This window comes from Salvelinus fontinalis, chromosome 36, assembly GCF_029448725.1.
Source record: "Salvelinus fontinalis isolate EN_2023a chromosome 36, ASM2944872v1, whole genome shotgun sequence".
In the NCBI taxonomy this organism is placed as follows: Eukaryota; Metazoa; Chordata; class Actinopteri; order Salmoniformes; family Salmonidae; genus Salvelinus; species Salvelinus fontinalis.
In genome coordinates this window covers 6,798,439-6,942,617 of record NC_074700.1, presented here as the reverse complement: position 1 = coordinate 6,942,617, position 144,179 = coordinate 6,798,439, and the positions used below count along the sequence as shown (strand labels likewise).

General features: G+C 42.6%; 4 protein-coding genes and 1 long non-coding RNA gene across 7 annotated transcripts; 3 read left to right on the top strand and 2 right to left on the bottom strand.

Moving 5' to 3' along the window:
* Positions 1 to 3,264: 3,264 nt before the first annotated feature.
* On the bottom strand, positions 3,265 to 15,593 carry LOC129835109 (zinc finger protein 502-like). Its single transcript, XM_055900498.1, has 2 exons — positions 14,858 to 15,593; positions 3,265 to 4,834 (listed from the first exon to the last, which is right to left on the bottom strand). The coding sequence occupies exons 1-2, from the start codon at positions 15,171 to 15,173 to the stop codon at positions 3,972 to 3,974; spliced, it is 1,179 nt and encodes a 392-aa protein (XP_055756473.1). The 5' UTR covers positions 15,174 to 15,593; the 3' UTR covers positions 3,265 to 3,971.
* On the top strand, positions 14,875 to 34,956 carry LOC129835111 (uncharacterized). The gene is made up of 3 exons (XR_008756380.1): positions 14,875 to 14,961; positions 34,534 to 34,689; positions 34,838 to 34,956. It is a non-coding gene; the product is annotated as an uncharacterized LOC129835111 (long non-coding RNA).
* Positions 23,267 to 36,010, bottom strand: LOC129835108 (zinc finger protein with KRAB and SCAN domains 7-like). Its single transcript, XM_055900497.1, has 2 exons — positions 35,477 to 36,010; positions 23,267 to 25,353 (listed from the first exon to the last, which is right to left on the bottom strand). The coding sequence occupies exons 1-2, from the start codon at positions 35,772 to 35,774 to the stop codon at positions 24,401 to 24,403; spliced, it is 1,251 nt and encodes a 416-aa protein (XP_055756472.1). The 5' UTR covers positions 35,775 to 36,010; the 3' UTR covers positions 23,267 to 24,400.
* A 19,593-nt stretch (positions 36,011 to 55,603) lies between these two features.
* Positions 55,604 to 89,074, top strand: LOC129835107 (coiled-coil domain-containing protein 149-like). Its single transcript, XM_055900496.1, is given in 14 exon segments — positions 55,604 to 56,025; positions 69,465 to 69,626; positions 69,888 to 69,926; positions 71,749 to 71,856; positions 71,953 to 72,069; positions 72,254 to 72,426; positions 72,819 to 72,891; positions 73,161 to 73,245; positions 74,208 to 74,352; positions 74,641 to 74,717; positions 75,073 to 75,105; positions 79,332 to 79,445; positions 80,777 to 81,169; positions 81,172 to 89,074. Coding segments are annotated over 14 exon segments (1,713 nt in total). The 5' UTR covers positions 55,604 to 55,974; the 3' UTR covers positions 81,315 to 89,074.
* A 4,928-nt stretch (positions 89,075 to 94,002) lies between these two features.
* On the top strand, positions 94,003 to 127,092 carry LOC129835105 (ATP-dependent RNA helicase DHX15-like). 3 transcript variants are annotated; one of them, XM_055900494.1, is made up of 14 exons: positions 94,003 to 94,214; positions 96,258 to 96,555; positions 97,302 to 97,495; positions 97,792 to 97,951; positions 100,048 to 100,266; positions 106,920 to 107,087; positions 114,208 to 114,294; positions 114,780 to 114,929; positions 115,588 to 115,696; positions 119,101 to 119,292; positions 120,934 to 121,056; positions 122,566 to 122,756; positions 125,424 to 125,593; positions 125,998 to 127,092. In XM_055900494.1, the coding sequence occupies exons 1-14, from the start codon at positions 94,207 to 94,209 to the stop codon at positions 126,113 to 126,115; spliced, it is 2,187 nt and encodes a 728-aa protein (XP_055756469.1). In that variant the 5' UTR covers positions 94,003 to 94,206; the 3' UTR covers positions 126,116 to 127,092. The 3 variants fall into 3 exon arrangements, with proteins under 3 accessions (XP_055756469.1, XP_055756470.1, XP_055756468.1); XM_055900493.1 differs by lacking the exon at positions 94,003 to 94,214 and adding an exon at positions 94,230 to 94,780; XM_055900495.1 differs by lacking the exons at positions 94,003 to 94,214; positions 125,424 to 125,593; positions 125,998 to 127,092 and adding an exon at positions 94,228 to 94,780 and having other exon boundaries at positions 120,934 to 122,619.
* The last annotated feature ends 17,087 nt before the right edge of the window (positions 127,093 to 144,179 follow it).

The following is a 144,179-nucleotide window of genomic DNA, read 5'->3' as shown; positions in this document are numbered from 1 at the left end:
AGAGTTTGTTCTGTTAGGTGACCTAAACTGGGATATGCTTAACACCCCGGCAGTCCTACAATCTAAGCTTGATGCCCTCAATCTCACACAAATCATCAAGGAACCCACCAGGTACAACCCTAAATCCGTAAACAAGGGCACCCTAATAGACATTATCCTGACCAACTTGCCCTCCAAATACACCTCTGCTGTCTTCAATCAAGATCTCAGCGATCACTGCCTCATTGCCTGTATCCGCCACGGGTCCACGGTCAAACGACCACCCCTCATCACTGTCAAACGCTCCCTAAAACACTTCTGCAAGCAGGCCTTTCTAATCGACCTGGCCCAGGTACCCTGGAAGGATATTGACCTCATCCCGTCAGTTGAGGATGCCTGGTCATTCTTTAAAAGTTACTTCCTCACCATATTAGACAAGCATGCTCCGTTCAAAAAATGCAGAACCAAGAACAGATATAGCCCTTGGTTCACTCCAGACCTGACTGCCCTCGACCAGCACAAAAACATCCTGTGGCGAACTGCAATAGCATCGAAGAGCCCCCGCGATATGCAACTGTTCAGGGAAGTCAGGAACCAATACACGCAGTCAGTCAGGAAAGCAAAGGCCAGCTTTTTCAAGCAGAAATTTGCATCCTGTAGCTCTAACTCCAAAAAGTTCTGGGATACTGTAAAGTCCATGGAAAACAAGAGCACCTCCTCCCAGCTGCCCACTGCACTGAGGCTAGATAACACGGTCACCACTGATAAGTCCGTGATAATCGAAAACTTCAACAAACATTTCTCAATGGCTGGCCATGCCTTCCACCTGGCGACTCCAACCTTGGCCAACAGCCCAGCCCCCCCCCGCTGCTACTCGCCCAAGCCTCCCCAGCTTCTCCTTTACCCATATCCAGATAGCAGATGTTCTGAAAGAGCTGGAAAACCTGGACCCATACAAATCAGCTGGGCTTGACAATCTGGACCCCCTATTTCTGAAACTGTCCGCCGCCATTGTCGCACCCCCTATTACCAGCCTGTTCAACCTCTCCTTCGTATCATCTGAGATCCCCAAGGATTGGAAAGCTGTCACTGTCATCCCCCTCTTCAAAGGGGGAGACACCCTGGACCCAAACTGTTACAGACCTATATCCATCCTGCCCTGCCAAGCTAAGGTCTTCGAAAGCCAAGTCAACAAACAGATCACTGACCATCTCGAATCCCACCATACCTTCTCCGCTGTGCAATCCGGTTTCCGAGCCGGTCACGGGTGCACCTCAGCCACGCTCAAGGTACTAAACGATATCATAACCGCCATCGATAAAAGACATTACTGTGCAGCCGTCTTCATCGACCTGGCCAAGGCTTTCGACTCTGTCAATCACCATATTCTTATCGGCAGACTCAATAGCCTCGGTTTTTCTAATGACTGCCTTGCCTGGTTCACCAACTACTTTGCAGACAGAGTTCAGTGTGTCAAATCGGAGGGCATGTTGTCCGGTCCTCTGGCAGTCTCTATGGGGGTACCACAGGGTTCAATTCTCGGGCCGACTCTTTTCTCTGTATACATCAATGATGTTGCTCTTGCTGCGGGCGATTCCCTGATCCACCTCTACGCAGACGACACCATTCTGTATACTTCCGGCCCTTCCCTGGACACTGTGCTATCTAACCTCCAAACGAGCTTCAATGCCATACAACACTCCTTCCGTGGCCTCCAACTGCTCTTAAACGCTAGTAAAACCAAATGCATGCTTTTCAACCGTTCGCTGCCTGCACCCGCACGCCCGACTAGCATCACCACCCTGGACGGTTCCGACCTAGAATATGTGGACATCTATAAGTACCTAGGTGTCTGGCTAGACTGCAAACTCTCCTTCCAGACTCATATCAAACATCTCCAATCCAAAATCAAATCTAGAGTCGGCTTTCTATTCCGGAGCAAAGCCTCCTTCACTCACGCCGCCAAACTTACCCTAGTAAAACTGACTATCCTACCGATCCTCGACTTCCTTAGCTTCCAATACTCTACTCAGCAAACTGGATGCAGTTTATCACAGTGCCATCCGTTTTGTTACTAAAGCACCTTATACGACCCACCACTGCGACCTGTATGTCCTAGTCGGCTGGCCCTCGCTACATGTTCGTCGTCAGACCCACTGGCTCCAGGTCATCTACAAGGCTATGCTAGGTAAAGTGCCGCCTTATCTCAGTTCACTGGTCACGATGGCTACACCCACCCGTAGCACGCGCTCCAGCAGGTGTATCTCACTGATCATCCCTAAAGCCAAAACCTCATTTGGACGCCTTTCCTTCCAGTTCTCTGCTGCCTGCGACTGGAACGAATTGCAAAAATCTCTGAAGTTGGAGACTTTTATCTCCCTCAACAACTTTAAAAATCTGCTATCCGAGCAGCTAACCGATCGCTGCAGCTGTACATAGTCCATCTGTAAACTACCCACCCAATTTACCTACCTCAGCCCCATACTGCTTTTATTTATTTACTTTTCTGCTCTTTTGCACACCAGTATCTCTTCTTGCACATGATCATCTGATGATTTACCACTCCAGTGTTAATCTGCTAAATTGTAATTATTCGATTTATTGCCTACCTCATGCCTTTTGCACACATTGTATATAGATTCTCTTTTTTCTACCATGTTATTGACTTGTTTATTGTTTACTCCATGTGTAACTCTGTTGTTGTCTGTTCACACTGCTATGCTTTATCTTGGCCAGGTCGCAGTTGCAAATGAGAACTTGTTCTCAACTAGCCTACCTGGTTAAATAAAGGTGAAATAAAAAAAATAAAAAAAACAAAGATCAGCATGTGTTGGTTGATTATTCAGACTTAATGAGTAAGAATTTAAAAACATACACTACACATCCACCATTTAAAGGCAATTTCTTATTCAGTCAAATAAACAGATTAAAAATAAGCCTGTAAATCTATAACGCTTCTACATGTAACAATATATATATATGTCGTAATCTAGTTTATAATGAACGTCCACTTATGGCGCAGGCCTTCCACATTTTATTGACACAAAAATGTGTTGCATTAATCAAATGATTTTTACAATCAGCATCTGTGTACTCTGACATGGTGGAATGTTACTGATGGGAACATTCATGAGGTAGTGAATGTTTTTCATGTCAACAACTTATCAATGTTATCAGAATGTAACATATTTTTATATTCCTTTAGCTTGATGACCGGTAGACAAATTAACTCAATGAAACAACTAAATTCAAGAGGTTACAAGGTTAGAATCAAGAAATGCACACTCAATTCAACGATTTAATCATTTACATTTCATACACAGTTCATACACAGTATCCAAATCATACACAGTTGCTGTCAAATATATATATAGTGCAACCAAGTACTAGCTCCCGGCTGCCAAGAACTTTGTTCATGCCATGTCTTTATTTTCTGAATTAAAATTGTAAATGTATGTTTACACAAATCAAATTGGGTCCGCAATGTTGACAATCCCAAAAGATGTGGAGACCAAAAGATTTTCAATTTCAACTTACTTTAGAAGAAATAGGGAATTATTCAAGAAAAGCGCAAGGGTGCCAACACATTTGGCCACAACAGTAATAGTGCTTCCAATCAAATACACTCAAATTAATTTAGCAATATCCAAATCATATTTCAAATTCAAGAGGTTAGAATCAAGAAATGCAAAATTCCATTAATCTGTATAATCATTTAATAGACTGCATCAAGGTGCCTCACACTACAGAAATAGGAGAAAGGCTGAGCCGTTCTGGCTCAGAGAAGCCTAGGCTCGTGCAAGGCTACTCACTTATATAATAATTCATATTTTGCAATATCCAAATAACATAATGAACAGCATTTGGAGGGTTTATACTTGTATCCAATCAATCAAAACAAAATACACATTAAAATATTTAATCAGATCTCAAGATGGAAAAAACAACCCAAGTAATGACTATTTCATGCGGCATATTTCTTTTTACCACAGTCAAAAACATAAGTCAGAACACAACCTCTCTATTCTCTCATGTGATTTCAGGTCCTCTGACTGGGAAAATGTCTTTCCACATTGAGAACAGTGGTATGTCTTCTCCTCCTGTGTATTTGTATGTATTATTTCATGCTCTTTCAAGGCCACTAACTGGGTAAATCTCTTTCCACACAAGGAGCAGTGGTAGGTGCTATCCCCCCCTGTATGTGTCCTCTTATGCCTACTCAGGCCCCATAACTTGGTAAAACTCTTTCCGCACAGGGAGCATTGGTATGGCTTTTCTCCTGTGTGGGTCCTCTCATGCAATTTCAAGGTCCCTAACCACCTAAAACTCTTTTCGCAGTGGGAACAGTGGTAAGGTTTCTCTCCTGTGTGTACTCTCTCATGCTGTTTCAGGCTCACTGAACCCCTAAAACTCTTTTCACAGTGGGAACAGTGGTAAGGCTTTTCTCCTGTATGTATTCTCTCATGTGTTTTCAGGCTCACTAACCACCTAAAACTTTTTCCACACTGGGAGCATTGGTAGGGCTTCTCTTCTCTATGCATCCTCTCGTGCCTATTCAGGTCCCCTAACTGGGTAAAACTCTTTCCACAGTGGGAACATTGGAAAGGTTTTTCTCCTGTGTGTGCCCTCTCGTGCGTTTTCAGACTACCTAACCAGGTAAAAGTCATTCCACATTGGGAGCAGTGGTATGGCTTCTCTCCGGAGTGTATTCTCTTATGTATTTTCAGGTTCCATAACAGAGTAAAACTCTTTCCACACTGGGAGCAGTGGTGTCTTCCTGCTGATTTGGGCGTCTCTGGGTCTGGTTCCCCCGTAGGACTCTTTTCGCTGTCAGAGTGACAGTCTGGCCTCTCTCCTGCCAAAGAGAATAATTAAAAAAGGGACTTCATAGTCATTTTTAGTCAACAATCTACATAAAATTACTCAATGTCGAAGTGGAAGAAAAATGTATTTTTTTTTTTTTTTTAAGGAAAATAAATCACTAATATAATTAGATAAGTATTCAAGACATGTTAGAATCCCCGTTGGCAGTGATTACAGCTGTGAATCTTTGAGTAAGTATCTAAGAGCTTTGCACACATGGCTTGTACAAAATTTGCCCTTTATTCTTCAAAAAATTCTTCAAGCTCTGTGAAGTTGGTTGATGATCATTGCTAGAAAGACATTTTCAAGCCGATTTAAGTCAATACTGTCATTAGGCCAATCAGGAAGACTGAATATCGTCATGGTAAGCAAGTCATGGTTAGAGCGTTGGGCCAGTAACCAAAAGTTTGCTCGATCGAATCCCCGAACTGACAAGGTAAAAATCTGTCGTTCTGCCCCTGAGCAAGGCAGTTAACCCACTGTTCCCCGGGTGCCGAAGACATGGATGTCGATTAAGGCAGCCCCTCGCACCTCTCTGATTCAGAGGGGTTGGGTTAAATGTGGGAGACACATTTCAATTGAAGGCATTCAGTTGTACAACTGACTTGTGTTTTAGGTAATTGTCCTGCTTAAAAGGAAAATGTGTTACTCAGTGTCTGTTGGAAAGCAGACTGAACCAAGTCTTCCTCTAAGATTTTGCCTATTCCATTTCTTTTTATCCTAAAAAACTCCCTTAGCCATGCCAATGACAAGCATACCCATAACATGATGCAGTCACCACCATGCTTGTAAATATGAAGAGGGGTACTCAGTGATGTATTGGATTTGCCTCAAACATAACGCTTTGTAGTCTGGGCAAAAAGATCATTTCTTCCCCACATTTTTTTGCAGTCTAACTTAAGTGACGTATTGCAAACTGGATGCATGTTTTGGAATATTTTTATTGTGTACAGGCTTCCTTATTTTCATTCTGTCATTTATGTTAGTATTGTGGAGTAACTTCAATGCTGTTGATCCATCCTTGAGCGGTTTCCTTCCTCTCAGGCAACCGTGTAAGGAAGGGCGCCTGTATCTTTGTAGTGGCTGGTTGTATTCATACGCCATCCAAAGAGTAATTAATAACTGCACCATGCTCAAAGGGATATTTTACCCATCAACCCAGTGGCAGAGCCCCACCTGTTTTGAGCCCTACCTATTAAGCAAAGAAAAAAATATGTATACTGTACCAGTCAAAAGTAGACACAACAACTCATTCAAGTTTCTTTTTACATTTACGCTTTTCTACAGTCGTGGACAAAAGTTGAGAATGACACAAATATACATTTTCACAAAGTCTGCTGCCTCTATGATGGCAATTTGCATATACTCCAGAATGTTATGAAGAGTGATCAGATGAATTGCAATTAATTGCAAAGGCCCTCTTTGCATTGCAAATGAACTGATTCCCAAAAATACATTTCCACTGCATTTCAGCCCTGCCACAAAAGGGCCAGCTGACATCATGTCAGTGATTCTCTCGTTAACTTCTCTAGGGTATGTGGGACGGTAGCACCTCGTCAACAGCCAGTGAAACTGCAGGGCGCCAAATTCAAAACAACAGAAATCCCATAATTTAAATTCCTCAAAACATACAAGTATTTTACACCATTTTAAAGATACACTTTTGGAAATCCAGCCAAAATGTCCAATTTCAAAAAGGTTTTACGACGAAAGCACACCAAACGATTATGTTAGGTATGAGCCAAGTCACAGAAAAAGACAGCCATTTTTCCAGCCAAAGAGAGGAGTAACAAAAAGCAGAAATAGAGATAAAATTAATCACTAACATTTGATGATCTTCATCAGATGACACTCATAGGACTTCATGTATGTTTTGTTCGGTCAAGTTCATATTTATATCCAAAAATCGGAGTTTAGGCGGGACGCTACTGTCTCACTTGGCAAAAAGCCTGAGAAAATGCAGAGCGCCAAATTCAAATTAATTACTATAAAAATCAAGCTTTCATTAAATCACACATGAAAGATACCAAATTAAAGCTACACTGGTTGTGAATCCAGCCAACATGTCAGAATTCAAATAGGCTTTTCGGCGAAAGCAAATGATGCTATTATCTGAGGATAGCACCATTGTAAACAAAGAGAGATAAGCATATTTCAACCCTGCAGGCGCGACACAAAACGCAGAAATAAAAATATAATTCATGCCTTACCTTTGACGAGCTTCTGTTGTTGGCACTCCAATATGTCCCAGAAACATCACAAATGGTCCTTTTGTTCGATTAATTCCGTCGATATATATCCAAAATGTCCATTTATTTGGCGCGTTTGATCCAGAAAAACACCAGTTCCAACTTGCTCAAACGTGACTACAAAATATCTCAAAGGTTACCTGTAAACTTTGCCAAGAAATGTCAAACTACTTTTGTAATACAACTTTAGGTATTTTTTTATGTTAATAATCGATCAAATTGAAGACAGGATGATCTGTGTTCAATACAGGATTAAAACTATCTATAGCTAGCTTTCTGGTCTCGCGCCTCTAACAAACAGGACACCTCGAGAGACTCTCGTTCAAGATGGCCGTACTTCTTCATTACACAAAGGAATAACCTCAACCAATTTCTCAAGACTGTTGACATCCAGTGGACGCGGTAGGAACTGCAAGCAGGTCCCTTAGAAATGGTTTCCCAATGAAAATTCATTGAAAAGAGAGTGGCCCCAAAAAAACAAATCTGAATGGTTTGTCCTCGGGGTTTCGCCTGCTAAATAAGTTCTGTTATACTCACAGACATGATTCAAACAGTTTTAGAAACTTCTGAGTGTTTTCTATCCAAATCTACTAATAATATGCATATCTTATCTTCTGGGGATGAGTAGCTGGCAGTTTAATTTTGGCATGCTTTTCATCCAAAATTCAGAATGCTGCCCCCTACCCTAGAGAAGTTAACACAGGTGTGAGTGTTAACGAGGACAAGGCTGGAGATCACTCTGTCATGCTGATTGAGTTCGAATAACAGACTGGAAGCTTCAAAAGGAGGGTGGTGCTTGGAATCATTGTTCTTCCTCTGTCAACACATGCTGTCATTGCTTTGCCCAAAAAGGGCTTCACAGGCAAGGATATTGCTGCCAGTAAGATTGCACCTAAATCAACCATTTATCGGATCGTCAAGAAGTTCAAGGAGAGCGGTTCAATTTATGTGAAGAAGGCTTCAGGGCGCCCAAGAAAGTCCAGCAAGCGCCAGGACCGTCTCCTAAAGTTGATTCAGCTGCGGGATTGGGGCACCATCAGCACAGAGCTTGCTCAGGAATGGCAGCAGGCAGGTGTGAGTGCATCTGCACGCACAGTGAGGCGAAGACTTTTGGAGGATGGCCTGGTGTCAAGAAGGACAGCAAAGAAGCCACTTGTCTCCACGAAAAACATCAGGGACAGACTGATATTCTGCAAAAGGTACAGGGATTGGACTGCTGAGGACTGGGGTAAAGTCATTTTCTCTGATGAATCCCCTTTGATTGTTTGGGGCATCCGGAAAAAAAGCTTGTCCAGAGAAGACAAGGTGAGCGCTACCATCAGTCCTGTGTCATACCAACAGTAAAGCATCCTGAGACCATTCATGTGTGGGGTTGTTTCTCAGCCAAGGGAGTAGGCTCACTCACAATTTTGCCTAAGAACCCAGCCATGAATAAAGAATGGTACCAACAAATCCTCCGAGAGCAACTTCTCTCAACCATCCAGGAACAGTTTGGTGACGAACAATGCCTTTTCCAGCATGATGGAGCCCCTTGTCATAAGGCAAAAGTGATCACTAAGTGGCTCGGGGCCTAATCTCCCAACATCAGTGCCCGACCTTACTAATGCTCTTGTGGCTGAATGGAAGCAAGTCCCCGCAGCAATGTTCCAACATCTAGTGGAAAGCATTCCCAGAAGACTGGAGGCTGTTATAACAAAGGAGGAACCAAATACGTATTAATGTCCATGATTTTGGAATGGGATGTTTGACGAGCAGGTCTCCACATACTTTTGGTCATGTAGTGTATTTTTTATGTTTATCATAGAAAGAATGTAGCCAGCTACATTTCCTAATGTTTTGCTTAAAGTTAATCTTGAATTTTACCAGAGGAAAGTAGGTTGGCTGGCTACACTCAGTCAGAACGCTGTCTGCTGATAGCAACTTATGTGAGCGAAGCTGAAAAGAGGAGTGGAGCATGCCCAATGTCTGGAGCGAGTTTCCCAAAGGCAGGAATGTAAGCCTTCTCGCCCAGTAGCGACTCAGGGCATGCCCGGCCCAGCATTTGTAGTCTACTTGTGTGCTGCTATAGCCCCTTGCTTTAGCTACTGTGATCTAGTATGCTACATTTTTTCATAAAGAAACTGATAAAACACACAGGAGAAAAATCTAGGTGACTTACAAAGATGAGGAGAAGTACTGTAAGAGCAAGAGAGGGAGTGTGGTGATCTAGTGTCCACAATTAAATAATTATTGTGGAATCTGAAGACAGGTATCCCGAAAGCATGATGGTGTACTTATTACATGCACATGCTAACAGAAAGGAATGAGGTGGGTAGCTAGCAAGTGTGTCCTTGTAGCAAAGTATTTATAAACGAAAAATCTGATCTCTTAAAAGTTTTGGTAATTTTTGTTCTATTATCTATACCAGTGGTTCCCAACCAGGGGTACTAGGCCCCTAGGTGTACTTGGCCTATCCACACAGGGTACTTGAGAAGATTCATGAGACCATAGGCCTACTGGTAAAATGCACATGAGAAGGTACTTCAGGGGTACTCCGGACAGAGCAAAATTCAGTTGGTGGTACAGTAACCGAAAAATGTTGGGAATCACTAATCGATACAATAGGCTATCATTGTTTTTGGCATATATTACCTATTTCAATGAGCTTTCTGTTTTGACTATTCCTTTTGGCCTACCAACAGGTAAGTAAAAATGAACAAAAAACAACTAAGCATCCCTGCCCAGCCTGGAAAAAGTGGCCCGAAGGGTGTTAAGCATCCCCAGTTTTCCACTGCTGGCCTGCTCGCCAGGCACCAATACATGAGCCTGAAGCCACAGACTCTAGTCAAAAAAAAAAAAAAAAAAAAAAAGGCACTGTAGACGGTGCCTAATAAGGCATTTTTCGTTGAAATTGTATTTAATTAAGTAAGTCACAGCCTATAGACTATAGACTATTACATTTAATTTTTTATTTTTTTTCACCTATATTTAACCAGGTAGGCAAGTTGAGAACAAGTTCTCATTTACAATTGCGACCTGGCCAAGATAAAGCAAAGCAGTTCGACACATACAACAGAGTTACACATGGAGTAAAACAAACATACAGTCAATTATACAGTAGAAAAATAAGTCTATATACAATGACAGCAAATGAGGTGAGATAAGGGAGGTAAAGAAAAAAAAAAGGCCATGGTGGCGAAGTAAATACAATATAGCAGGTAAAACATTGGAATGGTAGATTTGCAGTGGAAGAATGTGCAAAGTAGAAATTGAAATAATGGGGTGCAAAGGAGCAAAATAAATAAATACAGTAGGGGAAGAGGTAGTTATTTGGGCTAAATGATAGATGGGCTATGTACAGGTGCAGTAATCTGTGAGCTGCTCTGACAGCTGGTGCTTAAAGCTAGTGAGGGAGAAAAGTGTTTCCAGCTTCAGAGATTTTTGTAGTTCGTTCCAGTCATTGGCAGCAGAGAACTGGAAGTAGAGGCGGCCAAAGGAAGAATTGGTTTTGGGGGTGACCAGAGAGATATACCTGCTGGAGCGCGTGCTACAGGTGGGTGCTGCTATGGTGACCAGTGAGCTGAGATAAGGAGGGGCTTTACTTAGCAGAGACTTGTAAATGACCTGGAGCCAGTGGGTTTGGCGACGAGTATGAAGCGAGGGCCAGCCAACGAGAGCGTACAGGTCGCAGTGATGGGTAGTATATGGGGCTTTGGTGACAAAACGGATGGCACTGTGATAGACTGCATCCAATTTATTGAGTAGAGTGTTGGAGGCTATTTTGTAAATGACATCGCCGAAGTCGAGGACTGGTAGGATGGTCAGTTTTACGAGGAATGTTTGGCAGCATGAGTGAAGGATGCTTTGTTGCAAAATAGGAAGCCAATTCTAGATTTAACTTTGGATTGGAGATGTTTGATGTGAGTCTGGAAGGAGAGTTTAAGGATGACGGAGAGTTAGGGATGGCGATTTCAGAGTTTTTGGTGGTCTTCCTAAGCCAGGATTCAGACACGGCTAGGACATCCGGGTTGGCAGAGTGTGCTAAAGCAGTGAATTAAACAAACTTAGGGAGGAGGCTTCTAATGTTAACATGCATGAAACTAAGGCTATTACGGTTACAGAAGTCATCAAAAGAGAGCGCCTGGGGAATAGGAGTGGAGCTAGGCACTTCAGGGCCTGGATTCACCTCTACATCACCAGGGGAACAGAGGAGGAGTAGGATAAGGGTACGGCTAAAAGCTATGAGAATTGGTCGTCTAGAACATCCAGAACAGAGAGTAAAAGGAGAGTAAAAAAAATTCTAGATCACCTGTACTCCACACACAGAGACGCGTACAAAGCTCTACCTCGCCCTCCATTTGGTAAATCCGACCACAATTCTATCCTCCTGATTCCTGCTTACAAGCTGAAATTAAAGCAGGAAGCACCAGTGACTCGGTCTATAAAAAGTGGTCAGATGAAGCAGATGTTAAGCTACAGGACTGTTTTGCTATCACAAACTGGAACATGTTCCTGGGATCCTTCCGATGGCATTGAGGAGTACACCACATCAGTCACTGGCTTTACCAATAAGTGCATCGAGGACGTCATCCCCACAGTGACTGTACGTACATAACCCCAAACAGAAGCCATGGATTACAGGCAACATTCACACTGAGCTAAAGGGTAGAGCTGCCGCTTTCAAGGTGTGGGATTCTAACCCGGAAGCTTAAAAGAAATCCCGCTATGCCCTCCGACGAACCATCAAACAGGCAAAGCGTCAATACAGGGCTAAGACTGAATCGTACTACACCGGCTCTGACGCTTGTCTTATGTGGCAGGGCTTGCAAACTATTACAGACTACAAAGGGAAGCAGAGCCGCGAGCTGCCCAGTGACACAAGCCTACCAAACAAGCTAAATCACTTCTATGCTCGCTTTGAGGCAAGCAACACTGAGGCATGCATGAGAGCATCAGCTGTTCCGGACGACTATGATCACGCTCTCCGTAGCCGATGTGAGTCAGACCTATAAACAGGTCAACATACACAAGGCTGCGGGGCCAGATGGATTACCAGAACGTGTGCTCCGGCATGTGCCTTCACTGACATTTTCAACATGTCTCTGAGTCTGTAATACCAACATGTTTCAAGCAGACCACCCTATGCCCAAGAACACGAAGGCAACCTGCCTAAATGACTTACAGACCCGTAGCACAAACGTCCGTAGCCATGAAGTGCTTTGAAAGGCTGATCATGGCTCACATCAACACAATTATCCCAGAAACCCTAGACCCACTCCAATTTGCATACCACCCCAACAGATCCACAGATGATGCAATCTCTATTGCACTCCACACTGCCCTTTCCCACTTGGACAAAAGGAACACCTATGTGAGAATGCTATTCATTGACTACAGATCAGCGTTCAACACCATAGTGCCCTCAAAGCGCATCACTAAGCTAAGGCTCCTGGGACTAAACACCTCCCTCTGCAACTGGATCCTGGACTTCCTGATGGTGAGGGCGGGTAGCAACACATCTGCCACGCTGATCCTCAACACTGGAGTCCCTCATGTGTGCATGCTTAGTCTCCTCCCGTACTCCATGTTCACCCACGACTGCATGGCCAGACACGACTCCAACACCATCATTAAGTTTGCAGACGACACAACAGTGGTAGGCCTGATCACCGACAACGACGAGACAGCCTATAGGGAGGAGGTCAGAGACCTGGTTGGGTGGTGCCAGAATAACAACCTATCCCTCAACGTAACCAAGACTAAGGAGCTGATTGTGGACAACAGGAAAAGGAGGACTGAGCACTCACCCATTCTCATCAACGGGGCTGTAGTGGAGCAGGTTGAGAGCTTCAAGTTCCTTGGTGTCCACATCACCAACAAACTAGAATGACCCGAACACACCAAGACAGTCGTGAAGAGGGCACGACAAAGCCTATTCCCCCTCAGGAAACTAAAAAGATTTGGCATTGGTCCTCAGATCGTCAAAAGGTTCTACAGCTGCAACACCGAGAGCATCCTGACTGGTTACATCACTGCCTGGTACGGCAACTGCTCAGCCTCCGACCGCAAGGTACTACAGAAGATAGTGCGTACGGCCCAGTACACCACTGGGGCTAAGCTGCCTGCCATCCAGGACCTCTATACCAGACAGTGTCAGAGGCATGCCCTAACAATTGTCAAAGACCCATGCATTGTGTGCCCCCCAACCCCTCTTTTACGCTGCTGCTACTACTCTCTGTTTATCATATATGCATAGTCTCTAACTATACATTCATGTACATACTACCTCAATTACCCCGACCAACCAGTGCCCCCGCTCATTGGCTAACCGGGCTATCTGCACTGTGTCCCGCCACCCGCCAACCCCTCTTTTACGCTACTGCTACTCTCTGTTTATCATATATGCATAGTCACTTTAACTATATCTACATGTACATACTACCTCAGTCAGCCCGACTAACCATTGCCTGTATACAGCCTCGCTACTGTTATTTTTCACTGTTTTTATTTCTTTACTTACCTTTTGTTCACCTAATACTTTTAAATGTTTTATTGCACTGTTGGTTAGAGCCTGTAAGTAAGCATTTCACTGTAAGGTAATGCTGTATTCGGCACACGTGACAAATTTACTTTGATTTTATTCTCGCAGTCTCCTCTGTACAGTTGACATTGAGATGTGTGTTACTTTTACTCTGTGAAGCATTTATTTGGGCTGCAATTTCTGAGGCTGGTAACTCTAATGAACTTATCCTCTGAAGCAGAGGTAACTCGTGGTCTTACTTTCCTGTGTCCGTCCTCATGAGAGCCAGTTTCATCATAGCGCTTGTTGGTTTTTGCGACTGCACTTGAAACTTTCAACGTTCTTGAAATTTTTCGGATTGACTGACCTTCATGTCCTAAAGTAATGTTGGGCTTTTCTTTCACTTTGCTTATTTGAGATGTTCTTGCCATAATATGGACTTGGTATTTTACCAAATAGGGTAAAAAGACCACACCTACCTTGTCACAACACTACTGATTGGCTCAAATGCATTAAGAAGTAAAGAAATTCCACAAATGAACTTTTAACAAGGCACACCTGTTAATTGAATTGCATTCCAGGTGACTACCTCATGAAGATGGTTGAGAGAATGCCAAGAGCTGTCATCAGGGTCAAGCTGTCATCAGGGCAAAGGCTGGCTACTTTGAAGAATCTCAAATATAAAATATATTTTGATTTGTTTAACACTTTTTTGATTGCTACATGATTCCATGTGTTATTTCATAGTTTGGATGTCTTCACTATTATTCTACAACATAGAAAATAGTAAAAAATTAAGCAAAATCCTTAAATGAGTAGGTGTGTACAAACTTTTGACTGGTCCTGAATATATAACTTTTTCTAAATGACAAAATATTAGATCAATGTACCTCCAAATCGTTATGTTGGAGTGACTAAAAAGTTTAGATGAGACAGTTGATTTTGTTGCGCAAGACCGGCAATATCCTGGGTAAGTGTTGGAAAAATTGGTGACAAAGTGGTTGCTATGAGAATTACAAGATGGGGAGTTTAACCCCAAATTACCCTAATGAGTAGAATTCTGTTTTCACATGCAAAAGTGATTGCTTCTATTTTAAAAAACGCGTCTGCCTTCCCAAAATAAACTCGAACATCTATTTTATGGAGAAAAAAAATGTTTGTATGTTTCTGAAATATGCATCAGGCTGCTTTGTTGACACCATGACTGAGCTGCGCAGATTACGGTTCGCCGCTTTTGCTTGCTTAATCGAACCCCCTCACTACTTACTGGTGTAAATCCGATCTCTTGTCTCTTCCGATGTGACAGTTATCTCTCCCTCCGTCTTCACTCCAAAAACTGCATCCTCTTTCTCTTCCGCCTCTTCTTTCACGGTAACATCCTCCTCTTTCACTCTGAACGTGTCTTCCTCTTGTTTCACTGTAACAGCTTCACCCTCTTCTTTTTTCACTGTGACATCCTCCTCTTCTTTCTCCTCTTTTACGACAATGTTCAACCAAATACCGTCTTTCTCCGTCAAGCAGACACCCTCTTCTTTATCAGGGGAGGAGTAGCTTAGTGAACTCATGGTCGGGGATGTTAGCATGGGCGACTAGCCTGGTGCTATGTTATCCAGCTAACGTTAATTTACTAGCAACGTATATGTGCAATTAAAGAGGGTAACTAGATATACAACAGAAATGTGTTTAAAACACAGTGGCTATAAATGTAACGTTACACCGAAAACGTCTAGAGCTTCAAAGGTTCGTCTATGTTGGCTAGCAACCTACCGAAGTGACTTACTAGCTTGTTGTTGTATTTGAAGAAGGGACGCGTTTCACGCCACTTCATACAGCTACGACCGGATGTGATTTGACCTAACCCTTTCCTAGCCTCAACCTTAGCCTCCTAACCTGCTACGTAAATGATCCTAACCGGCTACAAAAAGTCACTTCCGTATCGAAGTGGCGAGGAAGAGAGAGGCCCAACTCGGCGGAAAATCTGTGTCCCCCCAGCAGGTGGCGTTGTTTCGCCTACTCATGTGACCACATGTCCCGGATTGTGCCGGACAAGACTGCATTTTGTCCCGCAACCAAACAATCATGTTCCGCATGTTATCAACAAATTCAAACACCACACATTTTGAAAACAGTTGATTTGTCCCGTATTTCAGTCAGACATTCCAACCTGTCTATTGCAGGCACGTTCCGTTTATGGAAAGATATTCTCTATATCATTAAGATGTAGTAGCCTAAGCTTAAATGTTAAAAACTTGTCCAATCACTGTAGAGTTCTGATATTCTGCGCAGCGCCAGATGAGATGTAGGCCAGTGTCATATGCCTATCATCAGCCTATCATCGACCAATCATATTTCTGAAATTCTTTCGGGCTAACTTCCAGCTAAACTTGGAGAGGACAGTTAGGCATCACTACTTACAAAAAAAGCGTGCTTCTGAGAAAGAGCTACAAAAGTAAGTAAATAGCTATATGAGACTGAAATATATAAGGTAATTTCATCAAATGTGTGACTGAGGTTCTATATACGCATTAGTTGCTTATTCAACATATTTCTTCTACTTCACTCAATCCCGTTTTAAAAGTCTCCCTAGCGGTGGTGTAAAGTACTTAAGTAAAAATACTTTAAAGTAGTACTACTTAAGTAGTGTTTTGGGGTATCTGTACTTTACTTTACTATTTATATTTTTGTCCCGTGTCCTGCAACCAAACAATCATTTTCCGCATTTTATCAACAAATACAACAACACATTTTGGAAGAAAAGTTTATTTATTCCATATTTATATATATATATATTATACATATATATTATATATATGTATATCTATAAATATATATATAAGGATGTGTTAGCCTAAGCTTACTAGTTACGTTAAACACTTCTCCAATCATTGTGGAGATCTGATATTCTGCGCAGTGCAACATGAGATGTTGGTCAATGTCATATGCCTATCATCAACCAATCATATTTCTGAAATCCTTTCAGGCTAAATTTGAAGAGGACCGTTAGTCCTCATAATTTACAAAAATCCTGCTTATGATTTAAGAGCTCTTAAATTAAGTAAATAGCCATATTATACTGAAAGATATAATTTAATAAAATGTGTGACTGAGGCTCTCTATGTGCTTTAGCACCCAATCCCTTTCTCCCTACCTACCTATCAGTGGTGTAAAGTACTTAAGTAAAACTACTTTAAAGTAGTATTAGGCTACTTAAGTAGTTTTTTGGGGTAACTTTTACTTTTGCTACACTACATTCCTAAAGAAAATATGTACTTTTAACTCCCATACATTTTCCCTGACACCAACCTGCTCAGGCAGGACAGCAATATGGACCAATTCAGGCGCCTATAAATATAATGCTTTGTAATCCCCACTGCATCTGATCGGGCAGACTCACTAAACACAAATACTGCATTTGTTAATTACGTCTGAGTGTGCTTGTCTTACATAAATAAAATAACACCAAGAATATCGTGCCATCTAATTAAGGAATTTGCTGTATAGCATTTCCTTTTACTGACAATTGAGTACTTTTTCCACCACTGTATTGAAGTACATTTAAAACCAGATACTTTTAGACTTTTTTTTACTCAAATTGAATTTTACTGGGTGACTTTTACTTTTATTTGAGTCATTTAATTATTATTAAGGTATCTTTACTTTTACTTAAGTATGACAATTGATACGTTTCTTTAGTCACTCCCATATATTCACAGAGTTTCATAAACCAGCCACACGTGTGGGCTCTTGTTTCTGCATCACCACATTTTGCGTGAGGAAAAATAATAGGCTAGGTGCGCTTAAATTACCTCGTTCAAAGCAGCGGGAGTGCACAGGAGCGTCGCTACTGCACTTCTCACAGTGGTGTTCGTTTAGTAAGTTAGAGCAATGCTGAATCAATGTCTTGGAAGATCACATAATGATTAATTAGTCAAACTGATTCATGTAGACTACACTGTCCCGCAAAATCATCCTGTTGTCCCACATTTGGATATTTTAAATGTGGTCACTCTAATGATAAGTGAGGTCTGTGATATCTTTAAGATAGCCTGCACATTGCCTCTGGAACACCTTAGAGGTCCTCTTCTGTCATCTCTCCAGATGGACAGAAATCTTCTTCATCAGCAACACTGTGCTGCTCAGATGTGGGATGTTACTCAAAATGCATACTACCGTGCTCCGAGCACGCAAATTGGAGCACAGGACGGTCGGAGTATGAGTCCAAATCAAATAATGCATAACAGAGCATGGAGGGCACTTCTCGAATGTATACTCCGTTTGTACATATTTTGAAGCATGCCTCAATGCAAGCTTCAACGGAAAGTATGCAAAGAAATATGATGCAACCACATAAAAATGACACACATTTTCTTCAAATCAATGGCGGTGTGATGAAATAACTCGATCTAGTGGAATACGACGATACCAGCGCTTATTTCAGAGAGCGCTCCGGAAGCAGCGCCCCCAGTGGGCAGAGCTAGGTTTATTGGATAGGGACACGTTTTTAATACAAGAAAAAAGCTTCTCATTTTAGAGGAAGGTCTCCACCCAATTCTCTCCAAGTTCTGATCACTTTGAGGTTTTTGGTATCTGGAATCTTTCATCGTGAAACTGGTAATTTGTGTGGTGCCAGTGAAGCAACTGTGTGTAAAATAGTTCACAAAGTCTGCAGGGTCATTTGTGAACTGAGGAGTCTTTACATAAAGTTTCCTGATGCTGCTTGCCAAGTCAACTATAAAGTGCAATTCTATGAATATGGGCACTTCCCAGGAGTGATTGGCTGTATAGATGGATGTCATGTTCCCATCAAGTGTCCATCAACTCCTGATGCTGAGTACAGGAACCGTAAGAACTGGTTTTCCATCAATGTATGCACTCCTAATTTAAAGTTTTCAAACATAGTTGCCTGTTGGAAAGGTGCACCTCAAGATTCAAGGATTTTTCTCAACTCTTCATTGTGTGTTCAGTTTCAGAGAGGACAGCATAGTGGACTACTACTTGGTGACAGTGGATATGGTCAGAGTAACTTTTTATTCACTCCATACATAAATCCCACAACAGCTGAGCAGCAAAGATACAACCGAGCTCCGGACGAGAGGGATGGTCGAGCATATGTTTGGAGTATGAAAAAATTGATTCCAGTGTTTCCGCAATACACTTGGTTTCAAGCTAAGATGATACTGCAAGGTGATCATTGCTAGAGCTGTGCTGCACAACTACCTGAAGCAGCATTGCTGTGGAAGATCAGGATCAAGCAGATGGCAAATTGCAGCTAATGATAGTAAGGATTTGTACAGTCAGCCACTTGTATGAACACATAAATTGGTTTATAGAACAGCACATGATTAGAACACAGAAATTAGTTATAAGAATAACACAAACATAAAAATTTCCCTTACAACCTCAAGGAGAATAAGGCAAGGAAACAGCCCATGTCAGACAGGCTGTAACGGCTGTCTAATGCCTCCTCCTCGGATGAGGAGGAGGAGTAAGGGTCGGTCCAAAACGCAGCGTTGTATGCAGACATAATGGAATTTATTAAAGAAAGACGAAAGACGAAAACTCTTACACAAACTACAAAACAACAAACGTAGACAGACCTGAACTTGAGAACTTACATAATGACACGAAGAACGCACAAACAGGAAAGACTAGCCAAACGAAACAGTCCCGTGTCGTGCAACAGACACAGGAACAATCACCCACCAACAAACAGTGAGAACAGCCTACCTTAATATGGTTCTCAATCAGAGGAATCGTCAAACACCTGCCTCTAATTGAGAACCATATCAGGCAACACCTTTAACCCCACATAGAAACACATAACATAGACTACCCACCCAACTCACGTCCTGACCAACTAAACAAAGTTAAACAAAGGAAAATAAGGTCAGGAACGTGACACAGGCCCATCTTTTTAAAGAAACAAAGTATTTAAATCTCTAGTTGAGTTAAAATAAGTCGTTTTGTTCTGGTCTCACAATAATCCAAAAAATTGCAGTAAACAGCGCCAAACCTCCGTAAGAAAACACAAACCTTCGAAGAAAACACAATTTAATTATATTTCTATTTGAGAAAAATACGTAGTTTTGTTGTGATCACAAGAAAATTCAATTATTTCAGGTAAAGAGCCGCACAGTCAGGCAGACATCTGAATGTTCTATCACAAAGTGAGAACAATTAGTTTCCCTGGCTGATATTGCTTCTACTTAGAAGTAAGAGTAAATTAATAGATGACATTCACTGCTATAAACCTGTCTCCAATATAATCGCATAATTTACACAGACCAACCGTGGACCATGGTCTGTTTTGTTAACGAGCTCAGTGTATTCCAAAGACTTGTGGTAACCAGATGATCACAATAATTTAGGTAACATAGTAAACGACGCCACCTCTGGTATGTTCTATTGTGAACTGTCTGGGACTCGTTGTTGTTTCCCTCTTTACTACTCAAATATATTTTACTTATGAAGTCAAAGACGAAATTAACTGCAATATATTGGTCTCAAATATATTAGCACAACTAGGGTACACAGAACAATGGCGAACCCACTCCTCTTTGAGACCGATAGGAAAGTCTAGGCTCAAGCAAAGATATTATCTCCAATGCATTTTCTTTGTACATACGAAAGCGGTCTCGAACAGGTATTTCATCAAAGTAATTTAATGGATTACTCCTATCCACAAGTACTCGTTTGGTTGGCCTCTGTAGTGCATGTTGTTCTTCATTTAGATATTCCAAATAGTCCCTGCTCCCTCACAAACAGCACTAATCAGAAGTTAAACCTGCCTCTTTAATGGATTAATTTAAGCCTCAATTTAGTCCTAGAGTAGTTCTAATCCTCACTCTTGCAATCGGCTTTGTTTAATCCAGAACAGGCTAAATCTACGACTATTTTAAGATAAATCTGTGCAAGTCGCTTTGAGTTAAAACAGCTCAAACAGGCATTTTATTCTGGGACTAGGTTTAAGCCTTGTCTGTGAAACCAAGACATCGGAAGGAAATGTTGTCAATTCACATCTCATATATTGTCTGATTATGATATTTTATCTTGATACGTTAATAAACACACGCTGTGTTAATTTTGGCATGGTTACCTGCCTAAAATGCCGACTGTAGTGTGCGTAAATCATAAGCCCATAGTAAATCAATAGATAACTGGTTAGCTACTACTGTTAGCTAGCCAGACAGCCACAAATAATTATTAGCTAGCTACCCACGAAGAATTGACATCTACCTTGGATAACATTGGTTTTAGGTCATTTTAAATGTGTTTTGTTTTTGCTTGTTAAAATGTTTTGCAAGTCAGCAATCAAGTTTTAAAGATGTATAACTTTAAAAATACAGAAATACAAAACGCAGCATCATATGAGGCAAAATGCATCATACCATTTTGTATTTCTGTACGTTATATATCTTAACTTGAATGCTGACATGCAAAACACTTTGGGACTATATCAACAATGGACTAATTAAACAAATACCAACAGATAGTTTTTGTGGAGAATTTTCCTGTAAATGCTTCCCTTAAATGTATTTTTACTTTCAATTTTGTACACCAGCTTGAAACACCTGAAAATACAATACTTTTGTTTTTGAAAATATATTTCACAGCGGTTTAGATGGTACAATGATTCTCTACACCAGGGGTGTCAAACTCATTCCATGGAGGGCCTAGTGTATGCTGGTTTTAGTTTTTTTCCTTTCAATTAAGACCTAGACAACCAGGTGTAGGGAATTCCTTACTAATTAGTGACCTTAATTCATCAATCAAGTACAAGGGAGGAGCGAAAACCTGCAGACCTGCAGACACTCGAACCTCCATGGAATGAGTTTGAAACATTATCTAGACTATACATTACTTGTTTTGTCACAAAACTGAAATTAGGCAATCTATTAGAATTTTAGCAACCAGGAAATGGCTGAGTGATTTATGCATATTGCACCTTCAATGTGACAGGCTCAGCGATGTTAGAACTTTGAAGGTCGTGTCGTGTAGGCCTGGGCATTAGGCAACCTGTAGCAATGTGTTGAATGGATTCCACGATCTGGCTTGAGCGAGTGCTCGGCTTGTTCTCGAATCTGTGTGTTTCTCAAAATGCATACTACCGTGTTCCGAGCAAGCAAACTTCAAGCACGGGAGGGTCGGAGCATGAGTCCAAATCAAAGTATTCGACACAGAGCACTTCTCGGATGCGTAATCCGTTTGTACACATTTCGAAGCATACATCTATGCAAGCTTCAATGAAAAGTATGGACAGAAATTTGACGCAACCATGTAAAAAATTACGCTAAATGTATTGAAAGCAATGGCGGACATTATTTGAGCTAAAGCGAGAGAAAATAAACTCCGGAATGAAATGTTGCACATTCACCTCTCATATGTTGCCTGACTACAATATTCTGTCTTGTCCTGTTGAAATGTGAATTTGCCTCCCAATGTCTGTTGGAAAGCAGACTGAACCAGGTTTTCCTCTAGGATTCTGCCTGTACTTAGCTCTATTGTTTTTTTTATCCCAAAAAAGGCCAATCATACCCATAACAATCATGCAGTCACCACCATGCTTGAAAATATGAAGAGTGGTACTCTTCATGATGTGATGTGTTGGATTTACTCCATAACTTTATGTCCTGAACACAGTGTTCATTTCATTGACAAATTTTTTACTTTAGTGTCTTATTTTTATTCTGTACAAGCTTCCTTCTTTTCACTCTGTCATTTAGGTTAGTATTGTGGAGTAACTACAATGTTGTTGATCCATCCCCAGTTTTCTCCTAACACAGCCATTAAACTCTGTAACTGTTTTAAATTCACCATTGGCCTCATGGTACAATCCGTGAGCAGTTTCCTTCCTCTCCGGCAACTGAGTTAGGAAGAACGCCTGTATGTTTGTAGTGACTGGGTGTTTTGACAAACCACCCAAAATGTAATTAATAACTTGACCATGCTCCAAGGGATATTCAATGTCACTTTTTTTTTTTTTTTTTTTTTACCCATCTACCAATAGGTGCCCTCCCTGGTCTTTGTGTTTGAAATTCACTGCCTGATTGAGGGACCTTACAGATAATTGTGGAAGAACATGTGGTAAAAGTCAAGTGGTGTGAATACTGTATATAAACCCTGGATTGCTGAAGCTATGTATTGGCCAATGAATGGCTTTGAAACCTCCGGTCTGCCATATTGGCACTCCTCAGAAAAGCAATCCTCCATAGAAATTAATGAAATTCTTCAGTATTTCATTTAAATGTTGGAAGGACAAAATGACATGTATTTAACTATTCTTTGTAGCACTTTCTAAAAATTATACCTGAAATTAAATGGATTTTATATATATATATATTTTTTTGCTTAGCTCACAAAGTAATTTAAACATTTGCATTCAGATGTCTGTAATATAATAAACGTGGCAAAAATAAATGTAGACATTAATAAATGCCTTTCTATAGCTTCCAAAATATTTTTTTTTACAATGGTGGGGGGTGCCAAGATGGAGGCACGATGGGTTCAAAACAGCATGCCGTGTCAGTAATATAGTGTACATATATAAATCAGTGTGTAACAGGTTCCAAGTGATATGAATTGCAAAAATGTAAAATCCCAAAAGGTACAAAAATGATAAAATAGCAGGTAAATTAAATCCAAATGAAACTGTAGAAAACTGAAGCTCTAAATGGTGTTTTCCAGTTTCTATCAAATAACATTTTATTGGTCACATACACATGGTTAGCAGATGTTATTGCGAGTGTAGTGAAATGCTTGCGCTTCTAGTTTCGACAGTGCAGTAATATCTAACAATTCCACACAACTACCTCATACACATAAAACTAAGTAAAGGAATGGAATAAGAATGCACACATATAAATATATGGATGATCAATGACAGAGTGGCATAGGCAAGATGCAATAGATGGTATAAAACACAGTATATATATATCAAGCCCCAATCAGCTGTCCTAATTAGCTCAACCACAGATTATCCATTATATTGTCCAGATACTCAAGTGGCCGCTTTAACAATGAAAATAAATGTCTTCAAAAATGGTAGGTAGTCGGGAGGAGGCAAGACCAGGTGGGACAATTGTAGCCAATGAGAGGGCAGATACGTGTGTAAACAACAGGCAAAACTCCGATATAAAGTTGCCGGGATGTCACGTGTCCTACTTACGTTAGTACACTCCTAACAATTTAAGCATTACAACACGTATATTATATCAAATGCAAATGGAGCAAATAATCCATTAATGTTTTTGTTTACCAGATTCAAAACTCTCTCATTGATCTCCATACAAAAACTCCTGGCCTGGTTTCCATACATTAAATAAGCATTTCTACATAATTCTAGATCCTTCTCCACAATCATAAATCAACCAAGCTATTTTATATACATTTCCAATATATTTACTTTTCTATACACAATATAGCTCTTATGAGTACACAAATTAACTAAAATAAATCAAACTAAATTCAAGAGGTTAAGGTTAAGTCAAGAAATGTACATTTTATACATTTTTTGAATAGTTTACATTTTTAAATATCAAAATCATATAGCAAGCAATATCTAAAGGTTTATACTTGTATCCGATCAATCAAAGTTCATAATCAAAATAAAATACACTTTAAGATTTTAAACAAATTTGTGCTGGAAAAAACCCATCTTTCAGACAATTAGGTTTCATGTGGCATGAACAAAACACTTTCTCAGTCAAAAACATAACTCAGAACACAGTCTCTAGTAGCTCATGTGATTTCAAGTGCTCTAATTGTCCAAAACTATTTCCACACTGGGAGTATTGTATTTTTTACATTTTTATTATGGATCCCCATTAGCAGCTGCCCTTCCTGGGGTTTTCTTCTCCCGTGTATGTATCCTCTGATGTGATTTCAGGCTCCCTAACTGGGTAAAACCCTTTCCGCAATGCGAGCATTGGTAAGGCTTCTCTCCTGTGTGTGTTCTTTCATGTGTTTTCAGGCTCCCTACTTGGGTAAAACCCTTTCCACAATGGGAGCATTGATAAGGCTTCTCCCCTGTGTGTGTTCTTTCATGCACTTTTAGATGCCCCAATTGTCCAAAACCCTTTTCACAATGGGAGCACTGGTAAGGCATCTCTCCTGTGTGTGTTCTTTCATGTACTTTTAAATGCCCCAACTGTCCAAAACCCTTTCCACAATGGGAGCAGTGGTAAGGCTTCTCTCCCGTGTGCGTTCTCTCATGGTTGTTCAGATTCCCCAACAGGGGAAAGCTCTTTCCACAGTGGGAACAGTGGTAAGGCTTCTCACCTGTGTGTGTCCTCTCATGCGTTTTCAAGCTACCTAACCAGGTAAAAGTTTTTCCACATTGTGAGCAGTGGTAAGGCTTCTCTCCTGTGTGTATTCTTTCATGCTCTTTCAGGTCCCTTGACCGGGTAAAACTGGTTCCACACTGAGAGCAGTGGTAAGGCTTCACTCCAGAGTGTATTTTCTCATGTGTTTTTAAGGTCCCTAATTGGGTAAAACTGGTTCCACACTGAGAGCAGTGGTAAGGTTTTTCTCCTGTGTGTATTCTCTCATGTACTTTTAGCTTCCCTAACCAGCAGAAACTCTTAGTACACTGCAAACATTGGAAAGGCTTTTCTGCTGTGTGTGTCCTCTCATGCTCTTTTAGGTTTCGTAACTTAGTAAAACTCTTTCCACACTGGGAGCAATGGTGTGGTCTTGCTGGTTTGGATGTCTTTGGGTCTGGTTCCACTGAAGGACTCATCCCGTGGTGAGAGTCTGGTTTCTCTCCTGTAAAAAGACAGTATTTAGATAAATAGACTTGAACGTCTCCGCCACATTATAAAACTGTCTTCCAATTAGGTTTAATCCAGTACTAGATCAGTTTACACAAAATGTCCATAATTGTTTTAACTTGGTGGCCCTTAAAATGATAATAATGTAGAACTTAAAATGTGATCTTTCTCTTGAAAATGTGATCTGTACACATAACTAATATCTAAAGTATTAATAGCACAAATATTTGTAGGAAATCAAAAGGGAAGAAATTTTGAAAAAGTAATTGGTATAGCTTTGGTAAGAGAGGTCAGAAAACCCGACACACTTGTCTGTAGATCTGTAGGTTTTATGGACAGTGAGTTATTGAAAATTAGACCCATAACTGGAAATACAATGGGGCAAAAAAGTATTTAGTCAGCCACCAATTGTGCAAGTTGTCCCACTTAAAAAGATGAGAGAGGCCTGTAATGTTCATCATACGTACACTTCAACTATGACAGACAAAATGAGAAAAAAATCCAGAAAATCACATTGTAGGATTTTTAATGAATTTATTTGCAAATTATGGTGGAAAATAAGTATTTGGTCAATAACAAAAGTTTTTCAATACTTTGTTATATACCCTTTGTTGGCAATGACAGAGGTCAAACGTGTTCTGTAAGTCTTCACAAGGTTTTCACACACTGTTGCTGGTATTTTGGCCCATTCCTCCATGCAGATCTCCTCTACAGCAGTGATGTTTTGGGGCTGTTGCTGGGCAACACGGACTTTCAACTCCCTCCAAAGATTTTCTATGGAGTTGAGATCTGGAGACTGGCTAGGCCACTCCAGGACCTTGAAATGCTTCTTACGAAGCCACTCCTTCGTTGCCCGGGCGGTGTGTTTGGGATCATTGTCATGCTGAAAGACCCAGCCACGTTTCATCTTCAATGCCCTTGCTGATGGAAGGAGGTTTTCACTCAAAATCTCACGATACATGGCCTCATTCATTCTTTCCTTTACACGGATCAGTCGTCCTGGTCCCTTTGCAGAAAAACAGCCCCAAAGCATGATGTTTCCACCCCCATGCTTCACAGTAGGTATGGTATTCTTTGGATGCAATTCAGCATTCTTTGTCCTCCAAACACGACGAGTTGAGTTTTTACCAAAAAGTTATATTTTGGTTTCATCTGACCATATGACATTCTTCCAATTTTCTTCTGGATCATCCAAATGCTCTCTAGCAAACTTCAGATGGGCCTGGACATGTACTGGCTTAAGCAGGGTGACACGTCTGGCACTGCAGGATTTGAGTCCCTGGCGGCGTAGTGTGTTACTGATGGTAGGCTTTGTTACTTTGGTCCCAGCTCTCTGCAGGTCATTCACTAGGTCCCCCCGTGTGGTTCTGGGATTTTTGCTCACCGTTCTTGTGATCATTTTGACCCCACGGGGTGAGATCGTGCGTGGAGCCCCAGATCGAGGGAGATTATCAGTGGTCTTGTATGTCTTCCATTTCCTAATAATTGCTCCCACAGTTGATTTCTTCAACTCAAACTGCTTACCTATTGCAGATTCAGTCTTCCCAGCCTGGTGCAGGTCTACAATTTTGTTTCTGGTGTCCTTTGACAGCTCTTTGGTCTTGGCCATAGTGGAGTTTGGAGTGTGACTGTTTGAGGTTGTGGACAGGTGTCTTTTATACTGATAACAAGTTCAAACAGGTGCCATTAATACAGGTAACGAGTGGAGGACAGAGGAGCCTCTTAAAGAAGAAGTTACAGGTCTGTGAGAGCCAGAAATCTTGCTTGTTTGTAGGTGACCAAATACTTATTTTTCACCATAATTTGCAAATAAATTCATTAAAAATCCTACAATGTGATTTTCTGGATTTTTTTCTTCTCATTTTGTCTGTCATAGTTGAAGTGTACCTATGATGAAAATTACAGGCCTCTCTCATCTTTTTAAGTGGGAGAATTTGCACAATTGGTGGCTGACTAAATACTTTTTTGCCCCACTGTACAGAAATATATGCCTGAAAAAGTGTTCTAACTGATGGGATACACAAGCTACATTCCTTGCCAAATGACATCAGTATTATCACAAATTCAAAATGGACTGGTTGATTGAAGTAGGGAAATATGTGTTCCGACAACAGGCTGCAGTTTTGGAATAATTGCGTCCTGTCTATTTTCAACTGAGGCTACTTTGCGAACAAAGACAGGCTCCACACTAAAAATATACAAAAACATTAGTTTGATAAAGATGAAGAGCGTATTTTCCATCAGAACCATTAAGCCTTTTCACCAAACTGATGTCGTTGCTGTAATTTATCACCATGCAGTGTTCAATGTGGAATTCTTAATCCATTTGGAAAATTCCAAAGAACCATCAAAAAAAAAAAAAAAAATGGAATGTCTGTTCATCGGAAAGAAAAACAATTTAAGTGTGTAACCCTGAAAAAATGTTTACTCGTCAAATTGAGCCCAGTTTCAAATCCTCACTCTTCGAGAATAACTGTTCCAGACGCATATGACTTCACACTGGCAACTTTATTCATTTGGAAAAATATTTGGTCATATTTTATTCTGTTATATTACATCATGTTTTTTTACTATAACATACAGGGATGCAAACTGGTGAGGGCCCAAAAAGGTGACACTTTTTTTTTGTTGCACTGAAACATTCAAAAAATCTCTTCCAGGAGGAAATGCGGGTTTTAACAAATTAAACAACAAAGAATATGATCTACATGCTCAGTTTCTGTGTGTAAAATACAAAGTGGTTAATGTGAACCTATCTCAATCCTAAAACATGTAAAGAAAGCAATCCAATGTTATTTGTTGCCTAAACTTTACTGCAAATGACACTCAAGACTTGAGAAAAAAACTATACACTAATATTGCAGTTAGCCATGACAGCCTTTATAATAGAACACTTGTTACCATGACAGCCTTTATAATAGAACACTTGTTACCATGACAGCCTTTATAATAGAACGCTTGTTACCATGACAGCCTTTATAATAGAACGCTTGTGACCCCACACATCTAAATATTGTACTTGGGGGAAAAAACATCTTGAAATAGAATGAAACAAACAGGCATTCTCTTTTATCCTCTATTTTCATGGCCACTATAGTAGACATCGATCAAGTGCACAAGGCTACATGAGCAAAAATAACATTCACGGAGTTAAAAAATATATAATCCCCCCTCACACACAAGTGTTACTGTCAAATTCAACACAACAAAATCAATATCTTTGGATTACACTGCACATTATTACATTGTACACTTTCTGTCTGTTCTACAATGTGCCAGCAGAGCATGATACCCTTTGTTGGCATAATTGATCTCTTTCAGGCAGAGAGGACACCTGGCATACCCCTTTTTATCCACTGTATTAAAAAAGTGAAAAATAGGGAAAGTGTGTGCTGTTCCTTTCACCTCTATAGTGGCATCCAGCTTAAGCCAGGCCCAGCTCCAACTACACTTGATCCCTGAATCCACTTGTTTAACAAGCAATGCCTAATTTTCACCTATTTCTCTCATTCTACCACATACTGTAGAGGGAAAACATTAGTTCATAGATAGTTCGTTAGCTAGTTAACATTTCACACAGATTTCCAGGGTCCAGTAAGCAACTAATGCATTATAACTTGAGGAACGGCAAGGTGTTGTATACCAGTTAATACTATAGCGAATTGGTTAGGTTACTAATGTTAGCTCATCTGATGTTGTAACGTTAGCTAGCTAACGTTAGCTGTCTGACTTTATTAGCCAGCTAATTTTCACACCATAAACTCAATTATTTGATCAGTTAAGTTGGCTAATGTTGCTCAACATTTCTCTGGCTAGCTAACGGAGAATTCGATCCAGCTAGCAAGATACTTAACAATGCTAACAATACTTGTTCCACCACACTCTGTCCCTCACCTCAAACTTTCCAAATGCCAGTTGTTTTTGGTTACAGCTCATGAAGTACGCTTCATCACCTTCTCACCCCTGTCTTCGTGGTTCTCACCTACCTCTTCGTTATCGTTCAGGGGACGCGCTGCTGTAACTGGCAAACTGCCATTCCACTCTCTGCTGTCTTTCCAGAGCGCGCGCTGATGCTGTAACTAGCAAATTGGTTGTCTCTTCTCTCTTCAGTCGCTTGCTGCATTCTGTTATGTGAACGATTGGCTGAGCCTTGGATACAGCCAGAATTGCGCCAAACGCGCATCACTTGTTCTCTTACAGCCAGTAGTGATCCAAAGCCGTAGGTCACCTATTTTGGATTCAAAATGGCAAGTTTTGCCGAAAGATGACTCGTTTGCATCCCTGAACATAGGTGTGGCGTGACTGTGATAAAGGCTCTGGAAATAAGAGCATCTTGTCTGCTAAATTAATAAAAACATGATGTGCCATTGCATAGCCATAGGCTTCTACAAGCAAGCACCACCGCGAGGTTACTGCCTTTTTGAAAATATAACCAGCTGATATTACCGTTTCAATAAAGGAATCTTCAACGGCACTTGCTTTTTTACTGACTGAATATACACTGTGTACAAAACAGTGTATAGAACACGTGCTCTTTCCATGACATAGACTGACCAGGTGAAAGCTTTGATCCCTTAAATCCACTTCAATAGGGGTAGATGAAGGGCGTGACACTGTTTAATAAAGATTTCTAAGCCTAGAGACAATTGAGACATGGCATGTGTATGTGTGCCATTCAGAAGGTGAATGAATGGGCAACACAAAATATATCAAATAAAAAATAAAAGACAAAATATTTAAGTGCCTTTGAACGGGGTATGGTAGTGGGCGCCAGGCACACCGGTCTGAGTGTGTCAAGAACTGCAAAGCTGATGGGTTTTTCATGCTCAACAGTTTCCCATGTGTATCAAGAATGGTCCACCACCCAAAGGACATCCAGGCAACTTGACACAACTGTGGGAAGCATTGGAGTCAATATGGGCCAGCATCCCTTTGGAACGCTGGTCCTTGCCCCGACAAATTGAGGCTGTTCTAAGGGAAATATTCTGAGGGAAATATTAGGAAGGTGTTCCTAATATTTTGTACACTCAGTGTAAATGGGGCAATTAGGAATAGTTATCTGTAATGGTTATGATAAAATAGGCATTGCTGTGCACTGTTGGCATAGATCAGGTATTCCCAAACTGGGGTACGCGCTATGCCATCGGGGGTACACCAAATAAAAATGTGATTCACATTTTCAAACAGTCCATTTAGATTTTCCAACGGGGCTATACATTTGGGTGAGTTTTTTTCTCTCGCCTGAGTAGCCTCGTTTCACTGCCAAAAATACAATTAAACCATCTAGTGTTCAGCGAAATAACAACGCAATGTCAAATACAGGTAGCCTAGTCAAATAATTAACATCCAGTCACATTAACTGTTACTCTCTCGCGGGAAACCTTCACTCTTGCACAGACATTATTAAGAAACGAAACATGCCAATTTGAAAAATAAGACCCGGGAGTTTTTTGAGCGAGACTAAAGACGACTTTTGAGTAGTAAGGCATGTATAGAAGCAACAGATACCATTAATAAGAAGGGACTAGAACCATCTTATATGGTGAGCTACCGAGTGACTTGGACAGGCAAGCGGATATGGCTGGGACAATGCTGGGGGGAAAAGCCCCAAAAACTATACAGACAATGACTTCATCAAACAACACTGTTTCACGACGCATCAGTGACATGGCAGGAGATGTTTTGAAACAATTACTGCTTCGCATACAAGCCAGTGAATTCTATGAGTCAACAGACATGGCGGGCCTGGCACAGCTCCTGGTACATGTCTGTTACGTTTATGGGGGGTCAATTAAGGAAGACATCCTCTTCTGCAAACCAATGGAAACCAGGACAATAGGAGAATATATTATTAAAGCACTGGACAGCTTTGTGACATCAAATGGACGTTGGTGGTCAAGATGTGTTGGTATTTGTACTGATGGCACAAAAGCCATGACAGGGAGACATAGTGGAGTGGTAACGCGCTTGCAAGCAGTTGCTCCCGATGCCAATTGGGTACACTGCAGCATCCACCGAGGCTCTTGCTGTCAAGGGAATGCCTGACAATTTGAAAGATGTTTTGGACACTACAGTGAAAATGGTTAACTTTGTTAACTCTACAGAGTACCTAACCCGGATCCGGGAGCACCCCCCACCTCCCCCACACTGATTAGCATCGCTAGCATAGCGTCACAATTAAATAGTAGCATCTAAATATCATTAAATCACAAGTCCAAGACACCCAATGAAAGACACAGATCTTGTGAATAAAACCACCATTTCAGATTTTTTAAATGTTTTACAGGGAAGACAAAATATGTAAATCTATTAGCTAAACACGTTAGCAAAAGACACCATTTTCTTACTCCAACAGTTTCTTACTCCATCAGGTGCTATCACCAATTCGGCTAAACTAAGATATTGATAGCCACAAACCAACAAACAAATTCATAAGATGACAGTCTGATAACATATTTATGGTATAGCATAGTTTTTTTTTTTTAAATGTGCATTTTTCAGGTATAAATCACAGTTCTACATTGCAGCTGCAATCTGATATAGTGCTGATGCAGCTAGAACAATTACAGAGACCAACGTTATATAACTAATTACTTGTCTTAAAACATTTCAGAAAAAATACACAGTGTACAGACATTGAAAGCCCAACATCTGGTGAATCCAAACAATATTTCAGATTTTTTAAATGTTTTATAGCGAAAACAAAATGTAGCGCTAAATTAGCATAACCAGGCCAGCCAGAACCAGCTGGACGCGCCCGACCAGTTCACATGCACGACAGATATATGAAATAACATCGTAAATTGGGTCTTACTATTGCTGGTCTTTCATCAGAATGTTGATCAAGGTGTCCTTAGTCCTGATGAGTCGTTCAATCCATTCACAATGGCAACTTCCCCTCTTCATTTAGCCTGGGTACTGGTCGACTGGCACGGTCCCTGTCCAAAGTTAAAAAACTCAAAGAACGGAACACGGCAAAACTCCCGAAAAAATTCTAATAATCTGATTAAACTATATTGAAAAAACATACATTACGGTGATATGGTCACATGTATCAAACAAACTTCGAGACGGAGATAGTTTTCATCCGTAACGTCAGCATAGCAAAAGACAATGGCTTCTCTAAAACGCGCATCTCAGAAAACCGGAAGTTGTCGGTCACGCTAAAGAAATAGGTCTTATTTCACGTCAGTACAAGATAAACAAAAAATTTCTCCTCTGACGTCTTCCTGACACCTAGAGGAAGAAGAAGGAAGTGTGTTTCGGGTCATAGGTGGCGTGACCATATATAGGCAGAGCGTTGAAGCGAGCATACACATCTTGCAATCTTCTTCTGGCTCAGGGAAAGTGCTGTGAAATGACCTGTGTTTCACTCAGAGACAAAATTGGAACGGTTTTAGAAACCATAGCTTGTTTTCTATCCAATGGTATATGGTTATATGCATATAGTAACAGCAATAATTGAATAAGAGGCAGTTTAATCTGTAGAGGCAATTATGCTAATGCGAAACAGCACCCCCTGTATTCTCAAGAAGTTTTAAAGCAAGGTCCCTGAACTCTCATGTATTTTCTGTATTATGCAATGATATGGGCAGCGACCATGTAACGCTTTTACAACATACAGAAGTGCGCTGGTTATCAAGGGGCAAAGTATTGACACTTTTTTTAATTGAGAGCTTAACATTTTCTTTACTGACCATAATTTTCACTTGTCTGACTGCTTTTTCTCGCCTGAATGATCTGAATCTAGCATTACAGGAACTCTCCGCAACTATATTCAATGTGTGGGACAAAATTGATTAAGAAGTTGGATCTCTTCTCTGTCCGCACTAACAACGACAACACACAGGTCTTTCCATCATTGTATGATTTTATGTGTGCAAATGAACTCAAGCTTACGGACAATGTCAAATGTGATATAGTGAAGCACCTGAGTGAGCTGGGTGCGCAATTACGCAGGTACTTTCCCGAAACGGATGACACAAACAACTGGATTCGTTATCCCTTTCATGCCCTGCCTCCAGTCCACTTATCGCTATCTGAACAAGAGAGCCTCATCGAAATTGCAACAAGCGGTTCTGTGAAAATTGAATTTAATCAGAAGCCACTGCCAGATTTCTGGATTGGGCTGCGCTCAGAGTTTCTTGCCTTGGCAAGTCGCGCTGTTAAGACACTGATGCCCTTTGCAACCACGTACCTATGTGAGAGTGGATTCTCGGCCCTCACTAGAATGAAAACTAAATACAGACACAGACTGTGTGTGGAAAATGATTTAAGACTGAGACTCTCTCCAATACAACCCAACATTGCAGAGTTATGTGCATCCATTCAAGCACACCCTTCTCATTAACCTGTGATGAGTTAATCACAATTTTTGATGAACAAGTAAGGTTTTATATGTAAGATGGCTAAATAAAGAGCAATATTATTGATTATTATTATTTGTGCCCTAGTCCTATAAGAGCTCTTTGTCACTTCCCACGAGCCGGGTTGTGACCAAAACTCACACTCATTCTTATGTTTAATAAATGTATCGTATAGGGTGTGTGTGTGTGACAGGTTTACAATGATGGCAAAGAACAACATTTGAGAGTGCGCTGACCCTGATGCTAGAGGGGGTACGCAGCTGGAGGTTGAATGTTTGAAAGGGTACGGGACTATAAAAAGTTTGGGAACCACTGGCATAGATAAATGCGTTATTTATTTGTTTTTCAGTGCAAAACTTTTCTTTAAGTACTCGAACAGTCAAATGCCCATCCCTAGTTATAGGTAAAGATTACTAAAATATGGTATAGTACAACCTTGTAGCTACTGTTGTCCCGTCTCAGCAGCTACAAGCAGAGGCTAAGCCCCCTACAGGGTAATCCCATTACTGAAGACCATACAGATTAAAACCAGTGGAAAATTCCCGATGGCGCGTGAAGCCGTATTTGAATTCGAAGCACTCCATATTGCTGAATGGGTCTGAATGACAGACGCCCATCAAACGCAGTGTCCCCACGCTCCATGCTCCCCCCTCTACCCCTCTGTGGACATCAATGCACATACGCCACACTACGTAGCTATATTTGTATATTTATATTTTTCAGGGAACTTGATCATTTGTGTGTAGAAGTGGGAGAGTCTGTATCTGTGTATGATGGTGTTGGAGAGTAATCGAACTGTCTGTCCCCAGGTTTCACTTCTCTAATCCTGGCTGCTATAGCGGGTCATGTTGGCGTGGTGGAGATCCTGTTGGGTAGAGGGGACATCGAAGCCCAGTCTGAGAGAACCCAGTCTGAGAACCAAAAACGCACCTCTCTCCCTGGCCTGCTCTGTAGGAAGACAAGAGGTGCTGCTCTTCACATAAACACATTCTTCCCTGAACACCACATCAGTGTATTGTGGAAATTCATTAGAGTTAAGTTCATTAGAGTTAGAGTTTGATACATTGAATGTTAATATTGTGAACACGTTATATATTTTACCTCCCGTTTCAGGAAGTGATGTCACTGAGTACTGCCCCTATATGTAGGACCTTCCATCCCCATCTGGGAAATGGATGCCTGATGAAGACCTAAGGTTCCAAACGTTTTTATAAATAAAATCACCTGGGAGCATGAGCAGCAGTGTGTGTGTGTTTTCCTTTCTTTTTTATATACTGGTTTACCCACTTCATATGTATATACTACTGTATTGTAATGAAACGGCAGGGAGCAGGCCTCGAACCCTCAACCTTCTAGCCCGAAGTCCAGCGCGCTATCGGCAGAGTCGATATCCGCGCTTATAAACCCAGGGTCGTTACAGGATTATAGTTGAGGCCTATCCTATTTAACTATTGGTGTACATATACTATCCTTCAGATATACTACATATTCTATCCATAATGTCTATACATCCCATCATATACACACACACACACACACACACACACACACACACACACGCACACACACACACACACTCACTCACTCCGGGATCCGACATTGCTCTTCCTAATATTTCTTAATTGCATTATTTTATTTTTTAGATGTGTGTGTGTATGGTATTGCCCCTCTCATCGCAGGGCCTTCCGCTGGAGGTATTGATGAGCAAACTCCGAATATCCAAAGTGAAAACAAATTTACGGCATTACTTACTGGTGTTAATCGGATCTCCTGCCTCCTCTTCCTCATTCAATGTGACAGTAATCTCCCCTTCCTCCTTCACTCCAAAAACGGCACCATTCTCTTTCACTCTGAATGCGTCAACATCCTCTTTCACTGAAACGTCTTTCTCTTCTTCTTTCAATGTAACATCCTCACCTTCTATTTCGTTTTTTACTGTGACGTTCTCCTCTTCACTTTCTTCTTTCACGACAATATTTAGCCACATACCCTCTTTCTTCGTCCAGCAGACCTCTTTTTTAGAAGGGAGAGAGAAGCTGGGTGAGCTCATGGTCGGAGATGCTAGCTTAGCGACTAGCTTAAATTAGTGCTACTGCTAACTTAACCAGCCTGGGGGTCTGCTTGAAACAACGTAATATGAAATTAAATGGGGTAACACAAAGACACGGCAGGAGTGTGTTTAAAACACAGTGAATAATATACACCAAAACAGTCTAATGACCTTAAACGTTTCGGTTGTTGGCTAGCAAGCTACAGATGTTGCTGACTAGCTGCTGTTCTTCTTCTTTGAGGCTTATTGACAGACTACAACCGAGAAGGTGTTTTGCCGCCATCTACTGTATGGGTTGTGAATGAGAATTTAGTTTTTCTTTGCGGGAAAAACAACATAAAATACAACAAATACAAAATAAATACAAAAAAATCCATCCCACTCCTTCAGTCATAGTCCAACATTCGTCCGATAGGATTCCTTGTAATGCCTCGGAGTCCCAAAAAACTTTCAGCAGCAATGCATATTTTCTCATATTTCCTCTTTCTTTGCTATGTGCAGTTTATAACCTATGCAATAAATTATACAAAGTCCATCTTTTTAACATGCAACATGTCAGGATACTGTTGGCGAGGAACATTTACTGGTGTCACTAATCCAACTACCATGGCTTCTTCAACATTACTCCCCTCTTCCACTCTTCTCACCGCCTCCGTATAGGAAACATAGTGGACAGCCCATACACTTGCCACCTCCTTCACTCTAACAGAGCACTTGTAGCATTTCACCTCAACTGGCATACGATACTCCCCCAGTCTACATAAAATTAAATAAAATGTTATTTGTCACATGATTCGTGAACAACAGGTGTAGACTAGCACCCAACAGGGTCCTGTTGGTTCCAGACCGCTTGCCGCACGGTAACAGAGAAAACAGTCTATGGCTTAGGTGGCTGGAGTCTTTGAAAAAATGTTGGGCCTTCCTCTGACACCGCTTGGTATAGAGGTCCTGGATGGCAGGGAGCTTGGCCCCAGTGATGTACTGGGCCATTCTCACCACCCCCTGTAGCGCCTTGCAGTCAGGTGCCTTGCAGCTGCCATACCAAGCGGTGATGAAGCCAGTCAAGATGCTTTCAATGGCGCAGCTGCCAAATCTTTTCAGCCTCCCAAGGGGGAAGAGGTGCTGTCATGCCCTCTTCACAACTGTGCAGGTGTATGTGAACCATGTTAATTCCTTTGGTGATGTGAACTCTGAGGAACAACCTCCCCTCCATTAACATTTCCTGCTCCCATTGCAAGTCAAATTTGTCACAAAAGGGGAAATTCCTGTCTTTGCAGTTTCTTCAGGAACTCGTTTAGGGCAGCGAGGTGGATGCAAAGTTCCTAACTCCTTCTATATATCACGGCAGGGGGCCAGAGATGACTGTTCTCTTTCCTGTGCAAACAAGGGTGTTTAAGAGAATGTTGTAGTCCTTCTTCAATTCCTCAGATTGCCGAAAGTGAATGTTGTTCAATCCAACATAAGTGACAATGGTGCTGATATTAGAGTAGTTGGCTACAACTGTGGGCAGGCGGACCTCAGCGTGGGATTCGTGAAGTACCTCGGCGTTACTCTGGACACGCATCTCTCTTTTGACGAACATATCAAGACTATTTCAAAGACAGCTTTTTTGCATCTTCGTAACATTGCAAAAATCAGAACATTTCTGTCCACAAATTATACAGAAAAGTGAATCCCATGTTTTTGTCACTTCTAGATTAGACTACTGCAATTCTCTACTTTCCGGCTACCCTATAAAGTACTAAATAATCTTCAGTTAGTGCTAAACACAGCTGCTAGAATTTTGACGAGAACCAAAAACTTTGATCATATTACTTCAGTGCTAGCCTCTCTACACTGGCTTCCTGTAAAGGCTTCCTCTACACTGGCTTCCTGATTTCAAGGTTTTACTGCTAACCTACAAAGCATTAAATGGACTTGCTCCTACCTATCTCTCCGATCTGGTCCTGCCATACATACCTACACGTACGCTACGGTCACAAGACGCAGGCCTCCTTACTGTCCCTAGAATTTCTAAGTAAACAGCTGGAAGAAGGGCTTTCTCCTATAGAGCTCCATTTTTATGGAATGGTCTGCCTATCCATGTGACAGACGCAGACTCGGTCTCAACATTGAAGTCTTTATCGAAGACTCATCTCTACAGTAGCTCCTATGATTGAGTAGTCTGGCTCAGGGGTGTGAAGGTGAACGGAAAAGCACTGGCGCAACGAACCGCCCTTGCTGTCTCTGCCTGGCCAGTTCCCCTCTCTCCACCGTGATTCTCTGCCTCTAACTCTATTACGGCGGCTGAGTCACTGGCTTACTTGTGCTCTTCCATCCCGTCCCTAGGAGGAGTGCGTCACTTGAGTGGGTTGAGTCACTGACGTGATCTTTCTATATCTGGAGTATTTATCCTGTCTTACCCGGTGTCCTGTGTGAATTTAAGAATGCTCCCTCTAATTCTCTCTCCCTCCCCTCCCGGAGGACCTAAGCCCCGGTACAACGCCTCAGGACTACCTGGCCTGACGACTCCTTGCTGTCCCCAGTCCACCTAGTCGTGCTGCTGCTCCAGTTTCAACTGTTCTGCCTGCGGCTATTGAACCCTGACCTGTTCATCAGACGTGCTACCTTGTCCCAGACCTGATGTTTTTGACTCTGTCTCTCTACCTCACCTGCTGTCTCGAACTCTGAATGCTCTGCTATGAAAAGCCAACTGACATTTACTCCTGAGGTGCTGACCTGTTGCATCCTGTCCAACACTGTGATTATTATTTGACCCTGCTGGTCATCTATGAACATTTGAACATCTTGAAGAACAATTTGGCCTTAAATGGCCATGTACTGTTATAATCTCCACCCGGCACAGCCAGAAGAGGACTGGCCACACCTCAGAGCATGGTTCCTCTCTAGGTTTCGTCCTAGGTTCCTGCCTTTCTAGGAAGTTTCTGTATGCACTTTGTGACATCTGCTGATGTAAAAAGGGCTTTATAAATACATTTGATTGATTTAAACAAAATATTTAAAACTTAACTGTATAGCCTCAAAATATTGTTAAAACTATAATTTAGATATCATAGATGGTCAGTCCATACTGGTCTATGAATTTGAGAGTGGTTACATTTCTCCACACCCATCCCAAAGCTTTTTACTGAAACATGGGCAGGAAGAACGCTTTGTTATTGTTTCTACTGCGAATTGCCCCATTTAAAGAATAATATTACACGAAAACGTACAAAAAGAAGCATGTGTTGATTAGTGCAGACTTTAAATGAGTGAGAATTTTCTCTGACATGGTATAATAATACTGATGAGAACATTAATTTCAACAACTTATCAATGCCCTGTGCAAGGCTACCTACTTACATAACAATTTACATTTTAAAATATCCAAATCATAAAATGAACATCTAAGGGGTTTATTCTTGTATTCAATATATCATAATACAAAATTAATACATCTGATTTGATATATACTCATGTCCAAAACAATAACACAAAAATAAGCCTATTTTCAAGCAAGCTTTCAAATATACAATTTGATTTTATAAGGTATAAACAAAAACACAAATTCCCAGTCAAAAACATAAGTCTGAACACAGCCTTTCTATTCTCTCATGTGATTTCAGGTCCTCTAACCAGGAAAATGTATTTTCATAATGAGAGCAGTGGTATGTCTTCTCCTCCTGTGTATGTATCCTTTCATGCTTATTCAGATGCCTTAACCGGTTAAATATCTTTCCACACAGGGAGCAGTGGTAAGTCTTTTCCCCTTCTGTGTGTGCCCTGTCATGCCTATACAGACCCCCTAACTTAGTAAAACTCTTTCCACACAGAGAGCATTGGAAGGGCTTCTCTCCTGTGTGTGTCCTCTTGTGCTTATTTAGGGCTCCTACCTGGGTAAAACTCTTTCCACAGTGGGAACATTGGAAAGGCTTTTCTCCTGTGTGTTCCCTCTCATGCGTTTTCAGGCTCCCTAACCAGGTAAAAGTCGTCTCACATTTGGAGTAACAGTACCGCTTCTCTCCAGAGTGTATTCTTTGATGTATTAATAAGTACCCTACTTCATTAAAACTCTTTCCACACTGGGAACATTGGAAAGGCTTTTCTCCTGTGTGTGTCCTCTCATGCCTTTTCAGGTCACATAACCAAATAAAAAACTTTTTCCACACTGGGTGCAGTGGTGAGGCTTTTCTCCTGTGTGTGTCCTCTCGTGTTTTTTCAGGCTCCCTAACTTGGCAAAACTCTTTCCACACTGAGAACAGTGGTGTCGTCTCGCTGGTTTGGGTGTCTCTGGGTCTGGTTCCCCTGAAGGACTTTTCCTGCTGTCATGGCGAGAGTCAGGTCCATCTCCTGCCAAAGACAAACGGAGTGATAAATAATAAAACAGTCTTCACATGAGGTTTAATCCAAACTAGATCGCTCAAAAACCAAAGGCATGTTTTCACAACATTTCATCATTAAATATAAAACTTGCTGCGTTTTTTTCACTCCATTTTTTGGGGGGGAATAAGAATGATGTAGAGCTTCAAATCTAAATCTTGCTCTCTTGGAATGTTATGTTTTTAGGCTCAGCAGAGCACTAGGCCTGAGGCAAAGCAATGAGGCCTGAGGGGTGTGGCATATTGGCCATATACACAACAAACCCCTGAAGTGCTTTATTGCTATTGGGCATTATTGCTATTGGGCAATTCCACAGTAACTGAATTGCCCTGAGACTCACTTTAAAATGTATGCCAATTATTAATGCCTGTACAGTAGATTTCAGTACACTGTACTGTATTGAACTATACTCTACTGAACACTACTCTACTGTCTTATACTATACTTTCTATACTGAAAAATACAATACTTTACTCTATTCTACTGTACTGAACTCAAACCTACTCTTCTGTGCTGTACTCTACTTATCTGTACTTTGATGTCCAAACTTGTGAAACATAGACATCTATGAGGGGCGGAGTTCATTAGAATAATAGCTATTGTGTAGAATAATAACTAAACACGCAAAAGAGGATATTACATTTTCTACCTTTGTGTACCTATTCAGGATACATCACCATGAAGATAATTACATGAATAATTATGAATTTCTGTATAGTACAGATCATGGACACATTATGTAATTATGTTACCGGATGTTAAGCCACTTCACTTACTGTAGTTGTCACGACTTCCGCCGAAGTCGGCCCTTCTCCTTGTTCCGGTGGTGTTCGGCGGTCGACGTCGCCGGCTTTCTAGTCGCCATCGATCCACTTTTCAGTTTCGTTTTGTTTTGTCTGTATTATCCACACCTGTTTTCAATTCCCCCATCATGTTCCCTATTTAACCCTCTTGCTTTCATTTCTGTTTTGTCCGTGATTGTTTATTACGTTAGTGGTTGTTAGTTCTGTTTTTTCCCTTTGTGGATTTTTTGCTGTATTTTGAGTAAACGTTTTATGTTTCGCTCAAACACCTGTGTCCTGCATTTGACTCTGTTACTTCGCTACACACAACCCTGACAGTAGTTCAATAACCAAAATTGATTTTTCAAAACTCAGTGTGTCATGTCATATAGCTGCAGTGTTGGGGAATGTTACTTTTTTAAAGTAACTTGTTACATTACTTACTGTGGAAAGTAACTCGTTACATTACTTTGCATTACCAAAAAAAGAAAACCCTCTGAAGATGCAACCTATGAATGGCTTGCATACTAGCCTACTACCATCCATAAAGTTGCTTCTCAAGGAAGATGACCGTTTATGCACAAAGCATTGGGTTGGAAACATAAGTTCTTGAACTATTACTGTACAGTACACACACAGATAGACATGCTGCTCAACTCGACTTGTTACTGTTGGATTCGGGGTAAACTTTGAACATTGATATACTAGAGACATGATAGATCAGAAGCATTGGCATAGTATATAAAGGAGTGAAAGACGGGTTTTTACATCAGAAGATAATAGTTCTCTATAGAAAGACAGATGGCTTTGCAACGGTGGATGGGAGGAAGTAACAGGATTGGCGGATGGACATCCGTGGATTAGGTGAAGGAGTGGTTGAGATCCCCCGAAGGGAGAAATTATGGTTCATTACCCTATTACCCTCTTCCTGTCGAACCATAAGATGTAAGGATTGGAGAGAAGGAGGAACACATTTTTCAACCGACGACTAAAGCGGAGTGTATCGTTGAAGTCGTGGTTGAAAAATGTGTTAATGACTCCAACCTAAGTATGTAAACTTCCGACTTCAACATATTTTTTTATTTAACAAGGCGAGTCAGTTAAGAAGAAATTCTTATTTACAATGACAGCCTAGGAACAGTGGGTTAACTGCCTTGTTCAGTGGCATAACGACATATTTTTACCTTGTCAGCTCTGGGATTCGATCTAGCAACCTTCCGGTTACTGGCCCAACGCTCTAACCACTAGGCTACCTGCCGCCCCATATACTTGTGGTGGTGGAAACTGTGTCGGTGTGGTGAATACAGCTGTGTCGACCCTTTGGGAAGAATTAAACTTGGTTTTTCTTCTCTAGTGTCCATGAGTTGTTTACTCTGAAAAATTAGAACCAAACATTACAAAGTAGAGCAAAAGAGAGGAGAGATTTTCCAGACTGTTTCCACAATTATGAGCTGAACATATAGTAACAGCATGCCAGTGGAAGGGAGAACAGCAGCAGGTCACCCAACTGTGGTTTGTGAGTACCTTTATTTCCCATTCTAGTCAATTCAATTGTAGTCATTCTGTTACAGATTTTTCAGACATTCTGTTATGGATTTTGTACACGATTTATTCACTTAATAATTCATAAACAAAATTATCACTTCAAATATTATAATTAATTGGTAGGTCTATCTTTACTTTTGACTTCGGTTAACTTATTATCCTCCCTCATGAGGGAGATATATGTGAAAATATCTTGAAGATGTGGGGTTTTTGTAATAGAATAACAAGACATTAGGCAATATTTCTTAAACTTACAGAAGGCAAATATTATTTTTTTAACTAACTACAGTGCCTTCAGAAAGTATTCACACATATTCCACATTGTGTTGTGTTACAGCCTGAATTAAAAAAATGTATCCTCACCCATCTACACACAATACCCCATAATGACAATGAGAAAAATGTTTTTAGAAATGTTTGATAAAATTAAATACAGAAATATCTCATGTACAGTACCGGTCAAAAGCTTTGACACACTTACTCATTCAAGGGTTTTTCTTTATTTTTACTATTTTCTACATTGTAGAATAATAGAGAAGACATCAAAACTATGAAATAACACATATGGAATCATGTAGTAACTAGGGATGCACGATATATTGGTGAACATATCGGAATCGGACGATATTAGCTAAAAATGCCAACATCGGTATCGGCCCGATGTCTAGTTTAACGCCGATGTGCAAAACTGATGTCAAAGCTGACGTGCATACCTACATAACGTAGGTATGCCACGTGAAATTTGGCACTACACGTGCAACACAGCATTCCTAACCTAGCCCACAATGTCTGCTGTGTGAATCGAGCAGTCAACAGGTCGAACAGTTATTTGAGAGAGTAAGAACATTTCAGCGAGACAACGCCAAGATAATGGAATTCATTGCCCTTGACAATCAACCGTTTTCTGTCGTGGGTGATGTTGCCTTTCGCGACTGATTGAGCACCGGTACACACTACCAAGTGCACTGTTTTTCAGATGTTGCCCTACCGGAGTTACACAGTAATAGCATCACTGCTATTAGCTTCACGACATACTATGGAACGCCGTTTGGGTCCTTGCGTGTCAAAAAAGACACGTCAAATAACACTATTTGACAATAAAACAATTTGATGCGTAAAATAAGCTTTTAATTTGACACGTCAAATAACACAGTTCTATTACAGAATATTGTTTATTCTGAATTTGCATGTGCAAGCCAAGTGCAACCACTACTATCAGTAGCGCTGTCAAAGCTGTACAAAAAAGTCTGCAAACAAGCAAACACCGGCCACGAACAATGTCTTTACAATACCGCGTTGGTAATAAAGCATTATTTGTTCGACTGCAACTTCTGGGGTACCTAGCTAGCACCAATACAACCAGCCTGAAAACAATGACCAGTAGAAACTGCAGTCATTTTCATTATGCTTAGCAATGATTTCGGAATTCTTGTGAGTAAGTATTAGCTCGGTAGCCACTTGTTGTTCGCTTATTGAACTTCAGTTCGTGAAAATAAATAGCTAACCAGCTACACAAACTCTGTTTCCGAAAGCTAACGTTATAAGCAGCCAGCTAGCTTCATCTGACTAGTGAGGCTTGATTGGACCGGTTTGTGTTGTGAAGCTAGCCACAATAAGGATTAGGCATAATAGTGGAATTTGTTGTTTGCCTTTAAAATAAAAGTACCTCTTTGAAAGTGATGCAGAAGGTTACAATTGGTGGAATCATGCCATATTTAGACTAGATTATGTTAAACAAGGTTGGAATGTGAAGCAATGAAATGGGGTAACAGTATATTCGGTGACAACCACAGAACACACCTGTGAAGAGTTTACGCAAATACTAGCGTTGTAGCTCCTATCACGGGACTGTGACTGTGAAATCACCTCCCGTCAGCCTATTGTGTGTATTGACATTCATATTGCACTGTACAGCTTTACCGAAGGATTGGGGATCAATGAAATGGGGTATCAGTCTACTCAATACCAAAGATATTTTTTCCCAACGTCCTCCTCAGAGTTATCAAACTCCAAAACATCCACGCAGTATTGTTTTTACTCGGGAATAGTGTTCAATACACATCGGTTGAAAATAAATGTGGCTCAATTCAGTTGTTTCAGAGTCCCGCAATAAGAGCTATGACACTAATGTTCTCCGGGTGTCACTGAGTAGACTGATACCTCACCATGTCATTGATCCACAATCCATAGGTAAGGCTGTACAGTAAAATAAGTATGCCCACAATGCAATTCTAAAGTCTAATACATCCAGTGTGACTTCAACAGATTTCTGTCAAATGAACAAATGATTGTATTTGTTGATTTTATATAACATTACAACCTAGTTTAGCATGATCTATTCAATTATGGCATAATTCTACTATTTGTATTCATTTGCATCACTGTCAATGAAATACTTTTATTTAAGGCTAAACGCAAAGTCCACTATTGTGGCTAATCCTTATTGTCTTATAAATTAGGTTTATTTTAGATGATGACGCCTAGCTATATAGTGAATCAGTGTGTAATAGCTACGTAAAAAATGTATGAACGCGATAAATTATTATGTGACGTGCAGTCATATTCAGGTCCTGATTGGTCAACAAGCTTATTAGTGTTAAATAGTGTTATTTGACGTGCATCTTTTTGACACACAAAGACGCAAACGGCGTTCCATAGAAATCCTGCATATGAAAACTAATCATAAAATGTTTTAACATTTTTTATTTTTTTACATATACATGTTCCTAAGACCTTTTCACTTGGAAATAAGTATTAATAACTAAATAGAACAATAACCATGTAAAGTCAGAGCAGACCTGAATGCCCTTTAAAACAGTATCTTAGTTACTGTATACATAAAAAAATAAATACAACTTTCAGTCTTCTTCGTAAGTTTGTAAACAAAATAGGCCTTCTGGTCATACAAAAAAAAAAAACTAATAAATTGAGGTACCTGAGTATTCCGAAAAATAGTCACCTGATGCTTGTTAGGTAACGTTAATCAATACAAGGAAATTGAGAATACCATGGCCGAAACCATCAATCTGTTCCTTCTGGTGAGATTTTAGGGAGGAATATGGATTTCTGAACCGTTGATGAGCCTCGTCCTCCGACAAAGTAAGCGGCCTTTCCCTCATTTCGTGATCGTTGGCCACAACTTGTTCCTTCTTTCTATGTTCTCCGGGCTGAGATGCTCAGCAAAACGCATACCATGGCTCTGGAGGAAGGCGTTCTTCCTAGCAGCTTTCCAGACAGCATCCCTGTAGAATCTGGCAGTGAAGAGGGTGATACACCTTGGTCTTGAATCGTTTGCTGTTGCATCTTGCAGAGGCGATGCACAACGTCGATGGTATCACCAACTTTGTTCTTCTCCTCGCACATCCTCATTCTCCACCTCTGGCACGCAGTAGTCTCAGGTTCCATCTTCTTGTCTATTGTTCCAGATCAGTGAAATGTCTATGGTAGACATTGTTATTCTTTTCCACACTTTTTTCAACTTTTGCCACTCATTTTCACATCCTTGATTTCACCACATGCAAACTCCACAGTCTTTTTCAAGCCTTCGATAACCATGGTGTTCGCGCCTACCATTTTCTCAATGGCGTCAGACCTGGAGTTGATGAGTAAGCAGATGCCACGATGTCAGAGTTCATGTTGGGTTTTTTGGAGGGTAAAGGTTTGCACGGAGTAACCGGTAAAGAAGGGAATTTGTCATCTTCAACAGCATGATATTATCCATAGGGCAAGCATAGTAATGACAGTTGTCTATAAGCACGGAAAGCATACAATTTATTAGGCTACTGATGCAATAAGTTATGAACTTCACAGGTTGGTGAAAGTGCAAGGTGATGAGCTTGATGCTCCTTTCCAATAAAAACCGAGGGTCTTATTCTATTGACATTTTTTATTTTACCGTTATTTTACCAGGTAAGTTGACTGAGAACACGTTCTCATTTGCAGCAACGACCTGGGGAATAGTTACAGGGGAGAGGAGGGGGATGAATGAGCCAATTGGAAGCTGGGGATTATTAGGTGACCATGATGGTTTGAGGGCCAGATTGGGAATTTAGCCAGGACACAGGGGTTAACACCCCTACTCTTACGATAAGTGCCATGGGATCTTTAATGACCTCAGAGAGTCAGGACACCCGCTTAACGTCCCATCCGAAAGACGGCACCCTACACAGGGCAGTGTCCCCAATCACTGCTCTGGGGCATTGGGATATTTTTTAGACCAGAGGAAAGAGTGCCTCCTACTGGCCCTCCAACACCACTTCCAGCAGCATCTGGTCTCCCATCCAGGGACTGACCAGGACCAACCCTGCTTAGCTTCAGAAGCAAGCCAGCAGTGGTATGCAGGGTGGTATGCTGCTGGCACGTGATGATCGATGCTTGGCTGCCATTTGAAAAATTTATATCGCTCTTTTGTCCATAATGTAATAATCGCTATATAATTATTCGGTACATGGGAATTTAAAGCAACAGGTATTTATGTGCACTACGTCATCACGCGCCGACTTTTATCCTCAAGTGAATTTGATGGAAACATTTCTGGTGGGAAATGCGATGATTTGATTTATACTCGCATGAAAATCTGTTGCCAATTGGATGGAAACCTAGCTACTGACGAGCGGACTCTGAATATCTAAAGTAAAATCCCATTACGGCGGTATTTATTATGTTAATCAGATCTCCGGTCTCCTCTGTCAATGTGACAGTGATCTCCCCTTCGATCTTCACTCCATGAACTGCAGTAACGTTAGCCTATTTTATGGCAACCTCCTCGTCTTTAATTCTGAACGCGTTTTTCACTGTGACATCAACCTCTTCCTTCTCTTCTTTCACGACAATGTTCAGCCACAGAGGCTCTTCTCCGTCCAGCAGACCTCTTTTTTTGCAGGGGAAGAGTAGTTTAGTGAGCTCATGGTCGGGGATAATGGCTAGCTAAATTAGTGCTAGCCAACCAGCCACTTAGCTGACTAACAACAAAGTATGACATTAAATGGGGTAACAGGTAGATACAACAGCAGTGTGTTTAAAACACTGTGATTAATATAACGTTACACCAAAAACAACCGACAGTAAAGCGCTGGAGTGTTTCAGCTATATATTGGCTATCAACCTACCGAGGTAGTTGACTAACGTTAGCTGTTGTTGTTGAAGAAGCATCTGGACCCGTCCACTAGAATATACGTCACATTAGCAGCATCGCCCGAAAGATGCACATCGCCATCTGCTGACTGGAATGGGTAACGCAGTTGAGTTGTTTATTTTATTTCCAGACAAATGCTGTGTTCGAATACTCATACTAACCGTACTATTTGTGACGTTAATTGAGTATAGTATGCTTATTGGTCATAGTATATACACTGCTCAAAAAAATAAAGGGAACACTTAAACAACACAATGTAACTCCAAGTCAATCACACTTCTGTGAAATCAAACTGTCCACTTAGGAAGCAACACTGATTGACAATAAATTTCACATGCTGTTGTGCAAATGGAATAGACAAAAGGTGGAAATTATGGGCAATTAGCAAGACACCCCCCAAAAAGGAGTGATTCTGCAGGTGGTGACCACAGACCACTTCTCAGTTCCTATGCTTCCTGGCTGATGTTTTGGTCACTTTTGAATGCTGGCGGTGCTCTCACTCTAGTGGTAGCATGAGACGGAGTCTACAACCCACACAAGTGGCTCAGGTTGTGCAGTTCATCCAGGATGGCACATCAATGCGAGCTGTGGCAAAAAGGTTTGCTGTGTCTGTCAGCGTAGTGTCCAGAGCATGGAGGCGCTACCAGGAGACAGGACAGTACATCAGGAGACGTGGAGGAGGCCGTAGGAGGGCAACAACCCAGCAGCAGGACCGCTACCTCCGCCTTTGTGCAAGGAGGAGCACTGCCAGAGCCCTGCAAAATGACCTCCAGCAGGCCACAAATGTGAATGTGTCAGCATATGGTCTCACAAGGGGTCTGAGGATCTCATCTCGGTACCTATTGGCAGTCAGGCTACCTCTGGCGAGCACATGGAGGGCTGTGCGGCCCCACAAAGAAATGCCACCCCACACCATGACTGACCCATCGCCAAACCGGTCATGCTGGAGGATGTTGCAGGCAACAGAACGTTCTCCACGGCGTCTCCAGACTCTGTCACGTCTGTCACATGTGCTCAGTGTGAACCTGCTTTCATCTGTAAAGAGCACAGGGCGCCAGTGGCGAATTTGCCAATCTTGTTCTCTGGCAAATGCCAAATGTCCTGCACGGTGTTGGGCTGTAAGCGCAACCCCCACCTGTGGACGTCGGGCCCTCATACCACCCTCACGGAGTCTGTTTCTGACCGTTTGAGCAGACACATGCACATTTGTGGCCTGCTGGAGGTCATTTTGCAGGGCTCTGGCAGTGCTCCTCCTTGCACAAAGGCGGAGGTAGCGGTCCTGCTGCTGGGTTGTTGCCCTCCTACGGCCTCCTCCACGTCTCCTGATGTACTGGCCTGTCTCCTGGTAGCGACTCCATGCTCTGGACACTACGCTGACAGACACAGCAAACCTTTTTGCCACAGCTCGCATTGATGTGCCATCCTGGATGAACTGCACTACCTGAGCCACTTGTGTGGGTTGTAGACTCCGTCTCATGCTACCACTAGACTGAGAGCACCCGCCAGCATCCAAAAGTGACCAAAACATCAGCCAGGAAGCATAGGAACTGAGAAGTGGTCTGTGGTCACCACCTGCAGAATCACTCCTTTTTTGGGGGTGTCTTGCTAATTGCCTATAATTTCCACCTTTTGTCTATTCCATTTGCACAACAGCATGTGAAATTTATTGTCAATCAGTGTTGCTTCCTAAGTGGACAGTTTGATTTCACAGAAGTGTGATTGACTTGGAGTTACATTGTGTTGTTTAAGTGTTCCCTTTATTTTTTGAGCAGTGTATATTAGTTAGTATGCCAAACGTTATATCGGCTATCTACTCCGATTTCAGAGCGTGGAACAATATATCTACTAGCGCTCAACACCCGTTGAATATGGCCGGTGTCGTAAACATCTGCAAAAAAAAGCGTAATTAAATTTTTGCCAGCAGCACAATTACATTCACCAACGCTCTTGATAACATGAAAACTGCCTAACCAGCTCTGCTAGGACGAGTAAAATGGTCAGAGTGGTCTCATTTGTGTCTGGAAGGAGCTAGCAAGCTAGCCAACGTTAGCTTGGGTGCTTGACTGCAGTTGTAAGGTCAGAATGTTCAAATCAACCCTAAACGTCCCAAGCGTCCAGTGTGTTTTGAGAGCGAAACGCTCAGAATTTACAAACACACAATCCGACAATGCTCAGAATTTAGGAGCGCACTCCACATTGAATTTAAGAACACACCCAAAGTCGTAAAATGTCTAACTAGTTATTTGTTACGTTAACTAGCTAGCAAGAGGTTGCATAGCAACAGCATCAACTTCCGGTAGCTTGGCGACGAGCTAGTACACTCAACTGAAAGCATACTGTTCGTTTACAGTATACTAAAATGAACTAATAGTATGTTTGTATGGGTATTCGAACACAGCTGTAAAGTGTAGTTTTCATTTATTTAATAAAATCTGAAGTAAAATTTAGAAATCTCACCTTTACACTGTGGCACGGTATAGGCAGCTATTGGTTCGAAGGTTGAACTCGTATTTTGAAGGGACAGGAAGTGTTGGCTGTCTAATGACAGGCATTCCACATTTAACTTCACCGAGAGGTGAAAATCAAAGAGAATTCGGTCAAAAACAATACTGCTTTCAGAAAGTATTCACACCTCCTGACTTTCCACATTTTGTTGTGTTACAACGTGTAATTAAAATGGATTTACACAAAATACTCTGTAATATCAAAGTGAATAAACATTTTTTTTATGGAAAATAAAACAGTAATATATCTTGATTAGATAAGTATTAATTCAACCCCCTGAGACAATAAATGTTAGAATCAACTTTGGCAGGGATTAGTCTTTCTGGGTAAGTCTCTAAGAGCTTTGCTCACCTGGATTTATTTATTTATTTCATTTTATTTCACCTTTATTTAACCAGGGAGGCCAGTTGAGAACTGCAACCTGGCCAAGATAAAGCAAAGCAGTGCAACAAAAACAACAACACAGAGTTACACATAAACAAACATACAGTCAATAACACAATAGAAAAGAAAAATAGAAACATCTATGTAGTGTGTGCAAATGTAGAAGAGTAGGGAGGTAGGTAATAAATAGGCTATAGAGGTGAAATAATTACTATTTAGCATTAACACTGGAGTAATAGATGTGCAGATGATGATGTGCAAGTAGAGATACTGGGGTGCAAAAGAGCAAGAGGGTAAGTAATAATATGGGGAATCATAAAACACGGGACGAGATGTTAAAACTGTCCATTGTGCCAATAGATGGTATGCACTCACATGAGATTTGCCGGGATGTTGACAGAGTGGCATGGGAGGTTTATTTCTTAGACTGGGTTAAGATGTCAATTTTGGGACACATCCTCAGTAGTGTGCCTTTGAATCAGTGGGTGTTTCGGCCTTTAATCACTAAACACCCTCATCAAAGGTGGCCAGCTAAAGGGTGATCAAGCCTTAGCTTGTGTCCAGTGCCCAATTAAGATTTCCCACGGGACTATGCAAGGCAGGGGCGTCCTCTTCCCTGAGCCAGCCCTAAAGCTGACCGCATACCTCATATGCCCTCCTCAAGTTGGAGGGATCTGAATTGGGTTCTCAGGTGGGGGTGGGGGGTCATGATGTTATAGCCCAGCAAGGGTCTTCCGTTTGATCCAGATCCACTGGCTGCCTCTTTCAGCTGCTTGAGAAACTGCTCTGGTGGTCTGCCGCAGAGCCTGTCCATGGATTCCAAGTTCTTTCAGCAACCTGATGGTGGAAGAAGCCACGAATCCTCTGCATCCCACTTCAACTGGCCAGACTATTGCATTCCAGCCACGCTGAGTTGCGTCTGCTGCCAACTCTGTGTAACGCAGTTTCTTACGCTCGTAGGCCTCTTCAACAGAGTTTTCCCACGGGACTGTGAGCTCTATGATGTACACAGCCTTTCGTGAAGGGGACCAGAGTACCATGTCTGGCCTAAGGTTGGTAGAAGCAATCTCAGGTGGAAAAATTAGTTGCTGGCCAATATCGACAAGCATCTTCCAGTCCCGGGCCATGGCTAGGTGTCCAGTTTCTGGCTTCGTAGGAGGATGCTTGGGCCTTTTCTGTCCCTCCCGGATGAATGTTGATGTTTTGACGGGATTGCTTGTTTTTGGAGGTAATGAATTGGTTGCACTCCTCTTCGTCTCAAGTGCTGCAGCCAGGCTCTTGCGGACCTGATTGTGCCTCCAGGTGTAGCGGCCTTGAGAGAGGCTGGTCTTGCAACCTGTCATTATATGCCTTAGAGTCGCTGGAGCTGGGCAGAGGGGGCAGGTCGGGTCCTCGCCATACCATTGATGTAGGTTTTTTGGTGATGGAAGCACATTATAAACAGCTCTCATGATGAAGCTGATGTTGCTTGCCTCCATTTGCCAAAGCTAACTCCAGTTGATCTTTCTCCTCTCCAGGCTTTCCCACCGTGTCCATTGCCCATGTTTAGCAAGAGAGACAGCCGTTGCACTTCTTGCAGTCTCCTCCTGTCTGCGCACCTCCTCGACCACCAGCTTCCTGCGTTCAGATGTTGTTGCCTTATGGAACGTTGGTTTGCTTGCTGCCAGGCCAAAGCCTCCTCTTCCATGCTGGATATTCCCCACAATGCCTTGGTGTCTCAGGGCTGATGTTGCTTGCTGCACAGCCTTGGATGATGTCCATTTCCATCCAGCTTGTAGGGGAGGTGTAGCCTTGCTAATGGTCTGGTCTTTCGAGTCCTTCAATGTCATCTGAAGTCTTACTTTAGAGCACTTGTACTCCTCTGTTAGACTTGTAAGAGGTAATTCAAGGTCCCCTTTGCCATAGAGGCCGATGAGGTAGTTGGGTGTGGGGAGGCCGATGAGGAGGCCGAGGCCGATGAGGTAGTTGGGTGTGGGGATGAGGTAGTTGGGTGTGCTATTTACAGATCGGCTGTGTACAGGTACAGTGATCGGTAAGCTGCTCTGACAGCTGATGATTAAAGTTAGAGAGGGACATATAAGACTCCACCTTCAGAGATTTTTGAAATTCTTTCCAGCAGAGAACTGGGAGATAAGGCGGCCAAAGTAAGTGTTGGCTTTGGGGATGACCAGTGCAATATACCTGCTGGAGCGCATGCTACTGTTGGGTGTTGCTATGGGGACCAGTGAGCTGAGATAAGGTGGGGCTTTACCTAGCAAAGACTTATAGATGACCTGGAGCCAGTGGGTTTGGCGACGGATATGTAGTGAGGGCCAGTCTACGAGAGCATACAGGTCGCAGGGGTGGGTAGTATATGGGGCTTTGGTGACAGAACGGATGGCACTGTGATAGACTACATCCAGTTTGTTGAGTGTTGGGGACTATTTTGTAAATTACATCGCCTAAGTCAAGGATCGGTAGAATAGTCAGTTTTACAAGGGTATGTTTGGCAGCATGAGTGAAGGAGGCTTTGTTGCGAAATAGGAAGCCGATTCTAGATTTAATTTTGGATTGGAGATGTGAGTCTGGAAGGAGAGTTTACAGTCTAACCAGACACCTAGGTATTTGTAGTTGTCCACATATTCTAGGTCAGAACCTTCCAGAGTAGTGGTGCTAGTCGGGCGGGAGGGTGCGAGCAGCAATCGGTTGAAGAGCATGTCCTTAGTTTTACTAGCATTTAAAAGCAGTTGGAGGCCACGGAAGGAGTGTTGTATGGTGTTGAAGCTCATTTGGAGGTTTGTTAGCACAGTGTCCAAAGAAGGGCCAGATGTATACAGAATGGTGTACAATATTGTATATAGAATTGTACAATATTTGCCTATTATTCTTTAAAACATTCTTTAAGCTCTGTCAAGGTAGTTGTTGATCATTGCTAGACTGCCATTTTCAAATCTTGCCATAGATTTTCAAGCTGATTTAAGTCAAAACTGTAACTAGGTTACACAGGAACATTCAATGTTGTCTTGGGAAGAAACTCCAGTGTATATTTGGCCTTGTATTTTAACTAAGTGTCCTGCTGAAATGTGAATGTCTCCCAGTGTCTGTTGGAAAGCAGATTGAATGTCACGCCCTGACCTTAGAGAGCCTTTTTATTTCTCTATTTGGTTAGGTCAGGGTGTGATTTGGGTGGGCATTCTAGTTTGTATATTTCTTTGTTGCCCGGTATGGTTCCCAATCAGAGGCAGCTGTCATTCGTTGTCTCTGATTGGGGATCATACTTAGGCAGCCCTTTTTCCCACCTTCAGTTGTGGGCTCTTGTTTTTGCACAGTTGCTGTACAGCCCTGCAGAACTTTACGTTCGTTTTATATTTTGTTGTTTTGTCAGTGTTTTAGTATTAAATTATCATTAACACTTTCCACGCTGTGCTTTGGTCTCATTCATCCATTGACGGAATTAACATTGAACCAAGTTTTCCTCTATGATTTTGCCTGTACTTAGCTCAATTCCATAACCATAACATGATGCAGCCACCACTATGCTTGAAAATATGAAGAGTGGTACTCAGTGATGTGTTGTGCTAGATATCCCCCCTGTTTTTTTACCCAACTACCAATAGGTGCCCTTCTTTGCGAACCATTGGAAAACCTCCCTGGTCTTTATGGTTGAATCTGTGATTGAAATTCACTGCTCTACTGAGGGACTTTACAGACAATTGTATGTGTTGGGTACAGAGATGGGGTAGTCATTTAAAAATCATGTTAAACACTATTATTGCACACAGTGAGTCCATGCAACTTATGTGACTTAAGACTTGCAATAACAAAATGGTTGAATACTTCTTGACTCAAGACATTTCAACTCTTCATTTTGTATTAATTTGTAAACATTTCTAAAAACATAATTCCACTTTGACATTATGGGGTATTGTTTGTCACGGATCTACACACAATCTCAATTTCATCCAATTTTAATTCATGCTGTAACACAACAAAATGTGGAAAAAGAAAAGGGGTGTAATAACTTTCTGAAGGCACTTTTGAGACAAGACAATTTTTTGGGTTGCTTGTAAAAAAGAAAGAAACAAATTGGGAAGTACATACAGGGCTGATGGCAGTAAATTATGATAGTTGCTCAGCGAAACTCCATATTTAGTGAGTAACAAATGTATTTTGACATTACGCTTTCAAATTTGTCTAATGTGAGAATTAATGGTTTCTAACTGGGCTTAGAGAGGAGACTCATCAAATTCATAGTCTCCTCCTCTGCCCAGATACTGGTTCAGACTAAACTCCACCGTGAAGAAAGTTTCTGATGAACTCTACAACAGAGTGGAGCAGAGACCAGGCTTTGTGGAATTCAGCTCCAACTACATCGATTCATCCAAGATCAATACTTTATAATAATTATGAAACGCTAACCTTGTACCTATGTTTGTCCTCTGAAGTTGCGTGCCTCACTTTGTTTGCTGAAAGCCATACTTTTTCAATAAACTTTAATCACAATCTGTGACTGCTCATTGCTGTAAAATGAAACTCAGCGCAAATGGGCATGTGACAATGGAATCCCAATAAGGAAACAGTCGGTGGTTGTATTTGATTAACATGTATTGAAAAAGTATGGATTTCAGCAAACAAAGAAAGACATGCAACTACAAAGGGCAAACATAGGTACAATGTTAGCGTTTCATAATATTTTTTAAAGTATTATCTTGGGCGAATCGATGTCGTCAGAGCTGAATTCCACTAAGCCTGACCTCAGCTCCACTACATTGGAGTTCATCAAAAACGTCCTTCACCAGTGAGTGTAATTTAGTCAGCTGGAACAACCCCAGAGCAAGTCCCTGTAGTCTCGTTAATTCTAAGGTAAATCAAATATCTTACAGGGACTTTCTCATATCCTCTTAGACAAAATGTTCCATCTCTGCTCACTGTTTATATAAACTGACCACCTCTCTCAATACAATAGGCCGAGGATAAAATAGAAATGTATAATATCCATCCTCTGCCAACCCACCCGGACATCCCCGCCCACCTGCAACAGCTGACATGAGTAATAACAGAGGGGATTCGATTAATCTCGCCCGGACGCCCGTGATAGCGTGTGTTGCACCGGCTGAAAGTTGATCGCATTCGATATGGAACTAGGCTGTCTCTCAGACTTGAGGCAGGTATCCCGCTCTGTCCGACAGCTAAAAACAAAAATGAGAACATATATTTTATGTAAAAAATATGTATATGTATCTGAACGCTTGACCATGCTGCCTGGTTGACAACATAACCAAGCGGCTCAGATTGCTATTCGATTTGATTGGCGCTCCTCCCTCACCGACTTCGCCCGGTCACGTGATGGGTCAGAGGCTGGTTCAGTGCGGGCCAGCTTAATAGAACTGCCATAGATGCAGCGAAGCGGAGGAGGAGTCAAAAGAAGAGAAGTCACCTTGCTGAAGACAGTAGCGTACCAACTAATACAGGAAAACCGTGAAATTTGCGTGTTGGAAGAGGCTGCGAAATTATGAATTCTTCGAAAAGGAGTGAAAGTGACTGGCAAGGCCTGGTGAGCGAGGTGAGTGCGCTGCAAAAACACTGACAATCGGTTGCGTGAGCCATCAGTGATGCTTAGCATATAGAATTGATTTGCCATATGGAAAGAAAAATTACATGTCTACGAGATACATGTCTACGAGATACGTATTTTGTTACTATTATCTAGCCAATTTGAATAATTATATGGTTGTGTGCGGCATATTGCCTATCACAACGTATTTTTAACACTAATCCTCCAAATCTGCTAGAGCTGCCACAGTCAACTGTGAGTGCTGTTATTGTCAAGTGGAAACATCTATAAACAACAACGGCTCAGCTGTGAAGTGGTAGGCCACACAAGCGCACAGAACGGGACCGCCAAGTGATAAAATTGTCTGTCCTCGTTTGCAACACTCACTACGAGTTCCAAATTGTCTCTGGAAGCAACGTCAGCACAATAACTGTTAGTCGGGAGCTTCATGAAGTGCGTTTCCATGGCCGAGAAGCCACACACAAGCCTAAGAACACCATGCGCAATGCCAAGAGTCGGCTGGAGTGGTGTAAAGCTCACCGCCATTGGACTCTGGAGCAGTGGAAACGCATTCTCTGGAGTGATGAATCACGCTTCACCATCTGGCAGTCCGACGGGCGAATCTGGGTTTGGCGGATGCAAGGAGAACACTACCTGCCCGAATGCGTAGTGCCAACTGTAAAGTTTGGTGGAGGAGGAATAATTGTCTGGGGCTGTTTTTCATGGTTTGGGCTAGACCCCTTAGTTCCAGTGAAGGGAAATCTTAATGCTACAGCATACAATGACATTCTAGATAATTCTATGCTTCCAACTTTGTGGCAACAGATTGGCTAAGGCCTTTTCCTGTTTTAGCATGGCATTGCCCCCCAGTGCACAAAGCGATGTCCATATGTAACGGATGTGAAATGGCTAGCTAGTTAGCGGTGGTGCGCGCTAATAGCGTTTCAATCGGTTACGTCACTCGCTTTGAGACCTTGAAGTAGTGGTTCCCCTTGCTCTGCCCTTGCTCTAATATTCCAAAATGTAAAAAAAAAGAAAAGAAAAAAGACATCTGTTTAACTTTGTAAAGTATAGGTGTGTTTAGAATTATTTTTGTTGTATTAATGCTATTTAATCTCTCCTCAGACTAATATTATTCTGTTTGTCCTGCGGGTACCTTTGCCACTGTTCCACCCCTTGTGTATTGCGCTGTCATGGTGTATTTGTGGCCTTTGTGGAGCGATGGGTAACGATGCTTCGTGGGTGACTGTTGTTGATGTGTGCAGAAGGTCCCTGGTTCGCGGCCGGGTCAGGGCGAGGGGACGCCCGTAAAGTTAAACTGTTACACATAGAGAAATGGTTTGTTGAGGTCAGTGTGGAAGAACTTGACTGTCCTGCACAGAGCCCTGAACTCAACCCCATCGAATACCTTTGGGATTAATTGGAACGTCGACTGCGTGCCAGGCCTAATCGCCCTACATCAGTAATGCTCTTGAGGCTGAATGGAAGCAAGTCCCCGCAACAATGTTCCAACATCTAGTAGAAAGCCTTTCCAGAAGAGTGGAGGCTGTTATAGTAGCAAAGGTGGGACCAACTCCATATTAATGCCCATGTTTTTGGAATGAGATGTTCGACGAGCAGGTGTCTACATACTTTTGGTCATGTAGTCTAACTTAAAAGCATGTCTGACATGTATTGGGGTGCATAATCATAGATTGATTTTAAAAACCAATAAAATCTTAAAATGAATTCGAAAACTGACAGGCAGCCAGTGCAGAGACCTTAAAACCGATGTATTGTGTGCTCTCCGTCTGGTCTTGGTCAACACCTGTGCTGTAGTATTCTGTACATTTTGCAGTTGACCAATGGCTTTCTTGGGTAGACCAGACGAGAGCATTACAGTAGTCAAGCCTGCTTGTAATAAAATCATGGATGAATCTCTCTGTATCAGCCTGAGAGAGAAACGGCCACACAATGGTGATGTTCCTGAGGCGGTAAAAAGCTAATTTGGTCACATTCCTAATGTGTGATTTGAAATTGAGTTCAGAATCTGAAATAACACCTAGGTTTTTTTTACCTGGGATATTATCTTTATTGCCTGTGAATTAAAATGTGTGGAAGTATTCTCTCTGTGCTTTGGCCCCAACAATAAGCACCTTGCTTTTGTCTTTTCTTTCCTAGATGAAGTTGTGCGCCATGATATTTAAATCACTAATAGGATCTAATAATTTCTATGGAGCTAAAATACTCGGACACAGAAATGTAAAGTTGTGTATCGTTTGCGTAGCATTGAAAATCAATGCTGACCTTTCTGATAACACTGCCAAGGGATAACGTGTGTGTGTGTGTATATATACTGAACAGTACCGTAACGAAAATCGAACCTTGTGGAAAGCCACATGTGATATCTATTTTCTCTGAGTTATGTTCACCAAGGGTGATGACAAACTCTCGACCGGTTAAATAGGCCCTAAACCAACTTAGAACTGGACTGGAGAGGCCAACACACCTCTCCAGTCTGTCCAGAAGGACATCATGGTCAATAGTGTTGAATGCAGCACTTAAATCCAAGAGTACAAGGACAGAGAGCTGTTTGGCATCTGTTATGGCTCTAAGATCATTTACCACTTTAACTAAGGCTGTCTCTGTGCTGTGGTGGGCCCGAAAACCAGATTGGAATAAAAAAAAAAAATGTATGAGTTAGTTGGCACTTAATGTAATTAAGCTGTTTGAAAACCAATTTCTCCAGAATTTTGCTTAAGAATGGAAGGTTGGAGATTGGCCTAAAATTGCTAAGAGCTGAAGAATCTAGATACATTTTCTTCAGAAGGGGTGTCACCATAGCAGTTTTTAGTGCAGTGGGGAAAGTGCCTGTGAATAGTGAGCGATTTTAACAATAGCTTGCACTTCTTCAAATATGCAATTTAAAAACTGTTTTGAAGGTGGTTGGGATAGGATCGAGAAGGCAGGTAGAAGGCTTAAGTTGTGATGTCACTTTCCTGAGCGTGCCTGTGTCAACCAGGGAAAATAAATCCATAGTGCCTTTGCGTGGTGGGCTAGGGCACATATCATCAAACTTCTCATCAGGTCTTGCTTGTCTGATAACAAACATTAGGCTGGGTATCTTATGCCGTGAACTCATCACATTTAGATGTGGAGGAAAGTTCACATAGGTTTGCGGTGCAGGATTTGGTCGACGAGGACTCAAATTATTCGGATTATTAGTGATCAAGTTAGAAAAATGAGCCCGTTTGCCATTTCTAATTGCCGTGTTATACAGTAGCATTCAAAAGTTTGGACACCTACTCATTCATGGGTTTTTATTTTTTACTATTTTCTACAATGTAGAATAATAGTGAAGACATCAAAACTATGAAATAACACATGGAATCATGTACAGTTGAAGTCGGAAGTTTACATACACTTAGGTTGGAGTCATTAAAACTCGTTTTTCAACCACTCCACAAATTTCTTGTTAACAAACTATAGTTTTGGCAAGTCGGTTAGGACATCTACTTTATGCATGTCACAAGTAATTTTTCAACAATTGTTTACAGACAGATTATTTCACTTATAATTCACTATCACAATTCCAGTGGGTCAGAAGATTACATACACTAAATTGACTGTGCCTTTAAACAGCTTAGAAAATTCCAGAAAATTATGTCATTGCTTTAGAAGCTTCTGATAGGCTAATTGACATGCTTGGTCGCAAATGGGTCTTCCAAATGGACAATGAGCCCTAGCATACTTCTAAAGTTGTGGCAAAATGGCTTAAGGACAACAAAGTCAATGTATTGGAGTGGCCATCACAAAGCCCTGACCTCAATACTATAGAACATTTGTGGGCAGAACTGAAAAAGAATGAGCGAGCAAGGAGGCCTACAAACCTGACTCAGTAACACCAGCTCTGTCAGGAGGAATGGGCCAAAATTCACCCAACTTATTGTGGGAAGCTTGTGGAAGGCTACCCAACAGGTTTGACCCAAGTTAAACAATTTAAAGGCAATGCTACCAAATACTAATTGAGTGTATGTAAACTTCTGACCCTCTGGGAATGTGATGAAAGAAAAAAAAGCTGAAATAAATCCTTCTCTCTACTATTATTCTGACATTTCACATTCTTAAAATAAAGTGGTGATCCTAACTGACCTACGACAGGGAATTTTTACAAGGATTAAATGTCAGGAATTGTGAAACTGTTTAAATGTTTTTGGCTAAGGTGTATGTAAACTTCCGACTTCAACTGTAGTAGCCACCCTTTGCCTTGATAGCTTTGCACACTCTTGGCATTCTCTCAACCAGCTTCACCTGGAATGCTTTTCCAACAGTCTTGAAGGAGTTCCCACATATGCTGAGCACTTCTTGGCTGCTTTTCCTTCACTCTGCGGTCTAACTCATCCCAAAACATCTCAATTGTGTTTTGGTTGGGTGATTGTGGAGGCCAGGTCATCTGAGGCAGCACTCCATCACTCTCCTTGGTCAAATAGCCCTTACACAGCCTGGAGGTGTGTTTTGTCATTATCCTGTTGAAGAACATTTGAGTCCCACTAAGCTCAAACCAGATGAGATGGCGTATTGCTGCAGAATGCTGTGGTAGCCATGCAGGTTAAGTGTATCTTGAATTCTAAATAAATCACTGACAGTGTCACCAGCAAAGCACCATCACAACACCACCTCCATGCTTCACGGTGGGAACCACACATGCAGAGATCATCCGTTCACCTACTCTGCGTCTCACAAAGACACAGCAGTTGGAACCAAAAATCTCACATTTGGTCTCATCAGACCAAAGGACAGATTTACACCGGTCTAATGTCCATTGCTCGTGTTTCTTGGCCCAAGCAAGTCTCTTCTTCTTAATGGTGTCCTTAAGTAGTGGTTTCTTTGCAGCAATTCGACCACAAAGGCCTGATTCACGCAGTTTCCTCTGAACAGTTGATGTTGAGATGTCTGTTACTTGAACTCTGTGAAGCATTTATTTGGGCTGCAATTTCTGAGTCTGGTAACTCTAGTGAACTTATCCTCTGCAGCAGAGGTAACTCTGCGTCTTCTTTTCCTGTGGCGATCCTCGTGATGGCCAGTTTCATCATAGCGCTTGATGGTTCTTGCGACTCCACTTGAAGAAACTTTCAAAGTACTTGAGTGATGATGGACTGTTGTTTCTCTGCTTATTTGAGCTGTTCTTGCCATAATATGGACTTGGTATTTTACCAAATAGGGCTATCTTCTGTATACCACCCCTACCTTGTCAGAACACAACTGATTGGCTCAAACGTATTAAGAAGTGAAATTCCACAAATTAACTTTTAACAGGGCACACCTGTTAATTGAAATGCATTCCAGGTGAGAACCTCATGAAGCTGGTTGAGAGAATGCCAAGAGTGTGCAAAGCTGTCATTAAGGCAAAGGTTGGCCACTTTGAAGAATCTAATTGATATAGATATTTTATATTTGTTTAACAATAATTTTTTGGGGTTACTACATGATTTCATAGTTTTGATGTCTTCACTATTTTTCTACAATGTAGAAAATAATAATACAAAAATGGAATGAGTAGGTGTGTCAACTTTTGACTGGTACTGTGTGTGTTATATAGCCAGAGGCATACTCCACTCAGACATCATTTACAAACAAAGCATGTGTGTTTAGTGAGTCTGTCAGATCAGGCAGTAGAGATGACCAGGAATATTCTCTTAAGTGTGTGAATTTGACCATTTTCCTGTGCTGCTAAGAATAAACATTTTAATGATTTCTTTTGGGTGTCAGGAAAAATGTATGGAGTAAAAAGTACATTATTTTCTTTAGGATTGTAGTGAAGTAAATGTTGTCAAATGTAAAGTACAGATTACCCCAAAAAGTGACTTAGGTAAAAAAAAATTGAAAGTACTTAAGTACTTTACACCACTGATTATTAGCTGGGGCGTCAGGTAGTCTAGTTGTGCCAGTAACCGAAAGGTTGCTAGATCGAATCCCCGAGCTGACAAGCTAAAAATCTGTCGTTCTGCCCCTGAACAAGGCAGTTAACCCACTGTTCCCCGGCAGGCCGTCGTTGTAAATAAGAATTTGTTCTTAAAACTTCTTATGGCTGCAAGGCAAAGTGTTGAGTAGCCAGTGAAATCGTGCCTATTTCAAACGGCCTCCTACTCAAATCTTGCTCGTACAATATGAATATTATTATTCTTTTTGGATAGAAAACACTTTCTAGTTTCTAAAACAGTTGGAATTATTTCTCTGAGTGAAACAGAAGTCCTTCTGCAGCACTTTTCCTGACCAGGAAGTGAAATGTCAGAAATCGATGCTCTTTTCAACTTGATGCCTATACATGGTCTTGACACTTAGGAGTCTAGTTACACTCTATACGCCTTCCTATTGGTGTAAAGAGGATGTCAGAGAATACATTTTTGTGCTCATCTTGTTCTGTGGTGGAAAAAAACCTATTTCTTTGACGTGACCGTCCACTTCCGGTACTCTGAAGGAAGTGGGATTGACTTCTGTTTTGCCTTCGTAACGAACGGCTAACATCTCCGGCTCAATTTTTTTTTGATACATGTGACCATATCATCGTAATGTATGTTTTTTCAATATAGTTTAATCAGATTATTGAAACTTTATTCGGGAGTTTTGCCGTGTTCCGTCCTCTGACTGTGTTTACGTTGGAGAAATGTATGCCACTCGGCTAGTGCCAATGCTAATTGAAGAGAGAAATTTGCCATTCTGAATCGAAACAACGACTCATCTGGACAGAGGACACCTTCAACATTCTGATGAAAGATCAGCAAAAGTAAGACCCATTTTATGATGTTATTTCATATATCTGTCGTGCATGTGAACTGGCCGTGGGCGCCCAATTGTGTCTGTCTATTGTAGCTACGCTAATATAGCGATACATTTTGTTTTCGCTGTAAAACATTTAATAAATCGGAAATATTGTTTGGAATCACAAGATGCCTGTCTTTCAATTGCTGCAGACTATGTATTTTTCAGAAATGTTTTATGATGAGTAATTAGCTATTTGACGTTGGTGTCTGTAAATATTATGGCTGCTTTCGGTGCAATTTCGGATTGTAGCTGAAATGTAAACTATTACATCTTTACATATTGTGTCTTCCCTGTAAAACATTTAAAAAATCGGACATGTTGGCTGGATTCACAAGATCTGTGTCTTTCATTAGCTGTATTGGACTTTAATGTGTGAAAGTTAAATATTTAAAAAATATATTTTTTTTGAATTTTGCGGCTCTGCCTTTTCAGTGGGGGTGGGGGGGGTGTGCCGCTAGCGGAACGTGTGTCCTTGAAAGGTTAAAAAAAATAGATTTTGAATTTCGCGCCCTGCACTTTGAGCTGGATGTTGTCATAAGTGTACCGGTTTTAACTGACTTGCCAAAAAAAAAGAAGCTAAAGTTCATAAAAAATTGCTAGCAATGCGAATGTTAGCTAGCTAAAATCTGGTGCCTTTATTCTTAGCTAGTTTAGCTGCATCTAAAGTCAATATGACGGCATCAAAATGATGACAAAAGGTTTCCTGCTAATTATTTGCCTACTTCTTAATGTCATTGTATTTCCAATCCACTGTAATGCACTTTTGATGAAATTTTCATCAGCATTCATTGATGATGCATTGAGTGGAATGCTCAGTCGGGCATTAGTCCAAAACGAACATTCAAAACAATATTGTGACTAAACATGCAAACCATGAATAGACGGGTTGGTTGTTTAGCAACAACAATGATGTTGACAACATTTTAAGCTATATTTGGTCTACAATGTTTATTGAAAACATAAATACATTTGCACAATGACCACTTATTTCTCAAATACATAGTTGATGGTTAGGCTAGCTAGCGAATTTGAGCCATATTAGCATTGACATTAAATCAATTTAAAGCCACTCAAAACAAGACATGCCATCAATAACAAGAAGAAGTTGAAGTTTGAACTACTCCACAGATTATCCATTATATTGACCAGATACTCTAGTGGCTGCTTTAATGAAAAGAAATGTCTTCAAAACTGGAATGCCATCGGGAGGAGGCAAGATCAGATGGGACCATTCTAGACAATTAAAGAGCAGATACGTGTGAACAATAGGAACAACGGTTTCCACTAGTTACTACAGCCACAAAGTAAAAATGGGCTGTATTGTAAAAATTCATGAAAACAACAATTAGCTTTTTGGTCTTAATTCAAGGCTAGGGATAAGGTAAGCGGTGTTAAGGTTAATGTCAATCACATTTTAATAATGGAAATAGGCAGGGTTTACAACTTTGGCTGTGGTAATTAGTGACGACCAGGCACAACTCCGATAACTTTTTTCTCAAAGTTGCCGGGATGTCACGTGTCCTACTTATCACTACACTCGTAACAACCTAATCATTATGATACTTCCATTCGATCAAATAAACCACATGTAGCAAATGAGCTATAAAAAAAATGTGTTAACCAAATTCGATACTCTCATTGATTTCATACAAAAACTTCTCGCTTGGTGAGTGAATTTATGATTTAAAAAAAATGGAAACACCACCTGCTGGAGGAGACAGATTTTGGGCTCAGTTATCCCTCTAGCTTTACTCCAGGAAGTGACGTTGCAGGCTAGCTCAGTGCTGCCCCCTCTTATTGACTAAGAGCTAATTTGTGCTTGATCCGAAAATGTGGTTGGAGGGTGTGACGCAATTGCGGAGCCTCCAGAGGCACGCAGAGGCCAAATTGAGCTCCGTACCGCATAGCCATGCGCATCCCAATTTTTGTAACCGTGCAGAGGGCTCCATATATCTCCGCATTAACATGATTGGTTGTCGGTAGTTGGGGGTGGGAGGTCCTGTATAAACACAAACTCACTTCCTTGAAAATGTCCTTCACAACTGCTCTGCTGAACAGTTCTGCGCTGCACCGCGAAGTGCAAAAAGTATGAATGCCCTGACTTCTGCAGAGGCCTTATCACTGGAACTGCAGAGAACAGATTGACCATGCAGCACCTTTAACTCAAGTTGAAGGCCGACCAGGGTACTGCAGGCTGCTATTACCAACACAATTATCCTTAACTTCCTATGTGTGTGATTTAAACAAACAAACAAAAAGGATAAAAAATATTTGGTTTAAGGATATACATCTAGTGTATTAGAAACAATTATATTTTTTTACACAGATTGACCACGACGATGGTGATTTTTCCATTTACTATAATGGGAGATCATGTTTTCTGCAAACAATGCCTGCAGTACCGCAGTCGGACTTTAACTTCCGTGGCTTCAATGAGAGGGGGCAGTCGTTATCCCGTGGGTTAGAATTTGAAAATGGCTCGATTTTTAATAATAATCAGCTATAACCTGTAATCTCCTACCTGTTATTGGGCTTCAGAATGAGCACACACTCAATGTTTGCACAAAAAGTGTACTAATCACACAGTCATTCCTTGGACCACACCAGGTATGATGGCTGAGGGAACACAGTTAGTTCATTCATTCAGAAGGCTGTGTCGTGTCCTTACTGCGGATATTACACTTTGCTACTACTGGTTATCACTTCTATATCCTTTGCATAACTGAGTGCCTGTTATCATGACAACCTGTATGTGGGGGGGGGAGGTTCCACATGAATATTACAGTGTTTCTTATCTTCACACAATGCATACTGTGCATTGTCAACTTTTTTTTCTTCCATCAGTGCTGCGCTAGCAGCCACACTGATGATACTATAAGTCAAGTTACAAGTGATTTACCTGTTACTGTTAGCTGACAAGTGTTACTGTTTATGAGATGTATTTTAGTCAATTGGGCTGATCATTTCTTGGACTTGTTTTTTCTGTACTAATTGATGACCTTAGAACCTTATAGTCCCATCTGACATTTTGGTGTAAAAAAATGAGTTATTCATGTAACAGTTTTAACTTTAGTTCGTCCCTTCGCCCCGACACGGGCGCGAACCAGGGACCCTCTGCACACATCAACAACAGTCACCCACGAAGCATCGTTACCCATCGCTCCCTTGCAGAGCAAGGGGAACCACTACTTCAATGTCTCAAAGCGAGTGACGTCACCGATTTGAAACGCTATTAGCGCGCACCACCGCTAACTAGCTAGCCATTTCACATCGGTTACATTCACATAGTTTCTCTTTAGGTGGTCCTTTACATGTGAGATGTACATTTACGATAAAAAACATTTAATTAGATAGTTCTATCTGCGAAAACCCCAGATTATACATTTTTTTACACCTGTTTTCTCCCCAATTTTGTAATATCCAATTGGTAGTTTGTCTTGTCCCGTACGGACTCAGGAGAGGTGAAGGTCGAGGGACATGCGTCCTCCGAAACACAGCCCTGCCAAGCCACACTGCTTCTTGACACTCTGCTCTCTTAACTCGGAGGAAACACCGTCCAATTGGTGACCGTGGTCAGCGTGCATGTGCCCAGCCTGCCACAAGGAGTCGCTAGAGTGCAATAGGACATCCCGGGCCTGCCAAACCCTTCCCTAACCCGGACGATGCTGGGCCAATTGTGCGCCGCCTCATGGGTCTCCCGGTCGCGGCCAGCTACAACACAGTCTGGGATTGAACCTGGGTCTGTAGTGATGTCTCTAGCACTGCGATGCATTGCCTTAGACAGCTTCGCCACTCGGGAGGCCGCAAACACCTTTTTACTTGGTGCTATAAGGTTCTATCTGCAAAACACAGTGCATTCGGAAAGTATTCAGACCCCGTGACTTTTTTCACATTTTGTTACGTTACGACTTATTCTAAAATTGATGACATTATTTTTCTCCCTCATCAATTTACACACACTACCCCAAAACGACAGTGAACACAGGTTGTTAGAAATTTCAGAAATACCTTAAGTTTGCTATGAGACACAATTGAACTCATGTGCATCCTGTTTCCATTGATAATCCTTGATGTTTCTACAACTTGATTGGAACCCACCTGTGGTAAATTCAATTGATTGGACATGATTTGGATAGGCACACACCTGTCTATATAAGGCCCCACAGTTGACACCGCATGTCAGAGAAAAAAACGAGCCGTGAGGTCAAAGGAATTGTTCATGGCGCACCAAGACAGGATTGTGTCGAGGCACAGCTCGGGGGAAGGGTACCAAAACATTTATGCAGCGTTGAAGGTCCCAAAGAACACAGTAGCCTCCATCATTCTTAACTGGAAGAAGTTTGAATCCACCAAGACTCTTCCTAGAACTGGCTGCCTGAGCAACCAGAGAAGGGCATTGGTTAGGGAAGTGAACAGGAAGTGATCAAGAACCCGATGGTCACTCTGACAGAGCTCCAGAGTTCCTCCAGTGCCTATAAAGCCCTTTTAACATCTGCCGATGTCACAGTGCTATACAGAAACCAAGCCTAAACCCCCAAACTGCAAGCAATGCAGAAGCACGGTGATTAGAAAAATGATAACAATCACTGTGGTTGTAGAGAGGTGCAACAGGTCAGCACCTCAGGAGTAAATGTCAGTTTGCTTTTCATAGCCGAGCATTCAGAGGTCGACAGACAGAGCGAACACAGCAGGTCCGGGACCTTTCAGAAGGACAACCATCTCTGCAGCACTCCACCAATCAGGCCTTTATGGTAGAGTGGCCAGACGGAAACCACTCCTCAGTGAAAGGCACATGACAGCCCGCTTGGAGTTTGCTAAAGGACTCTTAGACCATGAGAAACAAGATTCTCTGGTCTGATGAAACCAAGATTGAACTCTTTGGCCTGAATGCTAAGCGTAACGTCTGGAAGGAACCTGGCACCACCCCTACGGTGCAGCATCATGCTGTGGGGATGTTTTTCAGGGACTGGGAGACCAATCAGGATCAAGGGAAAGATGAACGGAGCAAAGTACAGAGAGATCCTTGATGAAAACCTGCTCAGGACCTCAGACTGGGGCCAAGGTTCACCTTCCTACAGGACAACGACCCTTAGCACATAGCCAAGACAATGCAGGAGTGGCTTCGGGACATGTGTCTGAACGTCCTTGAGTGGCCCAGCCAGAGGCCGGACTTGAACCCGATCGAACATCTCTGGAGAGAACTGAAAATAGCTGTACAGCAACGCTCCCCATCCAACCTGACAGAGCTTGAGAGGCTCTGCAGAGAAGAATGTGAGAAACTCCCCTAATACAAGTGTGCCAAGCTTGTAGCTTCATACCCAAGATGTTTCGAGGCTATCTCGCTGTCAAAGGTGCTTCAACAAAGTACTTATGTAAATATTTTTATTTATTTTATAAAACATTTGCACAAATTTCTACATTTGGTTTTGCTTTGTCATTATGGGGTATTGTGTGTAGATTGAAAAAGGCTGTAATGTAACAAAGTGGGGGGGAAATCAAGGGGTCTGAATATTTTCCAAATGTACTGTACTTGTATGTAAAGTGATATACTTATTGAGTCACGAAAGAGGAAGATTTCACAACAGTTCTGAGATCTGGGACTTGAAAAATACTCAATCTCAAAACTATTCATTTTGCAGATAGAACCGTATAGTCTCAAGTCCTTTATTTTTAATATCATAGGTTCTGGTCCTCTTTTGTAATTACTTAGAATGTATTTTTATATCACCTTTTCTGAAGAAGTCCTTTTTGGTAAAAACCCAAACGAATAAATACAGGTGCTTTACAGCACGTTTAAGGCCCTTAGAGGCATTGCTGTTTTTGTCTTGTTTTATATCAATACGAAAAGCTCCATGGACGAGGTATTTCACTAAAATTACAAACATTTTATTGATAACTAGCAAGTAGTTTACTGACTTTGGATGTCAGAGACCAGACAAATATATCAGTTTACTCATCCAGAGCTAAACTTTAGCAATGTTGCTAGTTATCCATATGATAAGGTGTATTATGCATTTTAGGGAAATATTGCTTTAACAAATGTGTGATGAACATTAATTTGATGATGTGATTAGAAAGAAGGAAGGGTGTTTTCGTTATTCATTAAATGTCTGCAGTTTTTCAATTGAAATTGAAATAATTGTAACTTTCTGGGCCAGATTAAACGTTTTGGCTGAGCCAAGAATGACATTTCAGAGCCATACGGTTCTGTCTGCGATTGCAGCCCCCCCCCCCCCCCCCCCCCCGGCTGAATATCTCAGAACAATGCTTTGCGTAGATATTGTCAGTATACTGTGTATGCAAAAGTGAGGATGAGATTAATTGGAAAGTAGTACCATGGTTGTAACCGCTTAACTGTTTAGTTTCCTCATTTTATTTTTCCTGTTAAATAACTTAAACTAAAATCAAGGCCCTTTCATTTTCACCATTTTATTTTCACCTTTCAAAGCTTTGAATCAAATTAAATGAAAGCTATTCAACACGATTGGTGCAAAGCCCACACTTTCTGAAATACAAACCTGTCCTTGCACTTTGTCACAATGGGAGCAATAGTTTTTTCCTTTGACATCCGAACATGTAACTTGAGCATCCACAGTAGGAACCGGTGTTACTTCCCATTCCGTACCCTCCCCTATATTGTTTCTTAGTTCCTGGTGTGTAAGCGTAAGCTGGACAGCAAGAAGGAGGCCCTCCTGATCCTGTCCAAAGAGCTGGACACCTGTCAACAGGAGAGAGACCAGTACAAGCTGATGGCCAACCAGCTGCGAGAACACCACCAAGGACTCAAGAAGAAGTACAGGGAGCTCATTGTGAGTCTGTCTATAGGATTTATGTTCAATGTTTAGAAATCTTCTTTATCTGTAATGATTTGCCTTAGTGATAATCTGGCCAAATGACTACTTTGACTTTGTTTTTATGGTTTCTAAAAAGTGGTTTATGGACCTGGAAAATCAGTGACCCATGAATGTTTGTTTAAATTTGATAGAGCTTAGCAGTATTTTGAGGGCAAAACAATGGGACCACTGTTCATGCTCTGAATCAACTTTTAGTAAAATGTTTACTTCTTTCAGGATGGAGATCCTTCTTTACCACCTGAAAAACGCAACCAGGTAAGTTAAGCTGTCTCTAATGCCCATGCTACAGTTGAAGTCGGAAGTTTACATACACCTTAGCCAAATACATTTAAACTCAGTTTTTCACAATTCCTCACATTTAATCCCAGTAAAAATTCCCTGTCTTATGTCAGTTAGGATCACCACTTTATTTTAAGAATGTGAAATGTTAGAATAATAATAGAGTGATTTATTTCAGCTTTTATTTATTTCATCACATTCCCAGTAGGTCCGAAGTTTACATACACTCAATTAGTATTTGGTAGCATTGCCTTTAAATTGTTTAACTTGGGTCAAACGTTTTGGGTAGCCTTCCACAAGCTTCCCACAATAAGTTGGGTGAATTTTGGCCCATTCCTCCTTACAGAACTGAGTCAGGTATGTAGGCCTCCTTGCTCGCACACTTTTTCAGTTCTACCCACACATCTTGACTTTGTTGTCCTTAAGCCATTTTGCCACAACTTTGGAAGTATGCTTGGGGTCATTGTCCATTTGGAAGACCCATTTGCGACCAAGCTTTAACTTCCTGACTGATGTCTTGAGCTGTTGCTTCAATAAATCCACATCATTTTACTTCCTCATGATGCCATCTATTTTGTGAAGTGCACCAGTCCCTCCTGCAGCAAAGCACCCCCACAACATGATGCTGCCACCCCCGTGCTTCACGGTTGGGATGGTGTTCTTCATCTTGCAAGCCTCCCCCTTTTTCCTAAAAACATAAAGATGGTCATTATGGCCAAAGAGTTCTATTTTTGTTTCATCAGACCAGAGAACATTTCTCCAAGAAGTATGATCTTTGTCCCCATGTGCAGTTGCAAACCGTAGTCTGGCTTTTTTTTATGGCGGTTTTGGAGCAGTGGGTTCTTCCTTGCTGAGCGGCCTTTCAGGTTATGTCGATATAGGACTTGTTTTACTGTGGATATAGATACTTTTGTACCTGTTCCTCCAGCATCTTCAAGGTCCTTTGCTGTTGTTCTGGGATTGATTTTCACTTTTCGCACAAAAGTACGTTCATCTCTAGGAGACAGAACGCGTCTCCTTCCTGAGCGGTGTGACGGCTGCGTGGTCCCATGGTGTTTATACTTGTGTACTATTGTTTGTACAGATGAATGTGGTACCTTCAGGCATTTGGAAATTGCTCCCAAGGATGAACCAGACTTGTGGAGGTCTACAATTTTTATTTCTGAGGTCTTGGCTGATTTCTTTTGATTTTCCCATGATGTCAAGCAAAGCAGAGATTGAAGGTAGGCCTTGAAATGCATCCACAGGTACACCTCCAATTGACTCAAATGATGTCAATTAGCCTATCAGAAGCTTCTAAAGCCATAACAAAATTTTCTGGAATTTTTCCAAGCTTTTTAAAGGCACAGTCAACTTAGTGTATGTAAACTTCTGACCCACTGGAATTGTGATACAGTGAATTATAATTGAAATAATCTGTCTGTAAACAATTGTTGGAAAAATTACTTTGTGTCAAGCACAAAGTAGATGTCCTAACTGACTTGCCAAAACTATAGTTTGCTAACAAGAAATTTGTGTAGTGGTTGAAAAATGAGTTTTAATGACTCCAACCTAAGTGTATGTAAACCTCCGACTTCAACTCTATATCCCTCAAACTGTTACATATGTTATACTTTTATCACAATGTTTATATGATGGACAAAGCTTTATCTGACGCTTTCCCAGTTTGACTTGACTTGATCCTGCTCTTTCAATCCCCAACCTTGTGTGTCTGAGGGGTTGGGTACAGCAGAAGACGACATTTATGTCTCGTATGAATTAGTAAAAGCATTCTTCTATTTCTCTGACCTCTCCCCAGGTGAACTTGGCTCAGCTGTTGAGAAACGCAAGGGAGCGAGGGAAACAGCTAGTCGAGGAGGTGAAGGAGCTGAATCAGAGACTGGCAGAGGCCCAGGGGGATAACAAGGTAGGGCATCAAACACACACACACACAAACCTACATCTTTCATACAAACTCAGTGAATCTGTTCCTCTATTTGACCTGTCTCTCCCTGGTCCACAGCTGCTGAGGATGACAATCACTAGACAGAGGCTGGGGGATGAGGAGGTGGGGGCACGCCACTTCCCCGCCCATGAGAGAGAAGACCTGGTCCACCAACTGGAGAAGGCAGGGCTACAGGTGGGAAGGGATCTTGTCCAATGGGAATGCTCTTTTTCTATGGTACATCGTGCCCTAATGAACACGACCCAGTGCCTCTTCTTCTTCAGCACTTTTAGAATAGTGCAAAAATGGAAGATAGGAGACAACCGTGTCCTATTCGCTTTCTTTGTTTCTCTCGCCCACTGTCTCTCTGTGTGTTCAGATGGAGGAGCTGGAGAACAGTGTTAAGGCACTGACTGATGAGCTGGAGGATGTTAAGGCAGAGCGTGGCGTGTTCAGTGAGAAGGCTGAGCGCCTCAACCTGGAGCTCAACCATATCCTGGGTGGCCACGAGACCCGGATCATCGACGTGGATGCCCTCTGTATGGAGAACAGGTGAGGGGGGGGGGGGGGTGGCCTTTTCTCTGCTAGTATTACATTTTACATTACAGTTGAGTAATTTAGCAGAAGCTCCTATTAAGAGTAACTTACAGTCAGTGCATTCAATTAAGGTAGGTAAAAAAATGACATGCCACACAATGTTCAACACAATTAAATACCCCCCAATGTATATTAGGCTATGCACGCACAATTTATTTTTACTTCTGTACACCATAGGAGACATTTTCATACACTGTGAGGTTGGCACTATTTCAATGTCTTGCTATTCCAGGTAGGCATAGGGTGTTCTGTGTGTGTTTCTAGTTGAAGAATTGTTGTTTGCTGCTGCTTTTGTTTCTTCTTTTGCCCAGAAAAATTAATCTAAAACTATTTTTTCCCTCTGTCAGGTATTTACATGAGAGGTTCAACCAAGTCCAAGAGGAGGTGAACTTGCTGAAGTCTAACATCATGAAATACAAGGTAGAGAGGTGTCTGTCTGTCTCTGTCATTCTGTCTGTCTGTGAGAGTGGGCTCAATACCCGCATTGCAGTAACAAGTAACTTTCTTTACCGTCAGACTCTCCTCACGTTTAGATACTTCAGAATAAGGTGTGTGTGTGTGCATGCAGTAAACAAAGGCGCTGTGTCAACATTGCATTGCAATTACATTGAATTCTAGCCAGTGTCTCTTGACAGTCCCAAAGAGAGTTAGAGATGACAGCTGATAGAGGTGGGTGTATTTGTTTGCAGACTGCGTTGGAGAGGAGGAAGAGCTCTAAATTGTCTGGGAAGTCCAACAGCAGTGCTCTAACAGGAGTCCTCTCTGCCAAACAAGGTACACCACCATCGCATACAGATGCGTCCAGCTACCACATGGCAGGTCCCAATTCAGACTGGTAGCTCTGTAGTGAGTAAGATAAGGATGCTGGTCAGAGCAACTGATCTGAGAAGAGCAGTTAGGAACTTTCTAAGTGAGCTCCTCTGTCATTGAATGTAGGTAATGCATAGCCCAGTGACGCATACGTATAGAAGATGTGAACTAACTAGCTAGTGAGTGCAAGCCCACTGCAATGATTTTACCTTCCCTGAGATTTGAAGGATCTACTCTAGAACCTGTAGTGTGGCAGTGCGAGTTGCATTACATTATTTACTTGAAGAAATCAAGCTACAGTAGCACACTGACGTGTAGAAGCTATTTTCAGCTCTTGTAAAAGCCTATCATATTTATTCTACACCACCAGGGTTCCAGATAATAAAATAAGTACCTGTAATGCCCATTCTGTCTGAAGGAAACATTATTTCTTCATTAGAGTTATGTTAGTCTCCAGTGCCTAACTTTTTGAAACACCTGAGACTCGTCCTAATTTGTATTCAGAGTTCTGGCAGAGATACAAAGCATAGGTCTTGATTGACAGTTCTCGGCAGAGCCAGCACAGTAGGGCAGCAGTTCAAGCTAGAGGAAGCAGGGAGGTAACCTATTGTACAGACAGCTGTTTCTATCGCTCTGTCACTCTTTCACTCACTCTCTCGCTTTTTCTTTCTTTCTTTATCCCTCTCATCTACCCTGTGTGTCGCTCCTGTCTATATACTGTTTCTCTCCTATTTTTGTCAGTCTCGCTATCTGTTTTCATCTCCCTCACTCTGTTTCACTTATGTCCTCCCCTTTCTTCTCCCCCTCTCTCTATTCCCGTCTCTCCCTTACTGTCTTTTTATTTTTTTCTTCTCAACGACTTACTACTCTTCCCCCTTTCTTTATCCCTCTTCCTGCTATCTTCTCGCTCGCTCGTGTGTCTGTAGTGCAGGAGTTGTTGTCTGAGGAGCAGGGCTGCAGTCTCCCGGCCACGCCCCAGTCCATCTCTGACCTAAAGTCCCTGGCCACAGCCCTGCTGGAGACCATCCATGAGAAGAACCTGGTCATTCAGCACCAGAGACACACCAACCGGTATACACACTGGCACACACATTTCTACAGTACACACATGCCTACACACACACATGCACGCGCACACACACAGCCCACACATTCCCTTTCTTATTCTTTCATATCCTTTATTTACGTCTGGTGTGCTTTGTCTCCATTGACCTTTACCCATAGTAAGTTCATAAACCTCGCCACACATTGTTCTCCACTCCTACTAGTCAAACAGTGGAGACACACTTAGTTTACAGTCTGGCCACTGGGCCATAAGGGACCTTGTGACTCACCATCCAGTTTACCTTCTCCACACAGGATTCTGGGGAATAGAGTTGCTGAGCTGGAGAGGAAGTTGAAGACATTAGAGGTGTCCGGCTTGTGGAGTCTTCCAGGTTGGTTCCAATAATGTTGTTTGAACGCATTGACTGTTATTGACATGAGTGTAAATCATAGACAGTGGGGTTTTATTTGGGTGGATAATACTAATTCTTGCAGCTAAATAACACTACAGAGAGCAATGCACCACACCATTAGCAAACACACTGTCTACCAACATTTCTTTGCAAATATCTGGTTAATGCTAGCTCCAATGGGACTGTATGATGAAATGTTACCCAGCTTTATATATTGAGAATTTTTTTATTGATACTTCAATTTACCAATGAACGGACCAATTGGTGGTGAACAGTCCAATGAAATGCTGTGTTATTAACTGGGTATCTCCTCCCTGGCTGCGGCTGCCTACAGGCCTGACCTACCACGTTTCTCTGGGAATAGGGAGTATGTGTTCTGTATATACCGCCCTTCTTAGCCCATGCCTTCCATTGTGTCATGCCACCTTGGCATCATCCCCAAAACTGCCATCTCGTATCCATCGCCCTAATGCTACCTCCATTCCAGCCCAAGGCCACTCCTTGTGCATTCATGTCACCTGTTGGGATCTTCTCACCTGCTGTATGTAGTCACTTACGGCTTAACCTCGGAACCCAGGGCTAAATCCCACTTGCACAATGGCCACCTACTCAGTTTGGTTACTTGATTCATAACATTTGTGTTAGCAGTCTCCTGAGAGACGACTTACTGCTGCGTTTATCAGAATAAAAGGTGAGTCCGTCTCTTGTATATATTTGAATGTCGGTACAACTACAGGTAGGTAACCTAGCGGTTAGAGCGTTGGGCCAGGAACCGAAAGGTTGCTACACTGAACACCAATAAAAACGCAATATGCAACAATTTCATAGATTTTAGTGAGTTACAGTTCATATAAGGAAATCAGTGAATTGAAATAAGTTCATTAGGCCCAAGCTGTGGATTTCACATGACTGGGAATACAGATATCCATCTGGTCACAGATACCTAAAAATAAAAAGGTAGGGGCGTGGCCACCATTTGCCTCATGCAGCGCGACACATCTCCTTCACATAGAGTTGATCAGGCTGTTGATTGTGGTCTGTGGAATGTTGTCCCACTTCAACGGCTGTGCGAAGTTGCTGGATATTGGCGAGAACTGTAACACGCTGTCGTACACGGCGATCCAGAGCATCCCAAACTAGCTCAATAGGTAACATGTCTGGTGAGTATGCAGGCTATGGAATAACTGGGACATTTTCAGCATCCAGGAATTGTGTACAGATCCTTGCGACATGGGGCCGTGCATTATCATGCTGAGACATGAGGTGATGGCAGCGGATGAATGGCACAACAATGGGCCTCAGGATCTCGGCACGGTATCTCTGTGCATTCAAATTGACATTGATAAAATGCAATTGTGTTCATTGTCTGTAGCTTATTCTTGCCAATACCATAACCCCACTGCCACCATGGGGCACACTGTTCACAACGTTGACATCAGCAAACCACTCGCCCACACGACGCCATACATGCTGTCTGCCATCTTCCCCGTACAGTTGAAACCAGAATTCATCCTTGAAGAGCACACTTCTTCAGCGTGCCAGTGGCCATCGAATGTGAGCATTTGCCTACGGAAGTCTGTTACGACGATAAACTGCAGTCAGGTCAAGACCCTGGTGAGGACGATGAGCACGCAGATGAGCTTCCCTGATACTGTTGATGACCGTTTGTGCAGAAATTCTTTGGTTGTGCAAAGCCACAGTTTCATCAGCTGTCCGGCTGGCTAGTCCCAGAAGATCCCTCCGGTGAAGAAGCTGGATGTGGAGGTCCTGGGCTGGCGTGGTTGCACGTGGTCTGTGGTTGTGAGGCTGTTTGGACGTACTACCAAACTCTCTTAAACGACGTTGGCGGCAGCTTATGGTAGAGTAATTATCTGGCAACAGCTCTGGTGGACATTCATGCCGATTGCCTGATCCCTAAATACTTGACACATCTGTGACATTGTGTGACACAATTGCACATTTTTAGAGTGGCCTTTTGTCCCCAGCACGTTGACAAAAGGCCACTCTAAAAATGTGCAATGATGATGCTGTTTAATCAGCTTCTTGATATGCCACACCTGGCTGGATTATCTAGGCAAAGGAGAAATTCTGATTAACGGCGTTGAAAACAAATTTGTGCACCAAATTTCGACGTTTCGGGGGGGGGGGGATATGCAAAAAACGCATTTCCATTTCACACCTCACACTCGTACAGGTTACACACTTGTACATGCAGTGAAACAAATATACGTGTTCCAAAACTACTGGTTAATGAGTGACAAGTAATTTGGGGAGCTTGATGCTGTCACATAAGAGTTCTGCGAAATTGGCAATTCCTACTGCTTTCAAATACTGAAATTTTAAGCGTATGATTTAGTAAATATCTGAACTAGTTTAACAGCTTCCCTCAATCTAATGGAAAGAACAGCAAATGTATAATGCACAGACATGCCAGTCAGACATTGAGATTATAGAACAGTTTCTCCAGTGTGCACCAGAGGGGGGTGTTGTGCTGTGTTTTAAAGTGCATTGGTGGGATTTGGGTGGCGAGCTGTAGCTCGATGAAGCTCGCCTGTCATGAGACTGTCATTCTCCGCCATAAAACTGACAAGCATCCATTACTGAAAATGATTGCCCACATTACAAACACATTTAGGGGAATGTGCTGTTATTAGGGGATTTGTAGACGAGGCCCAAAGTGCCTCATGACTCTGTCCACCACAATCGGCGTAGGGCACAGGGAGAGGGCGAGATGGAGATTGAGAGAGAGAGTGGCCTTGTCAAGATGGACAGACACGACGGGGTGAAAAAAAGAGGGGCCGATTTGGGGGCAGGCCCCGAGTCAAAACATTGGAGACGCCATGCGTTGTTGTTCCCGAACGACAAGTTAAAAGGGAGAGTAAAAAAAACAAAAGCGACTCACTCAAATAGACTTGTGATTTACTCGACTACCCAAACCCCCCCCTGGGAGCGATCCCCTGTTCAATGAGCGCTGGAATACACGCAGACTGAAAGCCTGTCTGGGCGCATCAGCCACACTCAATAGCAAACGGGGTGAGACTCGCATATACAGTAGCCTACTACACTGGAGAAGAAGATACATTGTGCAATGCCCTGATAGATAGACATGTCATTACCCAGGTATTTTTAAACAAAGATTTCTCTATTTTCTCTCCCAAACTCTTCCCTGCCGTTGTTGCCACCTCTCCGTGGATCAACGTCCGTGAGGGCGCGGGCCGGCATCTCACACAGACGGTGTATTGGGTGTGACAGACCTGCCTCGTTGTCAAAATAAGACACCAGACTGGTGTAGGGACTAGAGAAGCTGGGTACCAGAGAGATGTCAGATGTCTGTTTTGGATGAGGGAGATAGGCCTACAGTATGGGGTGTTATCGTTTGGGTGTCAGTGTAAAGGTAGAAGCAGTTCTATTCATGGAGGTAGTACTTCTTTGTTTTAGCATGTATGTAGGATATGTTTTGGCAGAAATAGGCTTCAGGATTAATGCATTTATGCATGCATATGTGTGTGCGAGTTGGGATGTCTGTCTCTTAGAGTGTGTGCAGTTATTAATGTGTGTGTGTGCGCGCACGTCTGTGAGAGGAGGAATGGACGGATGGATGGGCAGCTGTCAGGAGGGTATAAACCCACTCCTCCATACCTCCTCCTGAGCACGGCGTGGGCTGAAACCTGCTGCGTTCAGCCCAGGCCCTGCTCTGCATACATAATCACCACTTTAATACTGGCTTTAAAAAGCAGCCTGAGAAACTCAAGTCACCAAAGGCCCTCTCAACTCCGAACGAGCAAGGCTCTCAGCCTCTATGAGGGCTAGCGTCCAGATGAAAGTTTGAAGTATTACTTAGCCTTGCCAGTGCATGTATCCCAATGGGCATTTATTTAAGATGAATATGCTAATGTGTGAAATGAGGTGTACAGAAACTAAGTTGCAGAGTCCTTTTTCATAAACAGCTTTCGAGGAAAGTAAAAGGGGAAACTTCACAGGACAATCAAAGTACAGTGTTCATCCATTGCCATAGATTAACGTGAAGTGGAATTGACCCCAACCCCTGGTGTACTATAGAAGAGATGAGCAGTGCCCTGCATTCATAACATAAGTGTTTGTGCCATTCATGCTTGATAGTCAACATGTTTCACATGCTGACATCCAGGTTTAGCATTCTTCTGCTTTTGTTTATGTTTGTTTTAATGTTTTAGTTCGTAATTCACACTTGAGTGACCCTAGTTTGTGTCGAGTGTGTTTGTGCTTGCGTGGGTATGTGTGTGATGTCTGGTATACGGTGCACGGTCCCCTGTGAGTAGCATATGGCGTCAGCCCAGGAGGCGTGCAGCCATCACTAATGAAGACTGATGACAGGGAACTGCAGCCACTTCCTGTGAGCACAGTTTTGTGTGTGTGTGCATTTGGATGAGTATGACTTTATCTGTGTGTAGGAGCACGCGCAGTCCTTACCTGCTTACACATGCACCTTTTTTGAAAACCACCCTCATGTTTTTAGCATCTGTGTCTGTTGGGTGTTTTTGATTTCTGACTGGGTGGGGGAAAACTCCCCCAGAAGGTAACTCTTGTTCCCCTGTGGGTTTGTTGGGTTAACAGGGGGACGAGACAACATTATGCTGAGCGAGAGCCAGCGACCCGAGCTCCTATCGCCCAGCATCATGCCGTGCCCACCTCAGCCACACACGCACGCAGCAACGCAGCCACCTAAAGGTGAGTGTGTAATTGTGTGTAACTGGGCTTCGCCGTTCGTTAAACGTCGCCCCCCCGGGCAGAGGCTGAAACTCTGTAATTAGCTCCAGCCCCCTCTCCCCGCACACCCTTCTTCATTTTGCGCCCAGTCCCCTTTCCCGCCTCTCCTCCAACGCTGGCCTCTCATTGGTGCTGACGGCTAAGTACCTGATGCTCCTCAAATGCCATGGCATTTTGGAAATGTGAGCACAATTCTCGCCCGCTGACATTCAAAAAGTTGGTGTGTTTTTGGAAGGGGGGCCCTATAAATATGGATGCTGGTGTGAATTTTCTTTCCTTCTCTTTTGTGGGGGCAAGTGTTCTCTGTGGTCTGTCTTTAACCTTTTTGACTGAACATTCACAAATATGGGTCAGTAATCCGCGGAATGGGAGAAATATTTTGGAGAGGAAGCAGAACTTAGGGGCGTCGCTATTTTTAGCTCTGTCGTGGAAGTGCTTGAGTCACAAGTTATTGAAATAACTTTTGTCGATTGACACAGCCTCCAACTCCAAAGAGAAGTAGGGGTGGCTAGTTTTCTAATCCTGTAATGGCATCTTAATTCTCTGTCAATTTTAAAGGGAGGATTTAACTATCAACTCTTTACAGGTGCTCAGAGTAATGTGGTGTGGAGTTGTTTTCAATGTCTGTAACGTTCACACTGCATATTCACTCACTTAACTTGGTTGATTTTACATAGCTTACACTCATGCATAATCCATTTACACAGCTCTACATACACCCAGGCTGGTTGGATATAGCATGCAGATTAAGGACCGACAGGAATTTGGTTGGGTCACCACTGTCTTTTGACCACTATCAAGCATTACAGCAACATGCAAATATCAGCAGACTGCGTCCCCTAGCACCGAACACGTTGGTGTTTTGAAGTGCTGATCTAGGATCAGGCCCCTCTGTCCATACGAGCTTGTTCATTATGATCTGAAAAGCAAAACTGATCCTAGATCAGTACTCCTACTCTGAGGCGCATTATGAAACTGGCCCTGATAGGACTGTTAAGGTACTGTATATGTAGAAGGAAAAACTCAATCTAGTTTACTAATGGGCTTTGGGGAACTTTTGTTCCAGTCCTGCTCAAACGCAACTGATTTAAAACTCGACTATGCTTCAGCTGCTTATCAAAACCTTGATTAGCTGAACCAGCTGTGTTATAGCAGATTAGGAGGAAAAGCCTGGACACGCAGAAGCTCTCCGGGAGGACAGTTTACCACTAGGTAGAGTTTAGAGGGAGTTACAGCTTCATTATAACTACCCTCTCACAATGAACTCTTCTCCTCTCTCCCAATGTGACTAGACGACAGAATGGGAGCATCGTCGTGGGAACGGGCCACAGCTGGCGGTGACTTTGGCGCAGATGGCGTCGGCGGGGAGGGCGCACCCGAGCCCAGTGACGGGGCGGAGGCTAACTGCATCTGCCTGAGTGACAGGCGGGGAGTGGAGATTGTGACGCTGTCGGAGGAGCAGGCTGCCGCGGAGCTGGAAGAAGGGCAGAGTCCCGTGGAGGAGGAGGGGCATGAGGTGAAAGTGGACGAGGAGCTGGGCTCCACAGTGGAGGAGGGAGAGGAGGCGGCCCTGGCGCTCGATGCCCCACCCTTAGAGGCGGAGTCAGACTTGGGTGAACTCCCACAGCTGCCTGTAAGGCAAGCTACCATAGATGACACCCTTGAGGCGGGTCATTCGACCTGCCATGATCAAGCACAGGACTCCCTGACACAGAAGATGCCTCTAAGCCAGCTTCCATATTCAAGACCCCAGACTGGGTTGGCACAGATGGGTGGGGCCTGCACTGTCAATCAGGACAGTGTGACAGTTGCCATAGCGACAATCATTGAAAAGTGATGTTTGTTTTGGTTGCATTACTACTCCCTAGCAAAATTTCCACAATGTAGACCAACACCCCTTTTGTGCTCCCAGCCATTCTTTGCGTGAGTCTATAGAATGGATAGAGAGAACACTTTCTCAGCCTCCCATTGACAGTCAGTGCCTGAAGTGTACTTTGCATCTAGATAGTGTTGTTGCTCTGAAAAGAGCAGACAATCTTGAAATCAATCCACTTGCAAGTCTAATGTCCTACAGGAGTAATTTAGCAAAGAAAATAGCAAAGATAGCAAAGTCCCCCTGCAAACTGCCTCCATGGTATGATAATCCCAGCTGTTTGCTTCCTGTTCATTCCTAAGGGTTGCTAGTTAAATGAGAGCTGTTTTATTTTTTCCCGTTGCCCACATACAGGAGCCACTGAGTTAGTGTGATGAATGTATTAGATTTGCATGGAAATCTGTGAAGAACATTGTTCGATAGTTTGTAATGTATTTGTATTGTAGCTTTATGTATATAGATTATAGTTACAGTCACTAATCAATTATGGAGCCATTTCCTTATTCTGTTTCTAATGGAAAAGTAGATGATAGCTTGTGACTGCATGTGCCTTATATACACTAGAATATTTAAATCATTTTACATTTTAAAATCCATTTGAATGAGCTTGACTGACTTTTTGAATGTCATATCTTGCAGTGTCACATGTCTAACTTGTTGCATAGGAGCACAGACGTATAATCAATATGGGCCTCAGTGCTGCCTGAGGAATGTCAATGTCCTTGTTTTCACAACCAACTGATTGTCATGGTTGTCTACTCTTATAAAGCTTTGTTTACCAGCTGCATAACCACACACACACACACACACAGAGTCTTACTACACTTTTGTACGTAAACACATTGACTAATTTTGTCACACAAAGTTTCATGTACTTGCCCCAAAATTCTGACACGCGCGCGCGCGCGCACACACACACACACAGACACTTACAGCCAAAGTCCAGGCCCTGCTAAGGTATTCAGATTCAGTTTTTCCCACATTCAGGTGGCAGCTGGCCTCTCCAAGCAAACGGCATCAAAGCCAGAATCCATGAAGTGCTTATTCTGCAGAAGGCTGCTTGCTATTTTTACTCTTTGACACAAAATAGAGGAAGAAAAAAATATAGAATCCCGGGAAGCCATGGTGTGTATGCAGTACGCACAAACACACACACACACACACACACACACACACAGAGTAGGCCCGCTGCCAGCCAGCTTATTTGGCATATTGGCGAGGCGTTTCGAGGAATCTGATGACTTTATAAAGCAGATGGGATTTGCTGCTAATGAAATTGTGAAACGACGTGGTGCCTTGGGCTTTAGCGAAATGCCTAACCTGCGTGCCAATTCACCACGATAAGGGGGTTCCTCATCCTCCGGTATCTTGCCTAATTTGACTTTAATGTCTGTGTGAAATTTAACTACTCAAAGGGGTAAACAGTAGAACTACACATTTGTTATTTTCTGAGCAGTGGCGTGGAGCTGGTAGTTGTCGTTTTGTAGAAGTGAGACTGTAACCTAGGTTACAATGCGTGACCTGCCCTGTACTAGTCAACCAAAACTGACTGCCGCTCAGAGAGCCCTGGGCATTGAAGAAGTGAGCAATTTCAGCTGCTCTCGCTGGGTTGCTCAAGTTGTGACATGGATTGAAGTTGACAATTCACTTTTTCCCCCTCCCCTCCCTGCACCGATCCCTGATGGTCTGTCACAGCCTGCCGCTTGCACTGTGGGAAGTCAGAATCCTCCCGCGTCTCACTACCAGTATACTTTTATATTCTCCTAGAGGAATTTCTATTCTCATTTGCAAAGGAAAGTAGCTATGCTCATTGTTTAACTCTTCAGGTCTGTACAACAAATTGCATTAAGACTCACTGATTAGATATGGCTTGACTTTATTATCCAATTCCTTTGTATCAGACGTGACATTCCAATATCCAAAGCAGAGGTGGCCAACCCTTCCTGGAGAGCTATTGGGTGTGGAGGCTTTTGCTCCAGCCCTGCTCTAACACATCAGCGAATCAATGTCCTGCAGTTGAACCAAATGTGTTAGAGCATGACTGGTGCAAAAGTCTGCACACCCAATAGCTTTACAGAAGGAGGCTTGACCATCCATGATCTAGAAGAATAAAAAACACATCTAGCCTCAACAATATAATTATTAAAGACAATCTTATTTCACGGATTGATTGACATCTAAGGTTACTTTTGCTCCTCTCCCTATGACAGGATTACCTGGGAGGCTCATTATATATATAGTTGAAGTCGGAAGTTTACATACGCCAAATACACTTAAACTCAGTTTTTCACAATTCCTGACATTTAAACCTAGTATAAATTCCCTGTCCTAGGTCAGTTAGGATCACCACTTTATTTTAAGAATGTGAAATGTCAGAATAATAGTAGAGAGAATGATTTATTTCAGCTTTTATTTCTTTCATCACATTCCCAGTGGGTCCGAAGTTTACATACACTCAATTAGTATTTGGTAGCATTGCCTTTAAATTGTTTAACTTGGGTCAAATGTTTCGGGTAGAATAAGTTGGGTGAATTTTGTCCATTCCTCCTGACAGAGCTTGTGTAACTGAGTCAGGTTTCTAGGCCTCCTTGCTCGCACATGCTTTTTCAGTTCTGCCCACAAGTTTTCAATAAGATTCAGGTCAGGGCTTTGTGATGGCCACTCCAATACCTTGACTTTGTTGTCCTTAAGCCATTTTGCCACAACTTTGGAAGTATGCTTGTGGTCATTGTCCATTTGGAAGACCCATTTGCGAGCAAGCTTTAACTTCCTGACTGATGTCTTGATGTTGCTTCGATATATCCTAATATATCAATATAGCCTCATGATGCCATCTATTTTGTGAAGTGCACCAGTCCCTCCTGCAGCAAAGCACCCCCACAACATGATGCTGCCACCCCTAGTGCTTCACGTTTGGGATGGTGTTCTTCGGCTTGCAAGCGTTCCCCTTTTTCCTCCAAACATAACGATGGTCATTATGGCCAAACAGTTATATTTTTGTTTAATCAGACCAGAGGACGTTTCTCCAAAAAGTATGACTTTGTCCCCATGTGTAGTTGCAAACCGTAGTCTGTCTTTTTTATGAGGGTTTTGGAGCAGTGGCTTCTTCCTTGCTGAGCGGCCTTTCGGGTTATGTCGATATAGGACTCATTTTACTGTGGATGTAGATACTTTTGTACCTATTTTCTCCCGCATCTTCACAGGGTCCTTTGCTGCTGTTCTGGGATTGATTTGCTCTTTTCGCACCAAAGTACGTTCATCTCTAGGAGACAGAACACGTCTCCTTCCTGAGTGGTGTTACTGCTGCGTGGTCCCATGGTGTTTATACTAGTATACTATTGTTTGTACAGATGAACGTGGTACCTTCAGGCGTTTGGAAATTGCTCCCAAGGATGACCCACACTTGTGGAGGTCTACAATTTTATTTCTGAGGTCTTGGCTGATTTCTTTTGATTTTCCCATGATTTGAAGATAGGCCTTGAAATACATCCACAGGTACACCTCCAATTGACTGAAATGTCAATTAGCCTATCAGAAGCTTCTAAAGCCATGACATCATTTTCTGGAATTTTCCAAGCTGTTTAATGGCAGTCAACGTAGTGTATGTAAACTTCTGACCCACTGGAATTGTGATTAAGTGAAATAATCTGTAAACAGTTGTTGGAAACATTACTTGTGTCATGCATAAAGTTGATGTCCTAACCGACTTGTCAAAACTATAGTTTGTTAACAAGAAATTTGTGGAGTGGTTGAAAAACGAGTTTTAATGACTCCAACCTAACTTACGACTTCAACTGTGTGTGTGTGTATGCATATATATATGCTATTTTTGGTTGTTAAGTGGTTGTCTCAGACCAGAGCGCTGCCAGGCTAGCTTGCTGTTGCCCCTTGTGAGTGGGGTCTCTGCCACAGCAGGTAGAATTAGGCCATGGTCACCACTGTGCAGCCCCTGCCAAAACTAATCTCAGCCCCATATCTCTGACAGCGACATCCCCGACCCATACCCCACCCTTATGTTAGTATGAATTTGTTTAGAATAGTAATGTAGTTTTGTTTATAATAGTATTTGTTAACACTGTGTGTGTGTGTGCACAGCTGTGCCTTTATTATATGTGCCTCAGTGAGTGTGTGAGATCCAGTGTGGTGATTTTGGCAGCACTGCAATCTAATCACATTCTCACAGGGAGTGGTGGTGAGATGCTTTGCTCCAAATGCTTCAGCCACCTGCCCCCCTCTCCTCCTACCCTGGACACACACACACACACACACCCACACACACTACCCTGGACAGCCAGACGCAGTGGCCCAGCCGGGTCACCACGGGGCCTGCTGGCTCTAATAGGTGTGATTTGAGGAGGCAGGAGGCAGCTGGATGTGGGGGGAATTGACACCCCATCATCGCCAAGGGAACTAGGGGGATAGGGGAGGGGGTGGGACACTTGGAGTCAGCGGTTTCCACGCCAACCACTCAGCGGGGTTAATTACTTTACCAGCCAGGTGCCCTGGCCACTGATGGCCAATGGCTGTGTCTGTCCTGCGCTTCATTCAGTTCTCTCTTCTTTATGCTACCTGACTTCTGTCAACAATCCCTGAGAGAGGGAACCAATCAGAGTGCACCGAGCGAGCCCACCAGGTTGTCACCTGGTGATGTGAAAAGTGTAACTTTCTGCTCGGTGGATGACGGGTCTGTCATTATCTCTCATGGGGAGGTGGAAAAACAATGTGAAATGTCTTGTCAGATCTTTTTTCCTGCTTGTTTGTCACCCACGCATGGATGAGCCATACACCTCGTTCCCACCCTTGTGCGAGCAACTGGTTATTGAACAATGTTGTGATTATTACATTACGTCTATTCGCTCGGATCCCTATACGTCAGTGCAATGGCTTCGATGATACTGTCCTTGATTAAAGAAGCAAATAAAGCAGCCGCCCGTTAGCATTAACATTAGCATCAATCACCCAAACCCAACATCAACCTCCACGAATGTCCTAGATATACTGTAGAGTTACGTCTCTCCACTGTTATTTATTACATTCAATTACATGTGTCGTGCTTCCCCACAAGGGCAAAGTCCCAGGGAAACAACACGCGGAACCGCTCGGGTTGTTGCTTTTTATGGCCTTATTTATATTCAATTTGATTTGTTTATGCACAGGGAATTGAGTTGGAGAATCCGTGGGCAGTTATGCAAATTATTTTTGTAAATCACCCAAGTTGAGTAGCTAATCGCGTCGTGTCGAGTGGCGCCTCGCTCGACTTTAGACACTTCCATCCCGTCGCTCTTCTACATTTGTTGACGGGGGTTCTTTATCCATTGTGACCTACCTTGCAGTTTCCGCTTTTTCTTTCTGGAAACGAGCGACCGCGGCACCTAAATGGCTCCAAGGGCCCCAGTGAGGCCGGCGTCAGATGACGTTATGGATGGAGGGGGAGTTGTGGTGGGCCGATAAGCAGAGGCCACGCCGGGGGGTCAGCACACTGTCAAGGTGTAGTCCTACAGTGCGATCTCTATTAAGATAAGAGGGTGAGCTGGAGCTATAAGAGGAGACATGAACCACAGATCTAGCCCATGCATTAAGGGGACAGACCAGCTAATCCTGTCCTGCATGACTATTCTGTTAGTGCCGTTGTGCCTGATGAGCTAAATCAAGTGCAACTACGATATTTTGAATACATATTCTACCCAGGTCTGGATAGGAATGAGTTTGACTGATATGTTTGGAGCTTCTACAGGATAGTCAATTGACATGTGTTATTGAGTATCCTTCAACCCCCCTCCTACTCAATCTTTGGCATAACTATTGAAAATGTATGTTGTGCCTGTCTGTGTGCCCTCTCCTTGCTGAGAGAAGCCCCATCATGCACATTGGCACATTGTTGTCAGAGCGTTTCAATGCCCACCCTACCTAGAGTTGGCTGCTCCAGTGCATCGCCTCAGGGCATCACTACCTGCAGGGCCGCCATTACTCCAGTGTGTGACAACCATCTTTAGAAACTGCCAGCTTTGTCATCTAGAACTCCCACACACTCCCTCTTGATCATTGCAACACTGTCTCACTCAGGCAAAATGAGCCATCCAACAACCTGGTTAGTCACTCGCTTTGTTATGGCTGGTGTTTTAAAATGAGATCGGGATGACTAGAGCTAAATGTTGAAGGGGGAAAAAACACTTATTTTTCTAGTGTGAGTAATGGTTGAGCTATTTCTGTCAAATGAAATGACACACCTGCATGAGCAAAGTCACGCATTAAGCCTTTAAAAGCAGGTTAGGGCATCACATTGAGCTAACACATCATTCCAGACCACACAGTTGCCAAGAGAGATGTATACAGTGGATGTAGGAGAGTTAGCGTTAGCTCACACAGTGCTGATGAGTCAACCAGCTTTAGCTCGCTTAATGTAATGTGACAACAAGCAGACATATCCACATCAATTTGTGTGTCTATAGTTAGAATGATTGAAATTGGGACACCGGCATATAAAACCTTTTCTATCTATATCTGAAAGGATAAGGGGTGAAAATCCTAATATATAATTTTGATATTTATGTGGTTTCCCCATCTAAGGTGCTCATCAGCACTGACCTTTAACATTTCAAATGTGGCTAACTTTGTGATTAAACCATGGATATTGCTGCCACTTTATGAAATAATGCTGCAATTCATGCATGGGCATAGGGTGACTTATTTTCCACAGTGATTGTCCTTTAATAAAGGAATACTGTGACATTTTGGCAATTAAGCCCTTTTTTTCTACTGGAAGTCTTCAGGAACAACTAGCATGCTAGCTGTTCCTGTAGACTTCAAGGTATTGCGCTAACACTCGTTAGTAATGGCTCCAGAAACTGCCTTCCACTTCCTTCAAACTGCAAGCAGAGACATAACAATGGTATCCAGGAGTTCATTGGACTCTGGGAAGAAAAAAAGGCTTAATTTCCAAAATGTCACACTATCCCTTTGAATATTTATAACTTATGATTGGCTAAATAAGTGCTTTAACTTGCCCTATGTACAAAAAAAGTTTTTTTTTATTGTAAGGTGAGTAGGGCAGCTGTTTTAACTGTGTGATTTGGAGATTTGTCGTTTCCCAAAGCTGTCTGTCTCCTACAGTGGTCCTGTAAAATGTGATGGTGTTCTTGTTATTTAATTGTATATTACGCAGATATTTTGTTTCTTTTCAGTGTATGAATGCATTCAGATTCTAAATAGACATATCAGGACTAGACATTAACAAAATACAATATGTTTACATTAAAGGAGCAATCTGCAGTTGTTCATCCATTTTTGGACTTCTGAATTAATGAAATAAACCTATTGATTCTTGAAGAATATAACTTAGAAATGTCTCATGAGCTTAGTTCAAATGTCGTACCCCACCAGAACCCAGAATATAAGCTTGCTTCACTCCAATGTTTGTAAACGTAAACAAACACTATATAGCCTCAACATGGTTCAAACTATAATTTTGATTTCACGGATGGTCAGTCCTTGCATCCATAGCCCTGCCTATACATTTTAGAGTGGTTACATTTCTCCAGCCCTATCCCTCAACTTTTTACCGAAACGGGTGAGGTCGCATTGTTTCAACTGCTGAGTGACGCTTTAAATAAATGTTTATTTCATGAATGTACACTGAACAAAAATAGTGTATAAACACAACATGTAAAGTGTTTGTCCCATGTTTCATGAGCTGAAATAAAAGATCCCAGAAATGTTCCATATGCACAAAAAGCTTATTTCTCTCAAATTTTGTGCACAAATTTGTTTACATCCTGTTCGTGAGTATTTCTTATTTGCCATGATAACCCATCCACCTGACTGGTGTGGCATATCAAGAAGCTGATTAAACAGCATGATCATTACACAGATGAACCTTGTGCCGGGGATAATAAAAGGCCACTCTAAAATGTGCAGTTTTGTCACACAACACAATGCCACAGATCTCAAGTTGAGGGAGGGTGAATTTGGCTTGCTGACTGCAGGAATGTCCACCAGAGCTTTTGCCAGAGAATTGAATGTTAATTTCTCTACCATAAGTCGCCGCCAACGTTGTTTTAGAGAATTTAGCAGTATGTCCAACCGGCCTTACAACCACAGACCACATGTCTGGTCTTGTGTGGGTGAGCAGTTTGCTGATGTCAATGTTCTGGACAGAGTGCCACGTGGTGGTGGGGTTATGGTATGGGCAGGTATAAGCTACGGGCAATGAACACAATTTCATTTTATCAATGGCAATTTAAATACCATCTGGCTGGCCTCGGTCATCAGGTGAACAGTGTTTCCGACCCATTGTACTCCACCTTTGCCTCCCGCGCCCATTGGGGAGTTGCAGCGATGAGACAAGATGGAGATCCTCTGAGGCTGTGGAGGGATCCAAATTGTGGATTTAAAAGAACACATGAATCCTCAGCATAAAATGACACCTTTTGTTTTTAAGCCCTGGATTTCTAGCCCCTTGATATTATTGTTGGATCTGATTTTAACAGCTAATTTTTCAATGGCCATAATAAATAGATATGTCGATAATGGACAACCTTGTTTTACGCCTCTTGACAGTTTAAAACTTTCTAGTAGCCATTATTTACTATTTTACATCTAGAGTTACTATACATAACTTTAACCCATTGTATAAGAGATTCCCCAAAATGTAAATATTCCAGGCATTTATATATAAATTCCAGTTATACTTTATCAAAAGCCTTTGCAAAGTCCGCTATGAATACCAGGTCTGGTTTCCCAGATTTTTCATAGTGTTCTATTGTTTGGAGTACTTGTCTTATTATCTCCAATGTATCATCCATGTAAAAAACATGTCTGATTAGGATGAATAATATACGACATACCTTTTTAATTCCATGCAACACCTCTCATTGACCCCAACACACTCACCTTAGATTGTACTGCTTTATTAAAAATTGATCTCTAATGAAGTATATTTATCTTTAGTCTCTCCTAATGGTATATACAGTGTATTCGGAAAGTATTCAGATCCCTTAGCTGTTTCCACATTTTGTTACGTTACAGCTTTATTCCAAAATGGATGAAGTTATTTTTGTCTGTCATCAATCTACACACAATACCCCATAACAAAAATAGATTTTTAGAAATGTTTGCACATTTATTATGAGACTTGAAATTGAGCTCATCCTGTTTCCATTTATCAACCTTGAGATGTTTCTACAACTTTATTGGATTCCACCTGTGGTAAATTCAATTGATTGGACATGATTTGGAAAGACACACACCTGTCTATATAAGGTCCCAGAGTTTACAGTGCATGTCAGAGAAAAAACCAAGCCATGAGGTAGAAGGAATTATCTTTAGAGCTTCGAGACAGGATTGTGTCAAGGCACAGATCTGGGGAAGTGTACAAAAAAATAGAGTGGCCAGAAGGATGCCACTCCTCAGTAAAAGGCACATGACAGCCCACCTGGAGTTTGCCAAAAGGCCGCTCAAGGACTCTCAGACCATGAGAAACAAGATAATTTGGTCTGAAAAAAACAAGATTGAACTCTGTAGTCTGAATGCCAAGTGTCACGTCTGGAGGAAACCTGGCACCATCCCTACAGTGAAGCATGGTGGTGGCAGCATGCTGTGGGGATGTTTTTCAGTGTCAGGGACTGGGAGACTAGTCAGGATTGAGGGAAACATGAACGGAGCAAAGTATAGAGAGATCCTTGATGAAAACCTGTGCCAGGATGCTCAGGACCTCAGACTGGGGCTAAGGTTCACATTCCAACAGGACAACGACCCTAATTACACAGCCAAGACAACACAGGAGTGGCTTCGGGGCAAGTTTCTAAATGTCCTTGAATAGCACAGACAGAGCCCGGACTAGAACCCGATCAAACATCTCTGGAGAGACCTTAAATTAACTGTGCAGCGACACTTCCCATCCAACCTGACAGAGCTTGAGAGAATCTGCAGAGAAGAATGGCAGAAACTCTCCAAATACAGGTGTGCCAAGTTTGTAGCGTCAAGAAGACTTGAGGCTGTAATCGCTGACAAAGGTGCTTCAACAAAGTACTGAGTGAAGGGTGTGAATACTTACTCTACAGTTCAAAAGTTTGGGGTCACTTAGAAATGTCCTTGTTTTTTAAAGGAAAGCACATTTTTTGTCTATTAAAATAACATAAAATTGATCAGAAATACAGTGTTGACATTGTTAATGTTGTAAATGACTATTGTAGGTGGAAACTGCTTTTTTTTTATGGAATATCTACATAGGCGTACAGAGGCCCATTGTCAGCAACCATCACTCCTGTGTTCCAATGGCACGATGTGTTAGCTAATCCAAGTTTATTATTTTAAAAGGCTAATTGATCATAGAAAACCCTTTTGCAATTATGTTAGTACAGCTGAAAACTGTTGTTCTGATTAAAGAAGCAATAAAACTGGCCTTCTTTAGACTAGTTGAGTATCTGGAGCATCAGCAATTGTGGGTTCGATTACAGGCTCAAAATAGCCAGAAACAAAGCGATTTCTTCTGAAACTCGTCAGTCTATTCTTGTTCTGATAAATGAAGACTATTCCATATGAGAAATTGCCAAGAAACTGAAGATCTCGTAGAACGCTGTGTACTACTCTCTTCACAGAACAGCGCAAACTGGCTCTAACCAGAATAGAGTGGGAGGCCCCGGTGCACAACTGAGCAAGAGGACAAGTACATTAGAGTGTCTAGTTTGAGAAACAGACGCCTCACAAGTCCTCAACTGGCAGTTTCATTAAATGGTACCCGCATAACACCAGTCTCAACATCAACAGCGAAGAGGCGACTCTGGGATATTGGCCTTCTAAGCAGAGTTGCAAAGAAAAAGCCATATCTCAGACTGGCCACTAAAAAGAAAAGATTAAGATGGGCAAAAGAACACAGACACTGGACAGAGGAAGATTGGAAAAAATTGTTATGGACAGATTAATCTTAGTTTGAGGTGTTTGGATCACAAAAAAGAACATTAGTGAGACGCAGATAAAATGAAAAGATGCTGGAGGAGTGCTTGATGCCATCTGTCAAGCATGGTGGAGGCAATGTGATGGTCTGGGGGTGCTTTGGTGGTGGTAAAGTAGGAGATTTGTACAGGGTAAAAGGGACCTTGACGAAGGAAGGCTATCACTTTTTTGCAACGCCATGCCATACCCTGTGGACGGCTCTTAATTGGAGCCAATTTCCTCCTACAACAGGACAATGACCCAAAGCACAGCTTCAAACTATGCGAGAACTATTTAGGGAAGAAGCAGTCAGTTGGTATTCTGTCTATAATGGAGTGGCCATAATAGTCACCGGATCTCAACCCTATTGAGCTGTTGTGGGAGCAGTTTGACCATAAGAAGTGCCCATCAAGCCAATCCAATTTGTGGGAGGTGCTTCAGGAAGCATGGGGGGAAATCTCTTCAGATTATCTCAACAAATTGACAACTAGAATGCCGAAGGTCTGCAAGGCTGTAATTGCTGCAAATGGAGGATTCTTTGACGAAAGCAACATTTGAAGGACACTACTATTTCAATTAAAAATCGTTATTTATAACCTTGTCAACATCTTGACTATATTTCCTATTAATTTCGCAACTCATTTCATGTATGTTTTCATGGAAAAAAATAACATTTCTAAGTGACCCCAAACTTTTGAACGGTAGTGTATATAACTTTTTCTAATTGAGAAAATATTAGATCAACTTACTTCTACTTCAAGTTACACTATTCGATGTGCACATGGCATTTACCTCCTCTACTTGACTTTTTATTGATTCTATTCTGTGAGGTCAAAGTAAAAAATGTGGGTGAATGACTAAACGGCTGTGGTGCAAAACTATGAACAAGTTGTAGATCTTGAAAATCTGAAATAACTATTTTAAACAACACCTGTTTACTGTCGATTGGAAATAATAATTATTCATAGCTTATACAGTTACTTGATGTTTCAAGTGCAGCTTTGCAATCCATTCATCTTATAATTATTAAGAGGTTGTTTCCATTCAGGTTGCATGCTATTGTCCATTTTCACTGTCCAGTGAAATAACAGGGCTATTCTTTCCTGTGTCGCTGTTGGTCCTCTGTCTGTCAGCAGCTCTGTTTGGCAGACCTATTTCACACACAATTGGACTGTTATTTAATTGCCTGTGAAAGAAAGGGAGAAAAAGACCTGATATTTTAAATTAGCTTTGGATAAAGAGCATTAGTAAGGCTTTGTTATAACGTTGACTTCTCCTTCCCTATCACCATCAATCCCTGGTTACAAGCAATGAGCCATTTGCCATTACAAAGCTTGTTAGGAATGTCCAGGCTGTGTAATTACCTGTGTCAACGGCAATGATCGTCCCCAGTGTCAGCTGATTCATCACTACATAATCTTATAGGTTGAAACATTTAAGAAATCTCTTGGAAGAGAGGTGTATACATTGAACATGTTTGTTAAATGTTCTTGAAAGATTGACATGGCTTGAAATAATCACTTACATCCAGAATGTGCATAATGTGGCTGTCTTGCAATAACAAACACTTTGACAGCCTATACATATTTGTCGTATAATGTTATTTATAAAATGTTTGGCTTTGGGATGAATTCTACAACTGAGTTTCACCATCGGAATCGGTCAATGTTGGTATTGCACATGGACCCTCTTTTTTTTGTAATGTATTAGGTGGAGGCTGAGTTTGGTGCAAGCCACAACATCCCCCAGACAGCTAACAACTGACTCCACGTCCACGGCAGCAGCTGTCCTTTACAGTTCCCCGTGGCGCAAATATTTAAGTCGCAATATTTTGCTAATATAAAAACGTTATTTAATGTATCTGGCTCGACGAAACTCACGCTAAATTGCTGTTTTTCTGTCATTTACGCAGAGATATTAATGATGAGGTAAGTGCTTCCGGTCGCCATACTTGTGGTGCTTAACAATAGCAGCAGCACAGATAGAACGATTGGATAGGACCGATTTCTAAATATATTTGGCAGAAGTGTGCAGAAATTGTATGGCATTGACCTACTTTTGTTCCTTATTGTGGATAGCTATTTATGTGTAGGAAAAAAAGTATGTCTAAACGACATCGGTTGGGTTTGGTTGATTATTGTTATTCATCGACTAAAAAGAGAGTCTTCTGATGGGTGTGTATAGGGAATAATAGGGAGAGGATCCTTTGTTTTCGTGTTTCATGGGCACTGCAGTGCAGAAGGTTTTTTGGCTACAGCTAACGTCGTTCGCATGCTATCTAGCGAGATAAAATGTAAATGGCGAATGGACAAGTCGTGCATGCGGTGAAAAAGTATTCTAGCCTAGTTACGATAGTTAGGTATCTAGTCTTTTAAATAAACACGGAGTATAAGTTAACATAGTTAGGAAGCTCCTAAACCACGCTAACGTTACAGAACAGTGCAAAAGAAGCATCATTCATGCACGTGGGTTGCCTCCTGCGCGTGTCCATAAGGTAGGTAGGTAACTTAGGTGTGTAGATAGCTAGTTAGCATCCAGTCAGTAGTATTACTAATGCCAGCTAGACCGCTATCATGGCATGTTAATAATGTTAACTAGTTATATTAGCTAACTATATTATTTGTGTTTTTAAACAAGAAATGTAAGTGGCTAGCTGACATGCTTTAGCTTTGCTTTGATTGAAACTAGCCGAAAAGCCGTTTCTGTCCATTGGGTATGCCAGCAGCATACCACCCTGCATCCATGACACTGCTGGCTCACTTCTGAAGCTAAGCAGGGTTGGTCCAGATCAGTCCCTGGATGGGAGACCAGATGCTGCTGGAAGTGGTGTTGGAGACCCAGTAGGAGGCACCCGTTCCTCTGGTCTAAAACAAATATCCCAATGCCCCAGGGCAGTGATTGGGGACGTTAAACGGGTGTCTTGACTCTTTTTGGTCACTAAAGATCCCATGGCACTTATTGTAAGAGTAGGGGTGTTAACCCCGGTGTTCTGGCTAAATGCCCAATTTGGCCTTCATACCATCATCTCCAGTTTACAATTGGCTCATTCATCCACCTCCTCTCCCCTGTAACTATTCCCAAGGTCATTGCTGTAAATGAGAATGTGTTCTCAGTCAACTTACCTGGTAAAACATGGGTTAAAGAAACATAACACACTGTTAACTAGCTAAGTCACAGACTTGATACATTTCTATAATAGTTTATATAATCCTTAGCTATATAAAATGTCTAATTTGTATATCATCTGATGATTCAGTTGTCAGTGGACATCAACGTGGTGCTGAAACACATGGCCAACTTTGTCAGAACAAGATTCATTAATTAATTAAGTCCTTTGCAATAATTGGGTACTGAAATGTCAACATTCTAGGCCCATAAGAACATGACATGAGTTCTGAAGGGTCAACTGGTGTTTGTATGTATGTACCCAAGCCAACATGATGTCCTAGGAAATAGTGCAGGTGCTCATGACACCGGCTACATTGCTAAGACCAGTTTTAGCTTTTTGCCAATTCTTCAAATGGAGTCTTCAACATTGGTCTGGTCAAAGAAGGAAATTCAATACTTTGGTTCTGGGGTGCAGACATGTGTTGTAGCATAATAAAAAGGAAATAAAGATATCACCCATTTGTAAAAGGAAAGTGTTCCCCTTTTGACTTTTGATATTTTAGCCTATTAATTTCTTTATTAATGTGACCTTTGCATGCAGCACTTGATTACATCCTTCTGCAGCGTGAAAGGGAAATGCGCAGTAACCTTTTCATGTTATTTGAGGAAAAGGACATGACATAGCCGAACCGCGGCACATTGTAGGATCTGAGCTGTCCTATTTCTGTGTTGGTTGTTGGGTTCATTCCATTTTGGAATGGTGATGGGAAAAGAGAAGGGAATGGGGCCTGGCCGATATATATAAAAAAAAAAAAAGCTTTGTCTAGTCTGTCACACTACTCACATTCATGCCTCAACCACAGGCGAGACCGCGACAGGGACCGCGACGAGCGGTCGAGGGACAGAGACCGGGATGTCAAGCCCTCTGGCATGGCCCTGAACCCGGCTGTTGGCAGCGCAGGCCTCTCCCACAAGCAGACGGCCATGCAGCAGCAGATCAACCCGTTCACCAACCTGCCCCACACGCCGCGTTACTACGAGATCCTGAAGAAGAGGCTGCAGCTGCCAGTGTGGGAGTACAAGGAGCGCTTCAACGACATCCTGGGACGCCACCAGAGCTTCGTGCTCGTCGGAGAGACGGGCTCCGGCAAGACCACGCAGGTAAGCAGAACAAGGGGTAGAGTCTTTACATTAATGTGGTGAGATGGAATGTATCTATTCATTGTTCTCCAAGCAATATATCATTGTATTCACGAACAAACAGTAACACAGCCGAGAAAAGACAACTGATAACTCAATACTGTTTCCTATGAGATGCCTTGTTGCCCTCACACACTCTCCCGTTATTTTCAAAATAATCCTGCTGCTGTGACTCATCTCCTTTTCCCCCCATCTTGATTTGTTGAAATGCTAAATGCAGAGTGTTTCCCTTCCCCGTAGCAAAGAGGTTGGTTGCCACTAACGGGCACTCATCCGAGCACAAGGCTAATCCGGCAGAAGAAACAGTTTCTAACTTTAGGCTGCTCTTAGCAGGTCCCCTCGTCTTTTGAACAGTGAGCGGGGGGATCCCCACCGGGAGTGCCTATCAGCAGAAAGCTGGCAGACTGTCTAATACAAGCTATCATCTCAACTTCTCTGGAGCTCGCAGTTGATTATCAGAGAGTGGAAGTGATCGGGGATGGTGGCATGGGGTTTACAGACAGGAACTGGCAGCTTTATTCTTTGCTCTCCAAAACATCCATGTTATCATTCATTTGTTTGACTCAAAGCTATCTTCAGTGCCATTTTATAAAGCGCTTTTGAGTGGTATTGGTTTGGTTGCTGATTTGTGTAAGGGCAAGGGGTTGTAAAAGTGAGTGTGGTTGAGTAACTTCTTCCTCTCTCCATCTCCCCCTCTCCCTCCTTAGATCCCGCAGTGGTGTGTGGACATGGTGAAGGGGTTGGGCGGACCTAAGAAGGCAGTGGCCTGTACCCAGCCCAGGAGGGTGGCAGCCATGAGCGTGGCCCAGAGGGTGGCCGACGAGATGGACGTAATGCTGGGCCAGGAGGTCGGTTACTCCATTCGATTTGAGGACTGCAGCTCGGCCAAGACCCTCCTCAAGTAAGTGCCAGTCTCTACTGAAGTTGAACTGCCAAAAAAACTGTTTTATTTCACTGGGGTTTAGTGGGGCGCTTCGTAGGATATGTTTTCCGCTGAAAAATTTATTGCTATCTGAACATTTAGCATGTTCGGATAGTACCTCCCTGTTTTTCGCTGTTAGCAAAAAAAAGTTAGATTTCAAATATTCTTTACAAGAGAGAACTGGCTAATTTGGCAGTATACAGTTAGTAGTTAAATTGTTCGATGAAAATGTCCACTTTAAAGACTTACCCATTGTGTTTCCTCCCTCGGTGCAGGTACATGACAGACGGTATGTTGCTGCGGGAGGCCATGCACGACCCTCTGCTGGAGCGCTACGGCGTCGTCATCCTGGACGAGGCCCACGAGAGAACGCTTGCCACAGACATCCTCATGGGCGTCCTCAAAGAGGTGGTCCGACAGAGGTCAGACCTCAAGGTACACGTCAAATCCCCATACCCCTGGGTGCAATGTACTGAACCTTGCAGGTTGAAATGTCCTGAACAGAGCTGACCTTATTTGTACTTGACTTTACTTGTCAGAGGAGCATGTCAGTTCTATGGTGTGTTTCTATCTAAATGTTTCCTAACTTTGTGCACCACTTGAAAGCGATCTGATCCGTGCCAGGTGAATGCAACCCTGGCCTTGCCAACAGTTTCCACTCGCCAGTCTACATTCCACAGCATCTCATAGTCATGCCACAGAGTTTCTAAATCCAAAGGTGGAAAAAACGTTTTTATGGTTTGAGAAGTCAATGAGAGAAGTGAAAAATTCTTCCTTATTTGTTCATTTTCTCGATTTCTAAAGGCAGAACCTATATTCGAGCCAATGTCTCAAGTAGCTGAACCTGTCGTTACTACAACCTTGTGAAAGTGACAAATTGACACGTTTTCATTTGAATCAAAAACAACTTTATATCGGAAGAGTGCCTTTGATTTAACGGCCGCAGTTCGACACAACCTGCAGACCTATGACGTGTTTCTGCGCATGAGCTTAGCTAGCCAACTAACGTCACCATGACATCGCCTACAAGCGATCAGGGATTTCTATTGGAGAAGCAGTTTCTGCTGTGTTTTTTACTGCTTCTCAAAGCCCTGTACCATCTGATCCTCATCTCTTCTCCTCAGCTCACTCTCCTAGAATCAAATCCTACCTCCGACCTAGTCCTCTATCCTACACGAGAGCCTGCCTCTCTGTGTGCACACACCTGGTTGTGTACACACACACTCAATTATTACTCCACCCCCCACCCTAAAAATCCTCAGTGTGGCAGTCTCTCCACGGGCTGACTGCTGTGTGTCTATTGAGGAAAAGACAAACGTCAGCCATACAGCTCAGAAATGCACGGCGAGTCTCCTCTGCGGCAGCACTGAGATTGCTGCCCGGGTCAGCCCATTTAAGAGAATCAGACAGGGATGGGTGGGGTGGGGGTTCAGTTTTTATAGGCCGAATGTGCCAGACACAATTCTCATAAAACAGATGGGTAATGACTAGTTGTTGTCAGGGACGGCATCAAAGGTTACACGTGTTCAGGGACTTTTAAATAAGGTCTAGGTTAGTGGCAATGATCTTACCGGCCCTGCTCATGTCCCTCTTCCCAATCTCCCTCCTCTCCCAAATTTGAAGTGTAATTTGCCTTGATTAAGAGGAATTATAATGTCTTGTTATGCGTAAAGCGAAGTAGCGCATAGAACGTGGACCGAAATATTTGAGAGTGAAAATGGGAGAGCAGAGAGGCGCGCCGCCCACCATCAGAATTTTAATGTGCTTAATGGGCCCTAAGGGAGAACATGGTGTGCCCGCGAGACTTATCCGGGCAGTGAGCGTTGTGATCCTCATGGGTCAGGGGCTCTGTCCTCCTGTGATATGTCCACCATTTTGTTTCCTCTCACTTGGCCAGGGTCCAATCTACACTCTCTTTTTGGCTCACGCCCACTTCCTTTTCTCCTGCATAGAGGGTATCTATTACGTTTCCTATTTGTTTTTTTAACGGTTTTTGCCTTGTCATTATGGGGTTTTGTGTGTAGATTGATGATCATTATTGTTTATTTAATACATTTTAGAATAAGGCTGTAACATAACAAAATGTGGGGAAAGTCCAGGGGTCTGAATACTTTCCCAATGTACTGTATGTTCTACCTCCTAGGCCTTATCCATTTCATCAGTCACATGTGTCGACTATCACTCTTAACTACCCTGTGGTGAGACTACACCAGACCCTACCATTCGTCAACTCCTAAATACTCCTACCTTAACCTTTATCTACCTACACTATACTATCGTCGCTGTCTCCTGGTTATATGTAAGCTCCTCTCTTCACAGTATTGCTCCTGCTGAAAGCTGCTGTTTCAGGTTGCCCTTAGACACTGATCTAAGATAACGCTAATCAGAATCTGAACCATTAGGCCAAACTATAATCTAGAACTCTGATCAGTGTCTAGGGGCAACTTCATCCTATAGCATCATATAACCCCATCGGCAGCCATTTTCTCTTCCCAGTCTACCTCTCACCACCCTGTCCTTTGTCTCATCAGGTCATCGTCATGAGCGCCACGCTGGATGCCGGCAAGTTCCAGGTGTACTTTGACAGCTGTCCGCTGCTGACCATCCCGGGACGCACGCACCCGGTAGAGATCTTCTACACGCCGGAACCCGAGAGGGACTACCTGGAGGCAGCCATCCGCACCGTTATCCAGATCCACATGTGTGAAGAGGAGGAGGGCGACTGTCTGCTCTTCCTCACTGGACAAGAGGTAGGCCCTTTTCTGCCACCATTCCAGCTTTTCGCACGCACACGACCGAGATGATCAAAGCTTAGATGAATAGAGATATTGAATGCATGTGGCCTTTCCTGTTTGGAACATTACCCTGGTAAGAGGGGAAAAAAGACAATGTCCCAGATTTTGCCTGCCCCATGAATCCTTGAAATTTCACTCCTAAAAATGTTGTATACTAATGTGTAATGGAGGGCGAGGTTTATGCCCATAATGATGAATTTGGTCACAGCTGGGCGGGCACACGCCTGCCTGCCTTCCCCCAGAAACATCTGTCTGCCTCCCAGTTCACGAGTGGGAGAGGCAGCCTGTCTCAGGGCTCAGCAGTGCCACACTATTATTCTCACCATTCTCTCCCTACGTAATGTAACAGTTCGTGTAGCTTATGGTTGTGACATGAGAACTAATTAAGTGAGGTTTGTATGATTGCAACCCTAGACTGAGTTTAAAGGGATACTTGGACATTTTGGCAAGGAAACCCTTTATCTACTTCCTCAGAGTCAGATTAACTTGTGGATACCAATTGTAGGTCACGGCTCCCGAGTGGTGCAGCGGTCAAAGGCATTGCATCTCCATGCAAGAGGCGTCACTACAGTCCCTGGTTCGAATCCAGGGCGAATCATATCCGGCCGTGATTGGGAGTCCCATAGGGAGGCGCCCAATTGGCCCAGCGTCGTCCGGGTTTGGCCGGGGTAGGCACTCATTGTAAATAAGAATTTGTTCTTAACTGACTTGCCTAGTTAAATAAAAAAAGATGTCTCTGTGTCCAGTTTGAACGAAGTTAGAGGTAGTTTTGCGAGCCACGGCTAACTAGCAATAGCACAATGGCTGGAAGTCTATGGGAACAGTTAGTTAGCAATTGCGCTAACGCTGCTTAGCAACTTTCTTCAAACTGCATGCAGAGAAATACAAATGGTATCCACAAGTTCATCTGACTCTGGGGAAGTAGGCTAGATAAATCTCTAAGTATCCTTTATGACCGAGCGTGAATGTTAATGTGCCTGGAGCTTCTCATTTTGAATGTATGGATTCCCTTACGTTAGCGCCACGTCATCATCCAGCGTAGCCATCTTTAAAAATAAATCATATCTGCCGAGGGCTCACCCAGTCAGATAATATGGCAGCCTATTCATTAACGGCAGTCATTTGTCATTAATCGGCGGGACGGCACTACCGCGCACCTACACCCGTTTTCATTTGCAGATGCCGGATCGATGCCTGGTTCGTTACGGTAGGGATGAAGTCACGGAGGAGCATTGTATTTGAAGTGGTATCCTTCAGATTAGATTAGTGGTGTTCCAGCCACTCAAACAGCCAGGGAACAGCATTGGCCTCCCCTCTTTGAATGTGCAGAGGAGAAGAGAATCTTTGCGGGAAATGCGTTAAACATTGTTGAGAGGTGGACAACGTCTCTTGCTGAGTATCCAACCCCATTCCCACCTCCCCTAGCTCAATAACGCTGAACGCGTCGAGGTGTCAAGCTACCCAGGCAAAGCAAGCAGTGCAGTCAGCGAGCACTCCCACGGCGAGTTCATTAACACTTTCCTAATTGGGTTAAAGAAGTCAATGTGAGGTAGCTCTGGAGGAGATGGGCGTTAAAACAGTGCCTCCCCGGAGCGCATCTCAACCTCTCGTCGTCCCGCAACTTTGATGTTGACTAATGATCGGGTACGCAGATCTACAACGTAGTTCTGTCTTTGAGGTAAAGCTGTTTTCATTTATGACAAATGAAAAGCGAAGGGGGCGGATTTCTTTCCCTCCCAAGTATTTGGGGGAGATTGTCTGTTTTTTAATGGTTCGCGGCAGGGACAAACTCAAACTCCCCAAAAAAGAGAGGCAAAACTTATCACAGCTGCCTCGCCCTGATAAGTCCCACCATTTAAGCTGCCCCCTCAGCGGTTCACTTCAAAACGTAAAGATTCGCCCGGGCCTCTGCTAATTAAGTGGACCGAGGCGAGTGCCTAATTGAGTCTGGTTAGGTGCCTGGTGCTCCACCGCATCGCTCCTGGGGTCGCGTGGGCCGGCTGGTGTGCAGGTTCTCACAGTTGGCTGGCCGCCCCGCTGTGCACGCGCTCCATTTCTCTTCAGGCACTGGCACACCAGCTCAATCCCGGCGCCTTGGCAACGGCGTCCACTTTTCATGACAGCTGCTGCATCCAGAGGGTTGATGGTCTATTAATACCCAGGCTAATTTTACCAATCTATTCATTACTCTTTTCCACTCTAACTTGTCAACGTGTTGATTACATGGCCATCGGTGGGATGGATTTGACTTGTGTAGTGAGTGAACACAGCAGGGAAAAATTGGGCTAGGAATGCATTACTGTCTGCAAACAAAGTCCACAAACACACAGAGAAATCCTAGCTGAGGCTCCCTATGTTTTTGTGTTTTACTCAATCGGGGCAAAGCCTGGCCAGTGCTTACCCTGAGTAAAGTAAATGCCACGTAAAGAGTAAACGCTCCAGGTCAAAGGAGAGCATCTGTTCTACTGGGTATCTCTAGGTTGCAGTCAGTGTCACATTGTGGCTTTGGTATTATTATCAAATATGGTTCCCATAATTTCAGAATACACCAAGCCCCTATACCCCTTTCTGCCCCAGCCCCAGCCCCCTTCTCCTTCGCACTCCAATAAAACATTTATTTTAATCTGTAAGTGCTAATTGTCATGTGACCCTCAACCAAACTATAGAAGGAGCTGCACAGCTCCCTAGGGCCTGAAGGTGGAGCAACAGCACAGGCTGTGGCCGTTTACATGTTGGTGTTCTTGTTTAAAAGGAAGATTGCAGAATTAGGTATCTTTTAAACATTCTGATTGGTTTCATCCTTCCAACTAAAAGTCCCAATACGACATATCAATTTTAAGTGTTTTGAAAAAGTGATGTCAAGAGAAGAACACACAACAGGAGTGAAGCCACTGTCCACATAAGACGGTAAAGACCCACATCATAGAGTCGACATTGTTTTTGAAAAAAAATTTTGGCACTCTGAATAAAGCCAACTTATCATCTGACCATATCCTGTGATTTCTTTATTCTATATCAGATTTAAAAAAACGTTTTTTTTTAATCACTTTTACAGCACACAGGCTTTTAGCATGGCCCCTTTTACACCCATATTACCTACCCACTAACAGCTTTGAAACATCAAAGTATTCAGATCCCTTCACTTTTTCCACATTTTGTTGCATTACAGCCATATTCTAAAATGAATTAAGTAGAACATTATCCTCATCAATCTACACACCCCATACTGACAAAGCAAAAACAGGTTTTTAGAAACAGTTTTTTAGAAATGTTTGCAAATGTATAAAAAAACTTTGCTATGAGACTCGAAATTGAGTTCCGGTGCATCCAGTTTCCATTGATGATTCTTGATGTTTATACAACTTGGAGTCCACCTGTGGTAAATTCAATTGATTGGACATGATTTGGAAAGACACATACCTGTCTATAAAAGTTCCCACAGTTGACTGTGCATGTCAGAACAAAACCCAAACCATGAGGTTGAAGGAATTGTCTGTAGAGCTCCGAGACAGGATTGTGTCGAGGCCCAGATCTGGGGAAGGCTACCAATTTTTTTTCTTCAGCATTGAAGGTCCCCATGAACACAGTGGCCTCCATCATTCTTAAATTTAAGACGTTTGGAACCACCAAGACTCTTTGGAACCACCAAACTGAGCAATCGGGGGAGAAGGGCCTTGGTCAGGGAGGTGACCAAGAACCCGATGGTCACTCTGACAGAGTTTCTGTGGAGAACCTTCCAGAAGGACAACCATCTTTGAAACACTCCACCAATCAGGCCTTTATTGTAGAGTGGCCAGACGGAAGCCACTCCTCAGTAAAAGGCACATGACAGCCCACTTGGAGTTTGCCAAAAGGCAGCTAAAGGACTCTCAGACCATGAAAAAACAGATTCTCTAGTCTGGTGAAAGATTGAACTCTTTGGCCTGAATGCCAAGCGTCACGTCTGGAGGAAACCTGTCACCGTCCCTACGGTGAAGCATGGTGGTGGCAGCATCATGCTGTGGGGATGTTTTTCAGCTGCAGTGACTGGGAGACTTATCAGGATTGAGGGAAAGGTGAACGGAGCAAAGTACAGAGAGATCCTTGATGAAAACCTGCTCCAGAGCGCTCAGGACCTCAGACCGGGGCCAAGGTTCACCTTCCAACAGAACAACAACCCTAAGCACACAGCCAAGACAACAACGGAGTGGCTTTGGGACAAGTCTCAATGTCCTTGAGGGGCCCAGCCAGAGCCTGGACTTGAACCCGATCGAACATCTTTGGAGAGACCTGAAAATAGCTTTGCAGCGAAGCTCCCCATCCAACCTGACAGAGCTTGAGAGGGTCTGCAGAGAGGAATGGGAGAAACTCCCCAAATACAGGTGTGCCAAGCTTGTAGCGTCATACCCAAGAAGACTTGAGGTTGTAATCGCTGCCAAAGGTGCTTCAACAAAGTACTGATTAAAGGGTCTGAATACCTATGTAAATTTGCTATTTTACCTGATTTTTGCTGCTTTGTAATTATGGGGTATTGTGTGTAGATTTGATAAGGGGGAAAAACAATTAATTCCATTTTAGAATAAGGCTGGAACTTAACAAAATGTAGCATAAGTCAAGGTGTCTGAATACTTTACAAATGCACTGTATTAGCAGTTCAGCACATCAACATTTATTGTACTGTTACACAAAATCAAAATAAACCTTTACCATCATAGTAGACATTGAACATCTATAACCAAACTGTTGTTGGTGATGGTAGCTATAGCTAGCCACATTCTAACCTGAGTACTAACGTTACTAGCAGTAGTAACAGTAAATCCAGGTGTAATGGCTAACACAAACATCAGACACCATGATATCCTGCAAGTTATAGTTGAAGTCGGAAGTTTACATACACCTTAGCCAAATACATTCTAACTAAATTTTTCACAATTCCGGACATTTAATCCAGTAAAAATTCCCTGTCTTAGGTCAGTTAGGATCACCACTTTATTTTAAGAATGTGAAATGTCAGAATAATAGTAGAGAGAATGATTTATTTCAGCTTTTATTACTTTCATCACATTCCCAGTGGGTCAGAAGTTTACATACACTCAATTAGTATTTGGTAGCATTTCCTTTAAATTGTTTAACTTGGGTCAAATGTTTCGGGTAGCCTTCCACAAGCTTCCCACAATAAGTTGGGTAAATTTTGGCCCATTCCTCCTGACAGAGCTGGTGTAACTGAGTCAGGTATGTAGGCCTCCTTGCTCGCACATGCTTTTTCAGTTCTGCCCACAAATGTTCTATAGTATTGAGGTCAGGGCTTTGTGATGGCCACTCCAATACCTTGACTTTGTTGCCCTTAAGCTATTTTGCCACAACTTTGGAAGTATGCTTGGGGTCATTGTCCATTTGGAAGACCCATTTGCGACCAAGCTTTAATTTCCTGACTGATGTCTTGAAATGTTGCTTCATTATATCCACATCATTTCCTTTCCTCGTGATGCCATCTATTTTGTGAAGTGCACAAAATAGTTAGTTAGTTGTTAAAATAATCTACTAGCAACATAACATGACAAAACACTTTGGGCACTTTAGTACCTACTTTCCCCGATTCGCCTCTATCACCGAAGCCACCAGTAGGCTGTTCCTCTCTTGACGTCAAAGCCGCAATGTGTTGTTGGTATGAGTTAATACATTTAATTCAAATTGCGAAAATAGAAGTGTATAATTAAAAAAAATGTTTTTTTGCATGAAGACTGTTTAGCTGTTAGATTTGTGGAATATATATATATATATCTCGTGCAACCTTTCCTTTAAGTATGGACATGAAAATGGACTTAATCAGGCAGTGGCTATCGCTTCAGTACGTTTTCTGGTCTTTTCATGGCTAACATTGTCCTATGTCTGGAGATGGGGGCAAAAACAAGTGTGGTGTTTAGTGTAGATATTCCAGGAATCATAGACACTTATCAGGCTATACAGTATTATGTAGGCTGTATATAAGCTTGTCACTTAGGGTTCTCGTGGGCATGGTCGATTGCAAAGTAATAGTCTTAATTATTCATGGGCCGTTTACCGATTTGATATGTTGCATTTGCTAACGTCACATTATTGCAGTCCGTACCATGTTGGTTTATTATATTCAGGCTGCCTAGTTCAGTCGGAGTCCTAGCCTTTTGTCGTCTGTCATGTTTTCTTATTCCCCTGGTTGTTAAGTTTCTCTGTCTGGGAGCCCACTGGCTCTATAATGTTCAGCTCCACTAAACTGATCTGCCATGATTTGCTGCTGGTTATGCATCAGTGCAGCATTCTCATTTCCCATTTCCCCTACAATATTGCGGTATGGAATAATGAACCGTGTGTGTCTGTGTTCTCCTGATTGCTGCATTTGACAACACAGCCATGGGGAGCTCAACCAAGCACGCGGCAGTCCAGGTTTAATTTCCTCAGTCAGATGGAGAGATGGGCAGAACAAATGTTCTCCTTCTAACCCCGCCTCTCCTCTTCAGACCTTTTTCTCCCCATTGTCTCTCAAGGTGTTATTCAAACCAAGCCCCAGGTTACTGTGTGCCCAAATGCTTGATCCTCGTCAGCCACCCTTCTTCACCTGCCTGCCCATTTACTTTTTCCGCTTCATCTTTCAGGAAATCGACGAGGCCTGCAAGCGCATCAAGAGGGACATCGACGACCTGGGACACGACGCGGGGGACATCAAAATCATCCCGTTGTACTCGACGCTGCCGCCCCAGCAGCAGCAAAGGATCTTTGAGCCGCCACCACCCCGCAAGCCCAGCGGAGCCATCGGGAGGAAGGTAAATGCCACTCGATTCACTCCTCAGCAGCACAGGGCATCCCAGCAACTCAATATCTCCCTTCCAGAGAGGGAGGGAGGGAGTGAAAGTGGGAAGTGGGAGAAAGTGAGAGGGCTAAAGGAAGCGAGAAATGCAGAGTGGCAGAGAGACAGGGAAGTAGGTGGGTGGATATGGAGAGGGAGGAGTGGGGGGGGGGGGTTAGAAAAACTGTTTTCCCGCTTCAGCTTTGGTGCAGGACTGACTCACACAACATATGCTGCTTTTGTCAGCATATGATTCCCTGCTCTAAAATATAACTGGGGTATTACTCACTCCCTCCATGCCTGAGGAAAGCACTGAAGCCACAGTCTTTTAATCTCTTGCACTCCTCTATTGGTTTTGCACAGCCTCTCTCTCAGAGAACAGAGGCCACAATCATCTGGTCTTCTCGGTGCCAGGGAAAGGCAGCATGCATTACCGGAACTTTGCTCATCTACAAAAGAATGTGTGAACATTCCCCTCTTCTTGTTCCCTTGTCCTGAACTGGTCCCACAGAGCAATGTACGGCCCTTCGACTTCATGTTCCATTATTAACACGGACCGCAAACCTGTCCAGCGTTTTGTTTATGGCTCGGTGTTCAAACGAGCGCACTATAATCACAGCAGTGGAACCACCTGGACGGCCACGCTGTTGGCAAGGATTCTGATGGAATATCAAAACCCTGTCACACCGCCAGTAATTTGTGAACATTTGCCCCAACATCTGACTGGGATTTGATGAATGACTCATTGTGTGCTGCCTACCCAATCGAGGCTGATTTGGCTGTCATTGGAGCCCCAAAAGATTATTGATGACTTATTTGGAATAATGAAGTCACCGCCTGATAATTTTTATATATACACTGCATTCGGAAAATATTCATACCCCTTGACTTTTTCCACATTTTGTTACATTAAAGCCTTGTTCTAAAATTGGTGTAATTGTTTTTTCCCTCCCCTCATCAATCTACACACAATACCCCATATTTATTTTGCAAATGTATTAAAAATAAAAAACTATCACATTTACATTAGTATTCAGACCCTTTACTCAGCACCTTTGGCAGCGATTATAGCCGCGAGTCCTCTTGGGTATGACCCTTTAACCAAGGGACCCTTCATCCAACCTGTATTTGGGGAGTTTCTCCCATTCCTCTCTGCAAATCCTCTCAAGCTCTGTCAGGTTGGATGGGGAGCATTGCTGCACGGCTATCTTCAGATTTCTCCAGAGATGTTCGATCGGGTTCAAGTCCGGGGTCTGGCTGGACCACGCAAGACATTGAGACTTGTCCTAAAGCCACTCCTTCGTTGTCTTGGCTGTGTGCTTAGGGTCGTTGTCCTGTTGGAAGGTGAACCTTGGCCCCAGTCTGAGGTCCTGAGTGCTCTGGAGCAGGTTTTCATCAAGGATCTCTCTGTTCTTTGCTACGTTCATCTTTCCCTCAATCCTGGCTGGTCCCTGCCATTTAAAAACATCTCCACAGCACCATGCTTCACTGTAGGTATGGTGCCAGGTTTCCTCAAGACGTGACGCTTGGCATTCAGGCCAAAGAGTTCAATCTTGGTTTCATTAGACCAGAGAATCTTGTATCTCATCGTTTGAGGGTCTTTAGGTGTATTTTGGCAAACTCCAAGTAGGCTGTCATGTGCCTTTTACTGAGGAGTGGCTTCCATCTGGCCACTCTACCATAAAAGCCTGATTGGTGGAGATGGTTCTCCCATCTCCACAGAGCAACTCGATAGCTCTGTCAGAGTGACTCTTGGGTTCTTGGTCACTTCCCTGACCAAGACCCTTCTCCCCCGATTGCTCGGTTTGGCCGGGCGGCCTGCTCTAGGAAGAGTCTTGGTGGTTCCAAACTTCTTCCATTTAAGAATGATGGAACCCAGTGTGTTCTTGGGGATGTTCAATGCTACAGACATTTTTTGGTAGCCTTCCCCAGATCTGTGCCTCGACATAATCCTTTCTCGGAGCTCTACGGACAATTCCTTCAACCTCATGGCTTGGTTTTTGCTCTGACATGCACAGTCAACTGTGGGACCTTATATAGACAGGTGTGCCTTTCCAAGTCATGTCCAATCAATTGAATTTACCACAGGTAGACTCCAATCAAGTTGTAAAAACATCTCAAGGATGATCAATGGAAACAGGATGCACCTGAGCTCAATTTGGAGTCTCAAAGCAAAGGGTCTGATTTCTTATGTAAATAAGGTATTTCTGTTTTTTGTTTTTAATACATTTGCAAACATTTCTAAAAACCTGTTTTCACTTTGTTGTTATGGGGTGTTGTGTGTAGATTTCTGAGGGGGAAAAAAACATATTTAATCAGTTTTAGAATAAGGCTGTAACGTAACAAAATGTGGGAAAAGTCGAGGGGTCTGAGTACTTTCCGAAGGCAATTCTAGACAGGCTGCTGTCATCACGTTCCTTTCTACCGCTGCAGTTTGATCCACAGCAGTTTGACAGACCCCTCTTTTCCTGTTGTTCAAGACGAGTCGGATGAAATTCTTGCTCCGGCCTCCCTCGCTCACCCTCCCGGTGTGACATTATTTTATCTCTCTTCTCCACGTGTGTGTGCGTTTTGTGTAAAGGAGGCTCAACAGTTTGGCCTAAGCCAGGGCCTGGGATCTTTCCAAAGTTCAAACATCATCCCTGTCTTTGCTTGCGGTGTTCAAAGGGATGTTGACATGAAAGAAGGACACGGGCAGCACAGGGAGTGGTTTGGATGCCTGGTCCCAGGAGACGCCACCTCCACATCTTTGTAGATTGGGGCTGGGTGTTTTGGGTGGTTGGGAGAATTGGTAAGTGGCTGTAAATTTGCATTCAACAATTCTTTGAACACTGAACCTCTTCCCAGCATGCACTCACAGCAGTGCCAGACTCCTGGTGTTTACAGACTGTCTCAACAGCGTGCTACCTCTCAGGTAGTTTTTTTTCATGTTGTCCCCCATACCTGGCCTGAAGGGACTGTCACATGGAGGTGTGCTGGTGTCTGAACTTACATTGCAAACAGGGAGAGTGAGGCTAGAATGACCGTGTAGGTCGCAGTGATCATTGAACACCCTATATGACTTGCTTTCACTCAATGTCCAGGTTGATGAATATCATCAATTCTGGTCTTTCACTAAGCTCAATTGGTCAAGGGTCTTGAATGTAGCAGTGGCATTTGTCTTGAATGGACAAAAGCATGCACAGAGTGAGTTTGGCCTTCTGTTGTCAGTCTGACGCCATCAGTGGCTGAGTCTTAGGTGAGGTGAGATGTCACCCAAGCAAGTCCAAGGAGAGGCAATGAAAGAATTAAGGCTACCAGCCTCTGCTGTCCCGCATGCTAATGGTTGCATTAAGCACTCCCTCCATTAACATAACTTGCTTGCCCGTCATGTCTCCTCAGAAAAGCCACTGATCTCCCATTTTAGAACATTTTAATGATTTAGTGTTGGAGCTTCAATTCACTGTGATTACTAGCAAAGACTTTAATCCCCCCTCTCCCTTTCAAAGTATCATCGTTATGCGCTTTTGACAAATGGGCTCTTGTTTAGCGTTAGGTTTGTTTTCTATCATCCCCACGTGTGTGGATATCCCTTCAATAGTCAGCGACGCACGCCCGCTGGGATCCATTCCAGTAAGTCACTGATGTGGCAGGGCCCAAATTGTTCGAGGCGCCCTCCATTTTTACCAATCAAGGGAAGGTTTTATTTTTCAACAGGCAGTTCCTCCCAGAGGGTTGGAGTGAAAGATGGCCCCTGTTAGCCACAGTGCTCGCCCCCTGCAGGTTAATAACCCAGAAATAATGCGCAGAGATGATGCTCTAATGATATTACTGATGAAAAGTCTGGAACGCTCAATACAGCTGACAGACAGACAGGAAGGAGCCGCACTGTGCTTCTCTGTGTAACAGGCCCCAGCCTCCAGACGCATTCTGAATCAATGCAGTCAATGAGAGGCCCTCCTATATGGTTATGAAATGTGAGACAGGCTAGCTACCGTGGCAGCTGCTAAAGCACTGACAGACTCTTCCCTGACGTACAGGGCAGTGGCCTAAGCTGGTGGGAGTCATCCCATTGAACCTTTCACAGCTCCCTTTGAACAGGACACGAGGTGCTCCTTGCCACCCGTTCCTCTTGGGAAATGTTGGCCGACATTGTTGTTTTCCAGAGATGATGGCCCAACCTGCCGGTCCATGCTAGGCTAGCCAACTTTGTTCAAGATTGCTTATCAGCGGGGTCATTGACTCAAAGAAGACGCAATTTCTCCACACCTACGGGTCACTGAATGTGGCTGGGCGTTGTTAATGTCTTGAACTCTTTGCCAAGCAATTGGCTTTGGTTTAATTACAGTTTTGCTCTAGTTATCAGCATTCAATTTTGTATTAAAAGGTGGTTGATTCCTCTTAGTTCAAAGATATCCCCTCAGATGTATTGTGAAGTGATACCTGCCACCGTTGATTCTTGCAATGCACCTTGACACCTAGTGTTCAATCCGATCAAGATGTACATCCCTCCCGAGGGGGAGGTGTAAACTAATCGAAGTGACCGTTGGCTTGGCCAGGCTGCCTTCTGACAGGTTTAAAATGGGTCGTCTTTGGCTGCAGTCTCTCCTCAGCATGAATAGAAAGCAGAATGCTTCTACTTCTGACGGCAGAATTACACAAGGCCAAGGGCTGGGCCCCATAAAAATGTTCTAGGCATTAATAACTAAACAGTCAGGCATTCTCTGGCTGGAGAGAAATCCTCGCTTAAAAGGTAGGATTTTGAAAAGCCTTTAAGGCTCACAGCTTTAGACAGCCAAACGAAACGGAGCTACGCAGGATGGGCGGCAAGTGCTCAGAATCTGTTTTGGACCCATATCGATGGATGATAACTCCTGATAACTCACAATAGGATTTTTGCACCGGCAAATGTTTGATCAAGAGATGTGAAAGCATTAACAAAATGCATTCACATACAAGCCACATGTACACTAACAAATTAAGTACATGATTGGCAGATTTGTTAAGAGGAAAGTGATGCTGTCTTTTTCCTTGGGAGAATGTTTCTCACGCCAGTCATTCGTTGCAAGGAAGTGTCTGTTCAATGCTTTTGGAGATTTAATGCAAATGGATAACTCATTATTAGCATCTTTCCTGTGCTTGCAGTTGAACTGGTATTACTTTTCTATATGAAAGAAGTGGCAGTGGACAGAATATGCAATGAAGCAATTTTATTACCACCCCCCCTACATTATGCTGAGACATTGGAGTGGGAGTGGAAGTTCCCAGTACAGCAGGTTTCTGCCTGTCTGACTCAGTCTTCAGTGCCATGGTGCACAACGTAGTTCGAAGGGTTCTGGGGCCAATCAGGCTCCGCCGTTACATAACGGGAACACCCCCCCAGCGGCGGTCAAGGCTCGCGTGAGAGCAGCTGCAGATCTGCCTTCCTCCCCTCCTCTCCTGTTTGTGTAAACGCTGACAGAGAGAGACCCATAGGGTGATGTGACTCATTTGATTTCGGTGCTCCGATTCAGCTGTCATTGCTCATAGACAGCCTTGCTATAGGGGATAATTGTAATAGAAAAAGATCTGGGACTGGGAAACGTGCAACTCCACAGCAGCTTCCCCGTTTGCGTTGATACCACAACCCAAACGGCTTTTCATTTCAGTTATTTCTCTCCCCTCCCTTACGCAGTATTTGTCTGCACCCTATTAAATTTTAGGGAAAATAAATGTTGCAGCCAGGCCCTGATGCTTTGATCAACCGACGCACCCTTCTGACAGCTGAGGAGTGGGCTTTTTTTCCTCCTCGTCTCCCCTCTGCTTCTTCTAAGTATTACTATGTGGTACCTCGGATGAATTTCAGTTAAAGAAACCCAGCTGTAATGTTTCTAACATTATACTTGGAAATGGGGAATCATAGGAAAAGAAAACCCCTGCTTGGCTTTGAAGCAGTTGAAAACAAATCTCTGTTCTCATCACCTGCTCTAGTTTAGAGCCTCATTTTGCCGTGACTCATTTTTTGTGACTCTAAACATAATTGCCGCAATCCTCCGAGCTTATTAATTTTAATGCAACTTCGCTTCTATTTCGAGGTGGGTTTTGAGCACATCTCTGATTGCCGGAGTGAGTGATTTTAATTTGGTGGGCGCTCTCTTGCTGCCACACGACGCCTGCACCTTGGGGCGCATGAAACATCCGCGTGTTGCTTTGTTTGTTGAAGGCGACAGGCTCCATTACTCAGAAAGCAAGTCAGAATTTGATTTCCTTTCATTTTTTCACCGCAACTTTCATTTTAATCTAAAACAAATTCCTCCAGTCTTGTCAAACTATAATCTCGGAGGATGAACGTCAACGTACACAGTGATTCTGAAAGAACTGCATTTTAAATGCAGGCCACCCGCTGGAAAAGGAACTATTACATCAATTATTTGTTGTAATTTTGAAGACCTGTGGGAGGGGCTTTTTGTAAGAGAGAAGATGACGTCTCGTGGAGACTGGTAGCGTGCTGCGAGCTGACAGCGGCACCCCCTCCAAAAAGAGCAGTGTTAATATATGTGGAAGGGACACTCAGCGGCGAGGCAGCCCGCTGCAGTTTGCAGACGCCTCATTCGACTTGATTGCAACAACTGTTGCAGTACTGCCCTGTTGGGTCCTATTAGACAGTGTGTCTGCGATGGGCCATGGAAGTGTCTGCAGAACCTAATTCATTCAGATGTTGATGCGTGCTCGCTGTAGAAGTGTAGTGACTTGAGTGTTGAGCAGTGTCTCCACTAAAGGGGGATTTGTATGGGGCCACAAATTAACTATTGGTCATTTTTCCTTTTATTAAAACATTTGCTCCGTCTCTCTCTCATGCTAAGATATTTTGACCTCCCCCAATGGCAGTAGGTTTTGACCTATGACCCAATCATTTCCCTCACAGATTCAACACCTTATGACTAGACTCTGTGTCAAAATTGAGAATTCATGAATATGTGAATGACTGAATTATTAAACTATCAAATGACCAAATACCGGAATGAGTGAGTGATTGAATAGTGCCATTCCATTACAGGGCCGCGACCCATGTTACTCTCCCTTTCCCACAACTCCTCCTTAACGACTGACTCTAAACCCAGCTGTACTAATTTCCGCAGGTCGTGGTTTCAACAAACATCGCCGAGACATCCCTGACCATCGACGGCGTGGTGTTTGTAATTGATCCCGGATTTGCCAAGCAAAAGGTTTGCCGCTGTCCTTCCTCCCCTGCGTCACCCCCCCATCCACCCCCCCTCAGCCTAATCTTCTCCGATCATCTGCCTCTGTTGCCTGAAAATCCCCAGATAAACAGAGCAGCGCTGCACCTGACAGCGGCAGAGATGGAAAAGCCTGTTATTTATTCCTCTGACATTTCTCTAGCCCAGAGCCAAGTCATACACGTGGCTCAATCAGAGATGATATATTTTCCTGGTTGGATTGTGTGTGCTTGTGTGTGCACATGTGCTTGTGTGTATATGTGATTTGGGAATATGTGTGTAAGTGTCTCTTGTGTATGTGTGAAACTCAATTTCCCCCTGTAACCTGCATATAAATGCTGGTCTATTTCTCAACCATGATACCCCCTATGCCTCATCCCTTTTGTAAATGATTGTATACCTGTGTTTGTATGTGAAAAGAGTGATTTGAATCCTCTCAATATCACACCTGTCCCCCTTGCTATTCCTTCCAGGTATATAACCCTCGTATCAGAGTGGAGTCCCTCCTGGTGACGGCCATCAGCAAAGCCTCAGCCCAGCAGAGGGCGGGGCGCGCCGGGAGGACACGCCCGGGGAAGTGCTTCCGCCTCTACACAGAGAAGGCCTACAAGACCGAGATGCAGGTTAGTAGTGGTACTGCTATAAGAATTATTTTAGTCCCAGATGAATTGTTGTCTATAACTGATTTGATTATTTGAAGCTGCTTAGGAACGCTAATGTCCCGAGGTTGAGACATACCTAGGTCTTACATTATTTCCAGAGAGTGTACAGAGCATCGTTGTTCATTGCTTACTTGTATCTGTGATTCTTATAAGTGCAGTGCACTTGTACCTCTTGACTATACAGAGAAAAGGCATATGAGGCTTAATTATACCTGTACACTGAAAATAAATATCTCCATTTCCCAGCTATCCAGTATTTCCACTTAGAACACAAGTCGCCTATTCCTTATTCAGCCCTTTTCACTCTGACAGCTGGATTCCCCACCAATCACCCACAGCCCTTTTTAATAACCTGCGCCAGTGACACGGATCCCCCCCTGTGACAAATGAACACGTGAAAGACCCAGTCCTCCACTTTAACAGGGTAATTCTTTCACGTCACACCGACTGGCAGAGGGCATTTTAAAACAAGTTAAATAGCCCTTCAAACGTCCCTAGACTTCTATTTTCTGTTCACTTTGACGTACGAGTGCATGTGACGAGATAATCAGCACCCTTACTAATTTGTTTTGATTTGAAACCGTCTCCTCCGGTTTCTCCTCCCTTTCTTCTGTCACAGGACAACACGTATCCAGAGATTTTGAGGTCCAACCTGGGTTCGGTCGTGCTGCAGCTCAAGAAGCTAGGTATCGACGACTTGGTACATTTCGACTTCATGGACCCACCAGGTAAGAGCTCTTGTATTGCATTTTGACAAAAGGGATAGATCTTCTTGTTGTGTTACTAGAGGCACTATTCAGTCAATCTCAGTCAAGGCTAAATTAATTTCTTTCTGCACAGTGTGTGTACACAGTGTGATTGTATATGCTGCTGAGTTTTTCTTTGTTTCACAGTGTAAATCACAAAGCCAAACATGAGGGGTTTTTTTACTTAAAAGAGATTAATGTTCTTGACTTATCCTGGAAACCCAGTTACGGAGATTGATTGAATGGGGCCTCAAGTTGTAAAGTTTAGCCTTTGATAGATAACATCAGGGTGAATTTCTGTCTCATTTCAATCACAGAATCATCTGTTAAGGGCTAATGAATAGACATGGACAGGTATAAACTGTTGCTCTCAGGTCCACAAAACCTTTTTGTTGAACTGAAAATGTTTGATGTATGACACCCAATCTGGGTCAGCTATGAGCCTAGAAAATTGAAAAATGAAAAAGAGAAAATGTGGAGTGTTTTTAGAGACAAAAATAATTGTTCTGTCTTGGAAGTTGAGCATAATGGCCACATTGGACCTTGTGGTTCTTTGCTCCTTTGCCGGAATAGGTAGTTAAACTGCACTGTCAAAACAAGTCTGTTTCTATCCGCTGTGGGTGGACATGGTGTAGTGACTAGGGAGGAGTAGTTTGGCTGGTCAGTCGATGTGTGTTTGGGCTGTCGCTTCTCCAGGCGCTCCCTATTCCCACTGTTCATCTGCACTGGGCTGGAGCCTGGCCAAAACGCACAAGAGGTGCCTTGTCTCGTCCCAATGTCACTTACTTCCCTTCCCAGCAGCCCCGGAGCCAACACACCATGCGTGTGTTCTTACTCTCCCCAAGGAGAACCCCCCCTCCCTCGGTCTCTGTCCATAGCCTTAACCCCAGACTCCCCCACCCCCTCCACCTTAATACAGTTTTCATCTCACCTCCGAGATTAAACCCATCTCTCCCCATCCACGGCGCCAAACACCATTTTGAGAATGAAATTGGTTACATCAATAGCCCCGGTATCACCTTGGCTATTGCCTTCTCTTTATATTCCGCCGGTGAAACGTGACTGACCTATTCCCCCAACCTCCACCACCCACCCCCTTCAGTTCTCTCCCACAACTATACGTCTCCTAGCACTTAAGGGTTAGCCCCCCGCCTGGTCCACTCAAGCCTTGTCCATTTAGTCTAACTGGGAATGAGGGGAAGGAATGATTACCTTATTCATCCACTTAGAAAAAAAGGCTGTCCCTGGAAGTTCTACACGCTGTCAGTGGAGGCACTGGGTCCGTCTAACTAGCTGCTTAGCGCCCCGGGAACAGGAGCTGATTGGACTAGAAAGATGAATAGCCGGAGTATGCTGTGCCCTCGCTCCAACGCACTTCAATGCTTCTCCTCCAAGAAAAGTCTTTGTATCTCGCCGGCGCACAGGTCAATTTGACATGCGGTGCAGAAGAACCACTCCCAGGATGGCTACGCCAGAGGTTTCGGTTCAGCCAAGTGGATCTCTGGAACTGGTTAAAGAGAGCAATGGATTTGGGTCTCCAGGTAGAGGGGCATGATTGGAACAAGTTTTGCTCCTTAGCCCAGCGTTTCCCAAACTAGGGGTCGCCTGATTTTGAAAAATGGGGTCATGAGAGAAACGCTGAAATACTGGCCCAACGCTCTAACCGATAGGCCAGAGCGCTAGTCCCAATTTGTAATAGACTGGCATAGCCCCAATTAAAAAAGTAAATATTGGGCATTGATTTTTTTTTTTTTAATATTTTTTTTACATGTTCGGGGTTGCAAAAAAAAATTGGGATCACAAATGGGGTTGCGGACCAAAAAAGGTTTGGGAACCCCTGCCTTAGCCTGTAGCCATTAGGATTGTCCACACACCGTCATCTGACTGATGAGGCCACACAACCCAATGAATAAAATGTCAGCTCCTCAAAGGGCTTGAGAGATGGGATGCTACCTTGAGACGATTGAAAACCTCTGCCGCTATGATGGTGGGGGGATGCGTCCTATCAGCCATTTGTTTTCATTTATCATCAATTTGGGCACATTAAAAGGATTTAATCACGACTTGGGTTTGTGATGCTGTCATTAAGGCAAGTGGGGACATTGTCATTGAGCTGCTGCTCTCCTCTATGGCTGTATGCAATGAAAAGGTACAGGCAGGGTGATACCTCGGAGTGGGCAAGGATTGGAGGGGTCCGTATATTTTAAGGTTAACCAAAGAACCCGGCATGGAGGCCATTGGCTTTTAGTCTGTGTTGCATTTGAGTTGGGCCTGAATCTTAATGGAGAACATTGGTTTCCACCCTGTAATCCAGGGAGCACACGAGCGGCCAGTCTATTTCTCTGTCAACCTGCCTCGCTCCACGCTCAATAAGCACAGTGGCAGTGGCGTGAAGCGGCTCACCAAATCACATGGAAAGTCCAAGAGAAATCAGTAGCGATTTACAGGAAGGACCAGCCTTAGGTGGGATTCATTTGCCTCTTGACATTTGCAGAGTAGTACATTTCAAAGCCAATGTGAGTTTAATGTACCTTTTAGCCTTTAGTCCCATTGATTTGGCCCTTGGTTAATATATTGGATTCTCATGTATTGAGGCGGTCAATAGTTTATTTCTGATGAGGTGCGTCATGTATAGATTGCATTTCCACACTTGTTCATCATGTTACAGATACTGCAAAATCAGATTTTCCTCCAAAAGGAGTGCGTCCGCCACAAGCCATTGATATAGTAAGTAATGTGGCTAGATCTAATTTTTCTATAACAAAAGTAGGTTTGATGCCCTGAATCGATTTGTTCGTCATAAGAAAATACCTGCTTGCATTTTGAAAAAGGCTTTTTTTATTCCTTATTTGAGAGAAATTAAAGTGAACAACACGGCCCTCAGCTGAAGCCGAAGCTAATTTTCAGTTGACATGCAACTGGTCATTAGGCTTCAGTTCTCCCGAGCCGAAGGTCAATAATTGCATCTTGGGGAAAATCTTTTAACCAAACGGTGGGAGCCCTGTTTTGATGCATTAAGTGAAGGGTTCCCCTGTAATTGCATTAGAGTTGTTTTGAATCAGCGGAGCGGAAGATGAAAAATGAGCCTCCCCACCACCATTAAAGTTTCCGTCCGGGGTAACCGGCCATCACATATAGAGGTGCTTGTTTTAATCTCCCCTTGTGTTCTGTTCTTTCCATCTTCTTCCTCTGCAGTTTCTTTTTTCTCTTTCCTCTTATGCCATCCCTTGCGCTTCCTGTGCTTCTCTTCAATTTCTTATTTAAACCTTATTTATCCAGGTTACTCTCATTTGATATAAAATGTAGTTTTTGTGTGAAAAGACCTGGTCCAAGATGGCAGCGGTTGACAATAGTACAAATATGTTCTTACCCTCGTCTCCCTCTAGCACCGGAAACCCTGATGCGGGCCCTGGAGCTGCTCAACTACGTGGCGGCGCTCAACGATGACGGCGACTTGACGGAGCTCGGCTCCATGATGGCCGAGTTCCCCCTAGACCCGCAGCTAGCCAAGATGGTGATTGCCTCCTGCGAGTTCAACTGCTCCAATGAGATCCTGTCCATCACAGCCATGCTGTCAGGTAATACTCAGGGAGAAAAGTGCGGTATGCCCATCACAAGCCACTGTCATTATTGTGCACACTAATTTTCCTGTGAAAGTTGTATGTTCATGACAAATTTGCCCTTCATCCTCCACAAAAGATGGATTCAGTGCCCTGCATCTGCAACTTTTTTTCCTCTTAGTTGTCTAGATCCCTTCACCCTTGACCCCTTTCTTGTTTAGTCTATTTCACCAGACAGGTTTTGGAGATAATTAGATGATATGTTTAAAGTCATGAACTTGCCTAGTTAAGTCAAATAAAAAAGTCATGAACTTCTCCCGAAACTCAAGACTTTTATGTGATTGGGTCTGCAGACACAACATGAAGACCCACCTCTAGCCTTTGATATGCAGTTGTTGACATTAGATTTGATTGTCTGGTGTCTAGAGCTGGTCCGAGCATTTCACACCTGGTTCGTTAGAAAAACATATTTTTCTGGGAAAGAACATAAAACCACGCCTCTCTGTCATTGTAGCAATGGCATCACTCTAGGACTGATGCAGTACATGGAGCTCTAAAAAGAGCTGTGTATAGGAGGTGTAATCTGAACTCCATCTCTGCAACTGTGAATTTCAATAACGATGTTGATGAATGTGATTTGACTTGCGGCTGATAGCAAATTTAATCTCTAATGGGCCTTAACTTTGCACACGACCCCACTGAACACAGTGAGGTAGAAAGAGTAGAGCAGAAGGAGTTGGTGGTGTCAGTCAGTTAATATTTGTCAGGCAGGAAAAATGCGAGTCTACAGTAAATTAATGAGTTTATAGTCTAAGCAGCACCAATGTGCTGCGGCAGTAATTGCACTTTAGGCTTGCCAAAGCAGAGTGCTGCTCATTGAGATGAATCCGATGCTTTTGAACAGAGGGAAAGGGAATTTAACTAGCTGTTTGGACACGCTGCACATCTATAACTAGTGTGTCAAGGAACCCGGTTTTCTGCTGAGTTCATTACCGAGTCAGCAGTGGATACTAGGCCTCGCATCGCCCAGGCAACCAAGTGTATGGGTTCGAATCGATAAACACTCAGCTTTCACCCGTTAAGCCCACGATGGAGCATGTTTTAACGTTAGGCTGCTCACAACAAGTTTTGGGAAGGCGGGAGGTGTTTGATGCAGCCTTTTGATGTACAAGTGCTTTTCCGCGTGGATGCAAGACCACAGTCTTCCCTCTAAAGTGCTCAGGCAAAGATTGAGTGGTTAAGAGGACACTTTCTTTGGTGTCCCTCTGCACCACCGCTTAAAGAGCTTATGAGTCAGATGTAGGCTAGCCTCATAAATGCCCTTTAGCCAAACAGTTTGAGTAAAGATCATTTTTTGGGGGTTGGAGCCCCTTTCTATGCCCCTCTCATACCCTGGTTGAGGTTAGGTCTTACAGTATGCAGCTCGTAAAACAGCTAAACTCAATTCTGTGCAAAGCAGGAGAAAGCCAACCCCCCTTTGCCTTCTCCCAACCCCCCTTCACCCCCTTCTTCTGACACGCACCTGTGGCAATGCTCTGTGCCCTGTGAAGTGCTCTCTCTCTCTGGCCTCTCTGACCCGAGGCCTTGTTCTTCTCTGTGGGAATTGCTTAACTCATCCCTATGGGCGGCTGTGTTGGGGCCCATACCAACCTTGTTTAGTCCCACAGTGCTTCGTACGACCCACGGAGGCTAGGAAGGCGGCCGATGAGTCCAAGATGCGTTTCGCCCACATTGACGGAGACCACCTGACCCTCCTCAATGTCTACCACGCCTTCAAACAGAGTACGTGTCCCACAGAATGTCCATTGAGCATGCTTTATAAGAATTCAGGACTAGGCTTAATCTGTGTCCGGTAAGCCAACCTTAATGTCACCTAACATACAGTGCCTTTTTGTCAACAATCTACACACAATTCTCTGCAATGTCAAAGTGGAAGAAAAATTCTAACTTTTGTAAAACATAAAACACTATCTTGATTCCATAAGTATTCAACCCCCTGAGTCTGTACATGTTAGAATCACCTTTGGCAGCAATTGCAGCTGTGAGTCTTTCTGGGTAAGTCTAAGCGCTTTGCACACCTGGATTGTACAACATTTGCACATTATTCTTTAAAAAATTCTTCAAGCTCTTGTCAAGTTGGTTGTTAATCATTGCTTTCCAGAGATTTTCAAGACGAGTTTAAGTCTAAACTGTAACTAGGAACATTCAATGTTGTCTTGGTAAGCAGGTCCAGTGTATATTTGGCCTTGTGTTTTAAGGTATTGTCCTGCTGAAAGGTGAATTTGTCTCTCAATGTCTGTTGGAAAGCAGACTGAAACAGGTTTCCCTGTAGGATTTTGCCTCTGCTTAGCTCTATTTCATTAATTTTTTTTATCATAAACTCCCTAGTCCTTGCAGATGACAAGCATACCCATAACATGATGCAGCCTCCATCATGCTTGAAAATATGAAGTGCTACTCATGTGTTGTGTTGGATATGCCCCAATCATAACGCTTTGTATTCAGGACAAAAAGTTAATTTCTTCGTCAAATTTTTTGTAGTTTTATTTTAGTGTCTTGTTGCAATCAGGATGCATGTACAGGCTTCCTTCTTTTCACTCTGTCATTTAGGTTAGTATTGTGGAGTAACTACAGTTTTTGCCTATTACATCCATTAAACTCTGTAAATGTTTTAAAGTCACCACCGGCCTCATGGTGAAATCCCTGAGTGGTTTCCTTCCTATCCGGCAACTGAGTTAGGAAGGACGCCTGTTTCTTTGTAGTGACTGGGTGTATTGATAGTGTAATTAATAACTTCACCATGTTCAAAGGAATATTCAATATCTTTTAATTTTTTTTACCCGTCTATTAATAGATGCCCTTCTTTGCGAGGCATTGGAAAACCTCCCTGGTCTTTGTGGTTGAATCTGTGTTTGAAATTCACTGCTCGACTGAGGGATAAGTGTATGTGAGATATATGAGATGAGGTAGTCATTCAAAAATCATGTTAAACACTATTTATTGAACACAGTCCTTGCAACTTATTATGTGACTTGTTAAGCAAATTTTTACTCCTGAACTTATTTAGGCTTGCCATAACAAAGAGGTGTAATACTTATTGACTCATTAATTTGTAGACCTTTCTAAAAACATAATTACACATTATGGGGTATTGTGTGTTTGTAGGCCAGTGACCCAAAATCTAAATTTAATCCATTTAAAATTCGGGCTTTAACACAACAAAATATGGGAAAATGAAGGGGTGTGAATACTTTCTGAAGGCACTGTAAATCTATATCTCACCTCTCACAGATCATGAGTCGACACAGTGGTGCTACGACAACTTTGTGAACTACAGGTCGCTGATGTCGGCCGACAACGTGCGCCAGCAGCTGTCCCGGATCATGGACCGCTTCAGCCTGCCCCGCCGCAGCACAGAGTTCACCAGCAGAGACTACTACATCAACATTCGCAGAGCACTGGTCACAGGATTCTTCATGCAGGTCAGTGCTCACTGGCCAAACAGAGAAAGGAAGGGCCCAGAGGATTCTCTCTCGGAATGTGTTGTCATGCGCTATGGCGCCATATTGTCCCCCAACAACACAGCACTTGGTTTTGACCTTTGGGTAGTTGGCTAGTCCCTTGTACATGTTCCAAAAATGTCACAGGCCAGAGTAGAGTATGTGGGTTAGTCAGTTAACCCTAGTCAGTGTCTTCAATATAAGCTTGTTAGCTTGTCAAACTAATGCCATCCCTTAAAGTAGCAATCAACAGTTGAAACAATAACAAAGTGTACTCCATGCCTTTGTTTCAGTAAAAAGCTGAGGGGTGGGGCTGTAGAAATGTATCCGCTCTCAAATTCGTACACAGAGCTATGGATGCAAGGACTGATCTAAAAATGATAGTTTTAACCATGTTTTGAGGCTATAGTTTTACATTTACTTTAACAAACATTGGTGTAAAACAAGCTTATATTTTGGGTTCTGATGGGGTACGACAGTTGAACTAAATTCATGAGACAGAAGTTAAATTCTTTGTAGCAACTGCAGATTGCCCTTTTAAGACTGAAGTAAGATGCAGCGCTGCTTTTGTGCTTCACCTTGGTGTTCTTTTCTCGAACTCACCGTGTCTGTTTAGTTAACAGGTGTTTACACTGTTGCTTAAAACACAACACGTCAAGATACTTATTGTAATGGATCACCTCCCCTAAGTGTGCGCACACAGGCGCACTACCAGTTAAACACATAATAAGAATTCAAGGCAATTTGCTGCCTGCTAAGGGAAAATAAATGACATTTTGTTGAAAGTCCATTTCTGGGGGAACCTGAAAACAAGCGACCTGACAAGTTGAATTACGCCGTTAATCTACAAATATTTGTCAACATTAACCTTTTATCGCAAAGACACATTTGTAGCTCATATTGCAGTTTAGAGGTGTTTGTCTGGAGAGGTCTTTATTGAGACTGATTGATTGTCCTCGTTAATCACAGCAGCCATCGTCTGCATATTGAAGTACCCCGAACGGAAACCAAAAATGAACCGCCCTCCTTAACTTGGCAAATTCTGCTGAAGTTAAAACGCCTCAGCCCAGAGCTGCCTCTTCTTCCCTTTTCTGTGTAATTGATTGTGTTCATTGTACTTTAAGATGTACACTACATTCCATGGGGTCAGTCTATTTCAAACCTGAATAGGCCGATTCGGCTGCAGGGATTATAGATGATAAAAAAAACTATGTTAAATCGCCTCAGGATTTTAAAAAAACCCACGAGGGCCTGATCAGTAACCCTTTGATACTGTGTTTCTGTACGTGTATGGTAGGGATGTAACGTTTGATATGCATCGGTCCCTGGTTCAAATGTTTAAGATTTGAGTGCATCGGTCTGTGGGACCTCAAACCGATCCGAACGTTGCATGCATCGGTCAGAAAATAGATTCAAACGTTATGAATCGCCGGTTCACTAAAATGTTTTGCTCATATTACTTTTTTCTACCTTCTGAAAATACCTACTCTTTTGTGACAACTGATACGTCCTCTTCTTTAGTGTCAAACTAAGCATGTAACTGTGTTGAACGTCTTTGATCTACAAGTCATTTTTCATGCTGAAACACCCCAGGCAATATCAGTAGCCTAGTCAAACTGCTCACTGTGCTGCTTCGTGCGCTGACCGACAAGATGTAGGCGGACTATTCCTGATCTTGCACATCTGCACGGCACCTTCAGCATTTAAATGCTTGTAAACTGGCTTGCACAATATTAGGCTTTATTAGTTGAGTGAAAACCAATGTAATTTGATAGGTTATTGTGCAGTTGAAAAATGTGTTTTACCGGAATAAAAGTAAGCTACCGGAGACAACTTTCATCTGGCTATAGCCTATACCTGCTGATCGGGGCTTATATTGGATTTTATTACGATTGTTCAGGTTCCCCATCAGCAATAGTTTTGGTAGTTTTGCGTTAAATAATCTGTGTATATGGTCAGTTTTAGATATACAGGGTCAAGTTGATAATTACATAATGATCAAAACCGTTCATTTTGAGACGGGGTGAAATCCAAAGTTGTGCTATTTATTAATTGCCATAGCTAATTATTTGATACATTACTAGCTAAAACATGTTTAATTCAGATCAAAAGAGAAAATCATACATTGCCACCCAATCTGACAGTGGCTCAGGTGACTACATACACCATAGACATATACTGTACATAATTTACACACACACACACACACACACACACACACACACACACACACACACACACACACACACACACACACACACACACACACACACACACACACACACACACACACACACGTCAGCTCAGCAGATTTTAATTGAAAATGGAAAATGTATGTGTTTATGCAACAGATGTTAGAGCATTGAATCGTATCCCACCGAACCGCATCGATTCATTCCTCTAATCAAATCATTTCAAACTAAAACGTATTGTTTCTGTATCTAGATACATATCGAATCGTCTTGAAAGAGAAAGATGCATATCCCTTGTGTATGGACTTTAAATTAGTTGATACTGTATGCATTAGTGAGATTTTGTTAATAAATGTCAATGGAAGCCCTCTTGAAATGTAGTTAGTCTTGTGTGAACATGTGCCCTGTGCAGCTAATATCTAGCCTACTTATTCCTGTCTCTGTATGTGACTACCAGGTAGCCCATTTGGAGCGTACAGGCCACTACCTGACGGTGAAGGACAAGCAGGTGGTCCAGCTGCACCCCTCCACTGTGCTGGACCACAAGCCGGAGTGGGTGATATACAATGAGTTTGTGCTGACCACCAAGAACTACATCCGCACCTGCACCGACATCAAACCAGAGTGGTAAGCACACTGCCTGCCTAGCCCCAGGTCCATCATGTCTAGTACGTGTGCTCCTGACTATAGTCGGTCCTCTCCTAGATTCTTCTAGGCGTCTGTGTATGTGTTTGCCTGCAGTCAACCCGCCTGCTCCTAGATCCATATTCCAGAGAGAGACTACAGCTTCTAGTGTTCATGTTTCCTTCTAGACTGGTGAGAATGTGAGTAGCGTGTGTAAAAAAAAGCAGTCAGCCCGCTCCTTATGTGTTTGTGAGACTGTGCGCGTTGGTGTTGGTTTACATGTCTGCACCAATCTCTCTCTCTCTCTGTCTGTCTACCTGGGAGAGAAAGCCTTCCTTCTCTTTCTCTCATACACACAAACACAATCCTGACACATTTCATGACTGTTTATTTGTGTCCTTTCCCAGGCTGGTGAAAATCGCCCCGCAGTACTATGAGATGGGTAACTTCCCCAACTGTGAAGCCAAGAGACAGTTGGAGCGCATCGTTGCTAAAAACTCCACCAAGGAATACTCTCCGTACTAACACTACAAGTGTGTATGAGAACAATACCATCACCACCAGCACTAAGGAAATCTGAACTCTTTATCTGAGCACTCTTCATTTTCTTCAAAAGCATTTTCTTCTCATTGGTTCATAATGTATTATTTTCATACTTTTTGTTTGGGTCTTCCTTATTTTGACCACATGTAGTCATTTGTGATTAACAGGTGGTTGGCACTGCGGCTGATCCGGGTGGGAGTTAGCGGTCAACACAATTACTGCCATTGACCATGGTAAAGCATGACCATTTATGTAGATGTTGACATTCCTTTTCAGAAAGTGTGAACTCTTACTGAAATGTACTTAGGTAGAGACATTCCATGCTAATTCATTGAACAAACTTTGACTTCAATTTAAGGAAAAATACCAGCATGGACGGTTTAGCACCCACCGTCTTGCTTGTATAGCTACCAGACTTTGGTGTTATGTTAGGGGGAGGGGCTCAATAGGTTGAAATGTTAACAACGTAATTGTCTTGTGTTTTATATATTGTTTTTGAGGTTGGAATAATACTGTGAAAATGATAATGCCCTTTTAGTGTAAGAGCTGTTTGAAAAGAGCCTGACATTTCAGCCTGTTTTGATGGGATGGACTTTTGTAAATTAGTTGACAGACCAATAAGAAAGAGTTCCAAACCTCTGCCAATTACAGCTAGTTTTCCGTTTTCCCCTCGCCACTCAGACCACTCCCAGACAGTCCAAGCTAAGTTCTTGCTTGAGAAATTGCTTTCTTTTTGACCATTTCAATTGAAAACTGTCACAGTAAGGTACTTAGTTAACAAGAAAGGTTTGATATTGATATAAAAACAGATGCATTGGGCCTTTAATGTATTTTAATGTTAATGGACGAAAGGGTGCTCCCCTTGTGTGAACAAAATGTGAGATTATAGTGGTGTGCGGACTGGGAAATCACCTGGTCATCCATTTTAAATTACATGAATAAACTGTAATAATTTGTAATGAAGGTCTTTGCATTTTTTTGGCTTTTCAAGCTTGGCCTTGGAAATCAATTAGTTATTTTTTGTGTATATAGATATGTACTCTGTATACTGAACAAAAATATGAACACAACATGCAACAATTTCAAAGATTTTACTGAGTTCATATAAGGAAAGCAGTCAATTTTTTAAAAATCATTAGGTCCTAATCTATGGATTTCACATGACTGGGAAAACAGATATGCATCTGTTGGTCACAGATACACTATATATACAAAAGTATGTGGACATACCTTCAAATTAGTGGATTCGGTTATTTCAGCCACACCCATAGCTGACAGGTGTATAAAATTGAGCACACAGCTATGCAATCTCCATAGACAAACATTGGCAGTAGAATGGCCTTACTGAAGAGCTCAGTGACTTTCAACATGGCACCGTCGTAGGATGCCACCTTTCCAACAAGTCAGTTTGTCACATTTCTTTGCCCTGCTAAAGCTGCCCCGGTCAACTGCAAGTGCTGTTATTGTGAAGTGGAAACTACTCGGAGCAACAACGGCTCAGCCGCGAAGTGGTAGGCCACAAAAGCTCATAGAATCGGACTGCCGAGTGATGAAGCGTGTAGCGCATAAAAATCATCTGTCCTTGGTTGCAACACTCACTACCAGGTTCCAAACGGCCTCTGGAAGCAGCGTCAGCATAAGAACTGTTTGTCGGGAGCTTCATGGGGTTTCCATGGCTGAGCAGCTGCACACAAGCCTAAGATCACCATGCGCAATGCCAAGCACGGCTGGAGTGGCGTAAAGCTCGCCGCCATTGGACTCTGGAAACGCGTTCTCTGGGGTCATGAATCATGCTTCACCATATGGCAGTCCAACGGACAAATCTGGGTTTGGCGGATGCCAGGGAAATCTTAACGCTACAGCATACAATGACATTCTAGACGATTCTGTTATTCCAACTTTGTGGCAACAGTTTGGGGACGGCCTTCATTGGCCTGCACAGAGCCCTAACCTCAACCCCATCGAACTCCTTTGGGATGAATTGGAACGCAGACTGCGAGCCAGGCCTAATTGCCCAACATCAGTGCACGACGTCACTAATGCTCGTGGCTAAATGTAAGCAAGTCCCCGCAGCAATGTTCCAACATCTAGTGGAAAGCCTTCCCAGAAGAGTAGAGGCTGTTATAGCAGCAAAGGGGGGAACAACTCCATATTGCCCATGATTTTGGAATGAGATGTTCGATGAGCAGATGTCCACATACCTTTGGTCAGAAAACCAGTCAGTATCTGGTGTGACCACCATTTGCCTCATTTAGCACGACATATCTCCTTCGCATAGAGTTCATCAGGCTGTTGATTGCGGAATGTTGTTCCACTGCTCTTCAATGGCTGTGTGAAGTTGCTGGATATTAGCTGGAACTGGAAAACGCTGTCGTACACGTCGATCCAGAGCATCCCAAACATGCGCAATGGGTGACATTTCTGGTGAGTATGCATGTCATGGAAGAACTGTGACATTTTCAGCTTCCAGGAATTGTGTACAGACATGGGGCGACATGGGGCCATGCATTTTCATGCTGAAACATGAGGTGATGGAGGCGGATGAATGGCACGACAATGGGCCTCAGGATCTCGTCTCAGTATCTCTGTGCATTCAAATTGCCATCGATAAAATGCAATTGTGTTTGTTGTCCATACCATCTGCCGGCTCATACCATAACCCCACCTCCACCATGGAGCACTCTGTTCACAACGTCGACATCAGCAAACCACTCGCCCACACGACACCATACATGTGGTCTGCGGTTGTGTGGCCGGTTGGACGTACTGTTAAATTCTTTAAAACTACGTTGGAGGTGTCTTATGGTAATGAAATGAACTTTCAATTCTCTGGCAACAGCTCTGGTGGACATTCCTGCAGTCAGCATGCCAATTGCACGCTCCCTCAACCTGAGACGTCTGTGGGATTTGACAAAACTGCATATTTTAGAATGGCCTTTTATTGTCCCCAGCTCAAGGTGCACCTGTGTAATGAACATGCTGTTTAATCAGCTTCTTGATATGCTACACCTGTCAGGTGGATGGATTATCTTGGCAAAGGAGAAATGCTCACTAACAGGGATGTAAACAAATTAGTGCACAGAAATTTGAGAGAAATAAGCTTTTTGTGCGTATGGAACATTTCTAGGATCTTTTATTTCAGCTCATGAAACATGGGACCAATGCTTTACATGTTGTGTTTTTTAAATATTTTTGTTAAGTGTATATCAGCCAATAACTTGAAGTCTGCACATTTCAGGAAAATTCCATATCACATTTAGTCTGAAAGTAATCATAGACGAGGGTTAAAAAGATGTGGAAATCTCTTAGCCTGGATCTGTTGGAGTGGTAGGGTCTTTAGTTGCATAAAATTGCTCAAGCTTTTGTCAAGCCACTGATGAGGCTGCATAATAATTTGAAACAGGACCCAATAACATTCTAAACGTTCTTCAGTACACTTCCTAATATGTCATCAGAATTGGACAGCTACTTCTTATCAAACTTTGAACAAAGGAATTTAATAATTATTTGCTTGTCTAGCCAAGAAAGTTTGATGAGCCCTGGAGAAGTTTCTTAGAGAGCTCCCCTGTCATCCGATGGGTCAGCAGCCCAAATGAAACACATCGCTGTGTGAGGCGGTGCGTGAAGCCACAGGAAATTGGACGCAGGACTCCTTAGAGATGAGAGCCTTGAAGACAGGGCTGTTCCCCAGGCTCAGGTCAGCCCAGGTCCCAAAGAAGACTAGCCCAACTGGTGGAGCATCTTGGGTCCTTCCACCCCTCAAGGCTCCCTTGTGGCTGCTTTGGGTTGAGGGGGTTTCGCAGTGTGTGTCCAAGGCAGCTTCAGCTGGCTCTTTTTGAGGCTCTGCAACTTCCATAAAATCTCTATATTATTCAGAGTTAAAGCCTCCTGACAGTTATATGAACTCTGGCGTTTTAGTCCCCCCTATGGTGGATCAGGCCTTGAGAAAAATGTCAATGGCTGTGGATGCAGTTCTTTGAGATTTAGTGCTTATTCCCTAATATATGGTGCTTTATACACTCTGACCGTTGCGGGGTAATTCTGTTGGTTTTTCCCTGTTGTGACATTTCTCTTTTTTCCCCTCTTTCTCTACCTCATTGTATATTCTCAGTAAGGCTGTGAAGATGGTCCAGTTCATCTCACCTGAATGGCAGCCTGTGTCTGGGACACCTCTGCCATTGCAGGTACTTTATGTCCATTTCTTTTAAAAATGGCTGCCCTTGTGTTGCTGGGCAAAAACGGAAGCAATTGCAGCAGCACGGTTCATGTTTCTGCAGCTGACTACGTGGGCGAGAACGCAGTTTGCCACGGCACCCAAGGGGTCTTTTTGTTTTAGCTCCGTGATGATCCATTAGTCTTACATGAGGACCAAATCATTTTTTTCTCCACCTATGGCGTAATATATCTCACCCGTGTGCCTGAGAAGTGTTGAGTCTTATGCTAAGAGACACGACTGAGGAAGACGAACTTCAAAAGCGAACCTTAACTCAGCATTTGCCCCCTGATTGAAGTTTCAAAGGCAAGTCAGCCAAGTGGGGAGGGGAAGTTAAAGTGTGCTCAGTGCGGTCTTTAGGAGCGAGAGGAGAGAGAGGAGGGGAATGTGGCACCCTATACTACTGAGGGAGTATTAAGGCTATGGTTTGCGCAGTATGCAAAGTCAGGAGATTAGTATGTTTATTTTATATTTCCAGACTGTTGGGAGGCAGGTTTTTCAGCCCAAGTTATTAAATCGACTACTTTTTGCACAGGAACATGAATGTAACCACGAGATGGTGCCAGGGAGATTAGCACCCCTAACTGAAGACGACGGAAAACCCATAGGTTTGAGATGATTGGGAAATTGTCGTGCTCAATATTTCCAATCGATCCATTCTGCAAAAGAAAAATCACATAATTGCAAAAGAAAAATCACTCCTTTTTTTGTTATATGTTATTAGTGAGTGGCTAATGACACACAGTGGAAGCATAACATATATTCAACAAAATGTCCTTTTTAGACCCATCCACCATATATCCTTTGGAATTACGACGGCCGTCTGCACTGACAACGTTTGCTGCGTTAGTGTCTCCATCTGTCGGAAGACAATGGTGTGTAGTACAGTTAATTTCGGTGGCATGGTGAAATGTGTGTTATGTAAACATAATGTCCTCTGTGTCTGAACATACTAGCTGATATTTCCCCATTTTTAAATGGCATTCTTTTATGCCTAAGCAGTCATGATCGAAGTTTAGTAATCTCATGCTTCAGTATAGGAGTTATATAATTTCAGCAAATGCATTCTATTTTAGAAGAACCTTTAGTCCTGGGTGATAAAAGGCCATGGATACATTATGTCGAGGAAGGAGATTGCCTGAACCAGAGTAACCTCAGATCATCACTGTTCACCCAACCCTCACCTGCTGACACGGTCATTCTCAGGCTTTGCTGATGTGCCCCCCTTTGAATGTGACAGAGGACAACACAAGGGACCATTCAACAGCGGTCTGTGAACATAACTTACCAAAACCACAAATTCTGAGACAAAAGGACGAGGAAATGGCTAGCCAACCGGCACACAAATCACCACTTTGTATGGGAACGACTGCATCTCTGGACCACCCATGGGGCGCTGGATGGAGGCCTCATCAGTTTGGGAGGGGGTTATTGCAAGACACCTCACTGTTTCACAAACCCTTTCCACCATCTAACCCATCTAGCCCCCTACCATCCTGCACCAGACTTTCCTCCCGATACACGAGCCCAGACAGGTGTCTTATCTACATCACGCAGCACAAGAGTAGCCAATCTCACAGGAAGATGGCGACTGGAATGTGACAAATCCATCTGTCCTGGTTTGAATTTGTATGCTAATTTGAAGTAATAGCCTCTCTGGTGACAGTGCAACGGAACAATTCAATCATGCCATCTCTGACAGTCGCTTGCCAGCCCTTTATGTGATATGGTATATATGCATGAACCACCGGGTTAGGCTTGATAGATTGGCTATATAGGGGGAGGTGGGTGGTAGTCTGCATGTTTAAAATTGAGCTGCCAATTGGAAATTAATCTCACCCCCCAACTAGAGGGATCTATGCAGAAACGTGATGGCAGGAAATGAAAAACAATATTTGCATCATTTGTGACTTCATCTATTTCCTCAAGCTCAGTAGATGGATATACTGACATATCACCTAACCAGTTCACTGGTGTGGTCCCCTTATGAAAAAAAAACATGTAAATTATTAAAATATACCAGTATTGAAATGGCACACATGATTGTCACAGTGGATTATTACTACCTGTCAATGTGATTTCTCTGAAAAACAAATATGCCCCTAGAATTAGACGTAATAAGAAAGGGAGATCAGAGAAAGCAAAGATTCAGTACATTGCAATGGACCCTGAAGGGTAGCGTGTGCCGTACTACATTTGTTTTTAAAAAGCTTGCTCAGACTATTGTGATTTCTCTCGCTGTGCAGCTCCCCTGTGCTGTGTAAATGCATGGTGCTCTGCAATCTTTAAATTAATCTACAGTAGAGGACAGATTATGGTAGATTATGACAGAGATAAAGCACAAACCACACTGCCCCCCCCCCCCCCCCCCCCAGTGTTCATATTGCGTGCGTCCCCCCCCCCCCCCCACCACAATCTCTATTCTTTCATCTAGGCCTCCTTACTCTTACTACTTAATTGGTTAACCTATTTTTTTCTAACCATAGAAACAAGGTTTAGGCTATTTACAGACATTCTATAAGGCAGTACCACACTTGGGAATTCTAACTAATGACCTTAATAGGAAAGGTCATTAGCAATCACTAGTCCGGAGAAATATAGGAGGAATGTGTAGGAGAAATTATAGTGGAAACATGACACTAATGATCCTTGGTGGTAAATCCCAATTAAGACAATTTGATCATATTTAATTGACAAATTAAATACAATTACAGTATGCATTTTGATGTGAAATTTGCATGATACATGAATTCCCTATTGGCCACATTAACTGTGACACATTAAACATGTGTTTTTCTTATCTTCCTCCAAACCAAGTGACCATGCTGAAATCTGATTGCTGTATGAAAAGCCTTTTACAGTGAACACAGTTTCTCCTTCCATGTTAATACCATCAGTGTCCGTTTCATTTTTACATTACTCTAGCCAGTGAAGTGTATGACAAGTTGTGTGTGAATGAAAATGCACAACATTGAGCCACTCAACAAAAATTCAAAAAGGTCACAGCTGATGCATAACAAACACACGTCAAATCAAACGAGGAGGAGAGCAAAGAGAGATACAGGGAGAGAATGAAAGGCTCTGGCTGCTTTGTAGTCCTCAGCTACAAGTCATGATAACAGGCAAAAGACAGCCCTCCAAACAAGCTCTGTTGGTGAGTCAAGAGTAAAGGCAAGAGAATCAGGCTTGTTTGATGAGCAATGTTTGGTATCCTTTAATCCAGTGATTCTCTACTGTTGGGTAGTGAGGTTTTGAATGGGTCGCAGGTGTCTGGGGGAAAAATATATTTATATATTTTTTGGGGTTGAGAAATACTCCAATCTGAATTTAAACAACTAAAAACCCAGGTAGAAAGTGATTAAATAATTTAATCGCTTAACAATTTTTCTTCAATCACAGTATTTTTAATATAGAGCTATTAGCAGCGCTATTTAGCGGATTTGGTAGATTTTATGGTCTCAAAATGGTGATCTTATTAATGTTCTTAATGAAGAATATGGGCAAAATGTAATTATTTACTATTTTCCTTTGTCATGTAATTGCTACTTCTATCAATATAGCATTACAAATATTTTTCCAGATTACATTTTGGCGACTTCCGCAATGTGAATATTGGGTCGCGAGGCAAAACCATTTGGGAACCACTGCTTTAATCTCAACAACCCAAAACCAAACTGCGTGAGCGCTGGCCTCCGGGAAGATATATGATTTGAATTTGGGGTAAAAACTTAGATGTTTGGCCTAGTGGGAGTTCAGGAACCAGGGTGGACTCTCTATGGTAGCTGACACACCCCCCCCTCTGAAATTTTTCTGGGTCAATCTGACATCTTGTTGTTATGTCTCTTCTCTTGCACATGTACACTTCCCTACGTATTTAATTGGACAGAAAAGCTAAAACTTTTCGTTAGCTCTACTCCAGCATTTTGGATTGGAGATCAAATGTCTTATATTAGGCGATAGTACAGAATGTCACCTTTTATTTGAGGGTATTGTCATACAGTCCATTCGGAAAGTATTCAGACCCCTTGACTTGTTAAAAAAAAAAAAAATATTTCACTGTCCACATTGTTATGTTACAGCCATATTCAAAAATGTATTTAATTGTTTTCCCCCCTCAATCTACACACAATACCCCATAATGACAAAGAAAAATGTATTAAAAATAAGGGAAATATCACATTTACATAAGTATTCAGACACTTTACTCACTACTTTGTTAAAGCACCTTTGGCAGCGATGATAGCCTTGAGTCTTCTTGGGTATGACACAATAAGCTTGGCACACCTGTATTTGGGGAGTTTCTCCCATTCTTCTCTGCAGATCCTCTCAAGCTGTATCAGGTTGGATGGGGAGCGTCGCTGCACAGCCATTTTCAGGTCTCGCCAGAGATGTTAGATCGGGCTCAAGTCCGGACTCTGGCTGGGCCACTCAAGGACATTCAGAGACTTGTCACGAAGCCACTCCTGCGTTGTCTTGGCTGTGTGCTTAGGGTCGTTGTCTTGTTGGAAGCTGAAACTTTGCCCCAGTATGAGGCCCTGAGCGCTCTGGAGCAGGTTTTCATCAAGGATCTCTCTGTACTTTGTTCTGTTCATCTTTCCCTCGATCCTGACTAGTCTCCCTGTCCCTGCCGCTGAAAATCATCCCCACAGCATGATGCTGTCACCACCATGCTTCACCGTAAGGATGGTGCCAGATTTCCTCTAGACGTGATGCTTGGCATTCAGGCCAAAGAGTTCAATCTTGGTTTCATCAGACCAGAGAATCTTGTTTCTCATCGTTTGAGAGTCTTTAGGTGCCTTTTTGGCAAACTCCAGGGGGGTTGTCATGTGCGTCTTACTGAGGAGTGGCTTCCCTCTGGTCACTCTACCATAAAGGCCTGATTGGTGGAGTGCTGCACAGATGGTTGTCTTTCTGGAAGTTTCTCCCATCTCCACAGAGGAACTCTAGAGCTCTGTCAGAGGCCCTTCTCCCCCAATTGCTCAATTTGGTCGGGCGGCCAGCTCTAGGAAGAGTCTTAGTGGTTCCAAACTTCTTCCATTTAAGAATGATGGAGGCTACTCTGTTCTTGGGAATCTTCAATGCTGCAGAAATGTTTTGTTACCCTTCCTCAGATCTGTGCATCGACACAAGCCTGTCTCGTAGGATTTATTTCAGATTTGATTTCTTTCATCACATTCCCAGTGGGTCAGAAGTTTACATACACTCAATTAATATTTGGTAGCATTGCCTTTAAATTGTTTAACTTGGTTCAAACGTTTTGGGTAGCCTTCCACAAGCCTTCCACAATAACTTGGGTTTTGGCCCATTCCTCCTGATAGAGCTGGTGTAACTGAGTCAGGTTTGTAGGCCTCCTTTTTCAGTTCTGCCCACAAATTTTCTATAGGATTGAGGTCAGGGCTTTGTGATGGCCACTCCAATACCTTGACTTTGTTGTCCTTAAGCCATTTTGCCACAACTTTGGAAGTATGCTTGGGGTCATTGTCCATTTGGAAGACCCATTTGCGACCAAGCTTTAACTTCTTGACTGATGTCTTCAGATGTTGCTTCAATATATCCACATCATTTTCCTTCCTCATGATGCTATTTATTTTGTGAAGTGCACCAGTCTCTTCTGCAGCAAAGCACCCCCACAACATGATGCTGCCACCCCCGTGTTCCACGGTTGGGATGGTGTTCTATTCGGCTTGCAAACCTCCCCGTTTTCCTCCAAACATAATGGGCATTATGGCCAAACAGCTCTATTTTTGTTTCATCAGACCAGAGGGCATTTCTCCAAAAAGTTGGATCTTTGTCCCCATGTGCAGTTGCAAACTGCAGTCTGGCTTTTTTATGTGGTTTTGGAGCAGTGGCTTCTTCCTTGCTGAGTGGCCTTTCAGGTTATGTTGATATAGGACTCGTTTTACTGTGGATATAGATACTTTTGTACCTGTTTCCTCCAGCATCATCACACGGTCCTTTGCTGATGTTCTGGGATTGAGTTGCACTTTTCGCACCAAAAAACGTACATCTCTAGGAGACAGAATGCGTCTCCTTCCTGAGCGGTATGACAGCTGCGTGGTCCCATGGTGATTATACTTGCGTACTATTGTTTGTATAGATGAACTTGGTACCTTCAGGTGTTTGGAAATTGCTCCCAATGATGAACCAGACTTGTGGAAGTCTGCAATTTTTTTTCTGACGTCTTGGCTGATTTCTTTTGATTTTCCCATGTTGTCAAGCAAAGAGGCACTGAGTTTGATGGTAGGCCTTGAAATACATCCACAGGTAGACCTCCAATTGACTCAAATGATGTCAATTAGCCTATTAGAAGCTTCTAAATCCATGACATCATTTTCTGGAATTTTCCAAGCTGTTTAAAGGCACAGTCAACTTAGTGTATGTAAACTTCTTACCCACTGGAATTGTGATACAGTGAATTAAGTGAAATAATCTGTTTGTAAACAATTGTTGGAAAAATGACTTGTCATGCACAAAGTAGATGTCCTAACCGACTTGACAAAACTAGTTTTGTTAACAAGAAATTTGTGGAGTGGTTGAAGAATGAGTTTTAATGACTCCAAACTAAGCGTATGTAAACTTTAACTGTATACAGACCGGTGTGTGCCTTAACAAATCATGTCCAATCAATTGAATTTACCACAGGTGGACTCCAATTAATTATGGGGTATTGTGTGTAGATTGATGAAAACATTTTTTAAATCCAAATCTCTTTTACCGTTTAGAAATTAATGCACTTTATGTATCTAGTCCCCCCATTTGAAGGTGTCTTAAGTATTTGGACAAATTCACTTTGTGTATTACATCTAGTCAAAGGTTTAGTATTTGGTCCCACATTCCTAGCACGCGATGACTACATCATGCTTGTGACTCTACAAACTTGTTGGATGCATTTGCAGTTTGTTTTGCCGAATAGAAATTAATGTAAAATACTTTGTCATTTTGGAATCACATTGCAAATAATAATACCATGTTTCTGAACACTTCTACATTGTGGATGCCACTATGTTTATGGATAATTATGAATTAATTGTGAATAATGATGAGTGAGAAAATTACAGAAGCATAAATATCATACCCCCCAAAATGCTAACCTCCCCTGTTATTGTAATGGTGAGAGGTTAGCATGTCTTGGGGGTATGATATAAAATGCTAACCTCCCTGTTATTGTAATGGTGAGAGGTTAGCATGTCTTGGGGGTATGATATAAAATGCTAACCTCCCCTGTTATTGTAATGCTGAGAGGTTAGCATCTCCCATTTGGAGAGAGGCTGATACTGCCTGAGTGTACAAAGTGAGTGCCCCCTACCTCTTTTGCCCTCAGAACATCCTCAATTTTATGTGTATGGCCTCTACAAGGTGTTGAAAGCGTTCCATAGGGATGATGGCCCATGTAGACTCCAATGCTTCCCACAGTTGTGTCAAGTTGGCTGGATGTCCTTGGTGGACCATTCCTGATACACACGGGGAAACTGTTGAGCGTGAAAAAACCCAGCAGTGTTGCAGTTCTTGACACAAACCGGTACGCCTGGCACCTACTACCATACCCCGTTCAAATGCACTTAAATATTTTGTCTTGCCCATTCACCCTCTGAAAGGCACACATACACAATGCATGTCTCAAGACTTTAAATAAAATCCTTCTTTAACCTGTCTCCTCCCCTTCATCGACACTGATTGAAGTGGATTTAACAAGTGACATCAATAATGGATAATAGGTTTTTTACCTGGATTCACCAGGTTAGTGTCATAGAAAGAGCAGGTGTTCTTAATGTTTTGTGTAGAACACCATTACATGCCAGGACTAGACACACAAAGTGCATTAATTTCAAAACGGTAAAATATACATTATGTATGTCTTATTATATGTGACATTATGTTCTGTTTCCTCAAACATTTGATCTTAAACAAAAAATGCTGAACTATAGTGCCAAGTTAAAAGTAATAGCTTCACTGTCCAAGTAAATAAGTAGGGGAGAGTACGTGTGAATCCCTGACATACAATGCAGCATTAGCTTGACCAATCAATGGGTTCCCAATTATGAAATGCAGAGCAAATTCCCATGCAGACATTTTAGAAGTATGGTCAATGAATCACATACTATAGATGTTATACTTTTCCCCATTATGCACACAACAGGTAGGCTATGTGTACCATATAAATGGGATGGCACTCTAATCTATGGGTACTGGACTTGATTTCACTACATTAAAAAAATATACATTTCAGTTATTTCAGTCTCTGTATGAAATCAAGAGTACCTGATGTAGCCTAGTTTCTAAGGCAACATTATGGAGAAAAGACCCCATGAGGTAACGTTAACTAGGCTGGCTACATTACATTTACATTTACATTTAAGTCATTTAGCAGACGCTCTTATCCAGAGCGACTTACAAATTGGCTACCTGTTGAAGTTTATGCCAAGTCACCAGCACAACGTCTGACTGCAAGGCATCAATTGCAAATAAGTTTGTAAAAAGTTTGCCAAACGTTGGTTCAATTATTGTGCTGACAGGCCATTGACTGTCGTCAGGGAATAAAAAAAAACCGAACTTGCTAGAATCTTGGTCCAGTGAAGGCGTCCTGCATCCCCGGTTTTGGGGAGAAGGTGCCCACGTGACGGAGCCAGCAAGCAATACAGCGGTCGTTCGTTTTAATACACGGTGCCAGAGCAGCAAGCGGGGCAGAAATACTCGTCGTGGGAAGAAATAAAACCTTTCCGAACAAAAATTCTACTCACTCGTCGCGACACAACAGACCATGGACGGTTATGCGCTGACAGAAGATGAGCTGTTTTCCTCCTGCCTCCTGAACCTCACCTGGGAGAATTCATATGAGCAGGTAGGAACGTGACTCCACTCTTCCTCGCCGACTCAATGAAAGTATCCATCCTGTCCTTGGCCGCGAGCAGGTGCATGCTTTAGGATTTATTCAAACCCATTGAGAAGCGCAGCAGTGAATAGCTCGTAGTCTAGGCTGCTATGTATCATTTTAAATACCGAGGTAGACATAAATGAACTTGAGGAAATCGTGCAAAGCAATTTAACCATGTCTGGCAGATGCAACGTGATGATGGCGACAATTCAGTTAAAGGGGCAATCAGCAGTTGCTACATACATTTTTTGAATTATAAATGAAGTAAATATGTACCCATTTGATTCTTGAAGAATATCATTTAGAAATTCCTCATGAGCTTAGTTCAACAGTTGTACCTCATAAAAACCCAACATATAAGCTTGGTTTGTTACAATGTTTGAAAACAAAGTAAATATAAAACATTTTATAGCTTCAAGACATGGTTAAAACAAGAATGTTGATATCATGGATGGTCAGCCCTTGCATCCATATCCCTGTCTATGAACTTGAGTGGTTAAATTTCTCCAGCCCCATCCTTGAAACATGGGCGGGAAAAGCTTTGATATTATTTGAACTCCTGATTCCCACTTTAAGAAGAGTTGTCTTTATTTAAATTTAGCCTAATTCCTATGGCGGTGTCACACTATGCTACTTTACTGCACTATGTCTTCATCACTGTCCCCATGCTGGGGCATCCCACCAAATAAACCTTTGGAAACTTGATAGGCTTATCATGACATGTGAGGTGACATCACCCATTCAATATATCCTGACCTGTAGGCTACTTAAGCAATAAAGCCTGTGGTTTACGGCCAATATACCACGGCGAAGGGCTGTTCTTAAGCACGACGCAACACAGAGTGCCTGGACACAGCCCTTGGCCATGGTATATTGGCCATATATCACACCCCCTCAGGGTGATATATTGCTATTATAAATTGGTTACCAACGTAATTAGAGCGATTAAAAAATAAATGTTTTGTCATACCCGTGCTATATGGTCTGATATACCACGGCTGTCAGACAATCAGTATTCAGGGCTCGAACCATCCAGTTTATAATATTATACATAACATAATTTAAAATTGCAATAATTATAGGCCTACTATGGTTTAAATACAAACTCACTGCCATATCTAACTAATTTGACTTTCCATTACATCAGAATGCCTCTGTACCACTCAACATAGTTTTAAATTTCCATCTTCAGGCATTGTGAACCTTTTGTTTAAGTCTGGATATAACTTTTCTACTTGTGATATGCTGATGGAATTGAAATGCATCGGCTAAGTGCCTGCCCTATACTCTCCAGGAAACAGCAACCCCCATAACTCAGATAGGCTACCATTCTAAAGTTACACAGCTTTGGGCAAGGGATCAAACAACTACTGCACGCCCTCAAAATCAATAATGAATTAACCCAATAGAGAGAATAAATCTTATGCCAGAAGTCCTATCAATAAATCAGAACCAACAGGAACACAACATTGCTTTGAAGGAACTCCTCAAATTTGATATTTCATATCTACTGGCTGCATGCTCCATAGATAAACTACATTTTGCATTAAAAGCATAAGTGAGTCGGGGCCTCCCGAGTGGCGCAGTGGTCTAAGGCACTGCATCGCAGTGAGAGAGATTCTGTGTTCGAGTCCAGGCTCTGTCACAGCCGGCCGCGACTGGGAGACCCATGGGGTGGCGCACAATTGGTCCAGCGTCGTCCGGGTTAGGGGAGGTTATGGCCGGCAGGGATGTCCTCGTTCCATCGTGCGCTAGCGACTCCTGTGGCGGCCGGGCGCAGTGCACGCTGACACGGTCGCCAGGTGTACATAGTTTCCTCCGACACATTGGTGCGGCTGGCTTCCGGGTTAAGTGGGCATTGTGTCAAGAAGCAGTGTGGCTTGGTTGGGTTGTGTTTTGGAGGACACACGGCTCTCGACCTTCGCCTCTCCCGAGTCCGTACGTGAGTTGCAGCTATGAGACAAGGCTGTAACTACCAATTGGATGCAATGCCTGTATATGTGAGGCAATTTGAAGTGATATACAAGTTATTGGTTTTCAAACAAAGCTACCTGATGATGAGCAGTATTGCCATGTTTTCATCCTGCAGCACTAGGCCTACAACTGCTTCTACAGAACAGCCGTATAGTGTCTGGAGATAATTACCTTCATACTTTTTTTTAAGCCCAATCATTCGGCTTTAAAAACTAATGTTGACGTATGAAATCTGTCTTCATCGAATTCCAAGGATTGTAATTTGCGAACGTGTGAGCTATGATCATCTCCCTAACAAGAATGGGAGTGAATGTATTTGCTGTGAGTGTTATGAGGGCTCACAACTATTTAGCAAATCGTTCCGCTTGATTGATGCCAAAATAAAGGGTATGTTTCTTGAATTCCTTGATTTAAATTTACTTGGATGGCGTCTCCTGGGTTAAAGATACATTTCTTGGAAAGGTTGCTTTTATGTAATTGTATTCAGGTCAGTTGCAATGCTGTAGCAGGAGGACACATTGAAACAAAACACTTGCTGTTTAGCATGGAGAACTGTTTTGAATTACAAGCAATTGCGAATTAAAGCGGATTAGGTGCTTAAACCAGGCTTTTAATTGGCAATGCTAAAAAAATCCTATTGCAACAGTATTTAGGCAGGGAAAAACAAAAGGCATCCCAAACATTATTAATGTCATTGTGAACGCCATATAATTGTGCCACCATTAAGACTTTGCCGATTGCATAGTGAAACCCAAGCAAAAACTCTCAATCCACATGTGCAAATGAGTGGGGCAACAGAAACTAAGCGATGTAATTAAAAACTCAGAGCCACATCATTTCACACATTTACCATACAGATCATTCAAAGTACCAGTGTGCTTACTACTACATATGGGCTGCGTATCGGCTGCATTCGGAAGGTATTCAGACCCCTTTTCCCACACTTTGTTACGTTACAGCCGTATTCTAAAATGGATTTAAAAAAAATGTTTCTCATCAATCTACACACAATACCCCATAATGACAAAGTGAAAACAGGTTTTTAGACATTGAAAAACAGATACCTTATTTGCATAAGTATTCAGACCATTTGCAATGAGACTCGATATTGGGCTCAGGTGCATCCTGTTTCCATTGATCATCCTTGAGATGTTTCTACAACTTGATTGGAGTCCACCTGTGGTAAATTCAATTGATTGGACATGATTTGGAAAGGCACACACCTGTCTATATAAGGCTCCACAGTTGACAGTGCATATCAGATCAAAAACCAAGCCATGAGGTCGAAGGAATTGTCCATAGAGCTCAGAGACGGGATTGTGTCGAGGCACAGATCTGAGGAATGGTACCAAAAACGTGTTTCTTGACCGATTCCATTTGGTTAATGATGTTTGTCCCCCAAGCCTATTTCACTTCCTCAGTAACCAGAATGAATGTAAGATCATTTAAGAAATGTGGATTTAATTTTGACGTTTTTGCCGAGGATGTTTTAGTTGTGTAATTTTACATCTAACTAAAGTGTGTGGTGCTGTATTTCTCAAGTTCAAAAATGTGCAAGGTGTTGTCTCATTAAAACGAAGTCAGACCTTCTGGGCAGGTCTGTCTCACTGTCTATGCTATTTTATAGAGCGCAATCACAGCAGCTGTTCACCCACAGTTAAGTGTGTGAAATGTACATGGTCAAATCAAAAACAAACCTTCCAAACTCCATTTTAGATGGGACTGACTTTATGACCAAAATGATCCTATTTGCACTTTGTAGTCAATTTTTTACACTAGAATAACTGTTTAGAATCGTTGCCAGATAGCCTGTTTTCAAAGGGATTTAGAAAGTTGGCTATCCTACATTTTACAATGTACATTTCTTTTTAATCTGTCTGTCTGCATATTTCAAGACATGGCATATGGGGGTGCTGTGAGATATGGGTTGAACCATATGGGTTGGACCATACTTTTCCCATTAAATCATTTGAAAAAACGTTTTACTTGAAATCAAATGATCCTCCATCGTTAAGACAGTGGATGAATCAAATGCTTTATTCAAATATTTAAAAAAAATGTGGGCTACAGAGAGAAACAAAATTGCACAATTTGAAGCCATATGACATAAATTATTACAAGCACAAAAAATATCCAAAAGGATACAAAATGAGGAAGAAAATGTTATTATGAGAACAAAAAAAGACTGATATGGATACTGTGGGAATATGTACCGTGCCTTCAGAAAGTATTCGCACCTCGTGACGTTTTCCAAATTTTGTTGTTACATCCTGAATATAAAATGGATTAAATTGAAAATAGATTTTTTTTGGTCACTGGCCTGCACGTAATGGATGGATGTCCTTTGAGTGGTGGACCATTCTTGATACACACGGGAAACTGTTGATCGTGAAAAACGCAGCAGCGTTGCAGTTCTTGACATAAACCGGTGCGCCTGGCAACACTGTTCAAAGGCACTTAAATATTTTGTCTTGCCCATTCACCCTCTGAATGGCATATACACAATCCATGTCTCAATTGTTTCAAGGCTTGAAAATCCTTCTTTAACCTGTCTTCTCCCCTTCATCTACACCAGGGGTGTCAAACTCATTCCATGGAGGGTATGCAGGTTTTGTTTTTTTGTTTCAATTAAGACCTAGACAACCAGGTGTAGGGAATTCCTTACTAATTAGTGATCTTAATTAATCAATCAAGTACAAGGCAGGAGCGAAAATCCTCAGCCACTTGGCCATCCGTGGAATGAGACCTGTGATCTATACTGATTGAAGTGGATTTAACAAGTGACATCAGTAGGGGACCATAGCTTTCACTTGGATTCACCTGGTCAGTTTATGTCATGGAAAGAGCAGGTGTTCTTGATGTTTTGTACAATCAGTGTATATTTCTACACTGAGGTTGGAATAATACTGTGAAAAGGATGATAATGCCCCTTTTTTTGTGTAAGAGCTGTTTGAAAAGGCCCCCTGAAATTTCGGCCTGTTTTGATG

Coding starts and splice junctions, on each gene's coding strand:
- LOC129835109 (XM_055900498.1), bottom strand. CDS start 15,173: ATGCTAACATCCCCGACCATGAGTTCACTAAGCTACTCCTCCCCTGAT. Junction 4,835..14,857: donor AAGAGATCGGATTTACACCA/GTAAGTAGTGAG, acceptor TCTCTTTGGCAG/GAGAGAGGCCAGACTGTCAC.
- LOC129835108 (XM_055900497.1), bottom strand. CDS start 35,774: ATGAGCTCACCCAGCTTCTCTCTCCCTTCTAAAAAAGAGGTCTGCTGG. Junction 25,354..35,476: donor AGGAGATCCGATTAACACCA/GTAAGTAATGCC, acceptor GTCTTTTTACAG/GAGAGAAACCAGACTCTCAC.
- LOC129835105 (XM_055900493.1), top strand. CDS start 94,746: ATGCACGTGGGTTGCCTCCTGCGCGTGTCCATAAG. Junction 97,952..100,047: donor GACAGAGGTCAGACCTCAAG/GTACACGTCAAA, acceptor TTGTCTCATCAG/GTCATCGTCATGAGCGCCAC. Junction 114,295..114,779: donor CCGGATTTGCCAAGCAAAAG/GTTTGCCGCTGT, acceptor TATTCCTTCCAG/GTATATAACCCTCGTATCAG.